This window comes from Polyodon spathula, chromosome 4 (genome assembly GCF_017654505.1).
Source record: "Polyodon spathula isolate WHYD16114869_AA chromosome 4, ASM1765450v1, whole genome shotgun sequence".
NCBI lineage: Eukaryota > Metazoa > Chordata > Actinopteri > Acipenseriformes > Polyodontidae > Polyodon > Polyodon spathula.
The window spans coordinates 33,709,773-33,853,951 of record NC_054537.1 but is presented as its reverse complement, the minus strand read 5'-3'; the positions used below and the strand labels follow the sequence as shown (position 1 = coordinate 33,853,951).

At 37.3% G+C, this 144,179-nt stretch overlaps 2 protein-coding genes across 5 annotated transcripts; both read left to right on the top strand.

Annotated features, from left to right (window-relative positions):
- The first annotated feature begins 29,012 nt into the window (after positions 1-29,012).
- Positions 29,013-70,526, top strand: LOC121314446 (DNA endonuclease RBBP8-like). Of its 2 annotated transcripts, none has more exons than XM_041247731.1 (19): positions 29,013-29,070; positions 45,550-45,737; positions 49,074-49,116; positions 50,929-51,024; positions 53,803-53,915; positions 56,911-56,986; positions 57,078-57,256; positions 57,398-57,496; positions 57,656-57,753; positions 58,179-58,303; positions 58,918-59,617; positions 60,264-60,387; positions 60,816-60,910; positions 61,249-61,360; positions 64,090-64,242; positions 64,457-64,526; positions 69,109-69,205; positions 69,656-69,797; positions 70,064-70,526. In XM_041247731.1, the coding sequence occupies exons 2-19, from the start codon at positions 45,617-45,619 to the stop codon at positions 70,159-70,161; spliced, it is 2,541 nt and encodes an 846-aa protein (XP_041103665.1). In that variant the 5' UTR covers positions 29,013-29,070; positions 45,550-45,616; the 3' UTR covers positions 70,162-70,526. The 2 variants fall into 2 exon arrangements, with proteins under 2 accessions (XP_041103665.1, XP_041103664.1); XM_041247730.1 differs by lacking the exon at positions 29,013-29,070 and adding an exon at positions 43,103-43,246.
- Positions 70,527-77,124: 6,598 nt separating this feature from the next.
- LOC121314445 (CDK5 and ABL1 enzyme substrate 1-like) lies at positions 77,125-124,159 on the top strand. 3 transcript variants are annotated; one of them, XM_041247729.1, is made up of 10 exons: positions 77,125-77,773; positions 104,183-104,254; positions 105,003-105,095; positions 106,434-106,511; positions 111,918-112,023; positions 112,626-112,782; positions 114,478-114,581; positions 120,406-120,512; positions 121,516-121,723; positions 122,100-124,159. In XM_041247729.1, exons 1-10 carry the CDS (start codon positions 77,208-77,210, stop codon positions 122,238-122,240), a joined length of 1,632 nt encoding a protein of 543 aa, XP_041103663.1. In that variant the 5' UTR covers positions 77,125-77,207; the 3' UTR covers positions 122,241-124,159. The 3 variants fall into 3 exon arrangements, with proteins under 3 accessions (XP_041103663.1, XP_041103661.1, XP_041103662.1); XM_041247727.1 differs by lacking the exon at positions 104,183-104,254; XM_041247728.1 differs by lacking the exons at positions 104,183-104,254; positions 106,434-106,511.
- Positions 124,160-144,179: the final 20,020 nt, after the last annotated feature.

Sequence of the window (144,179 nt, the reverse complement as noted above, 5' to 3'; positions counted from 1 at the left end):
TATTTCAAGTTCTCTGGGATGATAGGAAACAGCACAGCAATGTCCAATACGTCACAGAGGTATTGTTTTAATTTACACAGACATATACTGGCTCTGCAAATAGCTACTTGTTAAAAGTGTGAAGTTACTGTAACTAATGTATTCTTGTTGTTTAGGATTACTTTATATGTATAATTTCCTGTTTCGGTTGTCGTCTCTTATTAAAGAGCCCCTGCTGTGGCCTCAGTAGTGCTCTCAAACATGTCTAATCACTAAGTAGAGCTGGTACACCAGATTTAACAGTTAACCTGTTCCCCTACAACACTCTGTCCCTAGCAGATGTAAGTGTATGGATTTTTAATTGCATTGTGGGCAGAATGTTGCACTTAGACAGATACCATGTTGGAGAGGGGTTAAAAAAGTGGGGGTAAAAAAACTAGGATGTGGTAACTGAAACAGAAAATTATCAGATCACTGACCCACACAACATGCTTTATTCAAAAGTTGGTAATGCAGTCTGTAACATTAGAATCATTTTCACTTCTACCCTATCCCTCTAAACAGTGACCTCCAGACTGAAGAATGCACCATGTTGCCTGTTTCTACACAGGTTTCCCACAGCTGATCAGCTAGCCTGTTCTTCATAACCTCTCTGGCACCCCTTTGATCAGTGGCATGTAGAAAGGCCTCTTCTCTGATCAAACTCCTCCTACATTAAATCATTCTGGTTGTTTTAAAAGTGTGACTGCACCATGCAAGGCCACTGTGGTTTCTGGTGCTCTGCTCCATGATTTGTGCATCAGAATACCAAAACATGCATTCCACATTGACGTTCCCATTATCCTGTTGTAAAATTGCCTGGAAGGTTCTATTTTATTAGGAGTACTGTTGCATCTGTGAATTAATTCTATTAATAATTTGATTTCACAACCTGTAACAATGTTTGTTTTTTTTAATTGTTATTGGTAAATATCATGCTCATGAAAGCTGAGGGACTAAGGCAACTGCCAGCAGACAAGCATGCTACAGTTCTGATCTGAACTCAACCTACTATTTAGTCCTTGGTCTTTCTCAAGCAAATATGCACACTTTTATTGAATTGTGTGGTGGTTTGGGGATGAGGGCTAATATACACAGGGCTAATTGATACCACCAAACTTGTAACGTGTAACCGTATTCAAACCCAGGCCTCCAGATGTGAAAAGCTTGAGAGGCTATTGAGTTAGCCAGCTGCATCACCTAACCCCTTTAGAAGTGGAGTGGAGTCCTCCTATGTCTGGAAGTTTGATTGAGTAGCATCCTAGAACAGGGAAGTAGCACGGATCATTAAGCATTGCTGTCGCTTTTTTTTTTTATTGAATCCACCCCTTAATGTATCTCACCTTTCACGCTTTGCCTTTCCACAGAAAAATACATTAACTTATTCCATAATAAACATTTTTCTGCCTGTGACACAATTGAAAATGTGAGATTTTCCAGCTTTTAAACAAATATAATTGAAAACTCACCATTTTTTGATGACAGTATTTCATATTTTTTTTCTTTATAGTATCCTTATGTCTGTTTTTATTAATGGCTCCCTCTTATAAAAGATTCCCTTAGTAAAAGCATAGCTACGTATAGTAAAGCACAGTGAAAACATGATAAAGCATAGGAAAGCATTGTAAAGAATAGGAAGGCATGGAAAAGCATATTAATAAACATGGCACACCAGGGTGAACTATAGTAAATGCATAGTATATCCGTGGGAAAAGCATGGGTCAACTGCAAAAATACCATGCAGAAATACTGCAGTAAACTTATTTTAATCAAATAAACCAAGTATAATATAGAGCAGGCCTGTTGAAATTAACTTGCCATAACCCTTAAACTTTCTAGCAATTGATGGTTAAATGTTAATCTGGCAATTGTTCTACCTCAGTGATCTTCAGCAAGTAAATATACATATTTAAAAAAAAAAATGTTTTGCATGTGTTTTAGACAGATTCTTGTGTTTTGGTAAGTTAAATTGTTTTTATCAGAGGTGCATCCCAGTGAAAGTGAGGTGCGTCTGTTGTTTTGTAAACTTCACTTCTTACATCTGTTCTAACTCTTCTGAGTTAGAACTCTTCAGTCTGTCACTCAGGCCCAGCACTCCCTGTTAGGTCAGGGTTAACCTTTTGACCTTTCATGATTCATGTTTTCCAGTGGCCCCCACCATGTGCTCTCTCACTATCTATCTATCTATCTATCTATCTATCTATCTATCTATTCAGTAAAATTGCTTTAATATGAAGATCTCATTTTATCCACGAAAAGCCAGGAATGTGCCTACTGAATTACACATTTTATTGATAACAGTTTTATTATTCTATGGCTGATTCCTGGTCCGAGTCATGGTTTACCGAAGTGATCACCAATGCCAAAGCAGTAGCATCACAATAGCAGTGCAGTGGATCTGTATTAAGGGACAATACCAAAACAAATACAGCTACTAAGTGCCACGAGCCTTTGATGCAATGGTACTACAGGAAACTTTTTGGGATTATGTTATGAACCAATAGATACTGGTAATCAATTTCAGTACCAAGGTATCAGAAAGTGTGCTGCTGTATCAGAACTAAATCTATTGTGCTGTGACTTCTGGTAATGTTGTGGTCTGCTAAAAATTCTAATAAAGCTTCTTAGGGTTAAACACTGTTACTATTAAAATGATATCCAAATGGTATTTGCCAAGCTTTTCTGTAAGGTCAGTTGTGTAACCTGGAGTCAAGTACTACTTGTCTTCATAAGGCATTGAGGTTGGAACAAACTGGCTAAATTACTAGGCTGAGGTGATGCATTGACAGGTGAAGTAGGGTAATAACTTGACCTCATACCATCCTGCAGAGCAGGCTAAGGGGAAACTGACAATGAGTTGTGGTTGAGGTTCAAGGGGAAGTCCAATATCTAGAAAGGATGAAAAAAAAAACAACAAATAAATACAAACGAGAAGGGCCTGCATGCAATCAGTGCTGTGCCTTGTGGTGTTCTCATTTCTTATTCATGCTGGAATCTGATGACAACTTGGTTTTAACCTTCAGGCTGCAAGTATTTGGCAGCCTCGTGGAACGTAGGAGTTTATGTGAAAAGAATGAAAAGCCCTGAACAAATGTAAATAAGAAACAGTTTGCAATATAACATATCATCCCTGAAATGAGTGTTAAATCTTGTGAAGTTTTGCATTCTGAGTAGGAAGGTAGATGAATATTCCATCCATTATGAGCTGCAGCATTTAATCTTATTTCATTAATAATTTTATTAAAAGTACTTTTTAATACCTTTGGTATGCTCCACTTAAATGGTGCAGGGAACAAAATGCTACAAGGCTACTTTATTTCTTTACAGAGATTGGTAAAGAAAAAGCAAAGTGTTTTTTTAAGTCAATTGTTTGGACTTAATTGTAGCTCATTTCATTAAATCGTAAAAAAAAAAATATATAGCAACTATACTCTTATTGCTGATCCTGTAGCAATATGGCTGATAACACAAAAGCATATCTGGTATGGTTTTAAAAAAAAGCTTTTTTCAGGTTACACATTAACCAAGCCAGAAAATAGCCATTGATTTTTTCCCCCTCCCCTTATGTAAAATAAATATTTGTAGTTCTACAGTCAGTTGTGCTAGTCTTTTGTGACTTTTGCATTGGCAACTGTACCAAGCTTGTTAACTATTTAAACCCATTCCTCCTTCACAGCTGCTTCAAATGAAAGGTAGAATACCACTTTTTCTAACTGCTAACCTGCCCTCCATAATGGACCTGTCTCCATTGCTTTTTGTCCATTTCTTTTCACACTCTATCAGTTCTATGATCCACCTTTATTTCCATCCTTAGCACTATAATAACAATATCCTTATATAGCACCTTTTATCATCACAAAGCATTTTACAGAGGTAGGCTGTGAACTGTGCATTATATGCAGAGTCACTTACAATGGGACATTGATTTAACATCTCATCTGCAGGATAGAGCGCAAGGAGGTTAATTGACTTGCTCAGGGTCACACAGTGAGATGGGGTTTGAACCAGTGATCTTCTGGTTACAAGCCCTGGACTTTAACCACTGGACCACACTGCCTCCAAAATATACAATAGTGATGCCAGAATTACAGCAGTTTATTTCGCTGTATTGGCAATACTAGAGTATCGCTGTGCGACATTTACATATAGGACTAAAGATCCACAGACAGTGTGGCACTTTTGTACCTTATGGTGCCTGTAACCCCACAGGTCCCCTGAGTTTCTTTGCTTGATGAAATACATCCAGATACTCCCACAAGAGGTTTTGTGATGGTTTGACCCCAAACTGACATCTACTATCTGCTGAGCCACCATCCAGTCCATCTTAAGAATTGTAAATATACTCCTGCAGCAGATGAAACTTTTAAAGCACAATTAGATGTACTTCAAACAGTGTGCACTTCTAATGTGTGTCAAGCATTTAAAGTCTTGCCAGTACTTTCATCTGTGGTATTATCCCAGGAGTCTCCATATTTTCAAAGGGCCGGGAAAGTAATTGTGCTGCCTGGCACACTGAGTTTTAGAGGGCCAGACCAGCGGCATTCGTACTACAGCTATGACATCACCTAGAATGATAAAAATAAATCTATATGAACATAATTTAGATCTTTTATTTAACATCATGAAATCAACTTCAAAGCAGTATGTAATTCAATATGTTAACGTAAAATTATTCAGCAGGTTTCAAAATTAGTTAATTCTATAGGATGATGCAATATGTTTGGTCAGAGCTGTACATCTATGCAGACTATATTGAGCTAAGATTAAGTTAAATATAGAGGGAAGTTGGTTCTTTTTTATGACAATAGAAAATATATATTTTTTAACCATATCCATTGAAAATATTTGGAAATATTATAAATTTAAATGGAGGGAGGTCAAGTTATTTATATTGAAGTTCATATCTCCCCCTGTGGCTGCAGAGTAATCCTGGCGTGTTACATTTATGTATACAGAAACCATAACATTTACAGGAATAGAGCAACTGAAGACTGAACTGGTTACCAACACTGTGTTAAATTAATAATTCCTATACTTGTAAACTCTATGCAAATTGTGTGAAAACTTAAAGTACTGGACCACAGTATTAGGAATCCCACACAGGTTATTAAGGTTCACAGTTACTTATCTTTATTGCTTAAAAAGTAAGGTTTTAAATTGAACCTGAGGTTCGCCAAACAAAAACTTAACATCACCATTCCTTTAGGTCTAATTCAGACACAAATTTAACCAAGCATTTGGCTTCATCAGGTTGACACCAACATTTCAAAGAGCTGTATTTGTAGTAGAAATTGATTCTGTTGCACAGTGCGGGGACAAAATGTTTTCCAAGAGAAACATCACTAACCATTCCATTCCTGAGACAGTTGGTTAGGAACCAACCCTCCTCCGATTAAACCAAACGAATATAAAGAAGGTTATCTGTACTGTGGTAGACTTGCAGGCCGTTCTTGTGTTTATCAGACACTCAAATGCACTACGTTGAAGGTCTCAGGGCCGTACGCCTGTTTCTAAAGGGAAACTCTGGCTCCAAGGGGTCTTCCCTTTTGTGGCTTGTTTTCATTGTACGTGTCAGGGAGACACAGTAGGCCGACGCTTGTCCTTTAATTGACAGGACCTGGTCAGTGTCCTGCGGCAGAGGGTGGCGGTCATTTTCGTACATTAACTTATCTCCAGTGGATCTAACTGCTGGCTCTACAGTCAGCCTGTCTCCTTTGCAGGCTGCAAGGCTTTTCCTGGCTGTTAAGTGGGAACTGGCTGTCCTCTGCCTGCCAAAAAACTGAGTCACAAGAAAAATAACAAGCACCGCAAGGGAATGGGACACCATTTTATTTTGAGTTTCAGCAGACAGAAATTATCTGCAGTTACTGGCCAGCATTAAAAAAACAAAAAAAAACAAAAACATAAATTCCCAGAAGGCTGTAGCTCTAATTCAAATCCACTTAGATTGCTAATTTGTACTACTGCTACAAAGACGGGGGGACGGGGGGACGGCTGAATAAACTTCAGCCTGTATATTTATCACTCTCACTCATGTTCTCTGGAAGTGACCTAATTGCAGTAATTATAATGCTTGGTTCAAATGCTGTTTGATTTGATATTTCATCATAATTTACAGACTATGTAAGAAAGATTCTCACGGCCTAAAATATTTTAGCTTGCCTGACTGCGTACATGTTTTTGTCTTTTTTGTTTTGTTTTTTTTGCTCTGCCTTACATGAGAAGAAAACACATGACTGTCCCTCCCTGTATCAAAACAACACCAATTTTAGGTGGTATTGAAGATTTTTAATTGAACAAATAACTAGCAATCACACTGACCCAGAGTTGCAGCTGTTAATTAGATGATGCTATCTTTTTATTGTCATCCATCTTTATTGTTATTGTTAGAGATAATGAGTTCAAGTTGCAGTTGGAACGCAGGATAACTCCATTGAAGTTCATGGACACCCTGTGCGAAACACCCAGTTATTAGAACAATTGAGTTTCCAGCATTAAAAAAAATCAACTTAAAATTAGTCAAAGGGAAAACTTTAAAGAGTAAGAAGCTTCAAATTTAAAAAAAAAAATTCTGCGTTACATGAGAAGAAAACATATGACTTATCATAATGGCTCTTCTTGCAAACATTCAAATATTGTTTTGTTTTTTTTAAAGTGTGTAAAGATAATCTGACAATGAATTGTTTTTCAGTTCTAGTCATGAAGCCTATTTTATATATGTATCTATGGTAGGCAACTAGAACTAGAGCAACCCTTGAAATCAAGTGATGGAACCTTATTACCAAGGGTTAATTCCAGATTTACAGTTTTAAAATAAACCGCATAAAATGCAACTTATTTTTTTGTTGCAAACAGTATATACATAACATGTACAATAAAAAGTTTACTGTAATGATATATTTTAAGATGCAATGTCTGAGAAAAAACATATTTAATATTATATAAATTGCAATAAGAACCACTGATAACAATTGCAAACATCACAAAAACAATAAAAAAATTGCAGTTAATTACTCCCTCAGAAAAAATATTGGTTGATCAGTATTAGTTTTTGCCTCAGGTTAAGATGAACAAAAGCATTTTTGGTGTCACCACCACCACAGCGGAAATGAGTTGTGATGGTCACAGCCCAGCTCAGAGCATCGGCCATTTCAATCCCCTTCTCAATTAAAGCTCATTTGCACCTAAGCTGGCAGCCGGCATTCAATGAGGCCAAAGGGGACAAGGAGCTTGAGGAATGATAAAGTAAAGCTGACACAGTACAGGGTGTTCAAGGCTGCTGGGGCACGCTGGCAGAATAGTGCACTGTCTCCTCTCTTACGCTGTGTCTGACCTTCGGAAAGCCCTGCTCTCAGTACTCTCATCCTGCCTCTGTCTGAGAATCAAGAAACACAGCACCAAAATATGAAGCCAGTGAGAAACTGCAAAGCTTTGACTGCAAAATTCGAGATAGCAGCGACGCTATAACAATGGCAGACAGATTAAGACTACTTTTTTTTTTTTTTTTTTTTTAAATAACTGAATAAGCCAGTGAGTTAATGTTATTGCTTCATGTTTTTTTTTTTTTAAATGTCATCAAGAAAATCTTTGTGCCAAAAAATAAATAGATTCAAACATAGTTTTAATGTTTTCATTACCTTTCTTTGACTTATAATATGTGACCTTTAAGCTCTGTTTATAGGCAAACATTTGCAAACGTTCCTGAACACTGTTCTTTTGTTGGCAGCTAAAACTAGTGAGGTAGTGTGTGGCAAACACAACCCCCTGGAACTGCCTTCCTTCTGTTATAAAATGAATTACTCGGCTCAAATCATCCTTTAGCTGTAGGTGATAAAATAATTTTATAAATCTCTATAATTGATATGGTTGTATATGGTACCAACCAACTTATGTGTATACACCAATATATATATATATATAATATATATATAATATATATATATCTATATATACATTTGCTTACGGAGAGGCGTGAGTGCCTCAAGCAACGGGGAAAATTTCATCTGGGTCTGTGGTCTTTGCCTTAACGAAATCCCGACTGGACGCGCAAAATTATTTGTATTTTGTTTTGTCTTTATTTGTGGATTGAGGCAAAACCTCGAGAGTGATATGTGGTCGGCTAGGGACTGAGTGTGTGTCTCTGCCGATTCGCCAAATGGACTTTACTGACAAACAACAAAACTCGAACGAGAGTTCCCTGGAGAACACTTCTTCCCTTCAATATGCGACCTGGACACTGTGTCAGGGTATTCAGTCTGGCTGCCTCCCCCAAATACCCTGCACCTGTCTCTAATTTATAATTACGACCAGGTGCCGAGGATTAACTAAATCATTAAAACAATTACACAATTAAACCCCATAACACCCAAATGTGCATTCTCACAAGGTTTTTAGCAGGGAAGGATTTTAACCCCCTCCCTGGTACCTTACAATATATATATATATATATATATATATATATATATATATATATATATATATATATATATATATATATATCGTTCAATACTAGGTTACAATGCTTGTCATTTTGTAAGCCTTACTTAGACTTCATTTCACTTCAGCAGTGTCTTAGCTTTCAAAGCACGTCACTATCATGAGGGGAAGAATCTGGTTGGTTAATAACAGAACATTGAAGGGGTGGAAGGAATTTCACCTGAGAAGTATAAGACTACTTGAAACCAATGGCATAACAAGTTTTTTTAACCTATAGTGGAGGTGGTCTTACTCATGTACAGTATGTACTGTATGTTAAACTTTGCATTTTACAATGTACCTGGACAACTGCTTATCCAATTATAATGAAACTTGGTATTAACATTATTATACTTATCAGATTCAGGGCATATAGGTGTGTGTCTGTCCGTTCATCCATCCGTCTGAATGTCACAGTCAAATGTTGTACAGTTATCTGGAGAATCACTTCTGAAACTGTTATTACATATTTCATTGCTAATTCTTATTTCACAGTTATGGTCAAAAGTTTTGCAACACCTACATATTTGGCAAAGAAACTACAAAAGGATATTGCAAAAGTCTACCGGAAGCAATGCTAATAGTACAGTATTTCATGTTATATTTTGAAATGTCACATTTTTTCATTTTTTGTCAGTTTCATTAAGTATATGGAAAACTAAAAAGCAGTATGTAATTCAATGTGTTAATGTAACATTATTCAGCAGGTTTCATTTGACTTTATGAAACAAAATGTGTTAATTCTATAGGGTGATGCAAAATGTTTGGCCATAGCTGTATACTATTCTTTACATAATGCTGATATCATACTGTTAGCAGTAATATTGCATACAGTTGTGGCGGGGGATGTATGATACTAATAGACTTGTTTTCTTAGCTGTAAACCTTTAAAACCCTTTCCACCACCATCTTGTCACCACCACTCAAATACTTCTGACCATCAGACACCGGAGTCAATGAAGACACTCAGCCATAAGTGCCTGAGTCCTGCTGAAGATTATTTAAGGTTTGCCCCATTTTCCTTAGCAGCTTCCAGTACAAAAAATATATTGTTCACACACTTTTTACAGCAGTACAGTATCAGCAAGTTCACTATGCTCTTTGCCTCATGAATTTTGTCAGAAATGATATACCATTTAAAAAAAAAATCTTCCCATTATGTCATCATATGAGTTTGCAGTCAACTTATTTTTAATGATATTTACAAACTACAGCCGCTAAGCTGACATTATGGTTTCCACAGGAACAGAATTTGCTTTGAGGGCATTCAAAAATAAGTGGTGACTGTCTACATTTTATTATAAATATATGTATTATTACCACTGTGTAATTCATCACATATGTAAAACATTTTACCAGCTAGGTGGGTCCTAATAACTTCGAGTAACAAAGATTGGGTTATTTTAAGGCCAACCTGTCTCACAAAATACTTTTCAGATTGATGAGTATATGATGAGTGAATCACAACTATTTAGTTAACATGTTTGATTCACAACATTACATTTTAACAGTGCTACGGTAAAATGGTAATTTTTTGGGGGGGGGGGGGGGGGGGGGGGGGCGGTACCATTCTTCTGACCATGTTTCAAACAATATTGAATGTTGTGTCTGGCAGTTCTGTAGATGAGAATGGGAACAAGATGGCTATGGGCATTGAAAATAAGACTATTATAGCAAAAGGTGAATATAGTATTCCATATTCACAGTGTGACAGTGAGGGCTGCAGAGGTGATGTCAGACCAGGAAATGAAACAATAACACCAAAACATACGGGACTAAACTGAGGCGCAATGGCGCTCAGCTTTTTATTAAACACAAAAACAAACAGATTAGACAAAACACAAAATAAAGGGCACACTGGCACACAAAGTAAAACAAACACAAACTAATCTTTTATATAAACGAGTACCTTTGTTCGCCTCCTGGTAGCACTCACTCTCACTCTTAATTCCTCAAAACTCTCTTTTGCTCTGAGCCCGGAGCTGACATTTTATACTGTGGTTGGAGCCTTAATTACCTATTAAACAATTACCTTATTAAGGATCCAGCCACATTCCCACAGGTTTTATCAGAATGGGTTTTTAACCCCATCCATGCCAGCTACTCTTTTTGGTCTCAAATTATTATTATTATTATTATTATTATTATTATTATTATTATTATTATTATTATTATTATTATTATTATTATTATTATAATAACAACAATAACAACAACAACAACAACAACACTATTAATAAATACATACATAAATATCCACAAGGGTCATATATGAAGCACTGAACTGTGTGTGATATTCCCAGGTTCCACCACAGGAAAATATCCAAGAAACAGCACTACAGTGCTCCAAGCGATTATGCCATGATTAATTTCTTTACCAGGCTTCCATTGCAATTTACTATGCTTTACCACAGTATATCTCAGTAAATCTTTGTAAGAAAGCTATTGTAACTGTTTTTTTCCTTATTTATTTATGTGACAGATTTTTCAACTATGACTTGTTCTATAATTTGTAAACTGTTCTGGTTTTCATCTGGGTCATTTGTTCCATATTTGAAAGATCTGCATTTTATTTTGAAAGAGGTTGAAGGGTAAGTGGCACTGCATTCCTAATGAAGTGTTATAAGACACAATTCACTTTTCGTGTGAGATATCGATATGTGACTGCTCACTGAAATATAGCTTCTTTAAAAATGAAGACGTTGCAGCCTTCAGAGATAGTTTAGCTGCTCTCTCGTCTGCTCTCTGTAGGGGTTGCCTTGCTCCTTTGCCTGCGCTCGCACAGATGGAATTCCTTTCCAAAGTGTTAAATCAAGAAAATCACCAACTCTGGGCTCTTGTAGCAGTTACTAAATACCAACAGATCTGAATCATTCAAATCCTTTCAGCAAGATTTCCAGTTTTGTAGTTTCTATGGTGTATGTCATCATCATCACCACCCTGAACTTTCTTTCCTGCCCAGGTCAGAGAGAACTCAAAGATTCAAGTTCACTATGTTTGAGTTCTTTTCTTGAAGACTGTTTGCTCAAAAGCTCATCAAGTATTTCAAGTCTTAGTTCTTCTCCATTGATATGCAAGGGAAACTTAATTATTGGGAGACCTTTGTACAAGTTTATGAGCTTTGTATTATCAAATTTACATGTTTGACTCATTCAGAATACAGGGCAGTTATGTAAAACCCAGGTGTTCATGCTTCCACATTCTAATTTTCCTAAGAACACTAAAGCTTTGTAAAAACATTCTGTTATCCAAAAATGCTGCCTTGATGTTAAGCGAGCAAGGGCGTTTGCCAATAAATAAAAAAAAAAAACCCCAACAATTGTAACAATGTACACTTTGTGTTGGTTTAAATATATAAAAGGCAGTTTAAACACTAGTTTTAATACGAACATTGAGCCACCTATGCATTTGTGTGCATGTAACTTCCCTAGTCTTAAACATCAAATTTAGATTTTGAATATTTTAGTGAAAGAAGGCTGTCTTTACAGAATGATTGCAGTAAATCATAGGCCTCATATTTTTCTTTATGAAACATGCACACATTATGGTAAAGGTGAATTTATGCAGATACTTCTAAGCTGCCCTTATAAAATGCTACCATAATAAAAGCACAGCAATGGGCAATACACCATAGTAAAAGCATGGTATCGCATAGGTAAGCACTGTAACCAGAGAGGCATTGGTAAAGCAAATGTAAAAACAAGAGAGTCAAAGCATGAACTTAAGAACATAAGAAAGTTTACAAACGAGAGGAGGCCATTCGGCTCATCTTGCTCGTTTGGTTGTTAGTAGCTCATTGATCCCAGAGTCTCATGAAACAGCTTCTTGAAGGATCCCAGGGTGTCTGCTTCAACAACATTACTGGGGGGTTGATTCCAGACCCTCACGATTCTTTGAAGCTTCAGAGGGTTTGAATTCTTGTACATGGCAAAAAAAACTTTGAATGTTTCAAGATTTTTAGATTGCTATTGAGAATGATCTATTTTTAAAAAAGCAATATACTCAGGAGGCACCACAGCCTAAAAAATGAAACATTCTCTGTTGTGTTTTTTTAAAAATTTTTTAACTTGAGTTCCCAAAATGAACCCAGATATTTGCAATGTTGTCTGTGTCCCCACTGAAAGGGTAGCACCTATGAAAAAATACCAAATATATGTTTACAATGTGTGGATTATGTTAACTCTATCAATTGTAATTATTAAAGTTACCTGATTCTGCCTTTGATGGAGAAACAGTAGGCAGCGTAGTTAAAGAAGTAAGTCTTTTAATGCACAGCTAAATTATGGACTAACCCAAAATTAACCAGAAAGTCAATAATAAGCAGTACAAACATATCAAATAAAGAATTCTAGTACAAAATTTTCTAATCTAGGTTAAGTTGATAAATTGGGTTCATAAACAGTTCAACGTGTTTTACAATTGGTTTGAAATCTTGTGCCATTGCTTATAAGTCGTATTCCGTCAAAACAAAACAAACAAACAAAAATACATCAGAGTAGCTTATAACGTTTGGAAACACCACATTTGGTTTTTTTTTAACCATCTAACAACAACCATGAAAATGAACCACTGAAATGTATGCCTCCACTTTAGCATTGCAGAAACAGACCAAATTGAGGGGTTTAGATTAGGACTTTTTTAAAAAAAAAAAAAATTTATGTAATTTTTCAACCAAATAAGTCATTCATCACAGAGAGGGACAAATATAAAAGTAGTTTGTAGAGCGTTTTCCCTTTTTCCTCTTTCAGTTTCATCTCCAGAGATAAAGAGTTGTGTTTTCCCACTGGCTTACAAATGTATACAACATACTATGCTGCAATATATTAAAAAAAAAAAAAAATGCTAATGTGTGTTACAGGTTCCAAAGAGCGGGGAAAAAAAGTTATACTTACTGACATTATAGTCTTCTGCAGTATTATCTTGAAATTTTTTCTTGACATTTTGATCCCTCAAACTACTGAAAGCTTATTTTAAAAGAGCTAACGCCCTGTGGTAGTATATTACATGTTAATCTGACAAGATTACAGTGACCAGCGGGATCAAAATGAGATCCAATGCAATATATCCTTAGCTCATTACCCACTGCTACGATAAGCTGCATAAATGGAATGAAAATCATTTGTTCAGTGCACTGTAAATATCATTACGGTTTTCTAGAGACTACTCATTCAGTTACCTGCTTTTATAATATACTACAGAGTAAATTTAGATAATGCTAGCCCTATGTGGTACAAAGGTTAATTTCAAAATAAAACGAGGGCCACCCTGTTCAGTGAAGTGAAGATGATGAATCTGAATTTGAAACCCCGGTTTTATCATGCAGCAGGAAACACCATTATAAAACAAAGAAAATGAAAATAAATTGTGCTTTAAAACCTTCAGCAGCCAAATAATGTGAGTTTTTAGTCAGCGCAAACACCAATGTCATCTTTTTCTGCTTGAGGTTCACAGAGAGCATTTGTAAGAACATGCCACCACCTGTTTGCAATATAAGCCTGGTGTAATTCATTCTGTTTACCCTCTCACGCTGTTCCCAGCATCGGCAGTCTCGGGGGAAAAAAAAAAACATTTATTATTTACAGTCTGCACTTCGAATAGTCATCAAGGTTGATTGTGGGTTTATGGTAGCTGGCCAACCTCCCTGCACCAGCAGGTGCCAGGCACGCCGAGAGACACTCCCGTAAAACATTGACCCTGGAGTATGTGAATAAGCAATGATAGATTATGTTTACTTCAGACTAGGAAACTACTCATTCCCTCCTAAACCATATCCCTCTGGAAGCAAACACTTTAGTACTAAACTTTTCCTCATACATAGATATGTTGAAGAGTATTATTAACCCATGAAATACTGAATCTTCACAGGCAGTCTTGTCATTAAAAAAATGATTCATTATTAAGAAGGTTTTTGTTTGTTTATGTGATGTTGCTAAAGCTTCGAAGTTTAAATGACAATTGAAGAAATTATTATATTGGCCATTGGTGTTGTCACAAATCTGCCTGAAGTTTAATGTTTTCAAAAAATGTCACTAATAAAGAATACTCAACTGTATTTGCACTTTGGAAATTTATCTTTATTAGAATAACATTATTCGGTAATTTTTTTTATCAGTGTTAATTTTTGCACCACACAAACTAATGTATTCATCATGTCTCAAAACTCACTGTATACAAATGTTGAGAAAAACAAAAAACAGTATTCAAATCAATATTTATTAAAAAAAAAAAAAAAAAAAAAAAAAAAAAAAATTTATTTTTTTTTTTTAAAGACAACCCCAAATTATTTGGATTATTCTTAAAAGCATTTTCTCTGTCGGTTCATAATTGCTTTACCAAAGTGCAAAATTGGCCGTATTCCTGCATTGCCTTTTTTGACTAGATGAGCAGTGGTACTCTCCCACTGTTCAGTTTATATATCTAGGCTCTTACCCTAGTTAACTCTATGCTACAGTTACACCATTAATATAAACAAGCGATACATGGTACAGAGTTCTCAAATAATATTGCCTTATTACTTTTGAAATTTTAAATAAAACTGTTTCAAAGTTTAATGTTTTCTGGTGAAAGACAAATTGTTTGGGAATGATGGTGAGGTTTCAGTGTTCTGATTGGTAGGTTGAACAGTCTAAAATATACAGTTAAAACTCCACATAATGTAATGTAGCAACTGAGCCACTAGGCTTCAGAGAGGACATGGCTATTGGCCAATTAGCACAAAGGATTTCAAACAACAGTTGTTTGAGACATGTCCACTGTAATGGCTTGGCATCTCAGCCCAGGCCACCTGCAGAGATTAGGCTAGTGGAGGTTATCATTCTTCTTCAGCAACCCAGCTCCACTAACTCCTTCTCCACTAAAGAAAGCAGAATTCACATATAAAATGATGATAAGAATGCCGACTTAACTTTGTTTAGAAAGCGATTAAGCTTCATCCAGCATTTCTCTCAAACAATGTTCTGGATGGTTAATGGAGTCCACAATGTGGGAAAGACTCACTTACACCTGTGTTCTAAATCACAAGACACCAGGTTTCATCCATGGGTTTGATAATGCACGCCTACAAAATCAATATTAATGACTTTGAGATTGAGCTAACCATAAAAGAATGAATGTTATGCTGCTTCTTCAGCAAATTATACAGTGAAAGGCCATCAAGATAAAATTTAACTGCATTCAGTTATTAAATTGCATGAGTAGGTTGATTGATTATTTTGGACTTTTAGTAATGGTAACACATTTGTTACTAAGTAGAACTGAGCCACTGTTTGCAATATGATGTAATTGAGTTACATTTTGTTGTTATGAAAGCCTAATCTTTTCTTACCTTTTATAAGCACCAGTAGTATAATTTATGTTCTTTTGTTGAAGATCTTTGGGCTCTTTGCTTGTACTTATTGGAAAATATGTAGATAGGCCTTTAGAAGCATGGGCGCTGGAACTAGGGGTGCTGGGTGTGCGGCAGCACCCCATGGCTTTGCATGGCTTCCATCATATACAGGTATTACAGTTGTGTTCAATGGCTTTCAGCACCCCCACTTTAAAAATTGTTCCAGTGCCACTGTTAGAAGTATAAGTTGCTGCCAGCTGCCAAATCGTTTCACTGTGGTGTAGCTCAGTTTCACTCGAATAGTCTCGCTGCAATCAGACCATGTGTCCTACTTCACAGGAAGTATTTAGATACCAGGAAGAAACAGTATAAAGCACAAACAAAGAACCAAATGATTTTAAACACCAGAAAAGAGGGGAGCGATGATAAAGCTCCTAACAGTTATGTAAACAGATTTTAAAAGCAGTGTTGGCAGATGCTATGAATGCTGCCCCTCGCACTTCAGTCCAAACATAAACACCTAGCGCCAGCCCTGTGCTTTTTACTAGTTGATATAGACTTGCAACAAATTGTGTGGCAGTTTTGTGATGTGGACTAGCGTCTAATGCATAATTTCAACTGTGACCACAGGCTGATTTGAACCCAGGCCTACAGAGATGAAAGGCCTAAAAAGGTTTGCAAATTAGCATGCCTTGTCACCTAGCCCCCTTAGAAAATGTTTAATCCCTGTGCTAATATTTGGAACTAGGATGGCAGGATGACTGATTATTATAAAATTGCTACACTGTTTCAGTTTGGGTGTCTTTCTTTTTGTGTTGACTTGACCACACTTCAAGGCCTGTCCTCAATCCACTGACAATAGTAGCCAATGAGTCTTTGCTTGGAAGAGGACTCTTTAATCTTTAAAAAGATAAATACTTTGATCGCCTGTTGCTACCTCTGGTCTGAGTGACAGCTGAAAGTGTTGTTTGGACAGCCATCATAGATCACCCCATGCCCAATATTTGATATAAAAAGCCTCAGTTTGTGGGTGGGCCGCAATACGTTTTCACTCATGAGCAACATTACCATTAATTCCTGGGATTCAAAAGACAGTGGACAACAGTAACCTGGGGGAAACAAAACGACAACAGGAAATACGTTGCAGAAGGCTGCTTTGATAAAGAAAGTTAAAGTCACCACCCAACGGCAGTAATAAGAATCCTCACTAGTTACTTTATGCACAGCATAACTGAGCTGATATGCACTATTTAAGAAATGCTTATACTGTACTTAATTTACACCATTTTAGCAATTTGAGGTACAATTTAATCATATTCCAATATTTATATTATTCTCCTTATAGTGGTTGTATTCAAATTGTAGGTCTTAAGGCCTACAACTTTCAATGTGATTTCAGACAGTGTCCATTATCATGAATGTGGTTACCTTATTCTCAATGTGATTTCAAAGAGGTATCCAACGGTACAAACTGATCAAAATAAATTGGTCAGAGGCTATTTAAATACTTTTGATCACCAATAAGTAAAAAAGCTTCACTATCCTCATTAGGCTAGCCGTTCATAAGCTGACCCTTATGTTTACGAAGGCACAATAGAACACAAAAAACATACAGCATTTTTTAACTAGTGTGAAAAATGTAGATGCAAAAAGAATAGTAGAAAATATGTTAGTGGACAGTAGCTGTACTTAGTAATATAATACCAACAGGAAAGTGGGAAATTCAATAAAACAAGTATATGTTAATAAATTAGTGTACAAGATGAGTACATATGATATAATCTAAAGCACAGTTTTCCAAACTTTGTTGGCTCCAGTGACATTAGGAATCCTGATTGAGGACCCCATCCAAACATTTTGATTTTGACAGAGAGGTTGTTCGTTTGTGCTAACTACTGTTTTCATTATGTTCAGTGTCATTCCTGGAATTGTCTGAAACTGCTCCACTTTTAAACATATTGCAGACTCGTGACATGTTAAGTCCAACAAACCTCAATCTAGAAAAAAGTTATCCACATTTGCTTGTGAACATCTAGCTGACAGCTAACCTTATGAATGAAACAGAAATGGATGTACTTAGGTCAGGATTAAAGTCAACAATGCTGGATGATCAATGGTATTGTGCTCATGTCATAGTCTCCTTTGGATTGAATACCATTTTTATATAGGAAATGCTTTAATACAGCACTGTAATGCTGCATTCCTTGTTCTTGGAAGAATGACCAATATTGTCTTCCATTGCTTATACATTTCCCTTATTATTATTTTTTCTTTACCTTATTTAGTCTAAATGCATTTTTATTCCCAGAAACTCACTTCAAATGCAGTATTGTCCTTAACACTTAATTGGGCACGATGAAACCTACAGAACACATTCATAAAAGATTTAACAAACTGTCATAACACTCAATAACCACATACAGTACAAAATCCTTCACAAAAACTTTTGCAAAGGGGAATTCATAACACGTTGTGATTAGTTCATTATGTTAAAAAATAAAGTATCTGAATAATCACTGCAAAGTATTAATAGTTCATTTTGCTTGCAGTTCTGACATTTTGCTATGTCTTCATGACTGTGTTATGAGTGAAGGTGTTCTAAATGCTACATTGAAACCTCCCGTGGAAGTGGTGAGAAATGTATTCCCCAGTTGATTCACAAGTCTACAATATGTTTAAAAATATAACATTGCGATAATGGACAACACAGGAGACCCCCCCCCCCCCCCACCCCCCAAAAAAAAAAACCCTGGTAATTCTAACAAGCAATAATTCAATGTGTTAATCCAACTATCTGATTGTTTCTTTCTCAATTTGTAACACTACCAGTATTTTGTCTAATCTAACACAAAGAACACATTCTGAATAAATGCTTACACCTTTTTGTTACCTGGTCTGGAACAAATTAACACTTTTGGTTTTTCATATCCAAGTGGGGCTTTGGTGTAAAGAACTTGACAAATCTCTGTCTGGGCTAGGTCTACCTTCTAGAAGGAATATCAACCTCCAAGGCTTCTAGATGAGGTTAATAACTATGTACATATAACTATTAAATCTGTAGGTCATCTGATTCTGTGTGAGTTTAAAACTGCTACTATATCAGATAGATATTCAAAGAATGTTCTGGCTTTAGACTCCAAAATAACAATGGTTCTAAAACCATCTTGCAAGAGAAAAAGTAAGATTTATTTTGTAGGTAGGTGCCCTGTTTTTTTTATTGACCAAAAAGAACAATTACTTTGTGATGTGTTACCCCCTGGATCTTGTGGTGTCCTATGTTAACACAGTGAGCTCAGACCTACCACACAAACTATAAGCAGACTCATTCAGCATTAAGTGAAAGTTGCACTAGCCAGACTGAAACACAAACAAATCCTGACAGGTTCAAATCCTTTTTGTCATCTGTAAAGACAAATAACTCCACCATGATGAAGTTTTTTACCTTGCAAAGCTGAGAGTTTGTTTGTCTGTGGCCACTGGAAAACTGTATTCTTGCATTCCTCACATCTTCTTGTACCTTTTGATCCTCCCGTAACTATGTCTGTGCTGTGCTGTAAAGTGCTTTGGTGATAGTGTTATCTATGTAAAAAAAAAAAAAAAAAAAAATCATGATCCTAATAGAAGCGCAAACAGCATATGCATCTCTGGAAGGATGCATCATTTTTCCTAATATCTTCAGGGAGGCTTGGGAGTAGAAATATTAGAAAGAACTGCTCCCCAAAAGAAGTAACTGAATCAGTCAATCATGCGGTTTCATTTGTGCAGTCTTGGATACAGAAGTACTTACTATAATCGTATCTAACTGTATTTTGTGCTGTTTTGGTCATTGTGACTGAACCTGATACAACACAGTGAAGCAGTTTATTACAGAAAGCATGTAAATAAAGGTGTGTGCTACATATAGCAGGTGATTCTTTTTTCTTTCTTTTTTTTGACTTACTATATTTGCAAGTGAGACAGCCTTTTATGGAATGCATACATCTGGAATTATAACAGGGCAGAGGCTGGGCACAAACTGGCCACCCCACACATCGCAATCAAGAGCCTTAACCACTTTGCAAAAAGAGAGGCTCGTCTCCATTCGTGATTATAATCTTATCTCATCTCGGCAACAGGGGACCAAATTTGTAACAGCTGTGCATCACCTATCACTGCCTATTACATAATCAACAAGATGTTTAGAGATAGGCACAGTTTGAAAGGATGTTAAGATATCCTGCCCAATTGGTAGTTTGTGAATGATGCTGACCCATAAAGAGAGTAGGGAAAGTACATGAATAAAGAATACTTTTTAATGCGAGTCAGTCAACTAGCAAAAACTAGCACAACTTCATGCATTTCGAAAAAGTTTTATAGTATCATAAAGCGAAAGTAACAGTAGCCTTTAACATACTGTATGCATTTAATTTAGTTGAAAAAAAAACCTGTTAATCAATTTTATACGATGCAGTTCAATTTTTATCGTACAAAGAACAAATGTATTATGCATCAATATGGAGACAGCTTTTCAGATCTTGCAGATAAGAAATCAACACATTTTTTTTTTTATGAACTCTCCAAATAAGTGCATCATTGGGTACTTGGAACACTATCTTAATTCTGTGTAAATCATGTTATACAGATTAATAGAGATAACTAATTTAAACCACTCTTGAAAAAACCCTGCTGCCACAGTGCAAGTGATGAATATCAGACAGTGAGTATTTAATGAAAACATAGAACAGATACAAATGTGACCACTGCTATTAACTGTTATACAGTTGACTCACTGCTTGGACCCAATGTTAAAAAATCATTAAGTAAATCTTTCCTAGACTTAGGATAAATGACTCGAAGGAGTATACCCTTATAAGACAAGTGACACAAGACCAGCAAATAAAACAGTCACCATCCTAAAAAATCTGTTATTTTCACACCAAAAAAGGTAACTTAAAGACTTAAAGAGTTAATTGATTTAGATTCACCAGTCATCAAAACACCTACGTGGCCTCAATATAGTGCTTTGAATCATGCCTTACCTCTCGTCTGATACATCTGGTACACAAGAGTGTATGCATTAACCTGTGGTCCTGTAACACTGCTTGGATATAAGAAATACTACGTAGAACAAATACATTTCTTACGTCAACCAGGGGCAGAGCGTTTCAGATGGGCAGGTTAATGGTTGCACTCCAGATATAGATGGAGGTTAAACATGATTCTTAAAACAAGAATCAGAAGACAACAGCTGAGATAATATATTTTACAATATCATACCACAGACATTGTAGCACATAACTGAACATAACTACTGGTGGGAAACTCAATCAAGGTGGTGCAAATTAAGGGGGTTAAAAATATGAAGCTAAAACCAGGGTGTAGAAACCCATTCTGAATACTTGCAATGAGACTTTTTTTTCAGTGTCTGTATACTGAATGGCCCGGAACACCAGAGAGCCTGGACATTGTTATCTTGACAGGCAGCTCTCCCACACCCTGGTAATCTGCAAAAAAAAATGAAGGTTGTTCTTCTGCACATCAAAAAAAAAAAAAAAAAAAAAAAAACTGGTATGAAGGCGTGGTACAGGCTTTCACTGATTCCATGCCCGGACATCTTCACCCCTCGAATTCTTATTAAAACAAATAAGTGCTGCCATAATCAACTAGTTTACAGTATTTGCAATACAGTACAGCGTGCATCAGGACAGAATTTAAATTTTTATTGACTAGCAAAATTGACTGATCTAGCTTCATCATTAATGATCTCTGACACTTTACAATCATCAGATGCAATCAGTGGCTCTCGGTATATCTGCAGTCAAACTGGACAGTGTTTCTATGCTTAAACTGACCTTTTCTTCAGAATGCTCCTGGAATATTTTCCCTTTAATCAAAAGTATTGTACCAAACGTACACGACCTGGAATATCTACAGTTTAAATATTTCTTGAAATTGTGAATATGTTAATAGAACTACTAATATTTTGTTTCCTTCAGCCATGATGTTAATCCACGAAACCCTAGCCAAACGAACAAAAAAATCATAATATAAAACTCCTTTTTGATAGAAAAGGAACTGAAATCAAATTAAATTTCAAACTGCTTTTTAAAAAAAAAAAGAAAAAGAGCATAAAAAAGTCCCGTTCTCTACCGTGGAATCCCAGAATGCTACTCTCTGCTATTCAGTGGCTTTCAGCATGAACAAAACGGCAAGCTGAACCCTAAAGGTATGTCCAAACCCTTTGTGTTGCTCAGTTTATGTGTACAGTAGATAATAGATTTATGTGTACTTATAGATTGTTTCTGAAGCCTTTTTCTGTAGACACATCGATAACCTGTCAGAACACAATACTTTACACCGAGATGAAGGCATTTGATTGGTACTTTTAGATTTCATTTTATCAATGAAGAAGTCCTGTATGCAGCAGACTTTATAGAACATGAATGTGTTCTTGATGTTGTTGATACTAAGCAGTGCAGATGATGTCCATTTCCAGTCGTGCACCAGTGTTCAGCGATAAAATAATGTTTTGGTACTGAGTGGTGTTTAATTTATTCTGGCAGCGATCTATATCTACATGTGCTACTCATTGTGAAAATACACTTTATATAATATATCAAGTAATAAAGAATGAAGACATGCTTTGTACAAAAGACTGGTAACATATAAAGTCTGTGGTCCTTCAAGTTAGTATCTAAAGTTTGGTTCTGAGGTTTAAAATCATTTAAATGATTTTATTCGCTTGGCCTAGCTTTGTCCAGAATGGTATCCACTGTATCCTTTTAGTTTTTAACTGTATCCTTTTAAATATATATATATATATATATATATATATATATATATTATATATATATATATATATATATATATATATATATATATATATTCATTAAGATTTATAGAACATAAGAACATAAGAACACAAGAAAGTTCACAAACGAGAGGAGGCCATTCAGCCCATCTTGCTCGTTTGGTTGTTAGTAGCTTATTGATCCCAGAATCTCATCAAGCAGCTTCTTGAAGGATCCCAGGGTGTCAGCTTCAACAACATTACTGGGGAGTTGATTCCAGACCCTCACGATTCTCTGTGTAAAAAAGTGCCTCCTATTTTCTGTTCTGAATGCCCCTTTGTCTAATCTCCATTTGTGACCCCTGGTCCTTGTTTCTTTTTTCAGGTCGAAAAAGTCCCTTGGGTCGACATTGTCAATACCTTTTAGAATTTTGAATGCTTGAATTAGGTCGCTGCATAGTCTTCTTTGTTCAAGACTGAACAGATTCAATTCTTTTAGCCTGTCTGCATATGACATGCCCTTTAAGCCCGGAATAATTCTGGTCGCTCTTCTTTGCACTCTTTCTAGAGCAGCAATATCTTTTTTATAGCGAGGTGACCAGAACCGAACACAATATTCAAGATGAGGTCTTACTAGTGCATTGTACAGTTTTAACATTACTTCCCTTGATTTAAATTCAACACTTTTCACAATGTGTCCGAGCTTCTTGTTAGCCTTTTTTATAGCTTCCCCACATTGTCTAGATGAAGACATTTCTGAGTCAACAAAAACTCCTAGGTCTTTTTTATAGATTCCTTCTCCAATTTCAGTATCTCCCATATGATATTTATAATGTACATTTTTATTTCCTGCGTGCAGTACCTTACACTTTTCTCTATTAAATGTCATTTGCCATGTGTCTGCCCAGTTCTGAATCTTGTCTAGATCATTTTGAATGACCTTTGGTGCTGCAACAGTGTTTGCCACTCCTCCTATTTTTGTGTCGTCTGCAAATTTGACAAGTTTGCTTACTATACCAGAATCTAAATCATTAATGTAGATTAGGAATAGCAGAGGACCTAATACTGATCCCTGTAGTACTCCACTGGTTACCACACTCCATTCTGAGGTTTTTCCTCGAATCAGTACTTTCTGTTTTCTACATGTTAACCACTAGGGCCCAATATAATTCAGCAGCAAGCTTGAGAGGATTTTCTACCATAGTGTGATCAACACAGAATGTGCAATAATAGCAGTTGTTTGCAAGTTTGCTAACTGTGGTCCCACTGTTTAAAACCTGATAAGACCATCTCTAAATAGAAGCTGCAGGAATCTTAATTGGACTAAGTACCAGGCCTTGACATACCTCTGGTGAGACTCGAAAACAGGCGTTTAAAAAGCATGCAGGGCAAATTGACAGCTCGTACAGACCTTAATAAACCAAGTTGTACCATGGCTATGTCGCCAGTAGGAAGTTTTACACAAACAAAGGAAGCAGGCCTATTTTCCTCCCCCCAAGGAGAAATTAGTGCCTGAACTGCTAGTCTCTCATCACTGATGCCCAGTATAGATAAAACCTGGGAATAGACCTGGAGTTCAGAGACTTATTGTTCTGAACTACAGTCACACAGTGACTGTAGTAGACCTTTACAGCCTTACAATTTGATTTTTTTTTTTTTTTTTTGCTGATGTTTTAATCTGCTCATTTTGTAAAAGAAAGGAAGCAGGGAAACTAATAACTTGCAAGCAGTGTCTGGGCAGGCACATAATACATCAGTTTAACCAAGTTCATGGCAGCTGCTGTGGATTTTAATAACACCAGCAACATCTCAATTAGAACAGATATTGATAAAAAAAAATCCCAACTACAAAGGTCCCAATGAGCGTTTTGTCAGTTTACTTTTTATTAAGTATATCCTCCTAAGTGTGCCATGCGAACCATGAAACATTGAATTTAAAACAGGCTTCCCACAAAGAAAGAGATACCACTATAAATGCACTAGAAGACTGTTTTAAGCCTTAAATAAGTGCAGTACTTCACGGTAACTAGCTGTGTCTTTACTCAATACAGTATTTTTCAGTTTACCGGGATTAATAGAAATCAACTTGGCAATACAGTATATCCAGAGAAACATTCCTAACCTGGAGATGCACTGCACACAGGCACATTTAGTTTAAAGTTAAAAGAACAAGTACCCAAAATAAAACTAGTGGAACAATACAAGACAGTATCACATTTTGTTGTTACTCCGCGGAGATCTGATTCAAGCATTCAAACAATGTCGACCCAAGGGACTTTTTCAACCTGAAAAATGAAACAGGGACCAGGGGTCATAAATGGAGATTAGATAATGGGGCATTCAGAACAGAAAATAGGAGACACTTTTTTTACACAGAGAATTGTGGGAGTCTGGAACCAACTCCCCAGTAATGTTGTTGAAGCTCACACCCTGGGATTCTTCAAGAGGCTGCTTGATTCTGGGATCAATAAGCTACTAACAACCAAATGAGCAAGACAGGCCGAATGGCCTCCTCTTGTTTGTAAACTTTCTTAAGTTCTTATGTTCTTATGTTCTTATGTAATGAACCCTTTTATATTACACACAAATCCCCAAATTAGCCAAACATGGATAAATGCAATGTACTTGGTATTGTTGCTGCAACTCTAAGAGAGAGTGGTCTGCTACTGCAAAGCGTTCTAGTCACTTTGTATAACAGCACATGTATGTTTCACCTCAGAAAAACCAGGGAAACCAGGAGTAAGCAGAGATTTTAAGCACAATTGTTTCATGCAAAAGGGTAATAAACATATACAAGAGCATCAGTGTATTAAAAAGAGTGTGCTAATAATGTATGTTTATAAGCGTTCAGTGGCTACCTCAAATCAAGTTGAAAGTGAATTTCTATTTGCTGTGTCATACAAAGAATGCAAGAGAAAATACACAATTTAATTAGAGGTAGCCACCGAACATTTCAATCTCAATCATTACATCTAAAGAAAAACGAGAAGGAAAGCTAATATAAATGTATTTCATCTATTTTTTGTAGAGCTGTTGTGGTTTAAACGTTTAGAATTCTTCCACATTGGCATTCTGAAAAGGGGATCTGTTCTCAGCGAAACTGACAGTGAAAGCAAGGAATTTGAGAAAAAGGAAAACAAACAAAAAATGTTGTTATTTTTGTAGTAGAGGAAGACTTCAGACACTGGCTACAATCCTGAAATTGTGTAATTTAGTAGTAGGAATCTGTATTTTAAATATTAGAAAAGCTTCCTGTTTCTTCCACCCTTACTTTTCAGAAATACTCAAACAAAGTATCATAAGCCAATTCGAACGTGAACCCCCATACTGTTTTACCCATTAAAGAGCACTCTTTACACATCTAACATCATTTGCAGTTTTCATCCAATTTATGATCTGCAGTGACCTCTAGTGGTCTTAAATATATCTGTTTTTGCAGTACACATGACATTAAAAACGAAATGGGCTTCCTTCTTTGCTTTCTCCCTTCCACTCTCTGTGAAATATTACTTCTTTCTTTTTTATAACATGAAAATATCAATAAATACGTGACAAAGCGAGTGTGACCAAAAACAAAAATCCCAAACTCAACAATACTAAAGCTAAAAACAACAAAAACGTTCACCTTACCAAAGTTATTCAAATGCAATACTGTTTTAGTGTCATTGTCTTTCCATTTGGGACATATGCTAGCCAGACAGAGCTCAGCATTAGGCGAGTCAGAATTTTGTTGGTTGCCTAGGATACATGTCTTCCGGCTCCGCTTTTGAAGGTAGCCGTTTTTAATGCTGTGGTTCTTGGCGACCACCTCTGTTTTTATTTAAAATTTGGAAAACATACACTTTTGAGATTGGTGGTTTTTTGTGTCCTTGACTGAATAACCTGGTTTCCCCTTAAAAGTTTCCGATAGTAAAAGCACAGCTAAGTATAATACAGCACAATGAAAGCATGGTAAAGCATAGGTAAACATTGTAAAGACCAGCGAGGTATGGAAAAGCATATTAATAAACATAGCAAAATAGGGTAAACTATGGTAAATGCACAGTATAACTATGGGGAAAAACATGGTATAACTGAAAAAAAACTGTTCAAAAATACAGTGGTAAACTTTTGTAAGGGTTACACCCAAAGTATAACTTGCAGTCTCTCTGTTCATATTGTCCTGCACTCACAGGGAGAAAATATATATTTTTTAGAGTATTTAGAATGAGATTTGCATTGATTACATTAAATAAACTAAAGACAACATCACTTTCCAAAGAAAGACAAAGGTAAAGGGGCAGGATTACTTTAAATTATTTTAAACAACAGTGCAAAGCAGTATCCCCCAAACTTAAGTTATTGATATATACATAAACGCTATCCTTTTATAAGGTTTGTACAACCCAATTTTATTTGACAATACTCTCAAACTGAACCTGGAACAGACCTCTCTCTCTCCTACCATTCATGACAAACACAAATCTAAGAACATCAACCACAGCTTGATCGCACCTTAAACAAAAATGCTTACAGCCTCTTTTAACCTCTTCCAACTAGTGCTGGCTGTATTACAGAAGGCATGGTATGTTTACACTGTAATTCTTTCAAATAAACGTGTTGGGTTTATAGGATTATAATACAAGACCTGTCATTATGTATATTTAATAATGCAACAGAGTACTGGTTTAGTGCTGTATGTGCACCCTTTAGTAATGTTAACTCACTTCACATGCAATAAAGACTAAGCACAATAGAGTCATTTTATTTTATCACACCTATTTGGCAATACCAAGTGTGCTTCCATGTTCCCATGGCGGTTACATCTTTGCTGTTTGCCAACTCTACCTTGTTGCTACTCTAGCAACTTCCGTAATCACTATGCAGTGGGTGGTACTATCACTGTGCACTGGTACAGTATCAGCTACTGTCTCACTCATTCCTTTCCTTCCTCTGCTCAAATTGCGGGTTAAAGAACTGCAACAGGCACATAGGTCTGTAGTATTCTGTTTCTTTTTTCCAAGGAGATCATAGCCTCCTTTTTACCACTGCTGTGGTTATGCTGATTGCCGTGATCATTTGTTGTCCTCCAGTACCAGCAGTGCTATATACCACAGCTCATTTTTAAAACATGGTGTTCTCAATCTGTTAATATCAGCTCGTTAACACCAGTTTGTAACTAAGTTATGCTGTTCATACCTATTTTTTAACCATATTTGTTTAGAACTCAGAGTCATCTCTGACGTCCAAGTACATCCGGTTCAGAGGTGTTTAACCATTATCCTGTCCTTCTGCACATGCTTCTGGTTAGAGATGACATTGGTGCTTTAAACTCCTTATACAATGAACAAGGACGTGATGACCCTCATCCAAGTTGAACATGGTAAATGTGCAGTTTCCCCATGTTTTCCCCACAGACATACTTACCTTTAGCATGGTTTGCCATGTTTTTTTAAAATATGATTTATCATACCTACCTGGGCCTTATAATGATAACCTCTGATTTACCATGCTTTTACATTAACTTTTAAAAGGGTGCAGAAACAAAAAATGATACAAAGTGAATCTACTAGAAGAAAAAAATTCTTAAATAGATATTTCACACCCATACCAATACGTCATTGTTGACCACTAAATAGAAAATGACATGTTTGCCCCCTTCCTTGCCCAACAAACACCTTATTTCTACATACATTTTGACTAAGATATTTGGATAAAGTTAATTGGGAAATTACCAAGCTAACGGATGGCATTACAGCACACATAACGCAAACACATAATGGCAGCAAACAGACAGGCATAGGGTACTATTATACATTAGGCCAGGAACAAAAGGATTTTCATTTACATATGAGCAAAATGGCTTGGCGGGTGGAATGCCAGAAAATAAAGATTTTCGTTTCAATGAATGCCACAGAGCGAAATGTGTGATACTGGAGCTAGTACAGAATTAGCACAGAAATACCTCATTGAACATAGTAAGAAATAAAACCTAGGCAAAACAATATAGACAAAAATAACTTTTACTACTAACTAAAAACAAATGGTTTAAAAACTGGTCATATTATTCAGAAAACAAAACTAGCTCTTCAGACTTTAAACATAATAAACTCTGTTTTCCATGGTACCACAAAAAGGAAAATATATTGTTTATACAGGTCATTTGGCCACATTTTATATTCAATATTACCTTAGATATGTGTAAAATGTGGTTATAGAAGATATATCTGAATATAAAACAATAAATAATAACATAGCAGGATGAAAAAAATACATTTGTACATTAACACACAGAAACAACACAGTAAAATATCCTTGTGATGCTGAAATACAGTATACAATTAACATTTGTCAGCAAAACTGAAATACTTATACAGAACACTATTATTTAAATAGGGCACTGTCTCTTTAAACGGATATGGAGAAGGAAGTTCTCCTGACCCTTCCCAGAATACATCAGGCCGCGCGGATTTCCAAACAGAAGAAGATTGTCAACAATTAGGTAAGTTACGGCTGAAAATTACAGTAATTAAAGATTTATATATGTTTTACTTATGTAAATGAGTTATTACAGAGTAAAATTAAGTTACACGTTACAGTCAGCAAAGTTATGTATTTGGTTATTAACGAATTTTGTGTTCCAAGCAAGCTAAAATAATATATTGTTTTTAGTTGCAGTACTAATATTTATATTAAATCAACAAAATACGCAAACGTGTTATTTATGCACAAAACGAATTCCTATATAACTGCCTGTTTTACCACTAGTCTCAGTCTTTTTGAGGTTGTTTACTCTGGCCGTGCAGAAAGTTAGAAGTTATATAACCTTAAGCAGTTTCAAAATAAATCTACTTTCTACTGGTTGTAGTCGTGTTAGGTTATTCAAATAAATTACCAACTACATTTTTGAAAGTGTCAACAACAGTCGTGACCCCATCTCCGCCCAACCAACTATTATTAGTGACACATTTCTTTATGACCGTGTGGTACACGTGTACTGAATGCAATTTATCACACAGGGACTCCCCTGCTGTCACTGACTTCAGTTTATACCAGTTGGGACCGAGGTGCCCTATATCATTTTTTCAAATGAAAACAATAGCTGTTAAATATAAAATAACGTGGTAATACCGTGTGAAACTTCCTTGATATGCTTTATTGACTACATGCCTAGTTAATGAGTAACGCACATACAACGGCCCCATCTATCCCCTCGCACATAGTTTTGATCTGTATGGCTTTCTAGAAATGGGACATAGTGTTTTGCGCTGTATTGCCAGGCAAACACAAATATGCAATTAACAATGAAATGCCTTGTGAAAGTACAGAGTCAAGCCTTTCTTATTAAAATGTTGTTGTTAACTGATGCAAATATATATTTTTAAGTTTATAATCAAAGTTATTTATATGCACATCTATGAATCGAAAAAGGTGCATTGTACAAAGTAGTCCAAACAAGAATAAAGATTTAGAATACCTGCATACTAAATAAGCTCCATAATAAATAGGTTATTTTTCAAAACACTATGTCAACAGGACCTGTTGAAAATTCCCAAAAGTTTACCTGGAAAGTTTCCACCCCTTTGCAACCCTATGAGTGGCACTTTAGAAAATTTGAAAAATAAATACATTGATAATATGTATGTGATGACATATTGATTATTTTCCTTCAGTCCCGTCAGTCAACTGGTCAGGGTAACTATCTTCTTCAGACCTGATGACCACACCACTCTGGTGCGAAGATAGTGCACCCCTTACATAATAAATACATGGGTTTTTTTTTGCTATTACTAGCTGTATACAGTGATATGCTTAATAATAAAACCTTGAATACAACACCTACTTTTTTATACACTTACAGCATGATTTCCAAAAGGAGCAAAATAAGAACTAGGTCACAAAGTGATTTCTAAAAGCAGATTTGGGTCACTAAGTATCTGGCTTTCAAAGGGTTTAGATGGAACGAGTCGTGAATTCACTTGTTGATGGTTTAAAAGTATAAATCAAGTGATGGGGTTAGATTAATCAGGCTTTAAAAATCATTTTGCAACCTAGTTCTTGATTTGCCCCTTTTGGAAATTGTGCTGATATTGTTTTGTAATACAAGTAAAAAGTTGTGTGAATAAACATACCTACAGCAAAAGTGCAGATGTGGGAAAAGCTTGCAAAGAGGAACATGTACAATATGTGATTGTTTCTTTTTCTAGTTTTAGCATGTTAAACTCAGGGTTTAACATTTTAAAACTAAAGATAGTGCACCCTGCGCTATCTCACGGCATGCACCTTCGCATGCTACACCGTGTAGGTGAAGACAAAAGGCGATTACCCAGTATGTCATTCATAAGGTTGTAGTAGGACAAATTGATAGATTTGCCCCACTTCAGTTCTGTGGTTTTTTATTTTTATTTTTTTGTTTTTTGTTTTTTGTTTTGTTTTTTGCTTTACAGTACTGTGCTTTTAAAACTTTACATCGATGATGAACTTGATCCACAGTTCCCTCAAATCCCCCTTCATGATCCCCCTTCACTTTTAAACACTTCTGCACATCTCTGTTTCTTGACAGCAAGTTGTTTTACAAATTTAAAATCTTTAATAAAAGTGATGTCTCCTCATCAGAACAAAAGTAGCTGCGTTTGCTCGACTTGCCGTCATGTTAACGGCTCTATTTGTTACTGCGTGTGTCTGTTGTGGGTTATGCTTCATAGTCAGAATATGCTGTTTACATGGCTTTATATTCCACTAGCATTCAGCATACTAGTGGAATATGCCAACTCCAATATTCCGAATAGACAGCGGGGGAATATTCCTCTTCATATTCCGAATATGCTATTTACATGGCGGAATATCTATCAGATTATTCAGTATTCCGAATACTAGTGGAATATTACTGGATTGTGCCTGATTGTAGTACCATATGCAACCAGTAGATGGTGATCAACCCCCTATTTATTACCATGCCAATAATTGTAGCTATGCTTGCAATGTCCATTCATTCTGTTTGCTAATTTAAAACGCTGCAGATTGTACTACGCAGTACAACAAGTTTACTGTGTGTCCTTAATTGCTAAAATAGTATGTGTTGTGTATATCTTTTTGTTACTTCACTGAAAAGGGCCACACATCACTGTGTGCACATCACCCAGTGCAACATTTTTAGGATAATTAACACAATTATTTTTGGACATACCACCAATGTTTAAATAACTGTAATATGGCCCTTTGTGTACCAAGGTAAGAGTTTATTGTGTATCTGTTTAAAAACAATGTAGCTAAAGCCCCAGAGTGTATCCTATTTTAATTGTTTAAACTAAGGTGTCATTTGAATCTTCCACTGTTTAAATTAGTCAACTAAACCCCCTTTTCTTGTGCCTAAAGTCATAGTACATTTTAAAAAATTTTTTTAGACAATATAAAAAGGGAGTTTATTTGAAAGAAACCCTATGATTCGTTTTTTAGTTAAACTCTCAAATTTGGCAGGTGGCCACCAAGCCAAGAAGATCATGTAGACTATTTTTTTGTTAAAGTATACATTTGCGCTTGTGATATAGAATGTTATCTATACAATACAATTACTTCAAGCCTTCATTTGATTGCGAAAGTCTCTTCAAAACTGATAGGAAACCATTTTATTAAGTAAACAGGACAGGAACTTTCATATTTGGTCGTAGTATTACCAGTGCACAATGATTTGCTCAATATTCCTCTTAAAAAAATGGGTTGTGGCTCCTGGGTAGCGCATACAGTAAAGGCACTCTGCATGGAGTGCATCCTATAGCCTGGAGATTGCAGGTTCGAATCCAGGCTATGTCATTGCCGACCGTGACTGCGAGTTCCCAGGGGGTGGCGCACAATTGGTCGAGCGCCGCCCGGGTAGAGAGGGCTTAGGTCGGCAGGGCAATCCATGGTTCAGCACGCACCAGCGACTCTTGTGGCTGACAGGGCGACTGCCAGTCTGGAGTGGAGCTATTCAGATCTGTGTTGTCCCCTAGCACTATAGGTCTAATGGCTTCGCTGTGGATCTGCAGTGCGAAAAATGACGGCTAGGCAGGGACACGTTTCGGAGGACTTGTCAGCTGCCGTTCCCCGAGTCGCCGAGCGGGTTGCAGTGGTGAACCGGGATTAATAAAAATACAGCTGGCGATTCCAAATTGGGTAGAAAACTTGGGTAAAATCACTGGCAACGACTACATTTTTATTACAAAAAACAAAACCATGGGTTGATGTTGATAACCGAGCAAAGGTCAGTTGTGAAGAGACGGATGCTTTACTGAAACCTGTTCAGGTTTCACTACTTCCTGTGATGGTGGACAAGTATAGGTGATTAAAAAAAACAAAACAAAACAAACAAAAAAAAACAATACAAAAACTAGTAAGATGGATAGAAAACGTACACTGTCTACTTTCAAATGTAACTCTTGTGTAGTCTTTCTATGTATTTATTTTAATATTGACATGGGCTATTCAATTCCAAATGTCTTGATGGGTGTTTGGTTACAAGTTGCATATACATTTTTAATACAATCACGGTTAGTAGTGAAGGCTAATGCCCAGGCTACAAGTGATTTATTCTTTTGTTTGAATGTTTTATTTTGGCCCTTGTGCCGTGTTTTATTTGTTTGTTTGTTTAGTTTAATAAAATGTGCAACAGCGCTTTAAAACTGCAGCTCTCTCTGGGTCACAATGTGCACTAACCCACTTCTGTAACACCACATGTGACAGGGTAGCGGCTAGCGGCAGGGAATAGACTCAGAGACAGAAAGCTGTTTTGTTTAATAAAGTGCGCAACAGTGCTTTAAAATTGCAAAGGAACAAACAAGGGCCAAAGTAAAGGCTCAGACAAAAGAATAACACACTTGTAGGCTGGGCATTAGCCTTCACTACCAAGCTGAAACAGTGCAGAAATCACAGAGCAAAGAACTCTGACCCTCAAACTCCTCCAACAAACAAAGGCTTTCTTGTTCCTTTTATACGCGCGGCCACTCCCCAATTAGCATCAGTTACGTAATTGGGGAATGGCCGCACCTGTGATTGCTGGCAGGGACAGATTTAACCCCATCCCTGCTAACCCCCTCCCCCCCATCCCCCCCCCCCCCCCCCCCCCCCCCCCCCCCACACACACACACACACACACACACACACACACACCACACACACACACACTATTTACAGCAGTAGGGCTTCTGCCCTGCCACAGGCACCTACTGTACAATCCGGCCTGTTCTATTAAATTATTGAATATACCCATAACACTAAAAAAAAAAAACAGCTAATTGCTCTTGGGCTTGTATACAGTCAATTACATGACATTCTGCATTATTTCCTACTGTGTGTTAAACATTACTTCATGATGTGCCTACTTCCCTGGTAGTTCCCAATAGTTAATACGCCACACCCTGTATCTTGGTAATAGGTGAAACTGTAGAATTAGCACTACAGCTGGTTTCAGATTATCACTACAACATTTTGTGCTGTAGTTGGAATGTAAGAAGTTGCATTTCAACCAACATTTTTAGGTGTTCCACCTAATATACAAACATGACAACTGCAGTACTGTAAAGAGTACAAGGTTCTCCAGCAAACAACATGTTAACACTCTATCTCCTGGGCGTATATCGCAAGCAACAAACACAAGGGAGTACTGACCCTGAAAATTATGGCCCAATTAAACAATCTTGGGCAGAGCTTGCACCCACCAGCTGCCTAGTTTGTATATGAACGGACGGCACCAATTGTGTTAACGAGACCATTTTGTTTAAGCAAAGAAACCTTGTTAATCCAGTAGAAAATTCTGCTTTGTGCAGTTTACTAGATATGATAGTGATAATGTACATTGAAGTGATGCAAGTTACCTGGTACCTTCTTGTGTTTTTTTTTTTTTACTTTCACTCTTCCAGATAATACTGAAATTTAAGAATAACTGGTAACTAACTGTTGTGGCACTTGGGCTGTCCTGAGGAAATACATTAAGTATTATTTTTGATTTTGGAAGAACAAAAATGTATAATAAATGCAATTGCAGTAATCGGTCACATATCCGCCCTAACGGTTTATTCGCCATGGTCAAGCTCTTCAACACAGTATGTGTGTGTGAGAGTGAGAGAGAGAACCAGAATCCTTGACAGTGTAGCAATACTACTGACTTTTAAGAAACTCTTGTTAAACAAGATGGCTGCCTGACGTATTTTTGAAAAAAAAAAAAACTTTCGAAATCTTCTTCTGTGGAACAGCTGAAGTTGCTGATTTTAAACTTGGCACATTGAGAACTCAACACACTTAGACGGGTACTGATACTGGGGCTTCGGAGCCGTAAAACTGCCTGGCAGTTCTAGTTATTATTATTATTATTATTATTACATGGCAATGGTTCTAATTCATGGAATTCATGAAATCCATGCTCGCCATGAATAAATACAGCCTTGGTGATACAATAGCACAAATAAGCAATGTCAGTGAAGGGAAAGTTAAAAAAGATTGGCTGAAGATTTACCCATGGCTGGAGTTTAATAATGATAGTGGTCAGATTACTTTGACCACTATCATTATTACTATTGAATCCTAAGCATGACCACTATCATGCTTAGCTCTCAGAACATTATTGTGCTGCAATTCCAAAAATTCTTCCTGAAAAGTAGACTTTTTTTACACCAAACTTTTCTGCTATAACTGTTGTCAGTACATTTTGGGTTTTTTCACATTTATTCCACTTAGTATGGTACTATAAATCATTAGTCTATAGAAAGGGTTAAACTAACTTAGTCTCATACTTAATGTCCTCTAGGGCAGCAGAAGTTATTTTGGGTTCGTTGCAACTGAGATCATTTTTAGTACGCAGCTGGGGACTATGTTGAGCTGCCAAGTTCGTTGCAACTGGTATTAACTTGCGTACTAGTTTAGTACGCAGCTTCTTACTAACCACATGTGCAAACATGACAGTAAACTGCAGACTTTGAGAGCAGCCTAGAGAAGCCAGCTCTTCAAATTCAAAACACATTGAGATTAGGGCCTCCAGTTGAGATGGGATTGTCAAATTGTTTTGATAGCCCATTCTGTACATTTATGATATGCTTCATCAGTCCATTGAAAATCAGGACCTGGTTCCAAGGAGATCCTTAATTACTTCATTGAAGTTCATGGTTCAATAAATTAAACCATTAATGGATTAGCTGGAACAAGTATCTGGGCTGGTAAATATACTGAAATAAAAAATAAAAAAAAAAAAACCCAAACAAACAAAGTTCTTAAAGGTCAAATTTCTGAAACTCTTAGTAAGCTGTAAAATACTGTATGTACTATCTACTGTACCAGGTATATTCTAGTTTAGCTTCCAGTGCTCCACTGACAAGTCTGTTCATGAATCTTGGGGATTTTCTGAAATACTGTTACTTGATTGGCGAAACAAAGTCATATGATGATTATTTTATTTTATTTTTTTTATTTTTTTTTGTGGTTTGAAAACAATTTAATTAATGAGGCACTGCTCTACAGTTTTGCCAGTTATGCAAATTATAGTATTGCTTTAGCTCTGGCTAGCTACTGCACAAGTTGGAATTTGTTAGTAGCTACAGTAAGGTACTTGAGAATGTTAAGACTACAATTTTCTAGTAAATGGCCCTATTCACAAAATTTGAATGTTTCAAGGAAGTTTTTTGTTAAGGCCTGTTTTTGATTGATGAAATTAACAATTTAGTCATTTCAACTGTTTGAGATGAGAATACGTTTATTCTTACTCTTGAAACCCGCTTATAAACAAAAAAGCATTCTTAGTTTTGAATATGACTCAGTGGTGTAAGAATAAACGGTTGAAACCATGGCAGCTGGTTTAATATTTTCATAATAAACCTACTTTACATGTCCTTTGTTTTTAACATCTCCATAATATTTTTTTCCTGTCTTAGGTGGCCTCTGTTTTGTGAGTTTTTGTATTTTGAGTATTGGGGACTTTATTACCCTACAGCCAGGGTCCTCAACTTTGAATGCTCTGTGGGCCACATGAAAAGGTGACATTGAAGCTGGGGGCCACAACACAATTTCACTTTCAAAAATACCTCATAATGTCCATGTAATATAAGGCATATACAAATCTAGTTATATTTGCTTTTTTGTTGACAGTAATATTTCTACTTGTGTTACTGCTTTCAAAAGGAGTTACAGTACATTTTTTATAACAGTGCCCAAATATTTTGGCCCTTGATATATTGTACAAGCACACACACACACGAAAACAGTTTCTTGTCCAGGTACAACAGCAAGCATTGTGTTAACTGAGGAATCAGTGAAAGTCACAAAGCTACTAAATGTAATTTTGAAAGGTACTGACAATGTTGACCAAGGGCACTTTTTCAACCTGAAAAAAGAAAGAAGGACCAGGGGTCACAAGTGGAGATTAGATAAAGGGGCATTCAGAACAGAAAACAGGAGGCACTTTTTTTATATATAACAGAGAACTGCAGGAATCTGGAACCAACTCCCCAGTAATGCTATTGAAGCTGACACCCTGGGATCCTTCAAGAAGCTGCTTGATGAAATTATGGTATCAATAAGCTACTCTCGTTTGTAATCTTTCTTATGTTCTTAATTATTTCCATGTTTTTGTAAAACAGAAAATTAACCAAACTAATATCTCAACGTTTTTTCCGGTTGTTCAATGACAAACCAACTTACATCAGTAAATTGTCAGTACCTCTATGCAAACCATTATACATTTGGGCAAAAAATAAAAACAAGTAAAATGAAAAACACGTACTTAATGTGATGATTGTGTCTGCATTCCTTTCACAGTCTTCTTTACGTGGGGTTGATTCCTTGTTGCAGCTGCACAGAGACAGTCGTTTAAATGTCTATCACGGAGACATGTGCGATGTTTCGTTTTGATCGTGCCCATTGATGAAAATGCACTCTCGCATGCATAGGTTGATCCAAAGCAGGTTAAGACCTTCTTGGCACATGTAACAATTGCAAGGTATGTCTCGTTCAGTACGTAGCACAGAATGTTTCAGAGTTTACTTCCTGATGCTTAGCTTTCAGAACATTATTGTGCTGCAATTCCATAAATTCTTCCTGAAAAGTAGACTTTTTTACACCAAACTTTTCTGCTGTAACTGAAGCAGTTTTTACGTCTACAAAAAAGGGGTTTTCAACTACTGAAAGTATTGATGTTATGGGTTTGGATGTTATGACAGAAAGTATGGATGTTATGTCAGAAAAACGAGAAGAGAATTCTCTGGACAGCTCAGAAAGGTGTTCTGTATAGGGTTCTGGCAAGAAGACAGCTGGGTCGTGTAATTGTGTTACCTGTGAATTCAGGACTGGGAAGTATGTTAAGTCTATTCAAGAAGCTGATCCGAAAAAAGAGCCAGTTTAGCTTCAAATGCTGACACATCATTCAACAGTGTAGGTAGGATTTTATCCTTTCATTGAAGCTTGAGGTTAAGCATGTTCAAATGTTGTGTTATATTCGTCAGAAAAAACACTCGCATCGGAATGTTTCATCGTTAATGAACGACAGCAAATCAAAGCGTCTTTTTTTTCTTCCACGAAATCTTGCACAGCAGGAAGCAAATCCATTAAACGTGCCAAAACCTGACCACGGCTCAGCCATTCAACTTCTGCGTGCATCGACAAATCCTTGTATTGCGTTTTGTACTCCACGAAAGAGCGGAATTGCCTGTGCTTGAGTGCATGTCCAGTGATAAAGTTCACAATCTTCACAACACTTTCCATTGTAGTTTTGAGATATACTTTCTTTAGTTTGCAGCTGGTGCAGTATGCAGTGATATGCAAAGAAGTCCGGTATGCGTTTGTTTTTTCTAAGCAGTGCCGCCAACTCCTTTTCTTTTCCAACCATGGAGGGTGCGCCATCTGTAGTTACTGAAACATGTTTCTTTAAGTCAATATTTTTACCAGGTCCTTCAAAAAACGTCATTATCGGTTGATAGATATCTTCTCCCCGCGTTTGCCCTATAAACTACCTGTTTTTGTATTCTGAGAAGAGTGAATCGCTGCAATCCTGGAAGCACTGCTTCATCAGTTCCCCTTCTGTGAAAGGCCTTTTGCTTTTTGCAAGGTGCCGTGCAATTTTAAAGGAACCTTCAGTAACTACATCGCTGTTTTTTAGTTGTGATCGAAAGAGACTTTGCTGTCCACGAAAACTTGCAACAAGGTTGCGTACCTTGTCTTTCCTTAGATTACTGCCATGTGGATGAGACTGGATAAACTCCGGGTGACATGTTTCTTGGTGACGTAAGTTTATTTTCCTCAGCACAGACACGGTTCTTTAACACAGCAAACACATCGGTTTTCCATTTACTTCAGTAACATGTAATCCAGCTCCCAATTAGGATTAAATATTTTATTTTCATCCACTATTTTACTTTTTTTAGTTGCCGTTTTGTTATTACTTGTAACTTTCCAATGTTTTTCACTCTATTCGCTATATTTCTACTTTCTTTCAAGCGCTATTTCACTAGCTTTGCTTAACTGTACTTTGACGCCAGTTGCTGCTCCCGCCCACTCCGGCCTAACCAGCCAACCGGAGCCTTCCCTCTCCCCATCAGGCGCTTATCAAGGCTGGGAGGGGGAGCAAGGAATTGTACAGGCCAACTCACTCCTTTTCAACAGCGGTATTCAGTCACACACAGTCGCTATCTCCCACACCCCCCTTGCGCTTTAACTAGGTGACGTGGCCCAGACCCCAAACAGCAGCATACAACAGGATTTGCTAATGATTGCACAATTTGTTGCTATGTTAATTCTTGCAAAAAATATATATAATTAAATATATTAATGTAAAAGTTACGTGTTAAGTAGCCTGGCCCTACAGTGTAATGACTGCTAGTAACATACAGCGTATTTCCATTTTGTTTGTGTTTAATTGTGTGCATTCTTAAATCCAAAATAATGAAATCACATTAATAAAGTCTTTACTTTGCTACACAATAGCTACAGTACACCTCCTGGATTAAAGGCTACTGTTTAGAAATTAGAAGACTTATTTGGCAAGGACCACTAACCCCCAACAAATGTACATTTTCTACTGCCGTTTAGGTGCTGAGTTTATTTGCAAAAGAGAAAACACCCTAATTCAAGTTTAGGCAGAGCAGCTGTGTGTTTTGATGTTCCAAAACATGTGCAGCTGTTGCTGGGTGCAGGCAATGCGAGGAACTAAAGCCAAAAGCTGTACGAAAAGTTATATTTTATAGGGCCAATCAATATTATTTCTAAGCATAATCTATAACAGATCCCGCTAATCTCAAGAAAAGAGGTACTTTTCCATCATATATATACACATACATACACACACACTGCCTTGCAAAAGTATTCAGAACCCTGGCCAATTCTCTCATATTACCGAATTACAAATTGTACACTGAAATTTCGTTCTGTTTGATATTTTATTTTTAAATACTGAAACTCAGAATCAATTATTGTAAGGTAACATTGGTTTTATGTTGGGAAATATTTAAAAAAAATTAATAACTGAAATATCTTACTTGCATAAGTATTCAACCCCTGTGCTGTGGAAGCTCTCAGTTTACACCGATGAAAGAAATTGCCCTAATGAGGACACAATTACTTTACTATCGGCCTCCACCTGTGAACCATTAAAGTTGCTGTCACATTTTCTGGATAAAATCCCCACTGTTGAAGGATCATTGGTAAGGCTGTGAATCTGAAGGAAAATGAAGACCAAAGAGCATTCTACAGAAGTTAGAGATAAAATAATACAAATTCATAGATTAGGGAAAGGGTACAAAATAATATCCAAGTGTTTGGATATCCCAGTGAGCACAGTTGGATCAATAATCAGGAAGTGGAAGCTGCATCACACCACCCAGGCACTGCCAAGAAAAGGCCGTCCCTCAAAACTCAGCGCTCAAACAAGGAGACTTGTGAGAGAATCCACAGAGAGGCAACAATCACTTTGAAGGAGCTACAGAGTTCAGTGGCTGGGAGTGGAGTAATGGTGCACCAGTCAACCATATCAAGAGCTCTGCGTAACACTGGCCTGTATGGGAGGGTGGCAAGAAAGAAGCCGTTACTCAAAGTACCATCTGAAAGCATGTCTGGAGTTTGCCAGAAAGCATGAGAGTGACCCAGCTGCGATGTGGGAAAAGGTTTTGTGGTCAGATGAGACCAAGATAGAGCTTTTTGGTCCGCTAAAAAACTGAAGCTTGGGAGGAAATTCACCTTTCAGCAGGACAATGATCCCAAGCACAAGGCCAAAGCAACATTGGAGTGGCTCAAGAACAAAAAGGTGAACAGTGGCCCAGTCAAAGTCCTTATCTCAATCCCATTGAGAATCTGTGGCACGATTTGAAAATTGCAGTCCACAAGCATCGTCCAACCAACCTGAACAACCTGGAGCAAATCTGCCAAGAAGAATGGGCCAAAATCACTCCGACACTGTGTGCAAAGCTGGTACGTACTTACCCCAAAAGACTTAAAGCTGTTATTGCAGTGAAAGGTGGCTCTACCAAATATTAAAGTGTGGGAGTTGAATACTTATGCAAGCAAGATATTTCAGTTTTTTAATTTTTTTTTAAATATTTCCCAACATAAAATCAATGTTACCTTACAATAATTGATTTTGAGTTTCAGTGTTTTAAAATAAAATATCAAACGGAACGAAATTTTAATGTACCATTTCTAATTCAGTAATATGAGAGAATTGGTCAGGGGTCTGAATACTTTTGCAAGGGCACTGTGTGTGTGTGTGTGTGTGTGTATATGTATGTACGTGTGTGTATTCACACACTCCTGTGTGAATACGCACACATACATACACACTCCTTTTAACTCCTTAAAACAGATGCCTAAATTAAAAGTGGCTGAGTGGATGCAGGTGCAGGGGTAATGCAGTGCGATAATGAAATAGACTGAAATTTATAATCCTGAAATTTATAATCCTGTTTGCAAAAACAGATATTATATATAATATATTATATATATTATATATATATATATATATATATATATATATATATATATATATATATATATATATATAAATGTAGTTGCCAATTATTTTTTTATTTTCTCCCAATTTAAAATGGCCAATTATTATTTATTTATGCTCGGCTCACCACTACCACCCCTGTGCTGACTCAGGAGTGGCGAAAACGAACACACGCTGTCCTCTGAAGCGTGTGCTGTCAGCCGACCGCTTCTTTACACACTGCGGATTCACCATGCAGCCACCCAGGAGCTACAGCGCAGGAGGACAACGCAGCTCCCGGGCAGCTAACAGGCAAGCCCACAGACGCCCGGCCAGACTACAGGGGTCACTGGTGCGCGGTGAGCCGATCACACCCTGTCCGACCGTGCAGTAGTTCTCATGGTGGGTGATACAAGTTTATATTTGTGACACTGGTGTAGTGCTGTTCTAGCTTAATGCTGGCCCTTGGCGACAGCTGCGGAACTGTGTTAGCTGTCTGGTAACATACAAGACAATTGCAAGCAAAACAACACTCACGATACACTTTTTAGTTCACAGGTCTCTCACAGTCCTTATCAGTTCTTAGTAATTCAAACCAATGCGAAGGAACATTACGATTATCCGTCCCCTTTTATGCTGTCACACATGACCCCTTAGTAAACGAGTGCAACTGCCTCCAATTTGTGGCTGCCAATGTCGTTTCCATTCTGGGTCGATGCGTTATTGCAACAGAGTCTCACCCACTTTCTAGCTGGCTGACTGTGTTTGAAGTCTGGGAAAGAACTGTCAGGCCAGTCTGTCCATGGAACTCTGTTCTTGCTGCTTGGTCCCCTCACAGGTCGGGAGGGAGATTTACCACCAAGAATCATTGTATTTCAGTCACAAGGCTAGGCTGATTGCAACTGTTAAATCCAATAGGAAGAGGAGGGAGGTAGGGAGTAGGGGTGGGGCAAGTTAATGGTTAGACTGGTGCATCAAAATAATTTGGAGGTTAGACACGATTCTGAGAGCCCTATCAAGCCCACAGGTATAGTAAAACTTAAGTTTTAAAAAGTCACCATGATCTGATGACTGAATCAGAAAATTATACAAAGTGAATTATCTAATCAACAAAAACAACAAGAATACATAAAGATAACTAATATTTCAAGCCCCTAACCAATTAAGATCCACTCATAGAGCACTTATAGGAAGGACTATTGCAGGAAAAATAAAAACCCTCCAGTGTGTAATTAGTAGTATTCAGCTCTGTTAAAACCGTCTCGGCACTTTGAGCTGAAGGTTGATATATTGTTCTTGCTTTTCTAGCTGGAGGCTACAACATTTTCTTCCCAGCCCTTTGCCTGCGAGTTGACAGAGGCGTGAATTACACAGTGTTACAAGGCTTATATCTGCTTGGCAGCAACATGTCGTGGCTGCCTTTTGAAACAGACTGGTCAGACCGGTGTCTGATCGGAGAACAGGTTTGTCTAGCGTCTTATGCCAAGAAATTCAGGTATGATTCCGGGTCTCAGGGAATGTACAAACCTGCCCAGCCAGTTAGATGAAAGACATATTAGGTTATCCGTTGTACATTATATATACTCTAGCTAGAGAGCAGAGCTGCCTAGTCAAGCAGTTGTTCTCTTCTAGCTCTCTGTCTGTGTGTGTGTTTTGGTCCAGGGGATGGTCTCATTTAATAGACGCTGCAAATTTTTATCTTAAGGGAACAGCTGTAATCAAGAGCTTCGTATATAATATGATGGTGAGTGTTATTGGGTTTTTAAAAAAAAAAAAGTAATCTTAAAAATCTCTAAATTGCAATTTCAGATTTTTTTTTAAAATTGTATTTGCATGTTTATGTAAGTGTTTTAAAGTTAATTTAACTAGATCTTTTAACAGAAACGTAGAAGAATTAAATAATAATATGTATTTTCATGTTTAACTAAATAATAATCTTCTAAATAGGCATATATATATATATATATATAGATATATATATATATATATATATATATATATATATATATATATATATATATATAATTACATTATTGTGATATATGTTGTTATTATTAATTTTGTCAAATAAGTGTTGTTATGTTTGTTCAAATATAACTTGCAGAATTAAAAAATGTAAGTTACTAAGTTACTAAAACAAACGTAAAAAAGTAAAATAAAAAGGGGGATAAAATGGACTTTGAAATCTGGTAACTGGTTAACCAATGTTAGCCCAGTGATAACAGCAGCAAAGAAAGGAATGAAGGCATGCTTCATCATGTCAATTTCTTTAAAGCATGTATGTGCACTCATCAACATTCGTACTGGTAAACCAAACCTGTTTTGCCTTAAGAGCCAGGGATCTAAGTATCGCACCCTGAACTTGAGTGCTAATAGGGAATAGCTTAACCAATCGTCCCACTGTATTATGTGACAACACAGCTAAACCATATCATTTGTCTTCGACAGACTTGAAATGTTGTCATGGATTTCAGTTGGGGCCTACACAATAAATAGTGGTTTTACTTGGTGTCTACAATTTAAAATACTCTGTAGTTTAACACCCACAGTATTTTTAAAAAAAAATTTATGCAATGCGTTAAATAAAACAAAAATTAACAATACAATGCTAAGTTCGTCCCCGTCCTGTCCCCCAACCCCCGTCTCCCCCTTGGACTTTTTGAAATGTAGCATTTAATACAAATTACAGGATCTTCTATCGGGTGTACAGAAATATGTGTGATACCATTGCTAATTCCCTTTTTAGTGTCCTAGTCTGTTTTATTATTTCTAAGGGTAATGGACTGCGATAATGGATCGTATGACGTTCAGCAAGCCACTCAACAACAGTTCCCCTTTTGCATGTATAGGCTAATTAAAAATTCTGTATCAGGTTGCATGACTAGTTCTGTTAGTATTCAACAAATAAAATAAAATAAAAATCGCATTTTAAAGTTTCCAGATTTAAGAACATTTACAACTGGTGAATAATTCAGCAGTTTTAACATTTCATATTTGGAGCCAAATATGGCTATGCTTGTGGTGTTTGTGGTGTGTTTGTATTGATAAGGAAATTCTAAGGCCACTGGGCCACTTCCATCTGTCTTACGGAGGCTGGCTACTGCAAGGAAAGGCTTGCTTTTCTTTCCTAATTGTATTGTTTTAGCTGTATTTAAAAATATGACTGGAAAAGTTGCGTTTGTACATTTATTTCTTTGTCCAGTATGGTCAGTATAATCTTTGATAATCACAAACTTTAGTGATGTCATATTTTTTCATATTACTTTATAGTGTATTGTAAATTAGGCTGTTTCAGGTGCTGTAATAGGGCATTTTAGGGCAACTATGGAATCTGTCCACATAATGCCTCTAAATGAACACCTTTTAAATAAGATCAGATGAATCTGTGCCAAAAAAGTTGTTTTCCCACAGTTGTCCTCTGGGTGTGGGTGTTTACTGCACTTGTTGTGAACACTCTGCTCGACCAGTTTCACCACTGGGATTAAACAAATCATTATTTTAGGGGTGGCTGTCAGGGCATACAGTATACTACAATGTAGCATGATTCTTATTGCAGCTGGACTTGGAACACAATTAGAAAAGTCTGGCCGGACTTTATTTTTGGAGGGAGTGTAACGGTTGCAGACTTAGGCTTTATTGATCGATTTATAACACTCTGGGTCATTGTAACACATTGATGCACTCAAACAGAGTTGTCCAATAAATCTGTTTAGGTCTGCAATAGCTGTTTAAATTATATATTCAGTTGGTGCTCTACAGGACAAGTTTATTTTGTATGTACAGTAGATTTTAATGTGTAAATGTACTCCTATTCCAAGAATCTGACCATGAATATTTATCAATGTTGATTGAAATGACTCTCATTATATTTAAATCTTAAAAAGCATTTCCTTTATATATATATATATATATATATATATATATATATATATATATATATATATATATATATATATATATATATAGATATATATATATAGATATAGATATAGATAGATAGATATATATATATATAGATATGTGTGTGTGTGTGTCATTCTGTTTTAGGTTCAGTAACTTGTGGAACAGAAAATAATTGACGTAACGGCCAAACTGGGACGGACTGGCAGATAACATGAACAGCACCACAGGGAGCTGTGGAAGCCCCAGCTCTGGGGTCTCAGCAGAACCTCCCAGTGACCTCTTCAGAGACCTGTGGTCAAAGCTGAAAGACTGCCATGATAACAAAGTGCAAGGTACAGTGCCGTGGCTATAAAATATAATTTGTGCATTGGTAAAGAGAATGGTGTCTAGCTGTTTTTTAATTTTTTTTATATATATATATATATATATATATATATATATATATATATATATATATATATATATATATATATATATATATATATATATATTAATTTTTTTTTTTTTACATTTCCCTTAATTGTAGCTGTTGGGCTTCTACCTGCACTTAAGTTGTTTCTTTCATGTCTATTAATTTTTGTTATTGCTAGTTCTACAATAATTACTGTATAAAATGTCTTTCCTTTTACTTAATGTTGCTGGCGTGAGAATCTGTTAGCATTTTTTTTCTTTCAATTACAAAATCTTGTGAATAAAATTGAAACAAAAAATAATAATGAAACATCAGTCAGGTTTTTTTTTCAGGTTTTTAATTTATTAATTGCTTTTATGAACTTTGCTTAGCTTTTCATAACAGGCATTTAACATTCCATACAACACTCTTCTGTGGGATTATTAATGAGACTTTATTAGAATTAAATACAGTACTCTGCGGCTAAGAGAACATCCCATGGGAAGCAAGCGAAGTGTTCTCTTCGGTGACGTGTTCTCGAAGACAGAGTTGACCACCAGACATAATATGAATCAATTTAAAAAAAAAAATTATTACTTGTCATGATGCACGTGCATCAACATATGAAATAAATTGAATAAGAGAAAAGCAATAGGCAAGTGAATGTTAATAAACTGTAATAATAAAGTAACAGACAAACTAACCAAGTTAATAAACTGTCAGATTAAATTTACACAGGATCCCTACATGTAAAGAAAAGCAGCAACCACTCGATTAATTATGAATACATGTACAGGAGCAATATTCAAGACATGACATTATTTAACAGAATGGTGAAGGGAAACACCGAATTGCTCTGCGACTTGTGTCTGATTCAGGTTTTTTTTCACAAACTTGAACAATTTCCAACTTTTTTTAGCAAGAGAAACAGCGGCACATTTTGCTGTTTGCAGCAATGAGGTGCACTTATGGAAATCAGAATACAAAACAAGTCAGTGATATGACGGCGGTTCTCAAAAGATTGAATTAACCAATCCGTGTGCCACACAACACTCTTGCAATGACAAGTCCAATTTTAATTCAAGTTTGATGATATTGAGTTATCTGGTTACAAAACAGTACTGGATCAGTTGTGAACGAATCAGTATCGATGCCAAGAATGGGAAAAAACAGTTTCACCCAAGGGTGTTTTCATAGGCGAAATGTTCTCTTAGGAGGTGTTCCCTACGTGGAGACTACTGTAATGTGAATTGTGTTGCAGAATGGTAGATTTTAAATATTGAAACAAACACTGAATAAAAAAGTCACTTTTTTTTTTTTTTTTTTTTTTGCCTTTCTGGCAGCGAACGGCAGGTAGAGTTACAAACCGCACACAGTAGCTGGTCTTTTGGGCCCAGCCTCTTCCCTCTGTGGCTCATGTTGCTGATGTTACAATTTGAAATACTTTTGTGAACAGAGTACCTGTTCATACAGGTGCTGCATTGTTGTACAGGCTCGTACCTCTACATGGGTGTGGAGGAGGATTACAGTGCACTTTATATGGGGTTTAATTGCAGCTGCCTAATTGACTTGATGAATAGTGACCAGCTTTTTTTTTTTTTTTTCATTCTTATTCTGTTTCAGTCCAGATCTGCATGATGGGGCACAAAAGTTTTCCCAGGATAAAAAGGGTGCTTATCTACCCAAGTCAAATGGCATTTCAGCTGTCCCTTGAACCTTTTCCCATGCCTATATTACTGTTAAACAAGGCTCGCTCAGTTTATTCAGGTTTTTTCAGGTCCTTTCAAAGTGCTTGTCTTTATTCTCATCAAACATTTTTCAGAACTATAATGCACTTCAAAAAGGTTATTTTTTTTAATGTTCTAAAGTTAATTTTTTATTACCGTATTCCTTTGAACTTAAGATGTGCTCTATTAACCGTTTTTTGCTCCTAAAAAAATAGCCAGCGTCTTAAATTCAAGTACAGTATAGTGATGTGTGTATTAAAATCACCAGCCCGAGTGCACAAACAGCAACGTGACTGACTGCAGAGAAAAGACAACAAAGGTGCTGCCCGAATACACAAGCAGCAGCGTGACACTGCTGAGAAAAAACAAACCAAGTATCCTGAGGAATTCCAAGAGAAACGTTTACTATTTCAGCATTTCTAACAAACAGTACCAGCTTGGACAGATACGGAAATGCTGATCAGACCCCCGTATTTTTCGACATGCGAAGCAATGTTCAAAGCTGTTGTGGTTGCTGGGTTACATGTTACCTGATGCAGTGGAATGTTGTGTCGTGCTTGCTTTTACCAGGATGTGTGATGCTGTAAGTGGGTGGTGGTGTGTATTATACAGTGTGCAGCACAATAAACAAGTTCTGTGGTTAATCTACAGAAATACTGTCTTGTATCAGTTTTGTACGATACAACAGCGTAATTGAGATTGTATCTTTGTAAATGCATATTTATTTGATGTTTTATTTTTTCCTCAAATTGAGGGTGGTAAATTTGGGCTGCATCTTTAAATTTGAGGGAGTCTTAAATTCAAAGGAATAAGGTATTGTGCTTGATTTAACACGTCACCTAGTAGAGAATTTTATCACTAATACGTTTTATTTTTTTGCAGAATGTCAGCTATAAAAGGTGATCATGAAAAAGGTTGATCAACAAGTTTGATCCTGAGACGTTCAAAACTATTTTGCTTTTTATATTTCAGCCTAAACAGAATATATACCTAGCATCAAAAGAAACTGATCATTATTATAATGCATTTATTTAAAAAAAAAGCAATTTCAAACCAGGCGAGACGGTATAACCATTCACACACTGTCAATGACAGGGCACAAACTGGGAGACGTGTGGCTTTTAGGGCTTGGAGACCACTGAACAGGCAGATGCTTATCCAGACACAAGAGGAATGGGCCAGGATTCCACAAGACAACTTCCTAAACCTGGTGCAAAGCATGCATCGTAAATGTACTGCTTGTATTGCTTCCAACGGTGGCCACACACACTACTAGCCTGTGACTAACAGTATCCCCCACCCCCACCCCTTAACTTTAGACAGTAACATGTCAGTTGTTAATCAGCACAATAAAAAGTCACTGCACTTGCTGTAAAACAGAGTTCGTCATTTTTCGATCACATTTATTGAATTTTGTAAGTGATAAGTTTCTTTTGATGATCGATATATAAGCTAAAACTGAAATAGAGCTACAGTACTAACACAGAATGTTTACAATCTGTTTTTCAGCATCAGGTTGCCAAACTATAAACTTATTATATCACATTTAGGGTTGCAAGATAAAATCTCCAAACTGAAGAAGGAGAGATGTTTGTAAGTACCTATTTATTTATTTATTTTTTTCCTAGAAACTATTTATACATATTATTTTAGCACCATTTGCTGGAAAGTTTTTAATACCTGTCACACTTCATCTTCTTAAATTGTCTGTGGCTGGAGGTTCATTAGTTACCTAGTTATTATCTGCTGTAATTAAACACCTCTAAAATAACAGATTAAAGTCAGATTCATAATGTGCTGCTAGTGTTTTGATAGTAAATATCAAAAAGCATGCATTTAAACTATTTCAAAATGCAAAACTGAAGATCATAATGCTACCTTTCTTATTGTTATATAAATTGTACACCAAACACAATTCTTGCATTACTCAAATTCATTTTAAAAACAAGTACAAATACAAATGTGCAATTATACGTTAAAGGACAGGATTATTTCATTTGGATCTAACTGTGTTTTAAAAAAGAAAGTGTTTGAAAATTATTTCTCAGCAGTTTGCTTATACATGCATGTAAAAATTTTGTTTTCTCTGTGCAAAGTACTATCTGCTCACACCCCATTCAAATGTACAATTGACATGTTGGATAACAAATATTGTCTGTTCAATGGAAGCCTGTTTTATTTACTATTTGTGTAAATTATTTAGTATAAGCCTAGATTTTTATAGAAATAAATGACTCCTGATGATTTTATGAGTTTACATTTCAGGTTTTTCCACTATAAACTACATTTTCCATAGGTAGAGACAAATTGTTATTGTAGTAATTACACATCATTATTGATGGGTTGCTATAGATATGTACAGTAAAAGTGTAGAGAAGGGGTGGGAAGCACAGTTGAAGCCCAAATAACAGTGTATATTAATCCCCTTTGTGTTGTAATTTCTGACAAGTAATTGTTCATTTGATTTAGCTGAATGGGTGAATGAGTCCGTGCTCGTCTGTTGTGACATCTTGCATACCATTCCAACGGGGCTTAATTATTGTTTGCAAGGGTCATTATACAAGTATGTCATTATAGGTATAATAGCCTTAAACAAAAGTCACTGTTTCCCATTGACCCTCCTTCAATACCTGAGGTTTAATATGTCAGTACTGATATCCAGTCTCACAATGGACTCCTTTATGTTTTGGTATAGAAGAATATTATAGTCATAGACTGGGTCACAGGGCATTGCTGAGTTTCAGCTGTGTGCCACAATGTCAGGCTCTCCTTACAGGAACTGTGTTTTTTTTTTTTTTTTTTTTTTTTTTTTGGCTCATAATGTTGAATGTTTTTCTCATTAAATTAATTATTTACATTGTATGTATGTAGGATTTACTGTAGAATATTACTGTGATTGCTTTTTAAAATGTGCTTTCGAAAATTATTATACGTAAGCCAAAATTCTTTTAAAATTAGAAACAATACAAAGACAATGTGCTTGTTTTAATTTAGAGACTAATCCTTACCATGGAGGGCAACTGATACAAATCTATAATTAACATTTTCTGTAAGAACAGAAAATATCATTAGGGGTAAAGAAAGAATGACAAGCCAATAACACAACAATCATCAACATACAATATTTTAAGAGGGGTCAGTCAGAATCAAGAAGAAAGGGATACCTGCTTTTTGAAATTCACAGTGTATAATTTAACATTTTAATTTCAGATATTGCATTTGCATATAATCCCTGTTCCACCAAATGCCTGTATGGAACAGGAAAATAGAACCTGCACACCTTTTGAAAACAGTAAATCCATTTACAGTCTAATAATGTAGCCTAAAAAGCTGGTATATAACATTTCAGTAGCACAAGATCAGTTGAATGTATGAGTGTGATTGTTTTTTGTTTTATTTCCCCAGAGATGCCCAAAGACTGGAGGAGTTTTTTACAAAAAACCAGCAGCTAAGAGAACACCAGAAATCATTGCAAGACAATGTTAAAGTTTTAGAGGACAGGTATGATATGTTGAAACGTTTAGCTGTTTCCTTGGTAGGGCGGCATGCCGTTCACCTGTCTTAACTGGTGACCACACTACAGGGGGAAAGTAACTTAATTGTTATCCTAAAAAAAGTCTAGCACACAAGTTTTGGAAGTACTGAATGTATGTATGTGAACCGGTGGTTGGAAATTCTGGCCTGTGATTTGGTTAAAACCTCATCATAGGAGCAAAAATAAATTGAACTATTGCCCTAACATCCTTACGCCACCGGGAAATAGTATCCATCGGTCATGTGATTGGTTCACATCGCTGTCAGTCCCGCCGCTTTTCAGCTTTTGAACTTAAAAAACATTTTATATGTTTATTTTATTTATTTAGTTACGCTGTATCAGCTATATTTAAAGAAAATGTATAAAGTTGTATTTACTATCCAAACTTGCCTCACTTGCTTGACTGATTCATATGTTAAATATGTACTGCAGACTTGGCCACAGTAGAAAATAAAATGCCCCCCGGGAAGGCAATTGTTACCTGAGGCTTCGGGCATTATAGCCCCCTATCGGTAACAATATTCTTCCCTCTGATCAATAATTTCCACTATAGCCCTCCTGTCCAGTCCATATTAACTATATATCAGAGATCTCCGCTGATCAATGTTTTTTCTGTTTTACTCATTCCCCCGGGGCTATTAATGTGATCAGTGCATATCTGGGGGGAACAAAAATGATCCAGTGTTTCTTTTTTTATTTATATATTTATAGATGTATTTGTTTATTTTTAATTAGATTTTTTTAAAGCTATTAACACATTTTTGACAGTTGGTGAGCTTTGTTTTTTTATATGTATACATAAAACAAACAAACTGAAAAAAGAAGGCACAATTTCATTAAGGCGGTTGTTTTTACGTCACGTAGCCCATTGGTGTTTGCAGACGGCAGTCTTGGCAAGCTATTTCATTGGTCCACAAACAAGTACTATGAATTAAACAGTTAGGGTGCAGTTGTACAGGTCAAATTGCAAAAAATGGCGAAAATAATGGAACTAAAGAAAGGAAGGTGCTGGCAAAAAATTAAGATACACACACACACACACACACATATATATATATATATATATATATATATATATATATATATATATATATATATATATATATATATATATATATATATATATATATTTGATGTGTGTTTCACTTATGCAGCAAGCAAGCGACTGGAGGGTGGGGGTTTGATCACTGACATTAGGCATGTATAGCTCACCTTCAAACTGCGAGTAAATAAAACATTTACTATATTAAATGCTTAGGATTGCAAATAAGCCCAAACTAGTGGATGATTAGCTCAAGTTCAAGAGCTCTTGCCTTGTTTGGGCTCACAATGAAAGTGTTTTGTGTGGCTTCTTTTGTGGGCTCAGTGTTTAGGTATTATTATTATTATTATTATTATTATTATTATTATTATTAAAGCTCAAAAAACAGGAGGGAAAGGAAGGTGCCACAAAAATAGAAATTAACAGGAACAATTGAAATTGTACATAGTTCTTTTTTTACCTTTAACAATTAAAAGGGAGTGACTTAAACAAGTTGCATTTGAGTTCCAAAGGAACAAGAACATTAAAACAAAAGACATGCTGTACAATATTTATTTCAGCCCTTGTGCACAGGTAAGAAGAAATAGATTTCACTTGAAACTAAATATATATTTTACCTCAACTTTATTTGACTGAATACTTGCATCATGTTTCACAGACCCTATTTTACTGTTTTGACACATTTACCTAATTATGTTTGGCAGGTGCTGTTTTGTTCACACTCAAGTATTGGCATCTCTAGGTTTGTGAAACCAGCAGTTAAAGTTCCCTTTTAGGGTTTGTATTGTCGTATTGTCACAAAGCTTGACAATATTTAGCATTATTGGGAATCTAATATTCTAGGGATATATGGGAGTGCCTGTCTGTCTGTATATCTGTGTGCCACACTTACATTATTGCATATATCTGTAGAAGCACGTATTTCTTAGTCTATACTATTCTGTGAATACTGGTGATCTGTCATGGTGCCAGGAGGTGAGTGGTGTGGGTAAACATACAAATGTCCAGACAACGATTCAGTTCTTAAAACAGTCAGTATTTATTAAATATATAATAATCAATCATGGTATTTGGGGGGGGGGGGGGGCTGTAGGTATATGGCAGGATTACAGTCCCAAAACAATAATAATCGACAATCACAACAGTCCATGTTGTTGTATGGAAAAGTGCTCTGTCTGTGGTGCTCACTGTGCTGTGCAGTGGGTGCTCAGGTTGATAGTACTGGCTACAGCTCCCTGGCTCCTACTCATCTGCCAAAACACAACAAAATCAACAGCCCTTCAGCTTGTTAATCATTTCAGCCTAAGGGGCTGTGCTTGTGTAGCTGCGTCCCCTTTGTACTGCCAAACTCCTCCCTGTGATGACCACGGTCTAGCCAATCACTGCTGGACACAATGGAGTTGTTTAGCAAACTTGCAGGTACGCGCTTTCCCCAGAATGGCCGACCCTCCTGTTGCCACCTACCATCAAGTCACCCCCGCCCCGTCTATGGGAAAGCATACCATTAACCTTACACGGCATCCTTTCTGGGAGGGAGGGAGATTTGCACTGCAGATTCCTTTTCTCTCTGTCACACATGGTCATTAACTTTTTCATTATACGGATAGATTTTGAATTTACAGGCAGAGGATGTATGTTAGTGACATACTTGTTAGTAAAGTAACTTCCTCTTAATTGTTAACCTTGTTTATTTAATTTACAGGTTAAGGGCAGGATTATGTGATCGATGTGCTGTAACAGAAGACCATATGAGAAAGAAACAGGTGGAATTTGAAAACATTCGACAACAGAACCTAAAGCTCATCACTGAACTCAGTAAGTATTGTTTCACTGTACATTCAAGGAGTCTTCAATACACTACATTTTAAGAATACAGGCATCTTTCTTAGGTGATGAATTTGTTTCTTTTTAGCTGGAAAATCCTTTTTAAATCTTTGGTATGCCAAAAAGAAACTTGTGTTGACCTAATAAGTATTTCTTGCAGCTTAAAGCTCCTTTAAAACTCTGAAAGCACTTAGGGTCGACCCTGAATTAACCAATGAAGCATTTAAAAAAAATGTTATCAATATCTGCAATGCATAGAGCCAACCTCCATAGCAGATGAGTGCAGAAAAAAAGTTTTCACAGTGTACAATGAGCCTTTTAGAATTATGTAGTCTGAAGATCTTAAACAGGCTACAGGATTAAATCATTACCTCTTGGCAGAACTCTTGGGGAACTTGTTCTTGCTGCATTCTTACAAAAAAAATCAATGACATCTTTGTTTCTTAACTTACAAAAACAGCTAGAATTACGCCTCTTACCTGATTCTTCTTAATAAGTTACTGACATCTACCAGCATTCTTAAAAATCGTGATTTCCTGTCACTATTTTCATGATAATCCGACCATAACCTTTTCACTGCCAGGCTAAATCAAATGCTGCCTCTCCTGCTTTGCCATGGTAAAGATTGTTCTTATAAAATCTAAGCATTTTTACCACTACATATCATTCAATTGAAGGTCAGCTTTTGGTGCAGTGGCAAAATGTATATTTGTATTATCAGACTTGGAAAGAGCTCTGCCTAATCCCAATCACCTATAAATATATAGTATATAGTAAATTATATAGGCAAGAATAATGATTAAAAAATGTTTTTAGACAATGAAGTATCAATGCCTGAGAAAGACTAAGAGAAATGGCTATATTGAGCTAAGGTAACAAAAAGTAATCAGTGCATTTATCAGTAACTTGATTGTTACTTATTAAGTGCAGTTGTAACTTAAATGTATTATTTTCCTGCAGTAGTCCATCTCATATCCACCTGTTGCATATCTGCCCTAACTGTTTATCTGCCATGATCAATCTCTTCAGCAACGTTAGGTTATTATTGAACAGAGACGATTAGTTCAGAGATTGTAGCTCCTATCAAAGTTTTCATACACGGTATTATATGAACTCTGCGATACTACTGCTGGAAGTGTCACATGAGCTGTTCAGTGTGTTGACTTGATATGTAAATAAATCCTGTTCACCTGCGGGACGTATTCAACCTCTGTCTCGATCTCCTGCCTGTCGCTCAGCAACGAATGCACGCTCCCACACTGCAGACGGCTACTTTGTCACAAGCATTGATACCCGATATCTTTCTAAACAAGGGGTTTAGGGGAGCTCCCTAATAAAATCTGAATCTCAAAACAATTGTTGTGTGAATATAATGTACCACCATCCCTTTTTTTTTGCGGCGCCAGCAATAAGGTGAGTGTCATTCAGTCTTTTATTTATTAACCACAAACAACTGTAGCTGGCTTCCAATCTCACACTGTAGACAAATACTGTCTCTCACTCAAAAAAAACTGTCACACAGACTTTAGCAGCACCTCCTCACCACTCACATGCAGCCGTGCAATCTAACTAACCCAATTCACTCCCGGCTGCGCATACACTCTCTCATGCATATCAGCTCAACAGTACACACAACGCATACAAAACCTAATACCCACAGCAGTGAGTCTTCTGAGCCCAGTTGTCAGGGTCGCTACAATAATAATTGTTACAGCTGTGTATAATGGTATTTAAAACAGGATTCATTTATCTGCCTAGGTTTTATTAACTAGGTTTTCATTTTTAACAAAAAAATCCTTTATTTTAACTAAAATAAAATTCCTTTATTATTTTCAGGATATGCATAGGAAAAAATACATTTAAAACAGTGAATACTGTCTTGGGAGGTTGATGTTGAGACTTTAATTTTAGGTAAATCAGAATCACAATAGCGCCTTTCTTGTCAAGCATCCCAAAGTAGAGTCCTGCATCAGGTCGTGGGTGACCCGCAAAACTGGTTTAGAATGTGAACTTTTTCAGGTTTGCGGTTCGGGTGCGGGTCCAAAAAGAAAAAAAATTCTGCGTCTGAATTTGAATTGCCAGAAATGTTTTCTGTCCTTTCAGCGTACTCGCCTGTAACCCTTTCCCAAATAACATTAGAAGGTAAATGTACCACTGTTTCCTGCACTAAAGCACGAGGCGATTAGGGAGGAGTCAGCTGACTAAGCAGATGTGTTCTCGCTTGTTTAATACATCGCAAGATCTTTTTATCACGTCTGTTTAGTGATATTAAAAATGTTTGTTAACGAGGTGAAACGAGGTAGCACAGGGTTCATATCATGTGGTGGATAATAGTTTGAGAGGTAAATCAGAAGTTTGGAATTATTTTGCAATCTTAGCGAATGAAAATAATAAATATGTGAGTGGATCAGTTGCTTGTAAAACCTGTCACTATGTTTTTGTGAACGACAGCCGCAAAACTGATACATCATCTCTGCGACAGCACAGGTGTAGCTGCCTTTCAACTGGTGGCATGAAAGGAATAGATAGATATTTTATAGTAAAGTAACAAGAGATAGTTAATATGTTACAATGTAATATATCCAGCCCACTAGGGAAAGCTGCCATGCTGTATAGCCTATTGTGTAAACTCAATCTGTGGAGAATGGTAGCGATATCTGTGAATGTGAGAGCGTGAGAGAGTCAGTTGACGCAGGCAGTAGGTAAAGGACAAACACTTGCGGGTTTGGGTCGAGTTGTAGCAGGTCTTATTAAAGTGAGTTGGTTCGTGGGTAAGAAAGAAGACTGTGCTGCAACGGGTTGCGGGATCGGGTCAGGTCCTGTAGTAGCGGCTCTGGGTCGGAAGCGGGTTGTAAAAATCTGACCTGTGCAGGACTCTGTCCCAAAGTGCTTCACAATTTTTAAAATCAGGGTTGGAAACAAGTGTTTAATTGTGGCAAATAAGTCTTTGGTTTTCTATTCATAATGTACTGTATTTCCTTTAAAGTGAACGAAAGAAATAACATTCAAGATGAAAACAAGAAGCTTTGCCAGCAGCTGGAGCATTTTAGTAAATTGATGGAGTAAGTACTGACACTTTCACAGCTCCACTCTGAAATTCTGAAATGTTTTTATGTCATTAGCTAACTGGCCTTGTTTTTTTTTCCATTACAGGGAGAAGTCCTGTCGGGCTGGGGAGATTTTAGATCAGGAGGATGGGGTTATCCCTGATTCTCCTGTTAAACCGGCCTCCCTGTCTATGGTGAGCAGACTGAGAAGGAAAAAGGAGAACAAGCATGTTCGTTACTCTGAGAAACCCACTGCCAACTCTGAGACATCTCCAACCAGTGATGGTAGATTTGTTTTCCATGATTTGACAAGGCAACAGAATGAATTATTACTTTAGTTCTGATTCATGTGAACTAATTGAGCCAAATCTGTTGTAATAATATTTTTCTTTAATTTCTTTTCTTTTTTTTTTTTTTTTTATATAGAGCAAGGTAATGTTGGTCTGTTTTCATTAATCCAGGCTGGAAATGGGAAGGATATCCTGGTGCCAGAAACGTGTGACCTAGAATTCTCTCCAAACGCAAGTATGGTTGTTTAAATTAATATATAAAATAAAAAATGTGGCTTTTAAGTACTTGCAAATGTTTTTTTTTTTTTTTTTTTTTGATAGTTATTTGTCTTTCTACATTTGCCAGCTTATCTTCACAGTAGAACTTAAAAATTTACTGTTTTTGCCTTTTAAGAAAATCTTGGAAGTGGGTGTTTTTCTGATGAAAAGCCAGGCTTGAATTTAGTCACCATTGTTGCTGAAACTCTAGGACTTGGCATTCATGGGGACTCTGTAAGTACCTTAGACTGTGAACTGCATGAGGGTTATATTTTCTGGTAACTTTTAAAAGATTTTGCTCTTTTTAACCATGTTCAGTTGCCTCATTACTGCTTCAGAACTGATATAATAGGGTGATTTTAGCCCACATTCATGGAACAAAGACTATTTTTTCATGAGTGATTTGATTAAACTGCATGTACTGCAGTTTAATTTACTGTTGTGTGTGGTTTGCATGACACACTCGACAATTTAATTAGGTAGCTGTAAACTGCCCAGATACAATCAAAAATTTGTATTGCCCTATTGTTGCACTGCTTTTTATGAAACCCTTTCAACCCCCTTACACACACTCTTCCCTTTCACAAAGCTATAATATACAAATATAAATCTTTACTACTCGTTGGTGATATATAACTTAATGTTATATTTCATTCAAGGAGTCCCAGAGTGTGCTAAACAATTTTGTCAAAGATGCAGCACTGATATCTCGTGATAAGCAAGATGGTGATTCCAGAAGACATCAAACTACTGAATCACTGCAGTTGAAGGAAAAAAGTTCTGGGTATGACACAACATTTTTACAACATGGATGATACATGATTACCCCTTTTCCCATCTTTATGTTGTACTTAGTTATAACTTATTTAAGATGCAAGCTTGGCAGCTCCTACAGTGTGTTTTCTACATCATATCGATACATTTAAAAAGCTTAACAGTTGTATGCTTCCTACCTGCATTCTCAAGACCCACCTCTAGAGGGTGGTAGAGTACTTGTCATGACCATGCCTTGTAGCTGTTGACCTCTGTGTCAGTTGGAAATGGTGCTTTTTTATGTTGTTTGTGAAAAAGGAATGTAAAAAATACTTTACTGTCATTCACCCACATATGTGACTTAATTAGCTAACTGGACAACATTGAAATATATTGCTAGTTAAAGAACTTTATGTACTGTTTTGCCATCAGAAGAACATTCATACATTTATTTCCAGTTCATAATAGCATGAATACTTTCCACAGCAGGCAATACCTGCTGTTTAAATGTACCTTCTCCATAGCTGTTGTAAGTACTGTTAATTAATTTGGCATTTCTTAAATGCTTAACTATAAGTTTTTCTTTTTTCAAGTTAAATGTTCAAGTCAGTATATTATTCAACAGCATTTCTATATGAATTTCAGATTTACATGTGGATCTCTGAACAGCACAAAAAATAGACACTGGCTATCGCAACAGAGGACCTCTCCGGTGTTTGGAGGCCCTGTCAGTGCTCTTAAAAGTCCACCCAAATTGGACGAAAACAGATCGCCTTCTCTATTTGGGCATCTGCAAATCGCCCCCCTCTTCAGTCGGGTCAGGTCCCAGACTGAGGACGTTGCTCGTATTTCACCCCTTAAAACTGGAACAGCCAATAACCAGTGTCCAAGAAAGAACAGAAATGAACTTAGTCAATTTGTTAAGGACAAAGAAAGAGTATCAAACCCAGCTCAGGAGCTTGTAGAGAGCGGTGAGGGATGTCTGTCTTCAAAGCAGACTGGGAACTGCTGGGGGAAAAGGAAGAAAAGTGAAGCAGGCCATGCCTCTGATAGAAACTCCACATTTTGGCTTAATAGTGAAGATAATCCACCAGACAAGCCACTGGACTTGTCAGACAGACCAGTAGGTGGTCATTCGCAGGAGAGGAGAGAAGGAAAGGGAGCTGTTGAAGATAGTTTAAAGCAGTCCACACTGTTTGACATGCTAAAAGCATCAGTAAAGGCCTCCCCTCCACCCTTCCAAGATGAGAATCTAAAGAAAAAAGCTGAGATGCCTAGTTTCCAAGTACAGGCAACCCCTCGTAGGAGCAAAGTGGATATGGGGCAACTCATTGGCAATATCAGGGTAGGTTTCATTTCTTTACTATAACAATTAACCCTTCATTTATGGTTAGTGTCCTGGTTTTAGCAGGGTGTTTCAATATTTGCAGAACTCAAGACAGTAGTTAACTTGAGAGGGTACATTAAGATGGTAGGATGTTTGTAATTGTACTAAGAGACTAACTTTAAACAGCAACATTTGTTTATAACTAACCTGAAGTGCTTTGAATGCTTTGCAGAAAGAATTTACCCAACATGTACTGAATTGTGTATTGGTTGTCCAATGAGACCACCAAACTCATTTCACTTACTCATTAACCCTAACCTGAGACATATTTGAATCAAGGCCTGTCAGGCATAAGACCAGCGAGTTGGATCACAGCTAATATCCCAGGAGAACACCCTTTTAAATCATGTACAGTGACTTTTTCCTGCCCTCGGTCTGTGCTGTGAGCTGCATTGTAGTGTGTTCCCTTGGCAAGGGGAATGTAGGGAATTGCTTCCAAGACTGGGATGGGTGGATCTCCGATGCCCTGTCTTGTTATCGAGACCCCGTTAAAATGGTAAAGAAAACTAAATTAAAAAAAAAAAAGATACCAAAAAATGTAACTACTAATGGTAAGCTGACTATACATATGTAATGAATATTATATTTATTTTAATGCTGTCAGACACCAGATGTCCAAGAGCCAATCAGAAAGAAAAGCAGAGCATTGACCAGAGACTCTGAATCTGCTTCTGTGCTTCAGCCTAACCCTTGTGCTCTTGCAAAGAGGAGTCCCCCACCGAAAGATGGTATGAGAAACAAAACCCATGCGCCTGTCATTTCCCCCCCAACATAAACTTAACAGTATAACAAGGATATTTCAGTAAAATGCCCTTTATCTGATCATTCTGTGTAGAAATAATGTTGTAGTAGATTTTTTTATAACCTGCCGCCCATGATAATATACACGCTCAAAAGCATTTTTTTTTTTTTTTAATTGCTTCTGCGAATGTGTTAATCAAATTGTTATTATTTGTCTTCTAAGCAGTTTACAGAGCAGGGCTCGTTTGGTCTGATGAGAAGACTTAAATTCATAAGAACTAAACTGGTCTATGTGCATTCAGTGTGGTTTTGAGAAATGGCCAAGGAATAATTTAAACCTCAAACTCTGAAATATAAATTATTGTAACAAAATCTTTATTGGGATGCTCATTCACTATTTCTTTTACTTTAAAAGGTAAAAATTCCAACACAAATGATATGACATGGAGCCTGGATCCAGGGGCAGATCTTTCCCAATACCAAATAGATGTTGCTGTAACAGATCCAAAGGTATTTGCAGACTTTGTTATATTTACTGTAGTGTTTTCCTACATTTACTTAGCTATCCTCGAACTCCTGTTGCAGTTGGTTCTCCCACACTGAAGAGGTTTGCTAATTATTGAATTATAATCATTTAATGTTTATGTGAACGATGTAGGTATGCAATTACAGCCAAATTCACAAGAAACATGGATAAAACCAAATCAACAGTTTCTAGACGGCAACTGGCATTGCTACAACGGCATTCACATTTTCTTTCACTATACTCCTCTGCATGAACAAGTACATGGACAGGTGTACACTGTGAGACTGAAGGTGGAAACCAGTTTACTCTCTCCTGTCTGCAGGATGGGACACCCTCAAAGCCTGATGGAGAAACTGTAGACATGGACTGCACATTTGTGAATGACAGCATGCTGTTAAACATGAGGAAACAGAAGGCTGAAAATACCTTTCTTGGTAAAACATCTAACCAAACTAAATATTCTTAAAACTAACAGTTCAAATGACTTTATATTTACAGTACTTCATGCTTAATGTTTGAATCACAGGGCTTAACAGTGTAAGTGCAAGTACAAATGCACTGAGGCCATGTTTTTGAAGGAGAAAGTATTTTCTAATAACAACAATTCACTTGCTTCTAGCTGCAAATAACTTTTTCTTCTTGGTTTTATACTAAGATGTTTTTTTTGTTAAATAGGGGTCCAGATATATAAATAAGTCTTATATTGCATAGCAGTCTGTTCTATTGCTGGTTTTACTATGAGTTTAATAAGAGACACCTGAGCTTCTTAATTATACACTGGCTAATCAAGCTTGTAGTAAAACCTGGAGTGGGTGAAACTGCTATGCAACAGAAGTCAATAGCCTTTTCACACTTGCACACACACCCCAGCCAAGCCAAGCCCATGTGTTCCCACTACTGTTCAAAGTAGAAGCTGCACTGTTTAACGTGACCTTAAATTCAGTGGACTCAGGCGCACAGAGGAGTGGTGTGGATTTGCTTTGAGAATGGATCACATTTGTCATACATTACTGTCCGAAACGATAGTAAACCAAAAGATTTCACAGGAATTGAGAAATATTGGACTAAACCGCAGCGCCAGTGGTTAATTTGTAAATAGTGGTGCCAGGGCGCAAGCAATGACAATAATACCGCCCTAAGAACACGTTTATTTGAAAGAGTACTGTACGTACTAGTGTTAGATGTTTTTACATTCACGTATTCTACATCTTATCCAAAGTAGTAGTACGTGCAGAAAGATTAATTAAAGGCAACCGCAGGACAAATAATAAATACAAACAAAATCCTTTATTCATGTTTTGTTCTGCTTTTTGCATTTAAATTGATTAAAAAAAAATTAAAAGGCATTCAGAGGACGTCCAGAAGAATTACATTGATTTAAAATAAATAAATAAATACGCACCCTAACAAGTACATTGGTTTCCACAGTCTGCACTATTATCAGCGATGTGAATGCAACAAGCCCTTGGTAGATTACAAAAATGATTAATTAAACTTAGGCTAGGTAGTTGTTATCTTAGCGTGTTTTTATTCTCTATTAAATACCGTAAATTATATTCATTAAAGAAGGCAAGAGAGAACCAGATCATTATTTTTTACTGTTTTGGTTTAATATAATATAATATAATATAATATAATATAGCAGGCTAATAATGATCCAATTAAGTAGGCTACTATATTGTTTTTCATTAAAATGTTGTTCTTTGCTGAAATTAATGTTCAGCTTTCATGTTTTGTTGTGTACTACTCATATAATCAAGCCAAGTAGTGTAAGAAGTTGTTTGTATCGTTCATGACGTTTTTCAAATCAATTAAGCTTGTTTGTGTATTAAAATAGAGTTGCAGCCAGTGTCATCTTAAAGGCACTCAAGCTGAAATCGTCAAGTAATTTCAAGTAGGTTGCAAACGTGGCAGCGGACTGTCTCTCTACCGCACGCAAGAACTTGCAGGCTTGATACAACTGTGTTGAGAATTTCAAAAGAAAGCATTTCTTGAGATTTTTTAACTAGAGGTACTGGGAATATGACCGCACGCCCAGAGCTAAGACTCGGCAAGCCCCACACAAATTAAGCACTGCGCAGCGCGAAACACTGTTGTAAAAAAAATAATTTTAAAATAACGTATTGTTTGTATTTGTTTTTCACATGCTTCTGAATGTAAATACAAACGGAATAATGTAATTTCATATTATTAAAGGTAGATTAACTACTGCTACTAATAATAACTTTAAAACGTTACAGTATTTGAAAAATGTCAGTAAACACTTAAGAAAAAATAGATTTAAAGTAGGCTTATTAAAAACAAAATCTAAACGTAACATATTTAAAGATGTTTTTCTTTACAGGTTGTATACATGCAATGTTAATATACGGTATTTTTTAAAAATGACCCTATCGGTCATTGCAGGTCTGTGACCAATACTGCGTCCATTAAATCGTAATACTTACTTTTTTTGCTGTCTGACCTGCTTTATTGTTATGATTTTTAGTTTTTTTTTTTGTATGCCTGTTTTATTTTTTCACAGCATGATCTCGCGGTGTGGTTTAGTCCCCTATTTCTCAATTCCTGTGAAATCTTTTGGTAAACGTTATTGTTTCGGACAGTACGAGTTAACCCCGACCCCAGCCTTGCTCAGCACCGAGCCAGTACCACGTTTTATGGTTTCGGCTCGGCTCGGCTCGACAAAATTACCATTGTGAAATTAGCTGTACCGTGAGGGCTCGGGTGTGCAAGTGTGAAAAGGCTATTGGTTCCATCCCTGGGGTCCGTAATCTATGCCCCCAAAAAGTGTACTATTTTTGTCTTTTTAAAACTATACAATCGTTTTGGTTTTTTTTTTTTGTTGTTGTTTTTCCCCCCAGTACCCTTAATTATATTGTTTGTGGCTGTGAGTACTCTGTGCCACAAGTATTTCTTGAAGATTTTATCCCTGAGGCAATTAAAAAAAAAACAGTTTTAAAAATGAATTGCTCAGAATTCAGATGGACCTGGCCAGTGCAAAAGTACTCCTCATGCTCTTTGCAATCACCAAATTTAGTTTCAAATGTTGTTGATGGTCACTGTTAAAACTACTGCATGTGGGAAATCCTTCATACTGCACACAGCTTGACACAAATTTGAAAAAAAAAACAATGTCTAATGGGCTTTTTTTTACTTTACACAGGGGTAGGGCAGAAAGCAAACGACAGCTTAGCAGAAATCTTTGACCAAACGGCCTATGGAGAATATGAGTCCTGTCCACAAGATGACAGCGAACAGTCTGATCAGGAAGATGGCTCTTTAGATGAAGAAACAGAGGCAGATGGCTCTATGAATAGTAAGCACTTTAGGCTCCTTTTTTTACTGTAAGAAAATGAAACTTTCAGCACATTTCTGGAACATAGGAATAAGGTATACAGCTACAGTATTATCCTTATGTACGTATAAACCTGCACGTTACTAAGACGACTTTACCTTACGCCTGTCATTTCTGCCCTTTTTGCCCTACAATTGTAGAACAGCACTCATTCCTACTTATTTTTCTTGAACAGGGTGTAAAGAAGAAACAGACGAGACAAAACAAAAAGCTTTTGTGGAACCATATCCAAAAAAAGATGAAAGGTAAAAAAGTTAATAACGTTTGAGAAATATGTTTTCATAACTTGCCAGCAATTTTCTCCAAGGATGGAACTGATCAGTATCAATGTAACTTAAAATTAATGCCAAGAATCTTTTTTGAGTAGGTCAAGTATGAAGCGATTTCTTTTATGCAGTCTTTTAGTATTTAGGGGGTAGATGTACTAAGGTGTTGCGGCTGTCACAATGCTGGCAAACCAGTTGCTAACAAGGTGGAAATCTAGGGTGAAATGTACTAAACAAGCGTAATGCTGTTAGTAACTTTAGGGAATGCTTTGCAGCAGCAGTTTTTCTTTGTGGTTCAGCCTTAGATGAATATGCAGTTGTGAGTGTTCCTGCATAAATTTGCAAAAATGGGGTGAAGATGAAGGTTCTCGAATATTATAATGAGATGTACTAAAGCTGCTAGCAATTGTGACACTTAAAATTGCATCAGTTTGTTAAGAACTTTTGAAAGCATGTTTTAAACAGTCGCAATTGGTGCTGGCATTTCCCAGTCTGCTTTTTCTAATTTGTTTCCAGTTGTGCTCAATGCATTTTTGAGGCGAACACCCAAATACCTATTTTTCCCTAAAAGCAGGGTTTAAGTACATGCCTTGAAAAAAAGATGTTATGATCTTTCTGGTTTCCCCTACATGTTGGGAGCAGTAGAATGCACACATGTGCTGCTAACCCCTCCAGCTCATTCTGAACATCTGTATAGGAGTAGGAAACACACTGATTCTATTAATGTGCAGGTGGTTTGTAATTGTGCACTGTTTAGCACTGCACTACTGACTAACTTAAATAAAAAGTGACAGTATATATTTGGCTTATAGGTTACTCATGATAATACCAATTAGTTGCTAAATTTGTTGCTGGTCCCTTGAAATTCATACAGACGAGAATTGGCTGTCCTCCTGTCAGTATCATAACGTGTCAATGCGGCACCATGATCTATTTTGTAATTGTCAAGGCTACTAAGAGGCCAAGTTGATGATGATAATAATAATAATTAAATGCTAAAATCACTTTGTTTCAATTTTAAAAATAATCTTTTATTTGCATTGTACACCAACGTGTACAGTGCAGCAGCATGATTTATTTTGGTTTAACAGGCTAAAGTAAAAAAAAAAAAAAAGTGAGCTACATATTCTAGGAATGTGCGTTTGGTAAATTTGTATAAACATTTAATTGCTTTGCAATGTCAGCAAGTTTTTTTTTGTGTTTTTTAATTTAGTTGTCACCAATGGTTTTTTACCTTGGTGTTTTTTTCCCAATTTGGAATGCCCAATTGTTATTTGTATCCTGGTTCACCACTGCAACCCCCTCGCGACTCAGGAAATGGAGGCTGGAACACGCATCCTCCAAAATTTGCTCCTGCTAATCCATAATTTTTCGCACTGTGGATCCACAGTTAGGACACCAGACCTATAGTGCTGGAGGACAAAACAGATCTGATGGCTCCAATGCAGAACTGTGGGCTATCAGGCACAGGGGTCGCTAGTGCACGGAACCGTGGATTCCCCTGCCGATCTAAGCCCTGTCAATCCAGGCGGCGTTCAGCCCTAGGAACCCCCGGTCACAGTCGGCAGTGACATACCTGGATTTGAACCTGCGATCATCAGGTTATAGGGCACATCCTGCACTCCACATGGAGTGCTTTTACTGGATGCGCCACTCAGAAGCCTGGACAAGTAGTTTTTATTTATGTTTGTTCTGTTGCTAGAAAGACACTCTGGGTATATTTTTAGAGCGTCACTTGAGTTTCTGAAAACTGAATTGCAGAAGTCTAGCACCTGCACACAAACATTTAAAAAAAAGATTTACGTCCCACCCCTATCACTTCTGATTGGCTACCTTTGGGAAAAGCTAATCTTCTGTTGGTTACCAAGAAACCCAAAAATGGCTGCAAGAGAGCCTGTGGCAATGCACAGACTAATCTTTTAAATGTAAGCTATTTATGTTTTTTGTAAATTAGCAAATAAGTGTTGCTGCTTTCTTAATGCATGGACCTGACATTTAAAAGCAGCAATCTAGTAAAGTTACAACAACAAAAAAACACCAGACTAACTAATTAGCAGATTAGAAAAAAAATGCATTGTGTATGTAATTTTATAAAATTATTTTAAGTCAACTTTGTGGTCAAGTGTGTACAGTACTTATGGGGGGGGGGGGTGTACTGTTTAGAAGCATTTCAAGACAAATGGCAAAAAATGTGTTTTTTTTTCTTTTGATTTTAGAGTTGCTAACCTAGTTTACTATTTACCATATTTAAACAATTTAAATATGGTAAATAGTAAATTGTAAACACTATTTTAAATGCTATGGTAAAAAAAAAAAAAAAAAAAAAAAATACTAGATTTGAACAGAAGCAATATTAATTATTTATTGGACATGCACAATCCATCAATTTGTGAAACTGTTGAAACATGAAGATTGTCAAATGTGTTTATAATGATGGAAATTAAATGGTTATATATGAGATTATCTGTACAGTATTATATTTAAAAAATAGTGTAAATCTTATGCCAATGTGTTTATGTATGTATGAATTAATTAATGTATTTGTTTTTCAGTGAGAGTAGTGCAGGGAAAGAAAGAAATAAAAAACCATCATGGTATGAAACCAGGACCACCCTGCTGCTGCAGCAGTGTTCCAGTTAGCCATCATGGGACAAGATGTTAGATGAGGAAAAATAGCTGTAAAATCTTGTACACTGTTTTAAAATATAGAATATAAATAATCAAAAGAAAAAACATATTTTGTCTGCAGAATTTGGTGGAGCCTACTGTAAATATTGTGTGCATTTTGGTAGAAAAAAGTACAAAATGCAGTGAAACTTGACAGGTTATACACAAGTCCTTTAAGAATCTGGGGTTCAGCAGTTACAAAACTGAAAGAATGTCAAGAAAAATCAGAATTCCACAAAGCAGCAGTCATAGTTGGCAGTGATTTAGTATCTGTGATGCAACAAACTAAAACACCTGTACATCAGGATTTGGTAAAATAAAACCCAAATCCTACACGTTATATTCTACTTTTGTGTGTGTGTTTTGTGTGACAGGGAGGGGGCAAGTAGATTTTAAAAAAATTGCACACCCCTGGAGTGTGTTGCGGCTCTCTTTTATTAAATTTATTTTCATTTTGTACATACAGCCAAATGTATACTTTGCAAATTGTTGCAATAAATATTGTTGACTGGCCCATCTTAGTACATAAACCACTCAATCTTTTAGCTTTATATATATATATATATATATATATATATACAGTGCCTTGCAAAAGTATTCAGACCCCTGACCAATTCGCTCATATTACCGAATTACAAATGGTACATTTAAATTTCGTTCTGTTTGATATTTTATTTTTAAATACTGAAACTCAGAATCAATACAGTAAAAGTAATACAAATGCATAGATTAGGGAAAGGGTACAAAATAATATCCAAGTGTTTGGCTATCCCAGTGAGCACAGTTGGATCAATAATCAGGAAGTGGAAGCTGCATCACACCACCCAGGCACTGCCAAGAAAAGGCTGTCCCTCAAAACTCAGTGCTCAAACAAGGAGACTTGTGAGAGAAGCCACAGAGAGGCCAACAATCACTTTGAAGGAGCTACAGAGTTCAGTGGCTGGGAGTGGAGTAATAGTGCACCAGTCAACCATATCAAGAGCTCTGCATAACACTGGCCTGTATGGGAGGGTGGCAAGAAAGAAGCCGTTACTCAAAAAGTACCATCTGAAAGCGTGTCTGGAGTTTGCCAGAAAGCATGAGTGACCCAGCTGCGATGTGGGAAAAGGTTTTGTGGTCAGATGAGACCAAGATAGAGCTTTTTGGCCAAAACTCAAAGCGCTATTTGTGGCGCAAACCTAACACTGCCCATGCCTCAAAACACACCATCCCTACAGTGAAGTATGGTGGTGGCAGCATCATGCTGTTGGGATGCTTCTCATCAGCAGGGACTGGGCATCTTGTTTCAATTGAAGGAAGAATGGGTGGAGCAAAATACAGGAAAATACTGCAAGAGAATCTGCTTCAGTCCACTAAAAAACTGAAGCTTGGGAGGAAATTCACCTTTCAGCAGGACAATGATCCCAAGCACAAGGCCAAAGCAACATTGGAGTGGCTCAAGAACAAAAAGGTGAATGTCCTACAGTGGCTCAGTCAAAGTCCTGATCTCAATCCCATTGAGAATCTGTGGCACTGTTTGAAAATTGTGTTCCACAAGCATCGTCCAACCAACCTGAACAACCTGGAGCAAATCTGCCAAGAAGAATGGGCCAAAATCACTCTGACTGTGTGCAAAGCTGGTACATACTTACCCCAGAAGACTTAAAGCTGTTATTGGAGCGAAAGGTGGCTCTACCAAATATTAATGTGTGGGGGTTGAATACTTATGCAAGCAAGATATTTCAGTTTTTTATTTTTCTTAAAAATATTTCCCAACATAAAACCAATGTCAGCTTGTGTGTGTGTGTGTAATATGCTTTTTAATAGTACTACTACCAGTATATGTTATCAGCTATATACATTATCTGTCATATGCACAGCACACTTTCATTATGTCTGTTTTCTGTCTGTTTAGAAAGAATGCCTCCTTAAACTTTCCACACGTAGAAGTGGTGCGTAATAAAGAAGAGAGAAGGAAAATGCATGGGCACACATGTAAAGAGTGTGAAATCGTAAGTTTAAAAAAAAAAAAAAAAAAAAAAAAAGCCTAAATGTCTGTATGCATATTAAAACCAACCACCATGGAGAAAAAAAAAAAAGTGGATATTCAGACTGTGCTTATGTGGACACCAGGTGGCACTGTTGCAAAGGGCCTTGAATGTAGATCGATGTAAAAACCTGAATGTCTTTAGTTGTAGCAAAAACTAGTTATGGCACCTGATATAGAAAGCATGGCAATATTTGTATATAAGCTGTACCGTTTCAGTAAAACTGAAAGGATTTCAAAACATTGTTTTTACTATGTTTTTTGTTTTAATATCATTGTCATTGTTATTATTTAATATATAACTGCTGGGGTGGAAATAATGCCCTGCACTTGATAACCTCAAAAACAGTGTTGTCGCTTAAATGTGGATATAGCCCTGCCTATAACAATACAATTTCTAACACCCTGTTGTTAGTATTATGCAGATCTCCCTGAAGAAGAGCGTCAGAAGAAACTGTCGGCCTGCTCAAGGCACAGATTCAGATACATTCCTCCCAGCACGCCTGAAAACTTCTGGGAAGTTGGATTTCCTTCCACGCAGACCTGTGTGGACAGAGGTGGGGGGGATTTTATTTTTCATAGTACCATTTCTCTGCCAGTACCAAAGGATTAGATGGTATTAGAAAAATCTGCCAAGCATAAACATGTAATTCACGAAAAGCCAATCTTGTTCAGTCTTGCTCACTAAAATCCAATTATCATGCAGATAATTGAGTGTTGCTTGACACACTCTGCTAGGTAGGTCAGTGATAAATAAGCATGTAACTTATGTACATAAAAACGCTGTTGTACTTAACACTGCATTTACTCTGTTTTTCTTTAGGATATATAAAAGAAGAGATGATACCAGCTCAGCGTACAAGAAGACGGCGTCCATACAATGCAGTATTTTCTCCAAAAGACAAAGAGCAGAAAACTTAAGAGATTACTTAAATGATTGGACAAGGGAACATGCACATAATTATTTGATTTCTGTCAGAGTAAGAAAATTTTGTCAATGTAAAACACCTATATAAATAAGTGACGGGCATTATGCCCGGGACGGACGGACGGACACGCGCAGAGCAGCACCACTGTGCATTTTCACGGTGCAATACCACTAGTCCATACCCGGGCACACATGAGCGGCATGCACTACACGACGGACTTCTCTTACAATAGTGTAGAAAAATTGAATGGTACAGTACAGTAGTCAGTACATACTCAAATATGATTTACATATATGGCCAAACGTTGTGCATCACCTAGTAGAATATTAGGATGCAGACATAATTTAAAAAAAAAACAACAACAAAAAACATAATTTTGATATTTTATTTAACATCATGCAATCAAAGAAACTACAAAATGATGTTAGATTTCGAAATGTCACTTTAATTTTTGGAAAACTGCAAAGCGATATGTAATTCAATATGTTAGTGTAACATTCTTAATTCTGTAGGTTGTGATGCAAAACTTTTGGTATAGCTGTAGTGCCCCCCTCATGTAATCTACCAAATAGAAACACTGGTTTGTTTATCAAAGTTGTTTTTCTGTGATAACAGTATCAAATTGGCTACAGGAAGGATGCTTATGATGGGGCAATGTATAAAATACTGACCTGCCTGTCCTTGTATGAAATATGGGAGGGATCAAACACTTTTTAGGGTGCTTGGACAACTCTGTAGACAGGTTTCATTCATGATGTTTCCTGCAGAAACTAAAATACAGCTAATGCTAGGCACTTGTCCTTGGGCTTTTGACTCCTCCAATAATGGAAAAAGTTTACTACATATTTTGCATTGGTTCCTTGTTTTCTAATACAATAAATATGTTGCGTATGCAAGAGCAAACTAATCAAAAGGTGTTCTGATAATCAATAACTATGTTCCTGCCTCCAGTGGTGCCAGATTATAGAGCATACAAAGGTTACAATGAAACCAAACCAACCCCTGACCTGTGTTTGTGCCAAAGGGGCCACTTGAATTTTGCAGTTTTGCGCCTTCTAGCAGCTTTGTTCTGAGGTAAATCACCCATGTTTGTCATATGAAGTAACGGTTTGGAGAAGCACATGTTCAGGCTTTGAATGCGATCCTGACTGCCACAAAAAGGGATTTAGTAATGCTAAGATTTGAAAGAAAAGAAGGTTACAAATGTGTTGTTTTTTTATTTTTTATTTAAGGGTTAGCCTGCAAAGCCAATGTGATATACTATAGCATGTTCAAGAGAAAGTTTTAAAATCCATACATAATAAATGGTGTTTTTACAGTTTACAGATTTTTTTCAGATATAAAGCTTGAAACACTCAATAATAAAATCTTCTGAAATACTAAAACTGGTATTAACTTTTAACAATATCTTATTTTCAGTGGCTACACAAACTGCAGCATTACACATTATCACAAGTACTGGTACTTGTTGTTTTTTCCAAACATGATGAAAATACCTTCATAAGAAATCCAGTATTGATTCCCTTCTAAATTTAAGAAATCATGAATTATCATTCAAACACTGTTTGCATGACAAACCGGTAAGTCTCATTTTAATTTTACTCTTTCCAAATACTAAATTCAGATATTAATATATATATATATATATATATATAATATATATATATATATATATAAATGTTATGCTATAATTGTGTAACAGTTATTATTTAATAGATTTATTTTGACTACTTTTGTTTGTATTCTAATACTGTAGTGCGAAAAAGGGTATACTTTTATTTAAAATCTTTAAGTATTTATAGTCACTGTTTTAATTTTGTTTTCTTAAAGATAAATAAAAGATTTCACACTTACCTGGTGGACTTCATACATATTGATCAGTCCTTTTCAAATTCTGTAAAAACCTGTTGTAGATAAAGAAATGTTTGGTATCACGCAATTCTGTTTTCAATAGGGTCCTAGGCTGTGAGGAACAAAAGTTCATTCAGTTAAAGTTTAACAATCTAGACACAATTTCTTAATAACTACATTAAAAAACAGTTACAGCCTATGCAGTGATTCCGCAAGCTGTTAAACTTTCTTGATACCTTTTTTAATATTGGCCACAAATTGTTTCAGCGTTAGGGTTCTCTGAATCCAAGGGCATTGCTACCAGGAGGGGGCAGACCCGTCTTAATGCTTCCAGCTATCTGCTGCATTCACAGTTTCAGACATTCATTTTAAAGCTGACCAACATTTCACAGGTGATTTTTAAATCTGCTTTCTAGCAAAGCCACTGGGGTCCACTAGATGGCTTAGTACAATATATAGATACACTGTATATGAGACAACTGATTTATTTCTTAGCATACACCCTTATCCAGGGCGACTTGCAATTGTTAGAAAATATTACATTACAGAATATTACATTAGAGTATCACATTATAGAATATCATATTACAGATAAGACCAGTTATAAAGTACAATAACATCACTAGCAAATAAGATCAAATTCAAATAAGCTAAATAAAGAACACAATAAATAATTACATGTAAGGGTGGGTTCGACTAAGAGCAGTTAACTTAAGGAGCGGGCTCTGGAAGCGGGGGAGCACAGCTAATCTGCTGGTGGTGGAGGAGTAGAGGGAGCGAGAGGGGGTATAGTGAGAAATTTTAGTCCGGAGATAGGAGGGAGCAGAAAGGTCAAGACAGCAATAGGTGTATATGGTTATATGGTGGGAAAATGCTAAATTGCATTAAAAACTATGTAAAAAAAAAAAAAAAAAACTGGAAGATATGACAAATTCAATTTAAAAGATGAAAAAAAACATGCACCTTTTGGTTTTTACACACTTGACAGAACAGTAGAAACTATTTTTGGCTATTTGTCTGTTTCAAAGTTGTCCTCCTTTTGTGCTTTTGGGTAGTAAGTACTGCAGGGGGTTTTCTCAAGTGGCATTTGGGTTCATCCCATTAATGTACTGTTAGATTTTAATCTGTTTACCTTCTGCACACAACAGGTGTGATCCATCGATGTAACATTTTTGATCAATTGATAGAAATGAATAACATGTGAGGGGCTTTAATGCACCAGAGAGCTTGATTATTTCCTGATTTTAGCTGTGCTGTTCAAAGAGACCCAGTTTCAAAGGGCAAGGTAAAAAAAAAAAAACTAACATTCCTTAAGCAAGCAGATTTTAATTTGTTGCATTATTGGCATAAAACATTCTTTACAGTCACAAGACCCATTCAGGCTTAATTCTAGTGGCTGGTTTTAAGACCACAGTAATCATAGTCAGTTTGCCCATGCTGTTCTATAATGCCATACACAGAATGTTAGAGGATTTGCCCTTTGTCATTCATCAGTATGACAGTCCTCTGTCAGCTTGTGTATTGCATATACAGTACAACCAAGTGTGCAGTTTGGATTGCTGTTGTGTGGTAATTGTGTTACCTTGCATGATTGAATAGAAATATGTATTTATTATCAACACTGCATGCACTGGGGTAACTCTGTATTTACTAGGTCCACTTTTGTATTTCACGATTGCTTCACTTTCGACTGATGCCACAAGTCCAGGGGATTCTCAGCATGGTCCGTAGCTTGGCTAGGTTTGTTGACTTTGTCTTGCTAACCTGTGACAGGGTGTTTTAATGTATGCATGGTATGACGTGGATTTCTGGTTGTTCAGTTCATCACTGTCAGTTGGCTATGGCTGGATTTAATGCATTATTTTGCAAGAACTTACTACATATATTTAACTGTAAATGAATTATTTTTAGTGTTTTCAAGTGGGCCAGGGTAAATTAAAAATGGGGGAAGGGAAGGTTTTAAAAGTCAATGTACCAAATTTAGTTGAAGTCATTAAATCAAATCCCTCATTGCTCTATAGTCTGTAAAAAAATTCAAGGGGTTTGCCTAAATAATCTTACATGCATTCCCAGCTCTTCAGTTCAAACCCTCCTCCTAACGTACGCATAGCTTTACTTAATATAAGGTCACTCAAGTAAATCTTATTTAATTAATGATTTTGTTATTGACCATAGCATTAACTTTTTATTTTTAACTGAAACATGGCTCAGGTTTGATGAAAATATTCCTCTGATTGAGGCGTCTCCTAATAATCATTCTTTTATTCAGAAAACAGGCCCTGTTGGGCGGGATGGTGGACTTGCCACTGTTTTTGGTACTGTGTACAACTGTAAATAAGAAAGTGTTGACAATCACTCTTCATTCAAATCTCTGTCTTTATGGTTAAATGGTCATTTACCTGTTTTTATGGTAATTTACCGCCCACCAAAATACAGCCACAATTTTTTTTTATCAGAATTTGCTTATTTCCAGTCTATTATCTGCAAAACATTATAATTTTTTATTGTTATAACTGGAATTTTTAAGGCTTTTAGATTCTCTTGATTATACTGAGCATGTTAACGGACCTACACACAATAATGGACATACCTTAGATTTAGTCATTTCCCTGGGCCTCGATATTCAAAATTTGTTAACTGTAGATCTTACTGTCTCTGATCACTTTTGCATTCTTTTTGACACGCTATTGCCTTTATCCAATATGAGGGTGGCAAGTACTATTAAAACTCGCAGAATAAATTCTTCAACACTAACAAGGTTTTCCAAAATAGTGAGACTATCACTACTCACCACTACCCACTCTCTTTCTACTGATGAGTTAGTTGACAACTTTAACCATCTTTTAACAAGTCCGTTTGATGTTGTGGCCCTGGTTAAAATTCGAACAGCTTTTTTCTAAAAAAAAAAAAAAAAAGTACACCTTTTCAAAACAAAATTATTAATATTAGGAATCTAATTCTTCAAGATGGTTCTTATTTAAATGTTGCCTTTAGACTGACTGGCTCTGTTTTGTGATTACTCCAAATGATTTGACTACATTAGTAATGCTGATGAAATCCTCAGCCTGTTCATTGGATCCAGTTCCTACTCGATTCTTTAAAGATGTATTTAGTTGTTTTTGTGTAATGATATTCTTATAATAAATAGATCTTTGTCAACAGGAATAGTTCCTGCTGCCTTCAAAACTGCTTTGGTTAAGCCTTTACTCAAAAAATTTAACTTAGATTTTACTGACTTGAAGAATTTTAGACTAATTTCTAATTTGCTTTTCTTAGCTAAAGTTCTTGAAAAAGTAGTAGTTGAACAATTTAACATATATCTGGACAACAGCAATGTCCTTGAAAGATTTAAATCAGGGTTTTGACCTGCTCATAGTACAGAGACTCCCCTTGTCAGAGTGGTGAATGACTTATTGAGGAGTGCTGACACTAACTCCAGATCCATTCTAGTTCTTTTAGACCTCAGTGCTGCATCTGATACTGTGGATCATGCTATTGTGATTGATCATCTGAACAGCTGGGTTGGCCTGACTGGAACTGTTCTAAAATGGTTTAAGTCATATCTCACTAGCAGACAGTATTTTGTTTCTTTAGGGGAGTGTATCAGGGTTCTCAGATAATTACATGTGGTGTCCCCCAGGGCTCTATTCTTGGTCCAATATTATTTTCTTTGTATATGCTGCCACTGGGGGAAATCATTCCTAAACATCATATAAACTCTCACTGTTATGCCGATGATCCACAACTTTATATTTCTGTAAAACCTGGTGACTGCTGCTATTTCAGTCTTACCACAGTGTCTTGCTGACATCAAAAGCTGGATTTCTCAAAACTTTTTGCAGTTGAACTCCGATAAGATGGAAGTCCTGCTGTTTGGTTCTCGGCAACAACTAGAGCGTGCAAACTCCCTAAAAAAATAATTTGGGCAACCTGACCTCTAATATAAAATCAGATGTAGGAAACTTGGGGATTATATTTGATTCTGTTTTGAGTTTTGAGGCACTTATTCGAAAAATGTATCTTTTATCTTTTTATCACCTTGGTAACATTGCTAAAATCAAGTTTTTTTCCCCCCCTTTGGCTGATACTGAGAAACGAATTAATGCTTTCGTTTCAGTAAGACTTGATTATTGCAATGCTTTATTTGCTGGACTTCCACAACGTCGTATCGTGTTTGCTTTAAGGTCGGCTAACGCTGGACCTTTGTGCCTCCCAATGGTAAAATTGAAAAGGAGAGGAGAAAGTTTTGTTTTAATGCTTCCAAGCTGTGGAACTCTGCCTTCCACTATTAGAGATGCTGCTTCGGTCAGGATTTCTAAATCAAGATTAAAGACTAATTTTTATAGATCAGCTTTTTTTTTTTAAACCTAATCTAGATATAAATTAGCTGTTATCCAGATTTATCTGCTAACATTGTATTTTATTTGCTGTTCTTTTTTTTATTTTTTACTTATTTCCTGTTTTTTTTTTTAAATGATCCTATCTAGATAGTTGCTATTTATTGTCATTATTAATATAATTGTATTTTTTGTTAATTGTGTGATTATACTGTTCTGTCTTATTTCTTGATCATTTTAAATACTGTCAGTAAAGCGCTTTGAGATACCATGAAAGGCGCTATATAAATTAAATAAATTAATTAGAAATTGTAATGCATGTATTTTCTTTCTGATGTTTTAATCATTTCAAATGAATCACGGTGTAATAAATGTATAAAATAGGCCTCGAGTTTTCATCTTTAACTGTTTTGTACCCAGTTCACAGCGCAAGGAAGCTGAAACAGTGTTAAAAACACTTCACATTATTTGCAACGTTTATCAGACCCACTGCGTTCTATTCATGTTTTAAGCACCATATGTTATCCCGCTACAGCATTCGTGTAATGCAGTTACATAATTGTCCTAAGACGCTTTTGTCTGCCTAGACCCAATTTATGTAACTGCTTCAAGGTCACGTAGCAATAAAAAAACAGCCCACGCTTTTCCTACATATGGCTGCGGGATGTGTTTTTGCTGCAATGTTTTAGTCCCCCACGTGATTCCCCACCCTCTCCCTGACACACACACACACACATGCAGAACTCGCTCCACTGTTATTGTGAGAGCGCTTCGTAGCGTCTGCAGGCAGGCAGTGCACATATAAATACTAACACATTCCCATTGAAAATTCATTGCGTTAGCGCAGACCATGGCGGCTGCCACCAGCAGTAGCACAGCCACATTGCAGATCAAACATTCCAACGTCGAGCATGCGAGAAAACGCATAGACCCCAGGAGGAGACAAGCAGCCCTTTCTTTTCTTACTAACATTTCTTTAGACGGCCGGCCGGTGCAGGATGACAGCGACAATCAGGGCGAGGATGCAGATGGGGCAATTGAAGCGAGGACTAGACAGAGCCTGGTTTCTGCAGAAAGGGGGATCTACCCTCCTGCCGCAGCATCAGTGGCCCAAGCGCCTTCTGCAGCCAACCAGGCTCTGCTGTACAATTCGCGAACTGGCTTCGGGATGAGCCCGCTTGCAGCACCAATGTGTGCCGACCCGGAAAGAGACGTCTTTGCCAGCGGAGTGCACGGTCCTAACCAGCCTGCGTTCAGCTCTCCTTACCCTGCAGTAGCAGCAGCGGCGAGAGGGAGGCTGCAGTCATTCACTCAGGGAATCCTACCTGCCACTTTCTCCAGACAAGCATCTCAGAATTACTGTTGTCTGGAACCAGGGCAGATCGGCAACACTGCCTTTGAGCTACAGAGATCTAGGTAAGCTTTTCTTAATTCTCAGTGCTGTGATATACTGTTTTGCATGCGGCAGTTTATTTTAGCCAAAGTGGCGTGGTGCATGTGGCAGTTTAGTCAATCTAGGAACTTGCTTATGACTGGATTGATAATAAGTGAAAACCAACATACTAACTTGATTTGACAAAAGTGCACCGTACCATTAAGAATTTCTGTCACGATGCTGGTAAATCAGATGTATACAATATGTCCCCGGTTGTTTACAATATCGATTGTGTATTAACTTTTTTTTTTTAGTGCTGCTTTTTGTGACTTTTCTGGCTGTTAATAACTGTAGCAAGGTCTGATATTGCAACAGTAACTGGCGTCAATTGCATTTCTAAAAGAAAACTATTTTAACAGATGTCAGTTATACACCACAATAATATAAAGTGTCTGACTTGCAGTGGTGATGTTACCTTCTTACACTAATCGTATTTTATTAAAGGCTGATGCTGGGTGATTACTTAAATGTAGTACTATCAGTGTCGGAAGCTGCGGGATGGGTAAACATGCCTGCCTGGACAGTGCAGGCGCTAACAACAATCGTATTTTATTTAACTTCAGCATAATTAGTGTTGCCTGTAGCTGTTAAAACATAGTTGGTGCTTAAAAATAACCTCGGCAGTTTAGTAGGCCTATATGTGAACTAGCAACAGCAGTAAGTTTAATATATGTGGGCCATTCCAGGCCAACTCAACCAGAAAAAGACCATTGTTGACAGACCGTCTCAGATTTTGCCAGAAAAATTCACCTGGGTGTTTTCGGGCCTCTGAGTTAAGAAATGTTGATCACCTTTTTTTTTTTGGTTTGTTTTCCCCCATCAAGCATTCCCTTGACCTGGCAATTGGCCAACCTAAAGTGAAAAATTGACCTTGGCCAGAAAAATCGCTCTGATCTCACCTTGTCGACTCGTAATAAATAGGGCTTTCGAGAAAAAATACCAGGAGTATCACAATAGGGGTAAGTGATGAGTTTTATTCGAACTTCAGCCCAACCATTTACACTGTGGGCAGTGGTTCTCAATCGGTGGTCCGCCAGCTCCTTTCAAGTGGTTCGTGAAAAGGTTACATCATTACAGAAAGGATTCAGTAGCATAGTTTGTAGATCCCATTGCAAACCCCAAATTTGAGACTTTAAAAACTCAGCTACATATGCAGGAAGACGATGCATACATGGAGAATATCTACAAGTAAAACAAATGTCTGAACTCTACGTCATAGAGAGTCTAAAAAGTATTCGTTATTAGAGAGTTTTCGTGTATTGCAGCTTGTGAAGTAACACACGACAGGGCAATCGTTGTGTTGCATTGACATGCTGCAAGAAGCGAAGCAGTATATTTGTTGTAAACGTTAAACTGGAGGTTTTCAACATTTCAGTTTCTTGTAATTAAAATGAATGGGTCCTCCGTGCCGGTCTTAATTGCTCCATAAACAGAGCTGACATAACACGCAATTTTAGCCTTGTTAGACCAAGAATATAAAAATGCAAAACACTTATTTTTGTTGATAAGGAAAAGATACAGAAATGGAGGCAAAGTCAAAGGTCACTGTCCATGCTACAGCTAATGGAAAAATACATTATTGACATTTTAAAATGCTTGGCCACTAACACCCTGTTCACACTTGCGGTTAAGTCGGTTAAGGGCTGCCTTATCTCATGTGTGAACACTCAAAAAATGAAAAGGCGGCCCTGGCCCAGGTGAAATTTAGACCAGCTTTTTGATGTGGCCTAAAGTACCAATGCTGCCTTGGGGCCGGCCTATCTGCATGTGTGAACCCAACGCAGGCCCTGGGCTGGCCTTAACGAGTCAGTTCGGTGATGTAGGTCAAACCACTCCACTACTAGGTAGAGTGTAGTAGATCAAACAATGTCAGTTTTAAGAGGTAGCAGCTGGGATGATGCAGAAATTAACCCTTAGCGGTCCATTTATTCAGCGCTTGTCAGGCGCGTCGGGTCCAATTTATTTTCACACGTGCTGTTTTAAATATTTTTTTTTCCCTCGGAGTAAAGCAGGTTTAAAAGGTTTTGAATCGCAAAAGGACAGTCCTGCATCTCCAGCTAAGCCCCACCCCTTGTTCGCAGTGTTTTTCACATACCTCTTTATAGATGTAGATACTGTCCCGATCAATCATTTTATCACCAAGCTCCTCAACAATGCGATCTAAGTGATTATTTTATTACTATAACATCTAAAAAAATTCTCTCTTTGAGCGCTGGCTATCTCCTTTATGTCCGTGTTATCTCTGTGGTGAAAACCTGCAAGTTTGTCCGAGATCTCTCGGAAATACTGAGCAGCAGGCCAGAGATAAACCCACCACGGAGCTTGGATTTTATGGAACCTATGGCGACCTCCAGCCCGGAAAATAGCAATGAAAGGTAAGTATTTCTTCATTGTGCAGCTTTCATTAAAATGATAAAACTTGAGTTCTCTCTTTATATATGCGTGTGTGTGTGTATATATTTATGTATGTGTGTGTGTGTGTGTATATATATATATATATATATATATATATATATATATATATATATATATATATATATATATATATATATACACACACATACACACACACACACACACTTCAGATTGTAGCTAAGATTGTAAATCTAAATATTGATAAATAATGCATACAACGTTGCATATTCAGTCACCATTAATATAATAATCTGTATTGTGACTAATGTAATCATCCTTGTTTCTTGCATTTACGTGTCATCCCACACGATCGCTTCTTTCCATAGTAACCGACTGCACTGTCAACACACGCCTTTATTGTATCTTATGCAATAAGTACAGTACCAACAGTGTTGCAACAAATAAGATGGCAATATTTACGTCTGCAGATTTCCCAGCTCAATCTCTTATGTTGACTTCCGGGAATGCAGTGTTTACGTCACTGTTTACATTCAAGCACTTCGCCACAATTTAGATTTCCTTTTCAGCCACATATGTGAACGCACTTAGGCCCCCTAAAACCTCAACTGTGAATGGAAATTTTGAGGTGGCCCAGAGATGGCCCAAGGCTGACTCAGTAAGTGTGAACAGGGTCTAACACTCAGGCTATGAGTGCGGTTTGTGTCAGCACTGTTTACGGAGATCTTGAGCAGCACCGATGCTAACATAACAAAACACAGAGTACTCTTAATCAGCCGAATTACACAGTGAAGAATTTAATTACAGTAGTAGACAGTTAGATTTTCAAGACCAACTGTTTTTAAGTTGATTACCATTTCTTTACATTTCATCAAGTCAATAAGCACCAGCTGCCCAAGCATTTGTTTTCTTCAGTTTCTTCATTAAGTTGCTGACTTGTTACATCTTTGTGTCTCTTAATTTTTCTTGTAATTGTATGCACTTGTACATTGTCATGCCTCTGAAAAGACAAAATGTGACAAAAGGAATGTCACTTATTTAAAAAAAAAAAAAAAAAAATGTATATATTTATTGTGAGTTTTATATGATGTGTGTTGATACCTAAATTCAAATTTCAGAGGTGGTTAATGACCAGTGGGGGGGACTTGAAACCAAAAGTGTTTCACAAAATTTGGAAGAATGGTCCTAAAGTTATTACAGCAATACTTTTAGGACTTGCATCCCTTACAGGGTACAGAATTGGGCTGAAGTTTGAATAAAATTCGTCACTTACCCCTCATCTGGCAACTTGCCAAAAGTGAATTTGGTGCTCCTGGTATTTTTTTTCCTCAAAAGCCCTATTCATTACAGAGTTGAACGAGGTGATACACATGGTGGTAGCGTCTAAGTTGAGCCCAGGGTGATTTTTCGCTTTAGGTTGACCTTTGCCAGGTCACAGCTGAAAGGGGAAAATAAACAAAATAAAAATGATTAGCATTTCTGAACTCAGAAGGCCTGAAAACCACCAGGTTCTAGAAAAATAGTGGGTCAAAGACTTTTTGACTGACTGGTTGAGTTGGTATGGAAAAAATATATTTTTTAAACCAGGGGCTTTGCAGTACAGCTCCAGTGTGCTTGCTTTGTTGTTAGCAGAGCACTGCATGACTTCAAGCAGCCCTGTTCATAGCGAATAACCGATGATGATGATTACTTGTGTTATAGTTTAGTCTTTTTTGCTTCGCAAGAACAATTTGCTGTTATGTTAACACAATTGTGTTGTCACATATACCAATTACGTTTATGTAGACTTACTCTGCTAAAAAATAACAAACTTTATTTACTTTTGGTTGAATGGAGTTGCTTCCTCATTAGCCATTTTAAATGTTTGTACATTTAAATCAGTACAGTAAATCTCCAGAGATGTGTATCTGCTACAGTATGTGATATCTGTACAGCAGCACACCAACCAAACCACAAAATTGATGACCTGACAATAATGTATGTAACCAGGCCTGTATTTTAGATAAAGTATATACATTCTGCCAATTAATACATCCATTATATGCGGGTGTGACAGGATACTGTGTGGTGACATCAGGCCAGATGTCAGAACAAAAATAAAGGCACAAGTACTGCAGGGCAAAAAGATGTGGCTATACGTTTTGTTTTAAATTTCTCTCTCTCCTCTGAACTCCCCACCCGGAATGCAGAGAGCTGCAGGTTTATATACAGATGACCATCTCCCCATTAACAACAAATTAATCGCCTATTTAATTTGGGACACGGCCACCTTCTGCACAAGTTTTTTTTTAATAGTGGATGGGGCTTCCCAACCACACTACCAAACAGTACAAAAACCAAACATTCGAGTACACCGTCAAAACATTAACAAAACATGGCCCTCGCCATCATATTTACACATAAATAAATCATAATACAAACAAATACAAAACAGTAGATTGCACAGGGCCGGAGGGGGGACCCTATTCTAAAAAATAAATACTGAAACAAAACAACTACGTGGCAGACAGCACCTCGCTCGTCCTCCACATGTAATGTGTCCTTTTTAATAATGTGCAGGGCTCTCTACTGCCCTGTTACAGTGGGCAATGTGTTTCCTGCTTTGGACCCATTGCATTTCCGATTCTTATACCCCTTTCACACAGACTAGTTATGACGGCTCAGAAACGGCACTTATTCTGCATTTTAGTCTGTGTGAATTGCCTATGCCGTCTCATTTTATGCAGTCTCTGACCCACTTCGCGAGGTGGTTCAGAGACGACACTGAACTGTATCAATACAATATATATATATATATATATATATATAAGAAAGGTAGTAATTGAAGTGTAACGAGGCTAGTAATTGAAGACCAGAAGAAGTTCAATCCCTTAACAATTGAAATATTAAGATCTAGGATAATTTGACAATCTTAAGCCCCCGTAAACTGTGACACGTTTGGGGGCATAGACACTGTGCAAATGAAGATAATGTGATCAGGGGACTTCTCATTCGAATACAGAGGAAATTTTAAGACAAGCAAAAGACACGAGGCTGTTATAAATATCTATATATATTATTATATATATATCTATATATATATATATATATATATATATATATATATATATAATAAATATATTTTACTTTATTATAGACGTAAAAAAACAATCGACAACTTTCATATATATGTTGCATCCATATGCAATAAAAAAAACTACACGGCATTTGTTATCGGCTGACAAGCTAAATGACAAACTTTGCTGGTATCAGACGGCTAAATGAAAATATTATTAATGCGTCCCAAATTAAATATTTTTATTAATTTTCCACATGTATGCACATTATATTAATAGAGAGAACAACGCGAGTACAGGGAAGCTTACAGTGCACTACAGTAATCCAGCGTCATTCATTAAAAGATAAGAAATTGAGATCTATAACTAGTGCTGGTATGAACATGGGATTTTCATGTACGGCTATTCGCTCATAATTTAAATATTTCTTTGTTTTCAGAAAGTAATAAAAACCATTATACTGCTCAGAATGCAGACAGAGACAGCATAGTGGCAGGGGAGGGGAGGGGAGGGGAGGGGAGGGGAGGGGTGTGTGTGTGTGTGCCTGTGTTTTACAGCAAGATATTACAGTAACACGTCAAAGTAGAAACTATCACAGGAGTAACGAATACGTTGTGTAGGCCTTACTTTACCCCAGTGAATTAATTACAATACAGTGGATGTCAAATAGCAGATAAATGTTGTTTTGTTTATTCCCAAAATAAATAGTACATGAAGTTGACACTGCATTTCACGTTTACGGTCACGTTTACGCATTCTGTGTTATATCTGCAGGACATTTTAATAAACGCAAAACAGTAACAGCAGTGCGTTTCTAAAACACAGATGTAAAAGACCACAGGTCCGCTTTTCATCCCTATCCAATAATTTAGTTTCAATTATGAAGTAGCTTTATGCAGTGTAGCATGTAAAAATTGGTTCCACTGCTCCCTGCATCCTCTTTTAAAAAGAAAAAAAAAAAAATAGCAGAGGTCTCAGGATGCCATATAGCACTGCGCACATTCCTGGTATTCGAGCGACTCAGTAATCTGTATGAGACCATCTTGCCTGTTGACACTCGGCCAAGGATTTGGACAAGTAAAACACATGCTCAAAAATCATGGTTTTATGACCTGGATGAGGCCTGCAGGGCCAACATCTTTCCTGTTTTCACAAAACTTGCAACAATTACGATACCTGTATCTTGTGTACAGCAGCACAGGGTTTTAGCTGAGTGTCAGAACAGAGTGTAGACCAGCAAACATTCTCATTCATCTAAAACATGACAATTTCAATGGAAGCTCCTGAGAATTAAGACTTTGGAGAGAGAACGAGTCATTTTGGACTTAGGTGCTAAAAGGAAAATTTAAAGAACATTTAAACAGCAAAACTGTAAATAGTTATGTTGACAGCTACCTGCAGAGACATTGGTACATGTTCTACAACACTGATTTTTACGTTGTGAATGGGGGATTTTCAAAAGAAAATGTTTGATGGTAAGCTTGTCTTGATGTATATTTCTACTACCATTATTTATACTGTGTACTATTTAGCATGTTAACTTAGTTAATCTGAAATAGTTACACTGGAAAATAATATAACCATGTTGATGCCATATATAAAAACACAGGTGTCAGGTTGAAAACGCAGATTTTGAGATGGTATGCTTTTTACAAGTGCACGATTTTAAAGGCTATTGCGACCTCGACCTCTGCCGCTTTTTTTCCCCTTCCTTGCCATTGCCATTTCTTCACAGTAAACAGTGGCCATCGATACCTAGGCCTTATTGTAGCTGTTCAAAACCAAACAAAAACTGAAATGTAACTTTAAACACCTCAAATAAAACAAAACGTGGAAATGGCAGTGAAGGGGAAAAAGACTCGCCGTTTGATACTAGTTTATTATATTCCACATAACAAAGTCCCAACAAAAAATATATAATATATACAATCTATGTAAAAATCACTACACAACATTTCCAGCGAGTTGGGCACTGTTTAAGTGAAGCATTTCAGAATGACGTGCTTGCCTTTTTTCTGTCACGAGATTCTCATTCGTGGTAAAGCAGCACAACACTTTTTTGATCCAGACAGCCTTCCATAAAGATCACAATGCTTGCACGTGCATAATCTGGTTGGTTTACTTTTTTGTTGTCTAAAACTTTTAAATAGAGGCATAAGAGCTGCAATGTTGATTCTGTTGTGTTTTTTTTTATATATTAATCTTGCATGTCACACAGAGCTCTTTTTCATTTGCCATGTTTGAAACTGTAGTGCAACTTTTGGCTAGGCAGTAAATAAGTGCAAGGTATTTTTGAAATTTCTAGCGAATACGAACATCTGAATTTTGTATCCGAATACAGGTCCAAAAATATTTGTACAAATATTCAGATATTTGTCCCAGCTCTAACATTTTTTTTAAAGCAACTTACCCATGTTATTCTGCTTTATTTATTTATCTGTTTGTTTGTTTTTGTTTCCGTTGCCATGAAAACGATCTGCGGACTAACAGGTTTGAAGGTTGTACTCGCATGATCCCTTTTGACTATGTATAAGGGTCATGACTGTATTACATTGGCATAGATTGCGTAATTTCATGCTATGTGAATGGGTATTTTAAAGAATGTTTGAAGCATCTCTGAGATGGCTCAGTAGCTGCATTTGTGTGTGAAAGTGAGTTTAGATGGAGAGTACCTGGACTTTGTCTTGAAATAGTGGTTGCAATTGCAAAGTAACCTGGCAGGCAGCAGGCTCTTAGTTAATAATCTCATGCCTGTTTTTATTGGATAGCAACTGCTGTATTTAAAAGTCCAGGAGGAAATCAATCAGTAAAGGTTATAATCTAAATGAACAACTCCAGCCCTTAAACTTGGTTTCCACTGCAAATCAGTCACCACTGGAGACATAGCTAGTTAAACCAAAGGCATTGTGCCGTGATTTGAAATGCCCGATTCATCTTCACACCCATGTATAGCCCTTCCTGCTTCATCATTATCTTTATGGGAAACACGGTATGGAGAAAAAAAAAAGTGATTTGTCTGTTACATTTCAGTTTTGATTTTGGAAGCACCGATGCCAGCCTCCCCCTTTTGTGCTGCAGTGGTTGTGTACTAGTAGATGAGGTAATGACTTTCAGCCAGGGTATTTGCAGGCTTGGCAGGTTTTTCTGCCTGAAAATTGATTGTTCAGACATCATCCGCAGAAACAAAGCTGATAGTGGACCTGCACTAGATGTAGGCAGACTGACGCACGGCAAAATGAAATGAAGGAGATTCTTATGAGGGAGGGTAAGTCTTGGCAGAAAGGACTCTGGAAACCAAATCCTAATTGCACATAACCCATTTGCCTCTCTTTAATGTGTCTCATAAACATATGTAAATTATGTCAATGTTGATTATATAAGGATAGTTTGAATACCTTAACTCCTCCCTGAATGTTACCCTTGACTTGTAAAGCACACTCCCTGTCCCTGTCTCAGAGATGTGATGTTTAGTACTGTTTTGACAAACTAAGATCCCACTGATAGTTCTGTGTATTGTATTAACCCTTTTCCACTGGCACATCCGAGGTGTTAGGGCCTGTACGGGTGCTTTTCCACTTGCTATTTGTAAAACCTTTGTGTATTTCAGGGGGCTGGAGCTGGGGCTCCTCCCTTGTGTCATCCCACTAAACTACCAGTAATTACCTGTCAGTCACCCTATTTAAACTGTAGCCAACTCCCTAATTCTTGTCTTGCTTTTCGGTTTGCGGTTACCATGTAGACTTAGACTCAATCTCTTAAAAAAAAAAAAAAAAAAAAAAAAAAAAAAAAATGTAAATAATGACTACTCAACCAAGGTAGCTTTCGTTTTCATCTGACTCCAATGAAGATTTTTTTCTCTCCTTTTTGACGGTCTTCCTTCAACAAATTAAAATCAACAAGTTTTTAATTTTTCTTTTAAAAATGGGGCATTGGTCTTCCTCTCTAGTGGAGTCTTGCGTTTTGCTCTTCTCTCCTTGATATCATTTTCGCTCAAAGTATTGCTAGCATGCCCCGAGTGGGGGCCATCTCTCTGCCAGGACCACCATAGATTTCCTCTCACAAAAAGGGTTCTTTTTCCTCTCCACCTAACGGTTCGATTAGTTTAAAAAAAAAAAAAATTAATCACTAACTCAACAGTTCTAGCTAACAATTTTCTATCTTCTTTGCATTTGTGGTGCAGTTGTGGGGAGCCGTGGGTCCTTTTGGGGAAAAGTGAAGCTCACTTCCCAACACTAGAGGCCAACAACTTTGCCTCTCCCTCTGAGAGGAGGGGACCCCTGGCCGAATTCTAACTACATTTCATTTTCCATTGTCCTGCTTAAATCAATTTATTTGCACCCATGCCAGGCTCTCACTTTGAACAGCAAAGCTTGCTTCCAACTTGCGAGCTAGTCATTGACTCAGCTCATCGACGGTGGCTTTTTATTCTCTTTTTCCAGCGCTTTTCGCAAGGCTGACCATGCACATCGAAGCATTAGCCAACTGTGACCTCTCTCAATTAGACATTTCAGGAAGCTAGGGAGACAGTTCATCTTCTACCCTTCCTGCTTCCCTTGGGGGAAGTACCTCGCTTCCCGGCTTTGGACGTCGATCGGTTCGGCTTCACCTCAGCGAGGGCGGTTCTCTGAGTAGTCAAGGGGAAACCCCTATTCTGTTGCTGAAGTCACAAACGCAGTCTTTATTCTAGTAGTCTCTTTATGCAGGCCTGGCTCCTGCCTCATGATTTACAACCGATTAAGAACCAATGAGGGAGTACAAGCATTGTATACAGGAATAGATGAAGAACAAAACAAAGAAATACAAGCATGCGCCATTATCAATTCAAATACATCACCTCATAATACTGCATCATCTACATGCGACTTGACACGTTCGTTGCGAGTGACATCAGTTGCACAGCTTCAGCTCTGCAGTGGAGGGATAACTAGGCTCCTCCTAAACCAACTGGGCTAAGTGAGTGTGCTTGCCCAGCTCTAAGTGGTACCTTCTGAACAGGTTAAGGCTAGAAATGTATAGGATGTTCTCTCTTTAGCAGTATCAATGGTATGAAATGATACAGTTGAAGGACTGTTATGCCTTTTTTCCTACTGTACAACAGAGCTGCGCCAGGGCTGTACTGAGCCCTCACGGTGCGGTTAAGGGGAGCCTGGGCTGTTTTTCCACTGCAGAGCCGAGCCGTGCTACTGACGTCGCACGCAACGAAAGACAGTTGCTATTAATTATTATTATTAATCAACTCATTTATAAATATATTTAGGAATTTTTTTATAATCCTACAATTTTTACTGATTTTATATCGACTTAAACCCTTTCAGGACCAAGCATTTTTCGGTGGGTTGCTCCCCCAGGACCAGGCGTTTTATGGCTGTATTTGACTGTAAATCTCTTTTTTACAGTAGCATCTTGGAAACCGTCCTTTTTTTCAGAACCCTGTTTTTTTTTTTTTGGGGTTTTTTTTTTTTTTTGTATTTTTTTTTTATTATGTATTGAAAAATATTGACGTTTGGGCAAATCACAAGACATTATTTCACCTGAGTGATTGCAATGACATAATTCATTTGTTCAAATTATTATTATTATTTATTATTATTTATTATTATTTATTTTTATTTCTTTCTTCGCAGACATCCTTATCCAGGACGACTTTTGTTGTTACAAAATATCACATACAATATTACAGTACAGAGTATTACATTGCAGAATATCACATTACAGAAAAGAGCAGTTATAAAGTATAATAAGATCAAATTCAAATAAGAGTAAGAAAGAATACAGCAAATAATTACATGTAAGGACGAGTTTGACTGAGTACTGTTAACTTTTATAAGCAATAATGGACGCTACTCTCGATTTATTTTCTCAAAATAAATAAGTTATTCATTCCATTTTTATCAGCAATAAAGAAAGAAAATGTACCTGATACATTTAGGTCATGAAATGGTATCTGCTTGTATCCACTTGCTGCTTGATATTTATATTAATATATTAAAACTAGAGTTGTAAGGACTCGACTCGGAATCAAGTCGCAATTTTTCGTGACTTGAGTTATTGCCATCAAATGACTCGACTTTTAAAATTATAGAAACTGTAGAACAAGAGAGTTCGTGCTCATGCAGATACGTTGTGGCTATTGGTCTTCGTCAGTGCAGTACACACATTTAAAAAAAAAAAACACACACACTGGACAGACATTTAAGTGCCTTAGACACTAATTATCCAATTAACTTAAAATGATACTTAGAGACACACGTGACCCTACCTCTTACTTTAAATTGCTTATTTTTCACTTTTTCATTTATATATCACTTTTTATCATTGCATTGCAACACATGCAATTGTAACAAGGAAAGTTACCTTGTGGTATCATTGCTAAAAAAGAGAAGGTGGAATAAAAGTGTCTGCTTTAACAATTTATTTATTTTTTGTCGTTTAAGCATAAAGCGTGGAAGGTTCTGCAAAACAAATCTTAACCCTTTGTGGTCCTATGTCAGACCAGGTCTGACATTACAAATTTTCCTTTCCGGTCCAATGTCGGACCCTGTCCGACATCATCAAAAAGACATCAAGCACAGGTCCCTAGTTGTTTTTTCCCTGGAAAAAGTAGAGAAAAGCTTTCAATGTCCGAGTGAGGCCGATAGAAGCCGAGCAAACCCTTCACTACAGACATAACATGGTCATAAACAAACAAGATAGTTGCTTCCGCATCCAGCGCCCAGAGAACATTAAATAAAATAATGACATGGATAGCATTATTGTTGACTTTGGTGATAAAACAAGTGATCAAGAGATGATTTATCAGTATGCACTACTATGAAGAGATATGTGATAAATACAGCAAACAAGGAGCGGGGCAGGGCTGGAGATGCAGTACTGAGTGTACTTTTGATATGCAGTGCCGTTTAAACCTGTTCTACTGTGAATAAAATTACTTTCAAACAGTGCGTGTAAAATAAACAACTTGTGTGAAAATAAATTGGGCCTGACGCGTCTGACTAGCGCTAAATAAATTGACCGCAAAGGGTTAATATGGGCGCAGTTGACAATATGTGCCAATGAGTATGTATTATATTTTTTATCGTATTTGAAATAAGTAGTAGAAACAAAAATTAGAGAATGTTCACTTTCATCTTTCTCAGTAGCTGATCTCTAAGAGCCAAGCATTTAGGCATTGCTTGATTGACCCAACTATATTTATGTCCTTTCATCAAAAATCTGTAAGTGAAATCACCAGATGAAGAATTATAATTTCTGTGACTCTGGAAACCATGTCCGGTTGGTTTGTTAATCCAGGAATAAATACGGTCATCTTTATAATCCATAGTATCACATTTTTATTTCTTCATTTTGCCTTGCTGTATCTCCATTTTTTTATATGTAGTAAGCAAAGCATTACATTAGTCTTCCATCTCTGAGTTGAGTTGACTTGAATCAAACTTGGTAGACATTTCGTGTTGTAGGTTGGTGATTTCCTCTCTGGTGCTAATTAAGTCATTGTTAACTTGTTCAACAATCAATATAATCAAAAACAGGGAACATTTGTTCATAATTTCACACAATTTTTTGCAGAGCATCATTCTGTCTGCCAGTGGTAGGTTCCTTTTGAATACCTAGTCCTCTAGGAAATCTTTTGTTCCTCCAGTATTGTGACAAGGTAGATCCATGTAGCATTAAAGAAAAAAAGAGAAGGGGGGGCGGGGAAAAAGAAGGTTTTAAAGACGTGATTTGCCAAAGATATCCCATTTTAAGTATAATTGTTGTTTTTTGTTTGGGTGCATAAAAAAAAAAAAAGGGAAAGCTGTGGAAGTACGAGATCCGTAGCTGTATGTATGGTACAGCTCTATTTTGCTTTACTGTATTTTTGTAAATAAGTTTAGAATTGTTTTATTTATTGTTTATTTAATTTTTTCATTTTGTATAGGTCAAGGATGAGAAATTTCATGGAGTTGTGTGTTTTTGAGTGTGTGAGTTAAGTGTATTGTACCTGCGGTTTAAGTCCGTTTGCTTCAGATCGTCAAATTCAGGCATAAACTTTCTCATTTCTGACGCAATACTTTTGTCTGCCCACAGAGAAACTAGAGCCTGGACTTCCTCAGCGTCCCAAGGCTGTTCTTTTCTCTCATCACACCCGCTGCCCCGCCATGTTTGTTTTTTGTCTTTCTGGAGAGTGCTTGCTGACTGGTGCAACGTAATGATGAAAATCCTTAACCCCCCCCGCCCCCCGCCCGGCTTGGCTCTGAGCCAGATTCGGATGTCTTGTGAGGCTGGAATTTCATGGTTTGGTTCTCGCTCGGCTCGACAAATAGCCAGTGGAGAACCACCCGTACCCGTACCATACCGATCCCTTATGGGTCAGATGTGCCAGTGGAAAAGGGGTATTAACTGACTTCAGTCTCCTAGGGCTGTGGTTCGCAACACTTCACTACTGCCACAAATTGAACATTCTTGTTTATGGATAATTTTATATTTCTTATTCGTGATAAAGAGTTTACCTTGGAAACTGGGGAGGCACTGTTCAAGTACTGGTGGTTTATAGGTTAATGGCAGATGCTGTTAACTGTTTTCAAAACTATAAAGAAAAATGGACTATAAGGAGTTTAAATGTGTTTGTTGTCTTTAATACGGGTATACAACATTCTGGAATGTTACGATGTCTAGACTGTTAAAACAACACCATAGTTTGACTTGGTACTCCCATCAAGGTGCCGTCTGACAGGTTTTATTGACAATTGTTTTATATTGGTCCGAGGGCCCAATTTCGAGAAGCAGCTTTATTACATTTTTAAAAGTTGGGCAGGTTGGGAGTTGAAGCCACTTTAATAAGATGTTAGATGATTGTATTTCATAGAAAGGTGTCCTTGGCTGAAACTACAACTTGCACAGTTGTTTTTCAAGTTCAATTTAATAACCATGGCAACAGGTTTGTGGGGATAACAAAGGCAGATCTACCAAAAACATGTTTTATGATCACATTCACATGCCAGATGTCCCTCTTTTTCTCTAGAGCCTGTTAAGTTTAGCACAAGTGTGGTATCAGGTGTGTCTGACAGTTGATGTTGTTTGCAGAGATCTACTGGAGGGAGGGTGTGGAGTGGCATGGTTCATTAGATGTGAAAGCTGTTTTTAATCACTTAGTGATTTAAGTGGCAGATGTGGGATTTAAACAGATTTAAGCTCAAAGTATTATTATATTCTTTCCCCAGGAACGAAATGGGGTGCTGAATTATTCATTTTATTTCTCTCTGGACTGTAAAATGATTATGCTACTGGCAGGTTCACATTTGTTAGCCCAGGCTTTTTTTTTTTTTTTTTTTTTTTTTTTTTTTTAAGTATGTTTCTTTGTCAAGAATGTACTATACATATTATACATGGTTTTGCTGTTTTTGATTGGGCCTTCTCATCAATTCACATTCTCATATGATACATGTGTTACCGCAGTAATTTGTACAAGTCTGGGCATTTGTGATGTATATACTGCAAGAACATAGTCGCATATTACGTGGAATAGTATATATATTATTTTATATATATTTTATAGGATTATTATATATATAAAATTTGTATATAGAAAGCCAATATAATTACCATAATCTGGTGCCTTGTGTCCGTTTTAAACTCTAGTATTGTAGAGGCATGCTAAATTTTTGGAGTAGATTTAGTATGGGAAAAACTGGTGATCATTTTGTGAGAACTGTAAGTCTGACAATGAAATAATAAGCTGAACATCCCAATTTTAGCCATACTATACCTAATCAGCACCCAAAATAAAGAAATGGTGAAAAGACCATACAAGTGGGACAGAAGTATTGAAAAGCAAGTTGGGCTTTTGCAGAAAGTCGCATCCCTTTTTTTGTTTTTGTCCTCTGAACAGTACAAGTAGACCTTGATCTCCCCACTACAATCACCACCACTGCTTTGAATCCCAGCATGGTTCAGCTAGCTGCTTTTTCTCCACTGCAAAGCTCTTCAGCAGTGAATGACTTCGAGATTGCCAAGCTGTGTTTCATGTTGGTACAATGCAAGTCATTTTATTTAGATCAGACATGAGGTCACCAAAACAAAACAGAAAACCAATAAACTTGGATCCTGTTAAGCTATTAGTTTTTGAAGTAATGCTTTTTTTTTTTTTATTTAAAATGTGCAAGCCTGTGCCAGCTTACGGTGCCTTTTTCTAGAGGCCTGCTTTCTGCCATGACCAGTGTCGCAGCCAGCAGAATGGCTTCCCAGTCTCCACAGCAGGCCCCCATTCACAACTTTCCTTACAAAGATTAAGCTGGCTTCCTGTGAACTTAAAGCAGCAATACACTTCATCCAAGTGCTTTATTAGCTTTTTTTAAATATAAATAGGCTTTAATCTTTAACCTTGTCATACAGTACTGTACTGCCATGTGAGTGTATCTCTACTGTAAGTATCAATCAGGGAAATTAAACTATTCATAAATATAGGTATCCTGTGTGAAGTTGATAAAAATGTGTTCTTTGTATCCGGTAACTGTCCTGTATCAGATGTAAGTGATTATATAAAGATTTTCAACAACCGAACAAGGTAGTCTGTAAAAGATTTTATTTATTTATTTAACCAGGATATTTACCCATTGAGACTGAGGCCTCCTTTACAAGTGGTCCTGTTAAACAATAAAAAGATAATTCCAATGTATAAACAACACAATACAAATGTATGGTTTAGACTTGCAGAGATCTATTGTACATATATTAGTTAATGTGGACTGAGGGAAGAAGCATTGGCAGGAGGTTCTAAGCAATTCCTAAATATGATCTTTAAAACCAGAAGAGAGATTATCAAACTCCATCTTCATATAATGATGGAAACCGTTCCACATCTTCAGGAGTTGATCTGCAAAAGATAACACTCCCATATATGTTCGAACCCTTGGAACAGCCAAATTAACAGAATCGTGAAAGGGTAAACTATAGCCAGTGCTTGTTCTTTTCTGCCAGAGCAATCAAATAAGGAGGTACCAGACCTTTTAAAAATTTTAAACACAAAACAAAACCAATGAAAAAGCCTCGGTTTATAGGCGAGACAGATGTATATATGACAACGATGTGTCAAAGGGGAACATTGCTAAAATGTTTTGGGTTTTCTAGGACTGGTTGGCTCTTTGGCTGTTTGTACCGGTGGTAGAGGCGTGGGTTCGATCAGTGTATTCTTGTCTGGCACAGGGGAGCTTGGAAAGCAGTCCCTAGATAAGGCTACGCTAGTATGCAGTGTGAAGGGCAGGTGGTAAACCAAGCCACACATAATCAGCGTCTCTCCCTGCTGTGGTGACCAGAAACATCCCTGTATGTAAAATCTTCCAAAAAGGACTTGGTGCCCTTCAGTGTTGCTAAAATATTGCCAGATATTCAGTACAGAGCCTAGTTATGAGCTCCCACTCCCATGTATCAACTTGATACAGTAGGGGGAGCTGTCAACAGTCACATTTTCTGTATAATGTCACCTCCTGAGCCATAACATTAACATACTGTAAACTCTGCCAACAATGTGTTCACGGCATACATAAAAAACTTGAAGTCCTATTGATATTAACTAATGTTAAACAGAAGTAATGTTAGTATCTATTAGAATGTCATAGTTAATACTTTACCCCAGTTGTAAATGGAAAACAGGAACTATTTTATGTGGCGGAATGTTATTTCACTTTTAAAATTATGAAATGAGTCGTCTTTGAAATGAGCTGCTTTTACTCTTATCTTTCCCGTTGCATTTCTGAAGGACCTTCTTTTGGAGCATAGCAATCTGTGTGATTTGTAAAAAGCTTGCAATTGAACAAGTAGCCTTTTCTTCTCAGCTAGTGTTTATTCAGCTTGAAGCAGCCCCGTGGCTTCACAGCATGAGAGATGCAGTCAGGTGCCCAGGCGACATCTGTTTAACCTCTACACACACTTCTAGTTTTATCTTAATTGGTTATGCAGTATTTTCAGGGATGTATAAACACATGTGCACTCCAAACAGACTGTACTGGGGAGTGGGGGAGGAGTTATCCCCACTTTATCTATAATGATATTACGCTCATCACTTATCAAACATGTACAAGTTATTTTTCCTTAGTCTTTCTGGTGAAATTTCAGTAGTAGAGCAGCAGTTTAAGTGACTTGTTTCTTTTTGAAAAATACCAGAGACCTCTACCCAAGTTGATGTTCATTCTTTGGGGGGGGGGGGGGAGTCAATAATAGGGCTGGTTAAGGCCTAGTAAGAGTAAATGGGCCTGTGACAGGGTTGGCTAAGTGGTGACGTCAGGCCAGAAGCAGGAACAAAAGCAAAGGCAAAATACCTTGGTGCAAAGGAATGATGGCGCAGTGTTTATTTAAACAAAAATAAAATAAATATTCAAACAAAAACTTTGCTCTCCCGTACTCTCCTATGTACTCCCACCCAGAGTGGAGAGAGCTACAGGCTTTTATGCAAGGTTTTTTATTTTACACTGGCAGAGGACGAGCTGCCTAATCTCGCCTCTGCCAGAAACAAAACAATAACAAAACACATGGCTTTCGGCGTCATTATATACGAATAAATAAATTCTAATACAGACACAAGCACAAATAATAAACTGCACAGGGGCGGAGGGGTACCCCGTTCTAAAATAAATAAATACCAAAACTAAATAAATACATTTATGGCAGGGCCCTGCCCCCTTTTTCATGTGCAGGGCTTCTCTCCTGCTGCCCTGCAACAGGGCCACACATTACCACTACTTTAGTCAAACTTCTCTGTATCCAGTACACACAATAATTGCTTCAGCTTGACCAGTCTTTTTTTTTTTTTTTTTTTTTTTATTGGCTAGTGAGCATGTGATGTTCCACTGCTGACCAATATCCACAGTCCAGTCTAGAAAGGGTTCAGGCATGGAACACTGAGCTTTTTGTTGCTCAGTTTTATGGTCTAGAAAATGACAACATAGGATTATATTTTCCATGGCTCCCATTAGGGACATGAATCAATTCTTAAGAAATATGAACGGCACTGTGGTGAGAAACTGCGTACATCAATACTTGCAGCCAGCCAAGAGATTCTGTGTGCAAAATGACATTTTCTTCCTTCAGTAAAAGAAAACACATCCTCTTTAAATAAACCTTTCTAAAAGTTTACATGGTGTACCATGGATAAAGCACAGGAAAAATAGAAAGTAGAAAAAGTTTATCAAATTGGCACTGCAGTACTACAGTTTCAAATGAATTATTTAACATAAGCAACACTTGTACCAATGCTATTAAATGAAGGCTATATGAATTGTGTTGCCCTCAATAAAAATGAAGTTATAATAGTCTTGAAGAAGATGCTGCTGGCTCTGAATTTAGATAGCTCAAATTGACATTGGATATTTTTAAATCTTGTTTAATGACTTTTTTTTTGTTTTTATTATGGCTTTTAATGTATAATTTTTCTAGTTGCTTGGTGGTTTTTATGTATTGTCATGTATATCCATGTACAGCATTTTGAGATTCTTGAAAAGTGCTTATAAATAATTTCTATTATTATTATAAAGAGCTGTTGTATGTTTTCTATGATACCTTCAGAGCTTCAAAAAGTTTCAGTTGGTGTGTGTGTGTAAGATTGGAGTCTATCATTGTCCTCTAACAAGTCAACATCCACCACGCCCTCTGCAAAGAAACAGCATCTGTTTGTTTTTTGTTTTTTTTTTTTTTTTTTTGGGTAATAAATAGTATTAAGGCATGGCAAATATAGATTCTTACAGTTCCATGGTATGTGAAGATGTGTGCAGTCTTTATACATGGGATCTTTTGATTAAACGTATCTGCTTTTTTTTTTTTTTTTTTTTTTAAACATTTTGACAAACAGACGTCGCACAGAAAAAAAAAAATATATATATATATATATATATATATATATATATATATATATATATATATATATATATATGGCTTGGGGTTTCTCAGTATTTAAACACTAAGCAAAGCAGATTCATTAATTCAAATCCGTTCAAAACAAAAACCACATTTAGTCCAGTTTAAAGTTTCCACCACTTGAAATAAAACAAAGAATTAGGATACTAATGCAAAATATACAATATTTCCCCAAAAGAAATAAACAGCTAATGATACTTAACGACTGTGCCTTTCGACTCCCATTGCAGCTGACAGTTGCAAAATCTGCACATAGTTATTTTGTCCGCGTCCGCTGCATACATCCCCTCATGCTCAAATTCTGTGCAGCATTGTTTAATTGTTATGCACAGTGTAGGCATTTTAGAAACAAAGTGTCTTCTCTTCCATCACAATTTGAATTCCCAAACGACTGGCTTCAAATTATACATCTGCGCATGTGTTAGTCAAAGCTTACGTTTCCCTTCAGACCGTTTCTATGGTAACAGCTGAGCCTTGACAACTACGATTGCAAGTATTTAAGCATTTTTTTGTATAAACCTCCCAATTTAAAAATGTCGGCATAGGTTTGCTTTTATAACAATTTTTCATTTTATATTTTATTTCATGCTATTTTTGTATTTGCGAAAAACACAGGGCTCTCTTCATAATCAATCAGGTATTAATTACAGTACAAAATAACCCAGGGCATAAAAAAATAGTGTGTAATGTAACCAGCATAATCTCGGGGTCAGGGGTGGCCAACTCTGGTCCCGGAGAGCCACAGTCACGCAGGTCTTCTGAGTATCTTTTAAAGGATCAATGACTAAAGACCTGGAAACAATGTTAGTGTTGACCAATTAAGAAAGTAATGGTTTCAATTAAGTAATTGAGAATTCTGGTTTTCATTCCATCTGAAGACCCAGCGGCTGTCCACGACCAGTGTTGGCAAACCCCTGTTCTAGGTGGCATCGGTGTGTAATCATCAACAGTTGTCTAGCATTAAGCTGTATAATTAACCTAAATTCACAGAGCAGAGTTCATTGTAAATACTATTTTGCAGTACGGCAGAGCAGCTAACTAAATCTGTGAGGTGGCCAAGAGAGAGCAATTTGCAAAGGCAGCATGAATTGATTTTAGATGTACCGTATGTTTAAAACAGACTACAAAAATAAGCTCCTGGATGAAAGGAAAGTTATGTATGCTTAACTGTAGGACAAGGAAGAGATAAATAAAGGGTCCCTTGGTTGAGTTCCAGGAATGAAATCTGTGCTGAGAGGGTGGTGTTTAAGATTGTTCCCCGATTCACTTGCATTAGTCTCATGGTGTTGGTGTTTGATTGTTTAGTTCAACCTGACTGAAAGGAACATTGTACAGTATGCTCTGTTGGGGAGAGCGTCTTGTTGCACATGTGGTTTTGAAAACCACCACGGAAACTATTCTATAGAAACATCTATAAATAAATAAATGATTGTGCCCAAATAAACAGCACATGTTGTTTTCTTACTACAGCTTCCATTCCCTTGTGCTGAGAGAGTTTCCGACCGTCAGATTGTTATTTCAGGTTAAATTGTGTAGGTTTGTTTGCTTGCCTGAAGCACAAATGCCCCATGAATGCTGCATTATTAACCATGCTTGAAGTAATTACTCCTATAAGCAAAGTGCAGATTATGCAGGAAAACAGCGATTACCATTATTGTTGTTCTACATATACTGTAGCTGAATACAAGTGTCTGTGAGCTCTAGAAATGGCAGGGGTCTTCTAATGAAGCATTTTGAGGATCTCGGCATGATTTATGGAAAATGTTAATGAACTGAAATTCCTTTTGAGTACGGCTGAAATTGGGCATAATAATCTCTCTCATACCTGCATGTAGAACCACAAAAACAAGACATTGTCTTATGTTTTAATGATCTGTTAAAGGCATCCAATCAGGTTTTGAGTTTGATTTAAGTGTTGTGCAGTCCTTGTGCAAAGAGTTTTATAGATCAGTCTGTGTTTTATAAAACATTCCTATTTATCTCCATAAATAATTGATGAACTCACTGAATTGACTATGCTGTAAACTGACTAGAGGTTATCTACCGTTTCTGTGGTGTGACAAGACAGCGTATAATGTCATTTTATTAGAGGTGCAATCAGCACCCTAATTTCGTATTCGATTATCTCATCGACATTTATCAAGGATAATTGATGCATTGATGTTTTATTTTAAGTGTCAAGCAATAAATCCTGTCCAGTTTTCTTTTTGAAATTGAAACAAGCTTATAATCACATCACAAACCTGGGCCGGATTTAAGGGCAGGGTAAAAGTACACACAATTTAAGACTGGGACGATGTCTAATTTTGATGCATATTAAATTGATTACATCAGTTTAGAAGAAATTAAATGTATTATTATTATTATTATTTGTGTTGATTTGTACCAGTTGGGGTCCAAAGCAAAATAAAAATAAAAAGTTGTTTAAATCCACAACCAGTCAGAGTAACAATCAATCAAGAGAAAAACTACGCAGGACATTTGAATAAAACACAAAACAATAACAACAGTGTCAGTCAGTACCGAGATCGTTGTATCCGAGTCGATCCTGTACGTGATTGTTCTAATGGGCTAATTTCATTGAAAAAATCGATTCTTGCTGTTAGAATCATTAAAAACGTGTGTTTTGTTATACGAATGGTTTGTTATATTGAAGTTAGTTTGTGTGTGTGTGTGTGTGTGTGTTTGTATATATATATGTAATATATGAATATGAAATGAGTGTTCAAAAGTTTGAAACCAGCAAATGAATTCCAGCAAGACTAGGGGTGGGGATTGTATTGCCCATTTTTCCCTCTAAGACCCCGTACTTACTTAATACCCTGGTATCTCTGAATAGATAACTGTCTCCTGTTTAAAAATATGCTACCTATATTAATGACCAAGACAACATTTTCTCCTTTTTCTAGGATAGCAGTACGACTGGGGATGGGGGTTTTGTTTGCCATATAACTTCTCAGACTACTTTCTCACAAAATATCTTGTTATATACCATTTGTCTTGCTGGCAGTGTGCTGACAACCCTGGTTTCTCCAACACAAACAGGAATGGGTCCATTTGTTGTCTCAGCTGCTGTTGACAGAGGAACCCTCAGCGGTGGCTTGTTAACACTGTAGTGATTGTGACTGTGTTTCTGTGCAGGTGTTACAGAAGGCTTTTTTGAATCTTGTACAGGCACAACTAGGGATTTCGTTTTCTACCTGTGTACAGCCTGGTACTCGGCTTATAGAACTGCCAGTGCATGAAGCTGCTCAGGAACCTCGTATGCATGTTTACATATTCCCCTGTTCTCAGTCTTCTGTTCATATAGGCCTAAGGATCGTACATTTCCACATACATTTGATTACTTTAATGAAATAAAACTTTTAGATGTTACACATCTATTTAAGTAGTAAAACTGGTACGTAGAAGTTTTATTTTATATATTTGTGTGTGTGTTGGAAAGGTAACGAGACACAAACAAGTAATGCGTGATAATTTGGAATTTGCACGGCAAGAAGTTAATTATTTTCTCCTCATTTTTTAAAATCTTCATTGCAACACATCAAGCTCTCCTCACAATATTCAGAGTTGTTCTTTTCCTAATTACTAGGCAGACACGGCATTTAACTATCCCCTCCCCTCAATGACTATGACTTGAGTAATCTGCATTGGTACGGACGACCTTTTTTTCCTAAGTCAGAATGGCATAGCAACGCATTTCCTGAAAAGTACGGCAAAAACATTATGAGGAAAACTGTCGTGACTTGCCTATGTAAATGCTGTCATTGTTTGGTGGGACTGACAGTGTTGAATGTTTATTTTGTCCCCTTATTCGGATGGAATCGGAAGGCTATTCAGTGCCAGCACTTTGGATTCTCCAGACAAACTTTAAGCAAGCTCAAAGCCAAATAAAAAGCAGACTAAAAGAATCATTAATAGCTCTGCATTAGAGCAACAGAGCACAGAACCACTTCGAGTGATTGCAAACGGAGCAAGAGACACGTTAAAGAAATGAATGGAATTTGAAGATACTTATAGTACAGTATGCTTTTTAACATGTTGTTCACTGAGGAATCCTGGGATTAGTTGGTGAAAATAATTATGCTGCACGTCCATATTAATACTCTGTTAAACTATGCAGTGCGGAGCTACATTTTGTATGTAAGCAGTGTCCTTGTAAAATGTTCAGTTGTGCCACCCAGTATCTTCAGTCTGCCTCACTACTGTGCCTTCCACAGTTGAAAAGAGAAAAGGGGGCACGGTTGTTCATTTAAAACTCTTATCAAAACTACTATATTGAACTTTATAAGAGAAATCCATTGAGAACATGTTGTTTACTTGGCCTGTTTTTAAATATAAGCAAAGAACACCAGAAACCATTTGAGGCAGAAGGCAGCAAGGAAGCAGTAGTTACTGACAAGCCAGTACATTGGAGTCAGGAGTCAATTTTCCACTGCAGTGTCATTGGTGTTTGGTGCGGTACTGGAGGCAAGGAGGCAATTCTGGTTCTGTGTTTTTCATAATTTTTAATTGGTTTAGAAATTCTTCAGAAATGCCCAGCTGACATATAATATCTTATTTCCAGTAGGCTTAAGCTTGTGCATATATCGTAGTGGTAAAAAAGATGAACAGTGGAGCTCTGTGAGTTGCCTGTGGTCTCATAGTGAGATTTATAATACCTAAATATACAGTAACAGTACAATAGTTAGAAGATAATGGCTTTTTTGTGGTGTCTTGCTTACAGGGTAATAATGGAACTCCTGAGTCACTTCTGCAATTTTCTGTATGTATTGATTGCATTACCTTTTTTTGGTCTGAAATAGTCATTGTAGTCCATTGAAAGAGATCACTAGCATACTTATTTATTTTTGGGGGGGAGGCTAAAATTTGGAGAGCACGTAGGAAGGGACTTTGAGACAGAATAAGATGAAATACAGTCATGCATTTTGCTGACAGGCTTATGACCGCTTCCCTTCATATAGTAGCTCTGTGACCACACGTCAGTCTGGACTGTCCTTATGTAAATGGGCCTAACAAGAGAGATTGCAGACTGGTGTGGTGGTTCAGTGATGAGTAATATCCACTGAAGCTGAGATCACATGACTCATTTCAACCAAAGCGCTGTTGAGATTGGCTAAGCGTTTGCTACAGTGCAAAGTTTGCAGCACTTCACCACTTCAGATATGCTTAATACATCTTACCCCAAAAGTCCTTTTCAATGTGTGTTTATTTGCAGTACACGATCAGAACCTAAACTCTCAAAGACAATGCAACAATCCCTGGCTGCTGCGAGAAACTTGTCTTTCTGTCCAGTCCTCTCTTATAGAACGGTCCCCTCAAAATACTTCTATGCTGGTGTTTACTGCTTGAATTAACTACATCTACTGCTCCTTGACAGCAGAGTAATCTGAAACTAAAACCTGACTTGCCATTAAAACAGAGAATAGTAAATGTCATGTTTTTGTTGTCTGAGCTACTGTCTGGGGGGTGGTGCCATGCAGTATTTATAGGTGTATTATATGTACAGTTTCATTTAAAAAGAATGTAAAAGACTGTAAACATACAAAATACATAGTTTAAATACTCTGTGATTTGGCACATTAAACGCAAGAGATTTTCATGTTTCGTATCAAAATTTGTTCATGCAATAACACTTAAATTTGCATTTCCTGTGTGGTTTTAAAAGGTATAGTGTTTTTTTTAATTAATTAATTAATTATTTTTATATAAGAAAAGTTCTACATTTTAGTACATACTATACTTCGTGCCAGACTGCCTAGTTCTGGCAGTCTGACAATACCTTGGTCACACAAACTCATTCATCAGAGGTGTGGAAAGAGGGTTATCCAGTGATGGTGTGAAGGTCTGGAGGCAGGCTATGTGTTATGTACTGTATGAGCTTTGTTCTGTTGCATATTTTGCCCGTAGAGCCAGCTTATGTGACAGACAGCTTTGCCTTTCAGCAACTACTTCAGCTAGGATTTCATTTAACACAGTTTGTTTTCCTGTGATAAAGCACTGGCTGCTGAACTAGCACAAATGCTGTTAACCCTTGCAGTGCTGGGAGCCAGCCTATACTGTATGGAGGTTGTGTGTTTTTTTGCTCTGCTAGACTGGTAGGTATCTCTTAACATGGCCTTTATTTAGTAGGGTTCCAATACCACACCACATTGTTATGTTTACTGAATTTGTAACCTGTCCATAATCTGTTAGTTTGTGATATCTCTTATAGTAGTGGTATGCAATCGTAGACATGTTCTGGAAAACTTTTAGACCACTTCGCTTGCTATTCTAAACATGAATTTGCATCAACATGTATTTTACTTTCCTTTTTATAGAAAGACTACAAACCACACTGTGTGGTCCTCTTATCCCTGCTTGCTCCAGTAAGAGGCAGCACACAGCAAAAAAAAGGGAACAAAAAATGGGAACAAATATTAACCCAAAAAGGCTTAACCCAGTCAATGTGTTCTGTTTAATATTACACAAACAGTTTTTATATAGATGTTTTAGAAGCTACAGGAGTAAACCTTAATTATGTTTTGCTATCTTCAGTACAAACATTAACGATGCTTTGGATTCTAGTAGTTAGCAGTTCCTAATTTTTATTTATTTATTTATTTATTTATTTATTTATAAATGCTTCCATGCGGCTAAGCCAAAGCACTAGCAGGTTCTTGAGCCAAGTGTAATGTTGTCCTAGGTAGTGTTCTGTTCCCTTATATTCAGTTCCATTGTTTGGCAAACTAGTTCTAGTGATTTCTTTATTCTGCTCAGTAACTTTTAGATCCACTGGACTACCGCATACGCAGTCTGTGCAAGAAAAACACAACTTAAAAATCCCAATGTAGAATGACCATGGTAAACTTTTTTTTTTTTTTTTTTTTTTATTAAGCGTTTCACTGCTTCAAAAATAAACCACTTCAGTTGAGAGAGAGCGTGAGAGCCCTCTTTAACTTTGACTGACACACTAGCAAAGTGGTATCAATAACTAGTAACAGTAATTTGGTTTTCCTGGATTGAGGTATTTGTCTTATTGTCACATTGTTTCTGACTCTTCGTTACTAACACTCTTCCGGTCTGCTCTGTCTCCAGGCGAAGACTTATCTCTCAGCGCTCCTCTCTGGAGACCCTGGAAGATATTGAGGAAAATGCTCCTCTGCGCAGGTAATCCTTCAGGCTCAAAGCGGACGGAAGCTCGATTTTAAACCTTGTGTGTATCTATATATAGCTAACATGTATGCAGTACACAACCTACTGGGTTGTAAAATGGAAGACCAGACAGGTTTCTCTAGTTTAAAATCAGGGGATCTGTTGTACTGTTCTAAATAGCGGCAGGATCTTAATTCTGCTGGTCTGTTACTCGTAAACCTGCTCTGACACCTTTTTTCAAACCACTTTTTACTTCATAAGGGGGGCGGGGGTGGGATTACAATGTGGAGGAAACTGCTGGATTAATATGTACAGTTAGGATGACAATGTTTAGATCTGGCATTGCGTAGAAATTGGTAATTAAAGGTCCCTAAGCCTCACCTGGTAAAGTCACAACCGCTCAAAGGCAGAATCGGTAGGGAATGTTTCTCCTTGCAATGTTATAGTGGTGTTAGGTGTACTGGAATCTGCTGTAAGGCTCCTGAGTGTAAAGAGGCATTTGAGGTTGTTGGTAAAACTTAACAGTCCGACACCAGTGATGATCAAGTGATGTGCGTGCATCAAACAGATTGTTATGACAGTTGCTATCAGTAGCTTTCACCCTCACTGAAATCCTAGTTGGTTTGCAATGCCCTGGCCTGGTCTTTCCTTCCTTCCTGTCTTTTTTTTTTAAGACATGCTGGAGGCCTTGGTTGGATCAGGGCTCTTTCCAAGGATTGTATGTTTTTGTTCTGAGCTTTTTTGTTTGTTTTGTTTTTTTTAGATGCCGCACTCTATCAGGATCACCCAGACCAAAGAGCTTCAAGAAGGTTCATTTTATTAAGAACATGAGGCAGCATGACACCAGGAATGGCAGGTACTGAAAACAATGGAGCACCCTTTTATTGAGCATGCAAATTACAAAGCATGTGCTTGTATAGTCACTTTGATTATCTGAGAGAATAAAAGGGTAATGTCTGAATACAGCCTGCTGAGACTTCTGCCTTATCACACAGGCTTGGGTTTTCAAAGTGTTGCTCCAATTTGTAATGAACTCTTTTTTTATGAAAGCTGAAAAACACTTACACAAGGGTTTACCAAACAACTAAATAATACAGTAAAATGTAATGCACTCAGGTTTGTTTGATCCTCATTTTGTCTAATTGTCCAATGGCAATTCTTGAGGCAGGTAAAGGTATACTTGCACTGCTTTCAGGTATAATTACTGTTTTCTTGGGCACATTCACAGCCTCTGAGATTTAGAATAATCTGTGATAATTGTTTTCTGTGCATCACCAGACTGCACTGTAAGTATTTCAAAAAGGAGTGATTTAGTTACAACCAGGGTGAAAATGAATCCAGGACTGAACAGAATTAAGGACCACTGCTCTTTGGCATATATAATAGAATGTTTCTGTAGACTTCCCAAAAAAAACAATACCATAATTGTGTCATACAGATCCTCTCTATACGTCCTGATTTTTTAAAATCTTTTTGTGTGCTTGTGTCTGTGGTTTAATTGCTGTGAACAGCCCTCGGCCCTCACCGCAGAGTACTGTGTACTGTTCAAACATCCCTTCAGACTGTATTGCTGATGTTGTTCTGTTCATTTTAAAGAGAGAATCAGAAACTGCAGCAAAGCAGTGAACTATTTTTCTATCTAATTTAATCAAAAGTGCCAAACCTTGACATGGCTTTGCTTTTTGAACTGCGAAAGGGACCCCACAGTCATTAAGTTGGGCATACAAGCGTGAGAGTAAAATATGGTGTATTGTCATGCAAATAGTGCTAGGGTTGATGGCTCCATATAGACCCTACAGAGCAGTTGGTGCATGAAGGCAGCTGTCAAAAGGTTCCCTGTACATGCCCTGTCTTGTCAGTAAGCCTGCCTGCTGAAGTGGCACCATGATGGTGGCTTTATTTTGGGCACATGAATAGTCATTTGATGAAAATGACAGCCTTTGCAGGCATCATTGACATAGGCTTGGGCTGCCTCATTTTCTCTCGGTTTGTGTTGGCAAATTGCTCTCTAGAATAAGAGTAGAGAGACTCTTCATTACCCTTATCTTGCTGTAAAATGATTTACTACCGCATACAACATAGCAATGTTCATAATGTTAATGTTATTTTTAAATCAAACGTATGCGCATAATTTTTTTAATATGGTAAAACCTTTATTTTTATTTAGACTATTTTGTTTTAATTTTTTTTATAGGATAGTCCTTATCAGTGGCAGAAGATCCTTCTGTAGTGTATTTTCAGTGCTGCCCTATCAAGATTGTAGCCAAGCAGGGTATGTATATTTAAAGCATGCCAAGTCTAATGCGTCTTATTTTATTTATTTATTTTATTGTATTTTGTTTAATAGCCATATGGTTTAGCATTCTGGGTTTTTTCTTTGTACATGGTGATTAAAAGGCATAGCTGTAGTGAATGTTCAGTGTGCAGCTATGTGAGACCCACATCCCTTATAGATGTTTACTCTGCTAAATGTGCACAGTAACGTTGCAGTTTGCCATGTGTATGCTGTGCATGCACTGTGCTTTGCCAGATGTTCTATTCTTTGCCATACACCTCGGTGCTTTACCAGACTTGCCCATGCTTTTTTCTGCTTTCGCAAGGCTTTAATACGCTTTTAAACTTTTCATAAGGGATTTTATAAATTTCTGTTTAAAACCCATCTTACATGCTGCAAGTGAGCTGTTTTTATTAAATTGGACCATTATAATCATGCCCCACTTTGCTTCCAGGGACTCCAGAACTTCACGTCCACAGTAGCTCAGCTAAGATTTAAAACCAGGGTAGTGTACGGTCCTGTCCTCCTCACCGGATGCTGTTGTCAATTTTATCTGACAAAACTCAGTATGTGAGTTTTGCCTACACCTGTATTATTTAAATTCATTTTCTCAAGGCGATGGCAAAATGTGTTTTTAAACAAAAAGGTTTTTTATTCTACAGTGTCCTTTTTTGTCAAGTAGTTTCACTGGCCCTTATGATTGTTAACTTCAGGTACTGAGCTGGATTGTACCTGCGTTCATGAGGGCATTTGAGTACCTCTGAACACAAGTCGGTCCAGTTCCAGTGGTCTTGCTCTCTTGGGAAATCAAGCTGCTGGAGTTCATTGCGATATTGTTCATTCTGTGTTAAATGGACATAATCGGAGCAGTTTTGTAAAGGCTGTGAGAAAATGGGACAGGCACTTGGACAGATTTCCAAATAAGGGGATTCTCTTACATCTGCATCTGTGGAAAACCTGTAACATACAATTGTGTTTCTTCACTGGAGGAGTGATTTTTAGTTTTTCCCCCCCAGTAAGAGAAAAGGACTAGGCGCTGAAAGGACTCAGCTGTTTTATATTAAAATACCTACCAGATAACAACACAAAACAAACTGTTCTCCCATCCTGTGTGCTTCAGGTGACCACTTGGCTCATGAGCTTTAAAAACTTTTACTATGGAAACAGAACAGTTAAATTAAATGAGTCCTTTCTAAATGTAGACAAAATAAAGGTCACCTATTCACGTTCAATCTGTGTGAAAATTTAAGCTGAAAAAAATATTTCGATGTCTGATGTCTAGGAAAAAGTGTCTCAGATTTGAATGTAGAGAAGTTACTTTAGCACCTGAACGGCATATTTTTAGTAGTAAAGGTCCACATAGTGGAAGCAGGGCAGAATTGCCTGTTAAGGTGAGCATATTCACCCAAAAGATGTAATTTGGACTGTATGTATCTGCTAACCTATAAATGTAGCTGGTATTTATTTATTTATTTACTTACTAACATTCACTTGCCATCCAATACTGCTGGTGGCTTTCTTTAACTTGGTATACCATTACATCCTTTTGCAGAATTCGTAATAATAATGTACTTGCACAATTAAAGATCCTACACACTTCTCCTAGGCAGGCAATGGTAAGACCAGTGAGATCTTAATTTTCCTGTGATAGTAATGTGCTGTTGTTTGCTGTAAATATTGCTTTTAGGACCAAATTGGAAATAACACCGGGATTCTGTGATCGGAGCACGGGGTTGCTTTGCACACTTAGTATAATTGCCTGGCTTTAGGGCAAAACTGCTTTTACAGAGAAAACAAAAATGAAATCAACTTTTTGTTTCTAACCTTGTTTAAGCCAACATCACCCAAACAACCCCATGGCTTTTGATGTCTTCAAATTAAACGCTCAACAATACAAAACCAACGGCAAGGACTTCTGAAGGAATCTTCTTTTTATTGCAGAAGTTTCTGAAGGTGAAAGCAAGGTTAATATACGCATTCTAGAGTTAGACCTCCCATAGAAATCAGGCAGTTCAACTGTACCTTTCTTCATCTTGTCTTAAAATACAATCTGAGCACCACAGCAACATGCTTTAGGGCATAGAATGTATGCAGACAAACTACTGTACAAAAAACCCCAAAAAATATCATGACCTGATAAATAAATTAATAAACAAAGTGACCTTGGGCATAAATCACAAACAATCTAAAAATCTATTCATTCCACATTAGGGCCCAAAACAAGACTGAGGATTCCTCATTGTTTAAATACACCAAGAGTCATGGCATTTTTCAGAAGTGTGAGTAGGTAGGTGAGGAGGGATTGGGACTATTGCAGACTGAAAAACAGACTCTGTCTCAGGCGTAAATAAGGAGTGGAGTAACTTAACTCCAGTTTTTCAAGAGGTAAAATGTGTGTCAATTTTACCAATCTGGAACCAAACCACGAAGTAATGTAATCCGGTCTCTTAAGCTTTTGTTTGTCATTTATGTAATATTTACATTTTTTTATTTTATTTATTTTTTGCTTTCAAAAAATAGGTAATTAATTGTTGGAGGTAACACTTAAAAAAATATGTCCCTTTTTCTCAGTGATCTTGAATACAAGTATGTAGTATATCAATATAAAGCTTTCCCTTTTAAAAGCTCTCCAACAATAATTGTTGCGCTAAAGGAAAACAGCCATGCAATCCAGTATGAGCTGATTTAGTATTAATGTCACTTCATTTGATATACTAGTTTTATCTAACCATATTTAGGTCATTGCACATGCAATAAGGTTAGGTTTCAGTGTGGCCCAGTTTACTTAGATTTTCTGTGTGCTTTTAAATAGTGAAGCATTTTACTTGCACAGAATCTTTTCAGCTGTAGACTAGAAAACAGAAGCAACTGAAGGGAAGGCATCATAACAAGCGACTGCTTCACTGGTAAATACATATTTTTTTTATTATTGAAAACTAGGGGCTTGCGGGAATAAAAACCTTTCACACAGCTGGGAATTAGCAGTAGCTATCGAATGCCACATCTAGGGGCATATTTTTAGCGTGTTTTTTTGGGGGGTGGGGGGGGAATTTTGTAAAGGAGATTATTTTTCTTAGTTTTTTTTGTCCTCTTTACCTTTTACATCTTATTGCAATATCTGTAATATTCTTTTTTTATTTTTATTTTTGTCTGTTCTTAAGGTTCACCTGATTTCAGGAGCTGCTGTTCAGTTGTAGTTGCCTGCAATAGATATGTGTAATATTTGGCTAGATTTAGTCTTTTTTTAAAGAAGTAATAGCAATGCCATCTAATAAGTGTCTACTATGGATCTGGTTTACTTTTTGTTTTGCTGGCTATACAATGTTGTGCACTAGATGGTGCTGGTGCTTATTGTTATTATACACCTCCGCTGATCTAGCCTACACTGCATGCAATACATCAATGGCAGGCAACTACAACTGAAGAGCCGCTCCTGAAATCGTAGTCAGAGCAGCTTTAACACAGACAATAATTTGAAGCTATTTACTCTTTTGAAATGGGTGTTTCTCCTTCAATAATTAGGAAATGATGACGTTAGAATGGCTAGGGTGCACATATAGTCGGAGATGCTTTAAAAATAAAAAGCTAATACTGACGCCTGCGGTAGACATACAAATGTCAATGTAGAAATTTAATAATCTTTCTAGCTGGAGGGAAACATTTTGGGCAGTGTGGTCTTGCAATAAACAGAGGGACTAGAGCAATATTTATTTCTATTCATATTGGTTTGTTGGTATTGCTATTTGAATGAAAAAAAACAATTGCCAAACTGCAGACAAAGGTTATTTAAAAAATAAGCATTGATGGTTACTAATTCAGCAGGGAAAATGGCTAAAATCAAACGGAATCAGATTTTCAAAACCTCAGTTCTACGATCAGCTGAAGGAATGGTTGTTGTGCTTTGAGTCACGAGCACAAATAGGTGTATTTCCTACCAAAAATACAGCTAGCATTCCAAACATTCCTGTCCTGTCACATGTAGGTGGAGAGTGTAGTGGAGCTGTGACAGCAGTCAGAGGTTGGACTAGAACTAGGGGTGCACCGATAATCGGTAGCCTGTCGGCATGGCACAATATAAGGGGAAAAAAAAACACAATCATCTATCGGTATTTTGTTATTTTACCCGATAATTTACACAGATATTTATGCTCGAGTTTCTTCCAGCACAGAATTTAATATTTGGCCAGACGCGCTTACTGAAAATGCCACAAGAATACTGACACTCATGTTCTCAGTGATGTGTAACATGCAATTAGATTGCAGTAAATACATCTCCAAAATAGCAGTTTTTGTTTGTTTTGTTTGTTTGTTTTTTTTATATCTGAAGACAACAATTCTGATGCTTGTATAAAAAAAAAAAAAAATAGTTTGAATCAGTTTAATAATAGGCCCTATGTCCTATTCTAGTATTTTACCTGCACTGTCTATTATCGGTATCCTAAAGGTATTGGCCGATATAGGTAGATAGGCTACCTATATACCATAGGCTGTATCGGCCAAGAAAATCTTATCGGTGCACCCCTAACTAGAACACTAGGCTACAGGAACTTGGCTCAGATCAGTCTCTGCTGCTGCTGCTGTCTCTGCAGCATGTTACTGTTTTTTTTTTTTTTTTTTTTTTTTGTAGATCTTTAATAAGGGACTAATAGGTATTATTCCCTGCAATGTATAGTTGGGTTGAGGTTAGCAGTAGTAATATTACAAACAGAGAAAAAAGTTCTCTGCTGCATTGTGCTTTTTTGCAGCTAAGTGTAGAACAGAGCACTGTTTAGCCTCTCCATTAACTCTTCAACAAGAGCAGTTTATAGTGTGGTGTAATTCTACTCTAACCTGTTAATCGTGATGTTCCTTAACTTAGATCTCCTTAATAATTTACTTATAGTAAATTATGTACATCTTGCTGGTGTGGTGGAATTCTTAACTGCAGCACGGCAGCTGGAGATCAATGGAGTATTGATTCTGAATTACAAGGAATCCACCACAGAAATAAAAATACTTGGTTATGCCATTTAAACTGAAGAAAGAGGTGGAAAATAGAGCATTCTTAGTATTACAGTACATATCACACCTTGGAAAGCCAATATGAAAAACAAAAACCTTGTTGCTTAGCCAATGACTTGGAGCCAGATGATCTGTCCTCAAAACTGCCTATTTAAAGCTGTGCAAATAGATTATTGTACAGTAGAGGGATGTCTCCAGTGAAAACAAGATGTGGTCTCTCATTGAGGGATATCCTGGATAAGAAAGTCCCCATCAACCACGGGGAACTAAGAGGTGGTATATATTTTGAATCTGAATGACTCATATGAGTGTTTATACCTGGTTATTGGGAACTTGGTGACAGTGACAAAAGAGACAGTTGCGTCTATATGCAGTGGATTAACACTGCTGTTCTCTTGGTAGGGAGCTGAAGCTGGAGGGTGGACGTCTGCGTCATCCCTCTGGAGGTGTGGGCGCCAAGGAGATGGTGATCGGCCTCGAGGGCATCGAGCTGGGGGCCGACGGCAAGGTGAGGTTCAGAACGGAAGCAGGGGGCGTACATGAATGCAGTTGAATAACATTCACTCCCACCTGGAGACTAAGATTACAGTATGAACATCGCTTCTGCGTAAACACAATTTCAGAAGAGTAAATGCCTTTTTTTCTCTGTATGGGCACAGTAGAAGTATTTGGATTTCAGTAGCATACATGGAAAAATCTATCAAACAATCATTGACGATTTGGAACAGCAAGTAATGAGAATGTTATCCAAGTCAGAGGGTGTTTACTGACGCTTCGCAGGAATATTTGCATACTGGTCATTCAGCTGAGGAACTGGGTCAACGAGACATGAAAGCTGTTCAAATTGAGATGATTTCACCACAGACTACCTTCTATGAAGTGTTTTCATTGTTAATTAACTATAGCATTGCAGTATCTTAAATTGATTGCTCGTCAGTGCAGTTCACTATGTCAGAAGCTAAAGTAGGATTCCAAATAAAATAATATTGTTTGGTAACCCTTTGAAGACAGAAACGTGTTGTTGGAATGCTCCTCCTGATGCTAGTATAGCCATGTCAGTGTGGGAGTGGCTGTGTGGATTTACTGAGCCTGTGGGTCTTGTCTCCTCAGACTGTTTCCTACACCCAGTTCCTGTACCCTACAAACGCCCTGATTGCACGAAGGAACACCATTGACTCCACTGCTTCCTTCTCCCAGTTCCGAAACGCAAGCCATCGCAACCTTACATTGGGCAGAGCTAACAGCACCCAGGGAAGCATTGATGCAGGTGAGTGAGCCCCTTCTATTACAGCACCAGAAATTAAGTTACTTCGGGAGGAGGGCTGGCCCCTATGCATTACGTCATCTACTTGAAAGCTATCAAAATACATAAATACCCATGTAACTCGCCCTCTCTTGCATTTTGATTCATTCACATCCCTCCACCTCCCCATCTCCTCCAGAAACTTATCTTAATTAAATCACTATGGGGGGTCTCCTGCCTCATCCAAGGCGGGGGGGGGGTCCTGAAACTACTGAAATACAGTTGCCTTTTTGAAACATGATCTTCCCCGCAAGTGATGTTTGTTAGAGTGCTGGATATGAAAATGTGATGCTTTCTCACCATTGGTAATGTTTTACTTAATAACAATGGCTTTATACAGCGGTACTTGCCCTCAGGCTGTTCTATAGCTGAAGATTATGCATAGGATAGCAATAGAAAACAGACGGCAGGTACACCTATCAAGTCATCGTGCAATGACGACGATTTGAAGCCATCGGTGCATCTTGTCTTGAGTTTTGTAACCAGCACGATACTTGTTTGTTTACAGTTCATCCACCGTTTGTTTGTCTGTGTGTTTGTTTTGGCCAACATGCCGCTTGGTTTTGTGTGCTGAGTTTTGTTTGCTGTTTTAAACCTTTTATTTTACAACAAACGCGCAAGCAGGGTATTTATCATTTCCTTCACTCACCACTCTGTGTCCTTGCATTTCCTGTTCTGCTGGCACCCCTATGGCCGGAGTTGTCACACGTGCATTGTGTTATAACGTTACCTCTGTACAATATTAGCACTGTAAAAAGGTTTAGTTTTAAAGCAGTATTATATAAACTTTGGTTCAAGTTTTACAGTTCAGCAGGTTGTGTAAGTGATCATTTTTTGTAGTTCTAGAATAAGTTGTACTTGAAGACACAAAATGCTGGAAACAATTGCCAGTGCACCATCTGGCTCTAATGCAAGAGGACAGAATCCACTGGAATTTTGTTTTTGTTTTTTTAACGTGTCTAATGTTTCAGATATTACTACTGGTAAACTATTCAACTCACTTTTTATTATTTTTAGTATTACAATTTTTTAAAAGCCAGGCACAGTACTAAACGTGGCTTGCACTAGTCAGGTATAACCCATTCAAACTAAATATGAATATTGGTGCTGTATGTAAACAGAATTTTCCTTAAAATTCCCTGCATGGTTAGAAAAATAATCCTCAAGTGACCCTTAGACAATTGGCTTAGAATATTGCATTCGTTTATACAGTGCTGCAGGTGACTTTCTTTTAAATACAGATGAGAGCTAGTCTCCTGGGTTATTGTTTTCAGGTTTAAGTGGGCGACAGGCTGATACTGTCCTTCTTGTTCGGTTCAGGCTAGAACAATTTCAAGGCCTTTTCTTAGTATCCATGAGATTAATGAATAAACTAGACTACTTGATACTAGTAAATCTCAATTTCATAGTGAAGGTCATCACTGTTGCAAACAGAGCTTATCAAACCTTGTTCTTTTGGCTGATTTACAACACATTAATCCAAAATGAATTATGAATAATGTCTAGGTACACTTGATTTTGAAATTGGCACAATATCCACTTCAAGTGCACACCGAATTAGCAAGCAACTAATCAAGCATGGTTGGGAGCTTCTTTTCTATCTGGGTTATCAAACATGCCTTGATTATATAAGAATGTTAAGATTATTATCTTTTGCAGGGAGTGATGTTCTAGACTTTTTGGAATATGACCCCAACCTTCTAGATGACCCACAGTGGCCATGCGGGAAACACAAGAGGGTCCTGATATTCCCTTCTTACATGGTAGGTGATGTTGTCATATTATTTACACCTTCTGAAGGTTGTTATCTAGAAAAAAACATAAACCTGTGTTTGTAGCAGAAATCAGCCATTGTCCACATATATAAAACAGCATATTTTTTTTCAAACTGAAGTTTTAATTCTATTCTACTTACAGTGAACTGTGTCAGCTCTCACAGTAGGTCTGCATTTAGGAAATTAGGAAATTAGCCTAAACTACATTCAGGTCAGTTTATTTAAATGCATTACTTAAGTTATTTATACCTATTGACACAACACCTCATTCATGGGGCAGCATCTTATACCCTAAAACTATTAATAAATACAAGCTGCTCTGTTTAAAATAAAAAATATATATATTTTTAAAAAAACACGTGAGGGCTTTTGAGAGTTGTACAGTGTTTGTAGTTTGCTTTTGTCAATTCAACACACATTTCAAAGAAATTAAATATTTTTAATATGAAAAACATTCCAAGTGGACTGTGGTTCAGATGTTTAAAGAAAAGGTAAAACCCTCCAATAATGTTTGATTCCTGAAGCTAACCTCATGCCGCTTCAAAGCAGCTACAAGCATCAACAGTGCTCAACCCTGGCAGACGAGCACCTGCACTGTGCCTCGTTATTCAGCTAAACGTGTTGTTGCCACACTTTTCGAAAGGGCACATGCTAATTAGGCTTGAAAGCATTAAGGAGTGACTTATCAAGAGTTGCCCAGTTAGACTGGAAGACAGTTGCTGAGCTGTTCTCTAGTATCTCAAAGCACCTGGCTTTTGTACCTGAGCCAGGTGTAGCTAATTGGGCACCAAACAGAGGCTAGAGCCTATTGTCTGGGAGATTAGAGGGGCAAGTTTATTTTATTGTATTCATCAAAAGGAATTGAGGCACAGCTGTTTGCACATGGTCCAAGATCGGCTTAACGCTGTCCTCATTCATCCCTCTAACAGTAATTCAGCCAAATCATCCTGTCTAGTATTTCTGAAAAGTTATATCCCGGTAGTTGTTGTTGTGGTATTGCTTATATATCCAGACACACATAGGAGGAGGAGGAAGCAGCACATAGTCCAATATCATACTAGCACTCGTTCCTCTAGCCTTTGAACGCGGGCCTTACATATTTTTTAGACCTCTTTTTGTGCAGTACAGTAGTTTACAGCATACTGTATACCCTGTGTCCCAGAAATGAGCATAGTGTTATGGTGTCATGGCAACATGGAACCCTTTTCATGTATTCAGACACTTTTATACTGCTTTCCATTCTGCATCTGCAGCACGGCCATGGTGAAGTCATTGTGAAAGTCTTTTTTAATGCTATCTCAGAACATACTGTGACAAAAATAATAGTGAACTAAGTATAAACAACCGTATGTTCTGAAATCGCGTTAAAAAAAAACAAAAAAAAAAACAAAAACATTCAAAGTCAAAGGGTTGTAATAAAGGGCTGATCCTATAAGATCTTCAAATTGTTTTCAAATTGAAAGGGTTTGGTCGACAGGGTCTTTATGGTGAACTGTAAACCAAGCAAGCTGTTTTCCTTGCTGTTGAAAAGTTGCAAACCTGATCTAACAACAGTTGTATGGCTCTGTTTTTAGTTGCATGCCCAAAACCAAAATTAAAAGGTGTCGCTACCTGGAATTATCAGAAGTAGTTCTAATAGGGCTGCATCTTGGTCCTCGGTTCCTGACTACTGCCAAGTGTTATGGAAATATGACTTGAGAAAAACCAACTGACCCTTAAATTAACCCACAAGAATATTGTACCCAGCATTAGCTTTTTGACGCCCATGTCTCTGAAGGATTCATGGCTACTGCTGAGTTCCTTAACTAATAAGTGTGATATGCATCAATCCACAGCATCGTGGGGTTCACAATGCATTGCAAACATGTGAAACCTAGTCTCGTTTTGCCAGTGGAAGATTCTGTGTTAATCCATGTCAAAGGCACCAGAAATACTACTGGTTTGCTTTGTATACATGTAGCCATTGGAAACTAATGGTCCTCTCTCTGAAAGCAGTTTTTCATAATTGAGTTTAAGTTATTATTTGATTGACTTCATCACCATGTGCATTGTATAATCTAAAGACAGCTAAACTGTGGAAAAGGCATAGGGGTATGCTATGACACACTTTCCAGGGTAAAATATTAGATTAACAGCACGGAGGGAAGGCAGCTTAACACGATTTACAGCAAATTCAATACAAATATCTTCCAGATCTGGCTGGCTGTTTTTAGCAAAAAAAAAAAAAAAAAAAAAAAAAGAAAGAATCTGTAATGGTTAGAATTTTGTGAGCACACAGTAACTGTTCTTTGGTGTAGCAATACAGAGGAACAAAAAAAAAAAATACACATTATTCCACAGCAACATAAAACGATGTAACAGGGAAAAAACGCATTGTTGAATGTACTGCCTAACTTGGTATTGTTAATCTGGTAGATCAAATTCTTTCCTGTTTTCACAGAGAAAAGTATCACCGTGTCCTCTAGATACAGTTTGCATTGTAGCTGTTTTGTATTGTTTATGTTTTTATACTTTTACTGTTGCTCTCATGCATGTTGATCTTTCTCGCAGAGAGGGGATTATATTTTAATTAGGAGACCGCTGTTATAGTGGTATTGAAGCACACACACAGTCCAATCACAATCCTGGAGGGCCATTCCAATCCAGGTTTAACTACTTCAGGGTCTGGAAGGGGGTTTAATAGGTTCAGTTAAACAATTTAGGACAGGGTTGCAACAAAGACGAGGAGTGGAAGAGACAACTTTGGACATCCATGCATGATCAACTTATTCTTATCACAGTTTTTGTTGCTTCTTTAATGCTATAAAGATAGAGGTGCGATTTAATTGAAAATACAATCGTAGACCTAATGACACAGGTGGAGTTTCCATGCATAATGTGTTTTTTTTTTTTTTTTTTTTTTAGTTCAGTGTGATCATGCAAAATGCTTTTTTGGGTTTCCTTTCGCTTAATTTATTTTACTCAAACACGGCTTTTCACCCGACGTCATGCGATTTGAAGGGGAAAGGTGGATGTTGATGTGTAAATCAGCTGTCCGTACCATTCTCATGCTATTTCCGCAGTTGGCTCGTGAAAGTGTTGTTTCCATGCACACACAGGGAACTGGTGCATGAGTGAATCTAAGCTGTGATTTCTAAATACATAGTGACTGGTTGTTTTAATAATATTTTTTACTGCTCTTGTTTATCGGATGTCATTAGTGGGATGTCATGTTGTTAATAGTAAATACTGTTTCAACTAATTTGTTATGACTTATTAATTACAAATGAACGTGAAGGTATAAAGTGAAACTGGCCAACAGGCATTGCAGATCACCATGGCTGAAAACCGGCAGAGACGTTATATATATATATTTCCCTTTCATTCAGGCAATACAGTATATAGGGGATCAGGTAATGCTGTGTATACTGCTTCCCTGGCTTGTGAAACCCCGCTCGTCCAGACGGCTGACAGCTGCTGAGGAAGCATTCAGCACCACGCTTGGGCAAATACGGGTAGTGGGCACTTGAAAGGGAGGTGACGGGTACTGATGAAACCGACTGAAGTTCCCAAAATTGCCACTGCCTGCTGTATCCTGCACAAACTCTTGTCAGCAACAAAATGAGGTGTTCAGGAATCAGTGGTTGCCTGAGACAGACGGGGGAAGGTTACCTCATCCGCCAGTTTCAATTGGACAGCAGTGATCTGAGGAGTCTCGTGCTATCAGAGATTCTCTCCTTTAAGTTGTATTGGATTTACCGTTGTGTTAAGTATTAATGATTCAAACAAATAAAACACAATCCATACATTCATTTGCAGTTTTATTTGGTCAGTTCTGAGAGGGCATCAACAACTTGTTGGATGTTGTTGCGCTGTTTTGGGCGATCGAGCTGGCTCATGACATCCAGTTCACCAACTATATTTACTAACGTGGAGGGCAGACACACGTTGTGTTCGGACATAGCTGGGATCAAAAAAAGCATGTTAGTTAATTTAGTTACAGACAGCAGCTCACTTGCTCTTTGTGTTTAACTTTAGCATAGTTTTTACAGCAAAGGTATTCTCAAACAGCTGCTTTAATACTATAACAAGTGCCCACCACAGTTCAGGACAGACACACAGCAAAAAACAACAATAAAAAAAAGCTGCCCACATTATCATTAAGATGAAATACACCACTAACCATATAACCACTTACTTTATGCCGTCCTGGAAACCACAGTAACAACTGACCTGTTCCCTTGCAATGTTTAAAGCTGTGTCACATAAGGACAAACAAGGTAATTTACATTTTCACGTGAAAAGTAGGTTTCCATGTGGAAACGGGTGTGGTTTTCCCGTGTGTTTCGTCATTTACATGAGTAAATAAGATTTACCTTATCACACTCTTTGGCCGTTTTTTCAGCCACAAACCTGATTCACACGAGCAATTCTCCCAAACGTGCACGCGCATCACCACTTCACATGTAAATAGCCCTGCATGGAAACTGGCCCATATTGTCCAGTTGGCTGGTTGAAGAGGGAGAGAGCTTGTGTCCCCAAGTTAAGAACCGCAACAAAACAAACCCGAGAGTAATGTTTTAAAATTTGAAAAAAACTACTTTTATAATCGCTAAGGGGTAAAACGTTAAGATGGAATCTGTTTTGCTAGATCAATGCAAAACATTTATTCAGCCAATCAGTCCAGCACAGTGTTTACACAGATGGAAAAAGGCTGATAAAGCACAAGTAAATATTGTGCTGAGGTGCATCTCAGTGGGTTATCATTTCTTGATCAGTGTCTAAATGTCGGCTACATGGCTCACTGCAGCTCTTCATCCACGTGTACAGATCATGTTTGCAATACCTGGTATTATTCAAAATTAATGAACTTTCTTGCAGAGAAAAAGGATTAACAGATACCATTCTGAGTTAGAGTGAGCACACACATCCCCTAGAATAAATCAAGAAAAACAAAATACCGGTATATATAAATTATAATAGCCAAACAAATTGTACACCATTGTAAAGCTAAATCAGTTTCCTCAAATGAGTAGACGAGGACAGTATACTAGCAATAAGGCTAGTGTTCATTTTTATTGCTACAGTAATATGATCATTTTTAAACATAACAAATTACATTTACTGTTTCCAAGGCAACTGGTGGTGTTCCACTGATTTTTCCTTTCCAGTGGTTTTGGTATGAGATGATTAGAAAAAAATAAGCAGCTGGTTAAACTGGCTAGGGCACTTCTTGTGCATTGGTTAAAAAGATTAAAGTTTAAATGCAGACTAATCTATCGTAAAGCCAGATACTTGTAATACACTGGAACTGAGGGGGTCCTTTCTGACTGATTTCTTTCTTTAGATGCTAATTTTAGAAATACATTTAAAAAAAAAACAAGTAGTGTTAGGCTGCAAAAAAATAAATAAAACGGTTACATTGGCAATTTGGTTCATTCTTTAGTAGTTGATTTTTCTAATACAATTCTTTGAATGCATTTCTTAAGGTGTTTACCTTCCTTACACGTGATGCAGTTTAAAGGTTAAAGTAACTAGTATAAGTTGACAGGCATTTCAGCTCATGCTTTTACCAGTGTATTCAAGACAGGCTGGCTGTGTGTGTGCGCGTGCAGCACAGTCTATGTGAATTCTGACCCCTTTCGAGTTAGCCATTTCCCCTGCTTTACCCCATTGAGCTTTGCTTGGAGAGAAAGCCGATAGAAGCTGAGAAAACTAGCCAGCCTGGTGATTGGCACACGAAAGTCGCTATTGTGTGCACTCGTCCTGTTGTCTATGTATTGAATGTTTGGGAAGAGTGACCCGGGACATTGTTGTCATTGTCTTGTTTCAGACCACTGTGATTGAGTACGTCAAACCATCTGACCTCAAGAAAGACATGAATGAGACCTTTAAAGAGAAGTTCCCTCACATCAAGCTGACCCTGAGCAAGATAAGAAGGTAAGTTACAAAAAATAGGAATAATAATGACCTAATCTGACTGTTCGCAGTTTTACCCTGCAATTTTCATTTAGATGCATCAATAGATAGAGAAGATGGAAAGGCCATAATGAAGAGTATAGTGGATTTGAAGATTAGATGTGATTCCTTACTGTGCCACTAAAAAATACATTTAAAAAAATGAAGAAACCTGAAACCGCCACTATAGATAATTGGTTTCCTAATGTAATAGACAATTAGGCTTGCTAGATCCCTGTTTCTCTTGCAGGGCAAATTAAAAACTACTTTAATGAAACATGGAAAATAATCTGCACATTCTTGTATCTTAAAATAACCAAGTGAATGCAGAGGTTTCAACCTGCAATCTGTGAGAACATCTACAAAAATAGGATCGACCACACTCCCAACCCTTAAACTGCAACTCATTACATAATGGAGCATATGAAAAAAATTAAAATGTTCTTCTTAATATTCTAGTTGCTAAGTATCTATGTTTTTCAATGCTGATATGTACATGATGTAACCATGTGCTTCCAATAGCAATAACATTTTGGGCAAAAGAAAATGACATCTCTAATGTACCAACACTAGTATAGTTTGTAGTAGAAGTACACATTTTGGTGTAAAGCTGGTAGAGATCCTTGGAAAATGGTGGGCATTGCATAACTGTATTATGCAGTTCAGATAAATAGGTGGTTTTGATTATGCTATATCATTTGTATATCAGTTTCCCAAATTGTACCATGTTTAGATATCCATTATTAAAGTGCTTAAATTGCTCTGCAACAGCTCCTGCTAAAGCACGCCACAGTGGGATTGTTAGTTGATGAGGTGTAAAACTCATTCTAGCTTTTCTGATGCGCTTTGCCCAGTATGATCCTGTTGCTGTTAAGCTTAACACTTTGAATGTTGTCGTACTGAAGCTTCACTGTATGTTGACAGTTGTGCTGCATTTCTGTGAGAGGGCTCAGAGTATTCCCCTCCTTTTCTTTCCTGTGCTCAGCCTGAAGCGGGAGATGCGCAAGCTAGCCCAGGACGAGTGCAGCTTCGAGGAGCCCACAGTGGCCATGGCCTTCGTCTACTTCGAGAAGCTGGCTCTCAAGGGCACGCTCAACAAGCAGAACCGCAAGTTGTGTGCCAGCGCCTGTGTTTTGTTGGCAGCCAAAATAGGAAGTGATCTCAAGAAGCATGAGGTGAAACATTTAATAGATGTAAGTACCCAACAACCAGCTGTTATACTTCATTTTCCTAAGACGAGGCCAAGTTAGGAAACCAAATTTAACAACACTGAACTGCAGTACAGGATTTTCCATACGTGAAGCTTAGAATAACACTTTAAAAAAAACAACGGAGCCTTTTTAAATCTTTTGAATGCAAATTCATTCTAGTTAAATATTCGGTCTTCCACAGTGCCCTCTAATGAAGCGTCCTGATTGGTGGATGGTTTTCAATGTCATTTTAGTGGTTCATTTTGGCCTTGTACATTTGTATGTCAGGTCAAAATTAAGTTTATTTGACTAACGTTGACCATGTATGCAAGTATCCAATCCCTTTTTTTTTTTGTTTGTTTTTATGTATTTTTTTCAGAAACTGGAAGAGAAGTTTCGACTGAACCGGCGTGAGCTGATAGCGTTCGAATTCCCAGTGCTGGTAGCTCTGGAGTTTGCTCTGCACCTCGCCGAACATGAAGTGATGCCACATTACAGACGGCTCCTGCAAAGCTCCTAACGCTGGCTTATCATCAGGAGAGCGTTTTGCCACTCTTCTGATCTGGGCTTCTGTTCAGCTGACTCCACAAGAGCTCCTTTCACTGCTAGAAACATCAATAATCAGCCTGAGATAAAAGGGTCAAAACTACATTTTTTTTGTTTGTTTTTTTATTCATCAGAAGTGGCTTACTCCTTTTGAAAGCCTGTTGCTTAGGATATTTCGGGTTGCTAAGGGGCAAAAGTGACAACCTAAAAAGCAGTGCTGATGTGTATACAAAAGAGAGAAAAACCCATTCCCTATCTTTGTACCAAGAGGATGTACGGTTAGGGGAGAAAGCTATAACTGTCAGTAAAAGATGCAGTATTCATGGTTTTTTAATTTTCTTGTGCTACCATGTTAAACTGATTTATACCAGTAAATCAGTGCTTTGTTAGGGGAGTGGGAAGAAGATTCTTTTTTTTGTTTTTAGCCTTTGTTTTCTCTCGGAGCTTTTCCTTAAAGTGGAAGCATTGTACCGCACAGCTCTTCAGGCTGATAAAGATCTTGCCCCTATTGTTTTGATAGGCCTTTTCACTGCTTTGATGGTGTAATAACCACCAGTGGCTATATACAGATCCTTATTCAGGGGAAATTGTATTTACTTCTCATAAGTCAGTGGTATGGAAAGGCTGTGATGTGTTTGTTTTAAAAAGTCCACCTGACACCTTTTTGGTAAATTAAATTTTATAGGGACCATTCTGATCAATTTGCTATAACCTAAGAACTTTTCTTGTCTTTTACCATTGCATACCATATAGCCAGCATTTGCTTTTTCAGTGTTAATGTCAGCTTCACCAAAAAAAGAAACATTTTAGTAATGGAGTTTTCATACTTTAGTGTACACTACTTCTTTTTTGATACTTTCCTGTGCTTTTGTTTCTACATGTGGAGACTGTAACTACACCCTTTAGTGTTTTATTTCCCATGCTCTATGTTAGAGCCTATTATAAGCACATTTATCGTGCTACTATGTGTGTGAGGAGGGATCTGAAATAATGTAAACCAGTGTAAATAGAGTTGGGCAATATGTACAAGAGGTATTGACGGTGGAGATTAAAAACAGTGGTTGGTTTAATGGGATTCTGCAGTGAAGTCACAAAATTGTTTCTTTTTTTCTTTAAATCAAGCAAGTTCCAGTTAAGCTGGAAGATCATATAGGCAGGGTCCTGTGACATACACTTTATAAAGCATCTATAAATATGAAACACTCCCTAGTGCTGAATTTAGAAATACTAAAAAAAACTTAAATTCTTAGTGTTTCTAATAAAGTAAGCAGTGTAGTGAAGTAAAGAACAGGAATTCAGGTTTGTATTATGAATTTAACAAGCTCCTACCCTTCTTCACCAGAATCCCTGCAGTTGTTTTGAATCCAACCAAAAAAAATGTAGAGCTGCTTTATTATTTCATTTATGTTTTATGGCGCTGTTGAAAGCTAATCGAACATTGTGGCACAAAAACAACTATATATAGTGTTATATGCTGTGTACGCTGCGTCTCACCACTGTCATCTGTGAAACAGGAGGGGAAAAAATAGTAGCAGGGTTCCAAACAATATAGCGTTGCACGTCCCCAGGTGTTGCTACAACTGCTTAAATATCGTACCTATAATTTTTCTTTATAATTAACATCCTTTCAGCTTTTACACTTACAGCTTTATAGTCTGTTTCAAAGCTATTTTTTAAATGTCTGCTCTAGTGCCCTAGGGTTTGAGATCTGTCCTCTAATTAGTGGTTTCAACCCTGGTCCTGGAGACCCACTGTGTCTGCTGGTTTTCATTCCAGCTGAGCTCTGTTACTAAACTAGACCCTTAATGAAATGATAATTGGCTTAATTAGACCTTTTTAACCCTCAATACTGCATCTCCAGCCCTGCCCCACTCCTTGTTCGCTGTATTTATCACATATCTCTTCATAGTAGTGCATACTGATAAATCATCTCCTGGTCACTTGTTTTATAACAAACTCCTCAATAATGCGATCCAAGTCATTATTTTATTATTGTAAAATCTCAAAAGGCTTGGCAAATGTCTGCAGCTTTCTCTGAGCGCTGGTGCTGAATCAGCTATCTTACGTGTAACACTATATTCTTCGGAACCACGCTGTTTACTCTTAAGGATTACGGAAACCCATTGTAATGTTTGATATGAAGTGTCCAAAGAAAACAGCAGAATGTATTCAGTTTGTTCTCTGAGGGAGTGTGCCATTCTTCTGTATCAGTATTGTATCTTGATGTATGCTCCGTTTTCTTGCAATGTATTTTTCATATGGCAGTTCAGCTTGCTAGATAGGGAGGAGATCATGTTCCTCAGAAATGGAACCGGAACAGAATATATCCGTTTGTTAATTGCCCGATTCTGAATTTTAATTTACACTGTTTTTAATGTAAATTGCTGGATTGTTTTTTCCATCTGTGTATCTATTTGCTTTTCAATGTTGACACAAAGTTAAAGGAGATTATTTTGCACTCTTGGTTTATGATCAAAACAAAGCCATATCAAATCAAAGCACCTGAAGCACAAAGTTAAGCCAAAGGGTTAAGCTTTGTCTTTTTTTTTTTTTGTTTGTTTTTGCCTGTTAGCCTGGCTAGCAGTTATTTTACTCAATCTACAGTTCTGTTGAATGTAACTGATAACTGGCAATCAGACTGAATCTCCTTTGACTTTATCCTGTCAAAACTGTTGTGAAAATCAGTACAGACTCCACATTGCTCTGTCCTTTTAAGCTGTGCACTGTAAAAATACATGTTTTCATATTTCAGCAAGTAAAATGTCCAACATCCAAGCTATGTTTTGTTGTACTTTATTGTCTACTGCAAGTTCCCTTGTTAAGGCTGTGCTGACACATACATGTCATGTATTGTATGCTAATATAGAAACCTACTGTACACTACCATATACAGTGACAATTTTAAAACATTGTAAACTGTAGAACTTTACATTAAAATCATGTACAGTATAGATTTAAAATATTATGTATGTAAGATTGAGTGTAATAACAAGTACTTGCTTATAGTTTAATCAAAACTGGTAATGTTAGATACTAATGAATACTTACTACTATTAGCAGAAATCAAATGCTTTTTTTAAAAAAAGATTTACCACAGAATTTTTATGATTTTAGTCTTTGAAGTTATGGCTGTACAGTCACATTTACATGAAATAAACTACATTGTAACAGATATCCAGAGAAGTTTAATCAGATTTGATTGTGAGGTGTTCTCAAGGTACAGTCTTTATTAATCCATTAGTAAAAACAAACGACTGTCACAATTACCCTAAATTCAGATACCCTTAAGAATAAGGAAATGCCCATATCATTTTTCAAAACAAATGCATCAGTTTCAGGTAAAAATTGTAGATGACATACTGTGCGCATGCTTTCACTATTTTACATCTGCAAGGGATTTTATTGGGGTTTGCAATCCATGTGACTTATCAGCTTTGTTTTACCCTCTCCTGGCACAAGTGGATGCTTGCATTGTTTTTTGGGTTCTCTTTATTCAATTCATTTAAAATAAATCACAACTTGACAGGCTGCTACTGGTATTGTATATGGTTTCTTTTTAATTAGCGTTTTCCTGAGATGGCCCTTTCTACTGAACTACTATGCCGTGTGTATGTATGTATGTATGTATGTGTGTGTATATATATATATATATATATATATATATATATATACACATATGTGTATATGTATTATATCTATATATATATATATATATATATATTATTTATTTTTACATGAGATTGTAAACAAAGGTAGTGTCCGGTCACAGTTTAAAAGCGTCCAGATTAGACACCGTTGATTGTGTATTGTGTACCTGTTAATTAATTTAGTCACGTTGCCATTTTGTCAGTGACTCATCCCAGTGCTATTCATTATGTAGAAGAAAACAATGTATATCTACATCTGATCCCTCTCTGTATTCTGATGCCTGGCAAGTCATATCACCTTGGCTGATGGGAGTCTTGTAAAACTAGGAGGATGTCAGATCCTGATAAGAGTATTTAGGCATTCCTTGTGAATGGAGCTTGGATGAGTTTGCAAATCACCTACTGCTAGTACATCGTCTGGTAACTATATTTTCAGTGTTGTGGGCAAAATCCAACACCTTTCACTTTGACCTGCGATGTAATATGGCTGCCTGTGGCAGGATGGCTTGTGACCAGGAAGTTGACAGACAAGTACTGCGAGTGGAAGCACTGCTGCGGGTAGTTATTCAATTAAAAAATAAATCAAAAGGGTATTGTGGCAGAGCAATTTTTAAATTGGCATGGATGGGGTTAATTTCCCCTACTTGCCTGGGTTTATTATGTTCAGGTGGCTGGGGTTGATTAGTTGATTAGGTTAATTAATGATCAATCAGTCCCCAGCCACCTGACATAAAAGGAGGCCTCTGCTTCTCATTTGGGAGGAGGGAGCTGAGGAAGCAGGTTGGTAGTTTTTGGTTTGTGTGTATTTTTGAGATTTGTGAATCCAGTGAAGGCATTGCCCAGCCTGGAAATCTTTATTTTGTACATTTTGCTTTTTGTCTTTCTTTTTGTGTTTAAATACCTTTATTTTGCCCTTGTGCACTTTTATTTTGTGTTATTTATAATAAAATTAGTATTTTTTTTTTTTTTTTTTTTGACTGCAGTTCTGTCTCTGGGCCTTTATCCACTCACCAGCCTGCCACATTTGGCGTCAGAGTGGGATAGTGCCACCTAGAGGCTCAGAGCAGTATTTATTTATTTATTTTTTCTTTTTTTGGAATTTTTGGGAGAATTATTATTATTATTATTTTTTTTTTTGGATTATGGGAAAGAAGAGCAGACAGCGGCAAAGGCAGGAAAAGCAGCAGCAGCTGAAGAAATGTAAGCTGCTGCAGCCACCGCTGGAGGACCCGACCAGCCTCTTCCCCTGGTGTTCCTGGTGCGGGAAGGAGGACCATCGTTGGTGGTCCTGCCCAGACATGCCACCGGCAAACTGGTGTGGCTGATGTGAGGAGGACGGCCACAACTGGGCAGGATGCCCCTACAGCCAGGCCCAAGAAGAGGTGCCGTGTTCACCCCGGGCATCAGGGGCCACCCCACTACCTCCAGCACCACCACCTTCACCACCGTCCCAGGAGATTTGGGACTGGTTGATGCACCCTGAGGCAGACCTCGTCCACGATCTCCCCATAGTTATCAACACGCTGTGGCGTCGAGATGGGGAGAGGTGGGAACAGTGGGAGGAACAACACCACCCAGCGTCCTTCCCAGAAGTTGCCCTCATGGTGGTTAATTACCTGGCGGTAGACATGGGAGATGCCCCGGTCACTCAAAGAGGGGTGAGGAGCCACCGTCGCCCCCAGAGCCAGAGAGGGGTGAGGAGCCGCCGTCGCCCCCAGAGCCAGAGAGGGGTGAGGAGCCGCCGTCGCCCCCAGAGCCCAGAGGGGAGGAGCTATGGCCCAAGGATGCCTGCCTTGCACCGCCCAGGGATGCCACGCCCGCTCTGCTCAGGGATGACACATTTGCATCGCCTGGGGTTGCCTGCTGCTCCGCATCGCCTGGGACTGCTGGTGTTTCCTTTTTGTTTTTTAGGGTTGCAGAGGGTCCGCTGCCGTCGCTGCCAGCGCCACCAGAGGGAGCCGGGCCGCCGTCGCTGTACTACCTTGGAGATCCGGGGCCCCCTCAACCAAAGAAGCCTTGGGGGCTCCGACATCAACCCCGCTCACCACCACCCACCATAACAGCCTGCCCAAGGGACATAATTGGACTCTTGGGGGGGGGGGGGGGGGGGGGGGGTTGGCTGATCGTGGCCGGTGTACGCTGTACATGGGGGGGAGATGTGTGGCAGAGCAAAGCTCTGCCCTTTTTAAATTGGCAGGGATGGGGTTAATTTCCCCTACTTGCCTGGGTTTATTATGTTCAGGTGGCTGGGGTTGATTAGGTTAATTAACGCTCAATCAGCGCCCAGCCACCTGACATAAAAGGAGGCCTCTGCTTCTCATTTGGGAGGAGGGAGTTGAGGAAGCAGGTTGGTAGTTTTTGGTTTGTGTGTATTTTTGAGATTTGTGAATCCAGTGAAGGCATTGCCCAGTCTGGAAACCTTTATTTTGTACATTTTGCTTTTTGTCTTTCTTTTTGTGTTTTAAATCCCTTTATTTTGCCATTGTGCACTTTTATTTTGTGTTATTTATAATAAAATTAGGTTTTTAGGCCTCTATCCACTCACCAGCCTGCCACAGGTATACAAAAGCAACATTCACAGAGCCAAAATAAAAGGTTTTAAAAGCCCAAATCTCGAACCCAAAACAAACATGCTCCCTCTCTCTCTCTCAACACCCTCGATACAGCTGCATAAAAGATGCAGTGTTTCACTCTCTCGGGGTTGGGTGTTCGGTGAGTGGAGAACGAGGGAGAGGCAAGAAAATTGAAAATAATAATTGCTACTCGTGCTGGAGGACCAGCACGATTCTTGCTCTTTGGGTTCGTCCACAGTTTGTTTGTTTTGTTTGTTTCAACCCTCTTACCTTTTGTGTAGTTTGGAATTTAAACCTTTTATTTAATAAATACGCGCATCAGCACGTTTCATACACCAGTGCTGTCTGTGTCTGTCTCCTTCTGGGTCGGTGACGTCACCACACGAGCCAGACTGCCACACCTTACCTTACAATAAAGCCATCTTCTCCAGGGTTCTATTGCTTAAATAAGACTTTCAACTTCATCAGGTGCCATAACATGCATGGAGTTTTAAAGGTTGAGAAAACATATTCAAAATAAATAAACCATGATAATATGGGTAGTGAAAACTGGATAGTTTTAGGATAACTAAGGGTAAGAAAATTGATTTAATCCACCATCAATGCTACTGACTTCCAGGTCAGATATCTGTAGTTGCCTGGTCAGGTACGAGAGTTACTGTACGTTCTCAATCCCATGGGTCTTTAGAGAGATAAAATGAAAACAATGAATGTGTTTCTTAAAAGTAATTCTAATTTATACAAAGTTTTCGCAGAGCAAGCACACTTTTATTGCAGCTATAAAACAGGTGTCAGCCTCCCACTGCCTTGCTTTCAGGCTTCCAGAAGCAAAAAAAAGCTTGTTTTTTCACAGTATTTGTTTATTTATTTATTGTTGGCATTGACATACAGTTGGCAGAAACTTAAATTTTTGTGGTCAGTGAATAAAAAAAAAAAAATACCTGTGCTTCTCAAATGCTTGAAACACCTTCAGTTTAACAACAAAACCATACATATCTAAAGATTAGAATAGAGAAAAACTTTCATCAAATGGTCCCTCACGTGCTGCTAAATAGATCAAAGTGATTAGAACTGCTTCACCAGCGCCTTTCATGCCTTTCACCTTTGGAGGCCCAGGTCTGACGGACTGATCAAGTCAGGGCTGAGGTGTGCTTGCAGTGCTGTGAGGCCAAGCTCTCATGATGCTTGCCTGCATCATGCATGACAAATCTGCCAAGAAGAATGGGCCAAAATCATTCCAACACTGTGTGCAAAGCTGGTACATACTTACCCCAAAAGACTTAAAGCTGTTATTGAAGCGAAAGGTAGCTCTACCAAATATTAATGTGTGGGGGTTGAATACTTATGCAAGCAAAATGTTTCAGTTTTTTATTTTTCTTAAAAATATTTCCCAACATAAAACCAATGTCACCTTACAATAATTGATTCTGAGTTTCAGTGTTTAAAAATAAAATATCAAACAGAACGAAATTTCAATGTACCATTTGTAATTCAGTAATATGAGAGAATTGGTCAGGGGTCTGAATACTTTTGCAAGGCACTGTATGTGTGTATATATATATATATATATATATATATATATATATAATATATATATATATATATATATATATATATGCATATAGTATAATCATTCAAACTGACAGACCCTGTTTAACTTACATCCCTGGGACAAGATTTTAATTAGTAGTTAGATTTTTGAGAGATCTAAAATCTAAAATTTAATCAATCTAAAAACTGCTCGAGCTTTATCTAGCAGACTGAATAATTAAGTAGCATTGAACCTAAATATATAGGTATTATTACTGGAGGAACTGGGGGTCAGTTTCCTGTCTTCCAGTTCAGTGTAGGTAGGGACTGAATTACCATTATTTCCTACTTTACATTATTCCCTATATGTGAATAACTGCTTATTCAATTGTGATTAAACTTTATATTAACATTATTTAGCATATGTTATTGACACTATCATATTCTCGGATATATATGGAAGTGTCCGTCTCTGTAGTTCTGCAGGTCTGTATTCCACACTTCCATTTTTACATCTATCTTGAGGAAGAAGTAGCTGCAAAGGAGATGGAGAGGGGAGGAGGGAAGTAACTTTGAGAAAAGGATGAAGGCAAGTCCCAACTTTTAAACGACGGGGGTAAACCAATGAGAGAAGGCGGCCTATTTGTCCTGCCTCTGAAACAGCGGAAAGCCTTTAATAACTGGGCAAACCCTCAATGCATGAGACCTGCCACACAACATTAACTCTCTTGATAGCATTGTACGTAATTTATTAGATTTATTTAATATTATAAACTTTATTACAGATCAAAATAAATCAGTTAAATTGCTCAAGTGTACAGTATATGCTGCAGTGGGAGGACCTTTTTACTCAGAAGCATTATGGAGATTTATTAGAACAAAACCAATGTGATTTTTCTTTATTCTTGCTTGGCTGTCAGAAAATGCTTAACTTGAAACTACTGCCAGACAGAGAACACTGCATTATATTTATATAGCGCTTTTCAAAACAGGGCTCAATTCAGCTAACTTTTAGAAGCTATGTTAAAAAGGGTTATAGAAGAACATTAATCCATTTGTATATGTTTTCAGCAGCGTGGTGATCAAAACCAAAATTGTTAATTGAACTGAGCCCATAGTTTTCTACACGAGAAAACAATTATTGTGCAAAGGGTCACTGGTATGGCAATGAGATAAATAAAATACAGCACAGAATTACAAGGGACAAAGTCCCGCTAGAAAGATCAAAAATGTTTTTATTTTTTTATTTTACCTGGAATTACATAGTCAGTTTTGATCACACATAACTTTTTGAAGACTTAGAGTGATAATGTACCCTACCCCCTGCTCACATATTTTGTTTGCACACAAAAAACAGTGTAAAAACAAAACTAGCTCATGAGATATTGGGGCCATTTCTTCCCCTCACAGTTTTATCACATTGGCCCCCATTTTTTGATGATTATGGACAGTTGCAAAGTAGATGTTGTTTTTTTTTTTTTGTTGGTTTTTTAATTACTTTAGTTTATACTGTAACATATTAACATAATACAGTATTCCTAATACAATTACTTCTTAATGACTATATTTCAATTACTGCAACTCCTGTAGTGATGAAATGTTTAGCATTTTTTTGGGTTTCAGACTGTTGGAGAACCTCAAGTTGAAAATGCACATGCATTACACTAACTCTTAGTAGTACAGAAATACTATAGATGCAGTAATTTAGTAGAACCTACTACTGTAGTAAGAGATCGCTCCCTGTTCTGAAGATAAAGGAAGTCCTGTGGATCTGTAAACAAGGAGCTGGGTTGAATTCAGCTTTAGTCTTTTGGTGGTAAGAAAGAGCTAAAAACCAACATTTGCCGATGGACGGACGAGAAAAAAAATACATCTGCTTTTTTTGTGAGCAAGCATTCCTCAAGGTGTGAAGTTCATAGCAGTTCACTCCATTCAAATACTAAGCTGCACACGCATACATGGGTTAGACTACAACATGGCCTTTTGTCCCAGTGTTTTTATTATTATTTATTTATTTATTTATTTTCTCCGGTTTGCATGAACCTGCTGTAGAGACATCACAGTTACCATTCCACTCCACTCTTTCTTTTAAGGATATAAAACAAAATCCAAGACAGATAAGTTTACTCCAATAGAATTTGAGAAAATGAAAGGAAAAAAAAGGCTGACAATATTCCAAATTTAGCAATCACACAAACTGCTAAACAAGTAGACCCCTTCTTCAGTTCCCTTCCTTGTTTGTGGTAACGTAACCCACTCTCTCACTTCATATACCCACTCTCCTGCTTCCCACTGAAGCTTATCAAAGATCACAGCAGTGAGGAAGCACTTCCGGTGTCTGGCCTCCAAATGGAGTGGGTGTTTAGTTTTCCTGTGTGAGACGGTAAGGCCAGGCAGGTTTCACACAGAGGTCTGTCAAGAAACACAATAAACGCTTTTTTATTTTTTCCCCTTTACAGGCCCTCTGTGATCACAGTGCACAGTCCTCTTATCTAGTGCCCTAAGGAAAATCAAACTTTCTAGTTCAGGTATATAAAATAACCACCAACCTTTGACATTGTTAACATTACATTTGCCAAATTCACATTACTCTGCAGAACTTCGTTCCAAGCAAGCAAGCAATGCTTCTCCGAGGCAGCTGAGCAGCAGGCTGTTGAAATTAGAACCTTGAACTGGGTAAACAAACTCAAAATAAATATAGAAAATTCCACTGAGGCATTAAACTGATTAAAATGACCTTACAGAACCTGCCAGAATTGTCTAGTCTGAGTTTTGAATGTGTCTGACCTTAGCGTCGATGTGTTGAAACAGCAGCTTTAGGATTACTTTTGCCAACATTCCAAGGGCACCAAACAGTTATCTTTCTGCTTTTATACAATGAACTGCATTATTTTTCTAAATGCTTTACGTTGCAAGCAAGATACGTTTATATTATACATATTTCAAGTTTGAATTTGGAGAAATAAATCCCTTTTCAATTGATAAATACAAGATGAAATCTAGTCAAGTTCACATGACTGTTGCCAAAACTGTGGCTCTGGGAAAAGTGCCTTGGCTTTCTTGTGTGTTAGGGGCTGATTTGAATTAACCTCCACTGGGATAAGCTGGATATTTAGAACATTTTACAGCACTGGGGAAATACTCATAAACCACAAAACAGCATATCCCCAGATACGCAGAGATAACCTCTGAAAAGTAAATGGTTGATGCAATCCAGGGGAATTCCCTGGCACTGTAAAATAATATATAATAAAATCCAGCTGTGGCTTGTCCCAGCAGGGTATAGGTTGATCATTATATTATCATACTGTACATATGGCTAGCAACATCCAAAAAAAAAAAAATACATTGCACATGTTATTTCCGTGAAAAAGTAGTTCATTCAAAAACAGACCGATGTGGTTCAGAAGGTGTGAAGGCACTGCATGGCATTCAATAGCTCTGTCAATAAAGTGTCATTGCTGTGAAAGAGTGAAGCTCCATTCATCAATGTTTCATGTATTGTTTTATGAATAACATACCCTTTCTTAGGCCTTTGTTTCGTTTAATTTGCAGGTAAGGTCACAGGAAGGCTACTGTAGTTTCTGAAAATTGATACTGAGGTCCCGATTATGATCGAGTTTAAAGGGAAAGTTTTTACAGCTTGTATAATTAATCCTTAAATCCCAGCTGAATCAGACGCAGTTATTTTGCATCTAAGCTTTAGCACTTTTCTGTTAGCTGCTCTGTTTGCAACAAGTGGCACAAGCAACGTTATGTATTGAACAGTTTAATAAAAGCAGCTTAACAATGTTTAAATAAAGTAATCTTAAAAATGGTAGAAATTTTTTTTTTTTTTAACCAATTGGTTATGAACAGGTTTAAAATGTATTATTAGAAAAGATTAAGACACAGAAAGATTATGATTACACACTTGTTACAGTACAAGATGAAATAAACCTTACATAAATTGCATAATGATGTGAAAACAGTTAAGCAGGATATTAAGTAAGGGATAAACAATGATAAGCGTTGAATCACTAAAGATAATTCACCATTTTGAGTGTCATCTTGGTCCTTGGAGAGATCCAGTAGTCCAGATTTTTAATCCAGCCACTGCTTAATATTGCATATGAAACACTCAAATGTCCCAATTAATACTAAAGTCTGGGGCATGTGAGAATTCAAAAATGCAATGCAAACCAGTGGAATTTAATAGAAACAATTATTTGCCGGCTGCAACAAAAACCTGGGTGATTGGAGGTCCCTGAGGACCAGAGTTAATAACCCCTGATTAAGCCACACAGTCAGTGGACAGAACAAGAATAAGATTAAAAATAAACCGTTTTTATACAAACCTAATCTAAAAAGAAAACAGTTTTATCAATAAAACAATGTGTTTATTTTGCACATCACCTTGTCATAGTGATCATGGTTTTCAAAAACATTTTACAATACAAATATTATTTGTTTTGTGTGTGTGTGTGTGTGTGTGTGTGTGTGTGTGTATATATATATATATATATATATATATATATATATATATATATATATATATATATATATATATATATATATATATAGATATATATACTTACAATGAATAGTTAAAATTGCCAAAAAAAGAAATAAATTGTGCTGCCAAAATGTGACTACCTGAATGTAGTATTTTCACACTCCTTATTATTCTATTTGTGCTGAATGTTGTGATAAATTACTTGTTAATGTGCTTTGGCAGAAAAGAGAACCTGTGTATCAGAATGAACTAATGAGCAATTCTAAAATTGCATAGGGAAAAACATTACCATCAGTGGATCTTTCAGCTACTTAAAAAAAGTGAACATGCATTATTAACCTTCTGGAACAAACACTTGTTTATGATTGGCTAAAATGAGGTCATTAACTGCCATGAATGGACCACTTTCAGCTCCAGCCAAACTCTGAATTAGACACACAGTTATACTTCTCGTGTTAAAGAAAACATATATGATAACCTGATTGAAAAAGGTAGATTGTAGTTTCTGGTTTACATTCAACCTGATTTTCTTCTTTGCCGAGTAGCAACGGCAACTGACACCCATCTGCGCTGTCTGTCTCTGGTTCCATTAATATACTCTCTCCCATCAGTAATAAAGGTTCAGTAAAACGACATTCATGAGCACAATCTCAAACCTTTTTTTTGGATTAAACACACTGGTCTTACACCAAAAAAAAAAAAAATGTCCTATGACCCAAAAAATCAAAAAACACAACAGAAATACAAAGGCTGAAATAGCCAGCATAACACACCTCATTACAAACACAATGAATAACACATCTCATACCAAACACACTGAATAACACAATTCATACCAAACACACTGAATAACACAACTCATACCAAACACACTGAATAACACACCTCATTACAAACACACTGAATAACACAACTCATACCAAACACACTGAATAACGCAACTCATACCAAACACACTGAATAACACAATTCATACCAAACACACTGAATAACACAACTCATACCAAACACACTGAATAACACACCTCATTACAAACACACTGAATAACACAACTCATACCAAACACACTGAATAACACAACTCATACCAAACACACTGAATAACACAACTCATACCAAACACACTGAATAACACAACTCATACCAAACACACTGAATAACACACCTCATTACAAACACACTGAATAACACACCTCATTACAAACACACTGAATAACACATCTCATTACAAACACACTGAATAACACACCTCATTACAAACACACTGAATAACACACCTCATTACAAACACACTGAATAACACAACTCATACCAAACACACTGAATAACACAACTCATACCAAACACACTGAATAACACACCTCATTACAAACACACTGAATAACACATCTCATTACAAACACACTGAATAACACATCTCATATCAAACACATTGAATAACACATCTTATAGCAAACACACTGAATAACACAACTCATACCAAACACACTGAATAACACAACTCATACCAAACACACTGAATAACACACCTCATTACAAACACACTGAATAACACATCTCATACCAAATACACTGAATAACACACCTCATACCAAACACACTGAATAACACATCTCATAGCAAACACACTGAATAGCACACCTCATTACAACCACACTGAATAACACATCTCATACCAAACACACTGAATAACACATCTCATACCAAACACCAATTAATTGAAAACGAGGAAATGTCCAAGCCAAAGCTCATGAAAATAGGACAAGCGGTTATGAAGATACTGTATGGCAAAGATCTAAGAGAGTGGAATACTGTACATATACTTTCTTGGACAGGAAGAAGTACAAGCATCTATTCTATAGTTGTGTTGTCGGGAATATGCATTCATGGAATCTCTCAAGTTATGTATTGATAATAAGCAACAGTAACAAGGAGCACTGTTAAAACTCTCTAGGCACAGCATGCATCTCTTTTTGCCACTGTACTGGACCTACTGCTGGAAATTTAATTAGGACTGGAGTGAACTGAGCGGCATTGCTGTGGCTCATTACACAAAGTCAACAAGTCAGACTGCACACTCTGGTGAGGGGAATATTTTAGGCTGTCTGAACAATCTGAGCAATTTCCCCGCTGAGCCCTGACCTAAATCAAGACCAGCTGCTCGTCTCCTGAAATTAGTTGAGCTGAACGCATTTGGTTCTACTAATTGTGTAAAATATAATAAGTGCCCCTAGTGTTGTGGGGCAAAGGTCAGAAAGGAAGCCATGCAGAACTGTTAGTGAACTATTCTTTAAGCATGAATTTCCCAAATCACATGATTTTCATGCAGTCTACCACAGCTGCAATGGTTCTGTGGTACAAGTGTTCTATCTGATAATGCCCATTGAATAACATTGTGAAAAGGGTAGCAATTACACAATATCCTGCTGCAAGATCCAAGATCCTTTTTGAGGCACAGAAACCCTGAAGTCCTAACCCCCTTCGGTTTGTAGCAGAACAGTAAGATCAGCATGATTTCATCATATGGAACTACATGTGGTGTGGAACTGGAAGAGTTCCTATAGACCTTTGTAACGAAAGTAAGCATTTTAAAACCCATCATTCACTTGACAAAGCCAGCACGCTCATAAGATATTGTAAAAACCTTTGCAACTGAGTTTTTAACAATATGTTGTCTAGAAAGTGGTTGAGAAAAGCCATGTGCCAGTACATTGGTATCTACACAGGGGAGTTTTTTGAGTATGCTTGTATATTCCAAACTACACCTCCCTTTGGTTGGCTCAGTTAATAATGCTAGATTTACCATCTGCTCTGAAGGACAACTCCTAAAATAGCATAATGTCTCCACCAAAAATTCTGTTATGTTGGGAGACAAAGTCCGCCTTGGATATCCTGAGGAAGGTTTTGAAGTTTCCACACAAACATTGTGCCAATAACACCTTATTATCTTACAGAATATAACCTTACTCTTTTCACTGCATAGGTCAAGCTAATTTTGGCATTACAGTATCTGTGCAGCAAAATTTATTTTGAAATGACACTTTAATATTTGCCATCACTCTGAGCACGTAAAATGATTCAAATTTGATAAGTGTTCTTAATAGGTAGTAAAACTATATACAGTATATGGGTGTACCAGGGTCCCACTGTTTTCTGCCAATTCTGAGCTGATGGCATTGCTGGACATCTTCCAATTGCGAAGGGAAGTAAGCATGATGTGTCTTTCATCTGCTGCAGTAAGTTTCCTTGGCTGACCACTGCGTCTACGGTCCTCAACGTTGCCCATTTTTTCTTCTTCAAAAGAGCTTGGATAGCACATCTGGAAACCCCTGTCTGCCTTGAAATTTCTGCCTGGGAGAGACCTTGTTGATGCCGTATAACTAACTTGTGTCTTGTTGCTGTGCTCAGTCTTGCCATGATGTATGACTTTTGACAGTAAACTGTCTTCAGCAACCTCTCCTTGTTAGCTGAGTTTGGCTGTTCCTCACCCAGTTTTATTCCTCCTATACAGCTGTTTCTGTTTCAGTTAATGATTGTGTTTCAACTTACATATTGAATTGATGATCATTCACACCTGTTTGGTATAATTGTTTAATCATACACCTGACTATAAGCCTACAAAATCCCTGACTTTGTGCAAGTGTACCTAGAAGAACTGATGCTGTTTTGAAGGCAAAGGGTGGTCACTCCAAATATTGATTTGATGTAGATTTTTCTTCTGTTCACTCACTTTGCATTTTGTTAATTGATAAATATAATCTATTAACATGTCTATTTTTGAAAGCATTCTTACTTCACAGCATTTTTTCACACCTGCCTAAAACTTTTGCACAGTACTATATATATATATATATATATATATATATATATATATATATATATATATATATATATATATATATATATATGTTTTCCAACATTCACAGTGAAAAGGAGAATCCATGAGAACAAGTTTTACATTGTGCACACTGACAGGTGCACAGGAAGGTGACGTGAAATCTATACTTTTGGCTTAAAATGAATTAACAAGGTGTTATTCCTTTCTAAGACTCCCCTTTCTGTAGCAATCAACTTTGTAAAACTTTGAGCTGCTGCTTAGTTGCTGCTTATTCATACTGCGCTAATAGAACACTTATATAACCAACTTCTGTTTTATTCACAAATCTGTCGTTTTTTAATCCCTGCAACACCGGGTCATTAGCCCATGTTAGATGCCCTTTAATGATATATAAATATTAAAATACCTAAGTTGTTTTAAAAAATGTCTTCATACACACATCATTTTACAGTTTTTAATAGCAGGAATACCAAAACTACAGATTTAATAGGTTTCATTTAATGACAATGAGCTTTAAGACGTTTGATGTTTCAATGCCACCAACATGAGGAGATCATTATTCTATTTTATTGACCTGGGGGATGATGGTTGAACCAAAATGAAGAGAAATCCATTGAATTGGAGCTATTCATCTACAGTTCATGGGGCAATGGTGAGTGATAAGTGTAATGCTTCATGACAGCTTGGAGAGCGCCATGATACTTGAAGGGAGTTAAAGGGATAGAACAGGAGTCTTGCTCTCAGTGATGGAGAACCTTATTGCCGAAGGCTGGTCCCACGACCCAAGACCCGAAAACACATAGATAGAATCCCCCACTCTGCAGACAGCCGCTTACGTGGTGGCTTAAGAACGGAGCTACCCATAAGGGATTGAAGGAAGAGAGGACCCGACTCTTGGAGAGCCGCTGCTGCTGATCGACTTGGGAACGAAGCTACCCACAAGGACCAAATGGACCTCTGAAGGAGAGCCTTAAAAGGAAAAATTTGAAGGACGGGATCGTGGACCTGTGCTTACAGGAGTCCAGGGGCTAGAAAGAAAGAAGTAGAGATATTAGAAAGAGATTGAAGGACTGCGAGACAGACTTTGTGCTGACAGCTGAGAAGAATAGAGAAAAATTAGAATAGAGAAAGCGCACGAGCTGCGACAGGATAGAGACCTTGGCCGGGGGTCCCCTCTGGCTCGACGCAGAACCTCCAGCTTGAAGGGCGTAGCCCAGGGAGGCCGGGGAAAGTGAGCCTCACTAACCCCCCAGATGGGACTGGTGCAGGGCTGCTGAATCAGAAAGGAGGAGGAGGTTGGGTATGAAAAACAAATTCTAGAGAGGGCGGAAGAGGAAAGGGGACTTATATAAAAGAGGGAGAGTGATTGACAGGGAGATTAGAGATAGGGGAAGGATAGACGTGACTTATCAGCACCCCCTGAAACTCAACCTAAAGATTTACAATTAAAGTGTTACAGAACACCCTGCAATGTTTACAAGAAATACATCATGTTACCTTTACTGTGTCCTGTGTCCTATCGTAGTGCTATATTTTTAAACATATTGCCACTTTTTTAAAAGTTTTAATCACACTTCATGAGCCATAAATCAACTGGGCAATACATTTCTCAACATTTACTCAGCAGGGTCACCAGGAGAAATGAGAATTTCTCTTAAAGGGGTTGCTCCCTTATGCAACAATGCTGATTTTCTGTTCCACAATATGGCACTAATGTCAAAGCACCTGCATTGTTGCAGGGACATAATTTGGATATGCTGCAATGTTTAGAAGAAACATGTATTGAAAAAGGTAATTATCTAGTTGATTTACCTATGATGCAAGAATAAAACTATCATTGAAAAAAGATATTGCTGTGATATGGTTAATGCAGGATAAAGCAAAGGCAAAGTAATATGTTTCTTGTAAAGACTGCAGAAGGTTCTATAACTTTTTAGGCCTGTGTGTGCTGCAGAACTGGGAGCAGGTACAGACAAGCAGCAGCTATGGAGGGATTTGCAGCTGCTCCAGTTCTGCTCCACCCAAGGAAGACCAATTAGGAATCTTTCTTTTCCTAATTTAGAAGGCACAAGAATGCATATTCAGTTGTTCCAGGGGGATCATGGACTGGATTGTGGAGCAACGTGGGGCCTTCACAAACAGCATAGGCTGCCACAGTCAACCTTGGTGAAAATGAGGCCCCGTGGAATGAACTCGACCACCATCTTGAAAAAGATGACCTTGCCTAATTAGTTGTGTAGAAGAAAGCACATGCACTTAAAAAAAAAAAAAAAATCCAACTATGTTTCACAAGTTTTCAGCAAAAAAGTACGTAGCCTATGTAATATGAAAACTGCGTGCAGACACTCTCCTAAAAAAATTAAAATGATGCTGTTTACTAGCTTACCTCATGTTCACACATGTATTTTAGATGAAAACTATATTGCTGTATTTAAAAAATAAACCTGGTCACAAAAGCGTTATTCTGCTGTTATTCTTTTCAACAGCCTTGGTTTTACTGCTAATAGGGGGTTATATTATTAGGATTCTATGACTAAATTGTAAAAGTATAAAGTTAAATCTCAGTTTAAAAATGAAGGTTCAAGTTGGTGGACCCTGACTGTTGTTTTTTTTCTTTTTTAAATGCATCTATTAATATGGTTGATCCTTTTGTTGCTACATTTTTCTCATGTGCACATTTCAGCGGTTACTCTGTTAATTATTATCCACGGACGTCACAGTCTTACTGTTATATAAAATGATAGTCACTGAAGTACTACATATTTCAGGTAATACATTTTTACCTCTAAATTTATGATCAAATGTATTTGGAGAATCGATTTGTCTGTTGGAAACTACTTTTAATCAAAATAAAATGGCTTAATCAACTTAGCTACCATCAACCAGGACTTAGGGCAACAAAATTCTGCACCATGTTTAGCAGAAATGCTTTAAAAATTTAACTTTTCAGGATGCTGGGCAGTATTTTCCACTGTGCAGTAATGATAACAAATGCCTTATTTTATTAAGTAAGGTCAAAAAGCGATGTTGAAATATGGTGTGACATTTCCTATACTTTCTTCTGGGGTTACTAGGGGACACTTTGAGCAGTTGTAAATAACATCACACAAATGTGAACATTCCCTGTGTGACACAGTGTACAATAACATTGATGATAATTATTAAACATTATCTCCAGAGCTGGTCTGAAATGATAACATCACCCCTACATGTTCTGCTTGTCAATGCCCAAAAACAACATCCAGGTCTCCCAAGCGAGAGATACAGTGTATCTGCTGGGAAAGATAGTCGTTTGGAATATCAATCTTAACAAAACAATCCCAGCAAGGATGATTAGTAGATCCTTCCTAAGATGTCTTTGTTTTTTTTCATTTACAGATTTTTTTTCTTGTAGGTTAATTGGTAAATGAAGAGCAAAACATGCTTAGTAATTTGCCACAAACATAAATAATCATTATTGGGAACCTCTTGGAAATTCTTACAGTTCTTTGCCATTGAGTGAAGCACTGTTATTGGCTCAATTCCTTAATACCTTGGGATAAGTGTGTTTTGCTGCATAAGTAAATTAATGTCCCTATAAATGACTTACTTTGAACTTGAATTGAGTGGCACAGTCACTCTGGAGTCTTCTCAACTAAAAACCCTAGTAGTGTCTATGTAAAGTCTAACACATTTATTGACCTATTTCTCCTTACTATAGCAGATTAAGCAAAGATGCTAGTTTGCTGGTACTGCACCTGTAAAACAAGTACAGGACACGGGCAAAATTCAGGTTCCCATAATAAAAAATAAGATTCAGATGTATTTTTTTCATCATAAGAATGATAAAAAAGATCTGTCTTCATCTTTCAATAACATCTACTAATAATACAACACCACATTAGCAACAGCATTTCTTGGAACTTCTCTAAAGAAGACTGGTACAAGATTATGCAGCATTTAGGATGAAGATGTGATCTATCCAGGGATTCAAATAACTGGTGAACCAATAAAGAAAATGTCGACTTCCATATCGTTCTTTAAGACGCAAATGCCTACCATCAGAACAGTTTTAACAGGAAACCATTTTAAATGAAGGCAAGGAGGGTGCTCACAGTTGGAAGGTGAGCTATATCTGCATAAAGTATGAATTATTCCAGGAGACGAGGGGGGTCTCTAGACTTTGTCAATGATCTCCATCTTCCATCTGGACTCGAAACAGAAAATGCCCATGCCTTAACACAATGTACTTTACACACAGTACATGCTGTTTTTGGCTTATTTTTAACCAAAGGGTTAAAAGACAACTCCAGCTTTCCATAGAAAACATTTACAGGTTTACAGGCCAGGCAACGAAAGCAAATGTGTCAAAGGACAAAACCCAACTCGACAGCAACCAAGCCAGCTGCTGGCTTGGGAAGACACACATGCAATACTGAACATGTTCTATTACTCACGCTAATATTCACATACAAAATCGTCACATCACTCACGGATATAAACCAATACTATGCTCCCCTCATTTTGCTATTTTCAAATATTAAATGGTTTAGGCTTACAGCTTGCTTGTGTGTGTGTGTGTTTGCTAAGACCCATTTCCTCCACTGATTTTTTTACATAAACAATTCCCAGCCCCATTACCCAAAAGGCCCTGAGATGTCAAGCTTCTTGTCCTCCACCACAGATGGGTGTATGTCAGAAGTCTATTTTACAGCATGTTTACATTTGTCTGAAAAGTGATGTAATGGAAAGAATATTAGCATTCTTTAAATTGCTCGGAAAATAGTGCTGCTCAGGGTTTCAATTTTCCATGAAAGAAAAATGCTTTCCATCTTTTATCAGCATTCTCATTTGAGTAGCCAGCCCCTAAGTTCCCTTAATTAAACAGCCTTTTAAAGGAAAACCAGGAGCTGTGTGGTGGAGTGTAAAGCATTCCTATTTGTTAACCAAATTATCTTTTGTAAACATTTTCATTAAAATAAACCTCCCTCTTTATAAATAACTTGTGTTCCACTGTTTAAGTTTTATAATAATTCATAACTTCAAATACACACTCACAGCAGAATGAACTGCCACAAAGTGGTTCTGAAAATATATATTTTATTATACAACGATTACAATAAATACATCAGTCTTTTATTTTTTTTATTTTTTTTTAATCAATTTCCAAGATTTTGTCTACTCAATAGTAACCAAGAACTCACAGAATAGGTAGGGTACAGTTGTCCAACAGCCTTTCTCAATTAGTTGTTCTCTTACATAAGCCAATTTGTAACTTAACTGATTATACCATATTGATATACCATATTGGGTCAGTATTTATGCGTGATGGAAATAGAATGGTCTTTGGTGGTAAATCTCCCTCCTGAGGGGCTAAGTAACAGGAACAGAGTACCCTGGCTTGTTTGGCCTGACACTTTATTCCCCAGGTTAAAAAGAAGTCAGTCAGCTAGAAAGGAGGCAGAGCTTTGGTGCAGTAACTCGTCAACCCAGAAGGGAAATTATGCAGCAGCCGCAGATTGGAGGAGTGGCTGCAATCGTTTACCAAGGGGTCGTGTGATGGTACAAATAGGGGCTAGACAACATTATCTGTTCCTTCGTTTTGGTTAAAGAAACAACCTGGAAGGACCTGTGCTTTGTGAAATCATATTGCGAGTGTCTGTTTTGTTTTGTCTCTAATTGTTACTTGTTATTTAGCAGAACGCTAAACACGCCCAGAGCTGTCGCCAGAGGCCAGCATCAACCTGGACAGCACTTCACTTGTTACCACGATAAATTGTATTTAGTACCATGAGCACTAATTCACTCACTAACAGACTTGTGTATGTGGTTTGTGTTTTGTGTGGGTGTA

Bases quoted from the DNA above. Each gene is read 5' to 3' on its own strand.
- LOC121314445 (XM_041247729.1), top strand. From the start codon at position 77,208: ATGGCGGCTGCCACCAGCAGTAGCACAGCCACATTGCAGATCAAACAT. The intron at 106,512-111,917 runs GTATGTATATTT...TTCTCTTGGTAG, and splicing joins CAAGATTGTAGCCAAGCAGG to GGAGCTGAAGCTGGAGGGTG. The intron at 112,783-114,477 runs GTGAGTGAGCCC...TATCTTTTGCAG, and splicing joins CCAGGGAAGCATTGATGCAG to GGAGTGATGTTCTAGACTTT.
- LOC121314446 (XM_041247731.1), top strand. From the start codon at position 45,617: ATGAACAGCACCACAGGGAGCTGTGGAAGCCCCAGCTCTGGGGTCTCA. The intron at 59,618-60,263 runs GTAGGTTTCATT...TAATGCTGTCAG, and splicing joins AACTCATTGGCAATATCAGG to ACACCAGATGTCCAAGAGCC. The intron at 60,388-60,815 runs GTATGAGAAACA...TTACTTTAAAAG, and splicing joins GAGTCCCCCACCGAAAGATG to GTAAAAATTCCAACACAAAT.